The sequence below is a fragment of the Hyperolius riggenbachi genome, chromosome 2 (genome assembly GCF_040937935.1).
Source record: "Hyperolius riggenbachi isolate aHypRig1 chromosome 2, aHypRig1.pri, whole genome shotgun sequence".
Lineage (NCBI taxonomy): Eukaryota > Metazoa > Chordata > Amphibia > Anura > Hyperoliidae > Hyperolius > Hyperolius riggenbachi.
In genome coordinates, this window is record NC_090647.1 from 296821536 (window position 1) to 296965714 (window position 144179).

Below are 144179 nucleotides of genomic sequence, written 5' to 3' on the forward strand. Positions count from 1 at the left end.
TTTAGCCTAGGCTGGAGATAATTTTTAATCTTTTGATTAAAATCATTTTTCAGCACTTTGCAATCAAATAAGTACCACGAAAGTAGGTGAAAAAGGACTGTCAAAATTATTGTTCTCTGTGTTCTCTTGCTTGCTAGGGGTTTAAAAGGCATTTTATTGACAAGTTGTGACAATTGGCCTCAATTCACCAGAGAAGAGTTAGTAAGAGATAAAAGGTCGGTATTTTATCTCATGCGGTATTTTAACACTTTGTTTGCAATTCACCACTGTGAGAGGATAGAGAGAGGAGTGTTCGGTAGCAGGCGATAATGGAGCGATATGGATGCGAAAACCGTGCGAAAAACGGTCGATAGTTATGCAGTGTTAATGATTTGCATGTGATACTTTGCCTCTCTGGATGCTGGAAGTAAAGGATTGTGGGTAGGAGGAGGAGGTTATTACCAGCATGTGACCGCAGAGGGTTTCCCTCCCTGTATTTTGACCCTCTCCTTTCATTACAAATCCCTCCCTCCGTTCTGCATAGTAAGTATATTAAGCAATATTAAGCATTTACAATATTAAGTGAATGGGTGAAACGGAGGAGGTATTTGGATGCATTTTCACACTCACTCCCGATGAAAAATGTATCCAGATTCCTCCTTCCTTTCACCCATCCACTTAATATTGTAAATGCTTAATATTGCTTAATATGCTAAATAATGTAACTGGGCTGCTCTCTGGTGCCTGAAATATGTACAGTATAGGCTGTTACTGTGTGCTGCTGCTAGTAAACTAGCTGCAGAGTGAGCTGCAGCAGCTGTGAGAAAAACCAGATACTTCCAGGTACATTCAGGGGATAAATAGCTGAAAAAATAACAAATGGCCACACCCCCTTTTTTCCCTGGTGAATTGTGATTTTGGGAAAAAATAACGACTAACTATCACCTATTTATCGCACATTTATCGCATGGCTTTCTCTCTGTCGACATTTCGCCCTATACTTCTGGAGAATTGCTATTTGGAGATATCACAGGAGGTAAATTACCTCCCATGAGATAAATAGGTCGGTAACCACTGGTGAGTTTAGGCCAATAATACAGTGGCTTGCAAAAATATTCGGCCCCCTTGAAGTTTTCCACATTTTGTCATATTACTGCCACAAACATAAATCAATTTTATTGGAATTCCACGTGAAAGACAAATGCAAAGTGGTGTACACGTGAGAAGTGGAACGAAAATCATACATGATTCCAAACATTTTTTACAAATCAATAACTGCAAAGTGGAGTGTGCGTAATTATTCAGCCCTCTTTGGTCTGAGTGCAGTCAGTTGCCCATAGACATTGCCTGATGAGTGCTAATGACTAAATAGAGTGCACCTGTGTGTAATCTAATGTCAGTACAAATACAGCTGCTCTGTGACGGCCTCAGAGGTTGTCTAAGAGAATACTGGGAGCAACAACACCATGAAGTCCAAAGAACACACCAGACAGGTCAGGGATAAAGTTATTGAGAAATTTAAAGCAGGTTTAGGCTACAAAAAGATTTCCAAAGCCTTGAACATCCCACGGAGCACTGTTCAAATGATCATTCAGAAATGGAAGGAGTATGGCACAACTGTAAGCCTACCAAGACAAGGCCGTCCACCTAAACTCACAGGCCGAACAAGGAGAGCGCTGATCAGAAATGCAGTCAAGAGGCCCATGGTGACTCTGGATGAGCTGCAGAGAACTACAGCTCAGGTGGGGGAATCTGTCCGTAGGACAACTATTAGTTGTGCACTGCACAAAGCTGGCCTTTATGGAAGAGTGGCAAGAAGAAAGCCATTGTTAACAGAAAGCATAAGAAGTCCCGTTTGCAGTTTGCCACAAGCCATGTGGGGGACACAGCAAACATGTGGAAGAAGGTGCTCTGGTCAGATGAGACCAAAATGGAACTTTTTGGCCAAAATGCAAAACGCTATGTGTGGCGGAAAACTAACACTGCACATCACTCTGAACACACCATCCCCACTGTCAAATATGGTGGTGGTAGCATCATGCTCTGGGGGTGCTTCTCTTCAGCAGGGACAGGGAAGCTGGTCAGAGTTGATGGGAAGATGGATGGAGCCAAATACAGAGCAATCTTGGAAGAAAACCTCTTGGAGTATGCAAAAGGCTGGAGACTGGGGTAGAGGTTCTCCTTCCAGCAGGACAACGACCCTATACATAAAGCCAGGGCAACAATGGAATGGTTTAAAACAAAACATATCCATGTGTTAGAATGGCCCAGTCAAAGTCCAGATCTAAATCCAATCGAGAATCTGTGGCAAGATCTGAAAACTGCTGTTCACAAACGCTGTCCATCTAATCTGACTGAGCTGGAGCTGTTTCGCAAAGAAGAATGGGCAAGGATTTCAGTCTCTAGATGTGCAAAGCTGGTAGAGACATACCCTAAAAGACTGGCAGCTGTAATTGCAGGAAAAGGTGGTTCTACAAAGTATTGACTCAGGGGGCCGAATAATTACACACACCCCACTTTGCAGTTATTTATTTGTAAAAAAAATGTTTGGAATCATATATGAGTTTCCTTCCACTTCTCACATGTACACCACTTTGTATTGGTCTTTCACTTGGAATTCCAATAAAATTGATTCATGTTTGTGGCAGTATTATGACAAAATGTGGAAATCTTCAAGGGGGCCGAATACTTTTGCAAGCCACTGTATCACCAAGGAGAAAAGTCAGGAGAAAAAGTTAATTGCATATGGGCCCTGGTATTAGTTCTATTGATTTTTTTCAGACTTCAGAGCTCTCAGTAAACAAACATTCTGCTGAGATTCACCTGCCAGTGTTAAAGAAGTCCCCACCTGTGATACATTTCTGAATGTAAATCAGGGTGATGAAATATTTTACAATAGGTAAACATTTTATGTAGTGATATTGTAAAAAATAAACAATTTTATTCATCAGTTATTTTCGGTGCAGTTCCTCTTTAAGAGGTAGTTGCAACCACCATCACTGGGAATTCTTATAAGTTATGAGCACTTTCTTTGTGATACTTGTCAGAAGTCAATGTGCTATGTTTAATCCACTGTTGATGAAACCCCTCCCAATGGCCTTTCTGAAAGCTGTCTTAATCCCCAGTATATTTATATACTCCTAGTGTATTCTCTCATCTCACTATAAAAAAGATTGACTATGTACTGAGACTTTTGTTGAAAGTATCCCAGAGATTGTGAGGGATCACAGTGCACATGGCTCATCCTCTCAAAGAGCAGCTATTTATATGATGTTAGTATCATCCTCAGCTTCCAAGTGCTCACAGCATCAGGGCAAGAAGACGCTAGCGAACGCAGCTTTTCGCTCAGATCAAAATTTGTGAGTATATTTTTTTTCTTTGTGTTAAAATGCCAGGCCACTGAAAGACTGAAAAGAAAGTCAGCTGTATGACTGCAGTGTTAATGTTTTGGATTCAGTTTTCGCACAAGCAATGCATACATCTACTGATGCTATTATTGATGTATATAGTACCAACATCTTCTGCGGCGCTGCACAACAGCATACACAATATAACAATACAAAATAAACAACACAACAGTTAATACAAGACAATGGAGGATTATGGCTGCTGCAGTGAACAAATCAACAACAGATTTTTTTACACAGGGGTGGATGATATACACACACATTACACAGCATTATTAGACAAAGTACCCTTTTGATACAGAAGCCACTGCATTTCCAATATATGATACTAGTATGTGATTCACAAAAAGCTAAATATGGAGGATCATCACAGAAAACAGGCAAATTACATTTATAGAATGAAGTCTGAAACTTGAATATTTCCTTCACTTTGACTTTAATACACATATAAATATGCATTTACATGTGATTGTACAATGTTAATAATTATTTGTCTGAAATTATTTATTATTGTACAGTATGTTTGTATGTTTGGCTTATCGCTATGGTCCAATTGCTATATTACAAGTAATGAAGTTTAAAAGGATGTAAAAATTAATTATAAATATTAATTGGCCTAAGGTCCAGGATGGCCCGATTTTCATCCCTCATCCACAGTTTGCACAATAATGCAAGGAGCACAATAAGTTACCTGCTTCCAGTGCCAGGTTGGGTTGATTGTGCTCTCCTATTCACAATGGCCCAACAAAATGTCCAGTACAGCAGGGAGCAGGGGAGTAACTATAATGCCCATAGTTGTTATAGTCAGGGGAGGCAAGTTGATCAGTTACACTTCCTATGCACGTGGAAGGGAGCATTATGTTAGCTACACATTATTGAGGGTTGGAAACTGTGGCATCACTTGTTATGGGGGAGAGAGGAGTGGCAACCTGTCTTAGTGTGTGTGTGTGTGTGTGTGTGTGTGTGTGTGTGTGTGTGTGTGTGTGTGTGTGTGTGTGTGTGTGTGTGTGTGTGTGTGTGTGTAGGTACGGAGTGGTATGGGGGCTGCAATTTCTATGGGGTAAATGAATGGGACTGAGGTGGTCATCACAGGAAGGAAGGGAAAGGAGTGTGGAATCTAGGGAAGGAGCCGTATTAGGCTTTCACTGAGTTTTATAGTTATATCCTTGGTAATGTGTACTGTGTTTTACTGAAGTGTGGTTGCTGTTGTTGAACTGGGAGATAGAAAAAACAAATATTCTTTTTATGCCCAAAGCCTTGTACACATGGGCGTCCGCAGAACATTTTCAAGGGGGGGGAGAAGTGGCGGGGCTCTCCAAAAATTGGGGGTATGTTATGTGGCGCGCGTAGCACACTGTGCAGCGCGCTGAAAAATGGGTGTGGTCATGGACCAGAATGTGGGTGTGGTCACGGGTGGAGACAAATTTACATGAACTTAGCAATCCTGGGACATTAATTAGGACAGTGGTGGCGAAAATTTTTGAGGCCGAGCGCCGAAACTGCAACCCAAAAATCACTTATCTATCGCAAAGTGCCAATAACAATTTAAACTAAATACAAACGTTTTAACTCATACATAAACATTATGGAAAATCCAAGTTGAAAATAAACCGTAAAGATAAACAATTTCATCCATCCTACTCCTGCAAAATTTATTCATTTTTTAGAACCTCCCAGTTTTATTTTCAGTTTTAAAAAGCTAAAAAAGTAGGTTTGACGCTATTGTCTCATATGATGATTATTCAGCTTTTTCCATAGTCTCGCAGTTAGCAATCATGTGACCCCCAACAAGACAAATTCAGCAATCATGAGGCCCCCATCAAGACAAATTCAGCAATCATGAGGCCCCCAACAAGACAAATTCAGCAATCATGAGGCCCCCAACAAGACAAATTCAGCAATCTTGAGGCCTCAAACAAGACCAATTCAGCAAGCCTGAGGCCCCCAACAAGACACATTCAGTAACCATGAAGCCCCCAACAAGACAAATTCAGTAACCATGAGGCCCTCAACAAGACAAATTCAGCAGTCATGAGGCACATAAATAGACAGCATTTCACATAAATAGGCAGAATGCCCCCTTAATATGGTAGACACCTCTAACCTGGCTTCTGAATTCTCCCCTACTGGCTGCTGTGCCTGGCTGGCCTGGCAATACTGTTTTTGGCTGGATTGGGGATGATGTGTGGGCTGAAAGGCCTGGTAGTGATGCTGTGGCCTGGCTGGCGGTGATGCTGTGGCTGGGCTGGCGGTGATGCTGTGGCCGGGCTGGCGGTAATGCTGTGGCCGGGCTGGCGGTAATGTTGTGGCCAGGCTGGCGGTGATGCTGTGGCTGGGCAGGCTGGCGGTGATGCTGGGCTGTGCTTGGCTGGTTGAAGTAAATGCTGGCCTGACTGTTGGTGATGCTGTGGCCCTTTTGACAGTGATTCTGGGCTGGTTGGCTGGTGGTGATGCTGGGCTGGCTGGCCTGGATAGTTTAGGTAGTGACAGGTGCCCACTAGTTTAGGTAGTGCCAGGAGCCTCCCAGTTTAGGTAGTTACAGCGCCCCCCAGTTTAGGTAGTGACAGAAGCCCCCCAGATCAGGTAGTGACAGGAGCCCCCCCCCCCCCCCCCGTTCAGGTAGTGACAGGAGCCCCCAGTTCATTTAGTGACAGGAGCCCCCCAGTTCAGTTAGTGACAGGTACCCCCCAGTTTAGGTAGTGACAGGAGCCCCCCAGTGTATGTAGTGACAAGTGCCCCCCAGTTTAGGTAGTGACAGGGACCCCCCAGTGTATGTAGTGACAGGTGCCCCCCAGTTCAGGTAGTGACAGGGACCCCCAGTGTATGTAGTGACAGGAGCCCCCAGTTTAGGTACCTGTTCAGGTAGTGACAGGAGCCCCCCAGTTCAGTTAGTGACAGGTACCCCCAGTTTAGGTATGACAGGAGCCCCCAGTGTATGCAGTGACAGGTGTCCCCCAGTTCAGGAAGTGACAGGGACCCCCTCAGTGTATGTAGTGACAGGAGCCCCTAGTTTAAGTAGTGACAGGTACCCCCCAGTTTAGGTAGTGACAGGAGCCCCCCAGTGTATGTAGTGACAAGTGCCCCCCAGTTTAGGTAGTGACAGGGACCCTCCAGTGTATGTAGTGACAGGTGCCCCCCAGTTCAGGTAGTGACAGAGACCCCCAGTGTATGTAGTGACAGGAGCCCCCAGTTTAGGTACCTGTTCAGGTAGTGACCGGAGCCCCCCAGTTCAGTTAGTGACAGGTACCCCCAGTTTAGGTATGACAGGAGCCCCCAGTGTATGCAGTGACAGGTGTCCCCCAGATCAGGAAGTGACAGGGACCCCCTCAGTGTATGTAGTGACAGGAGCCCCTAGTTTAAGTAGTGACAGGGCCCCCCAGTTTAGGTAGTAACAGGTGCCCCCCAGTTCAGTTCAGGTAGTGACAGGTGCCCCCAGTTAAGGTAGTGACAGGTGCCCCCCAGTATAGATAGCTAGGTCAATAGGTGTCCCCAGTATAAGTAGCCAGATCTATAGGTGTCCCCAGTGGCAGCAGAGAGAGAAAAGGGAGCGTGTGCACAGCGGTGGGGAAGGGGGGATGTCTCCCCCCCTTCCCTCACCTTGGGGCTCCCCCTCTCTCTTGCTTTCCCCTCCAGAATTCAGTGGTGCGGCAGGCAGTGGTGGGACACTTACTCTATTCTCCCGGCACGAGTGAGCTCTGTATCTGTGCGCTGCTGCTCTGGTCTAGTCCAGACCAGCACAGCGGCGCACAGAGAGAGAGAGCTCACTCGCCCCGGGACGGGAGAATAGAGTAAGTGTCCCGCCGCTGACGCCCGCACCACTGAATTCTAAAAGGGGGAGCGAGACAGAGGGGGAGCCCCAAGGTGAGGGAAGGGGGGGAGACATCCCCCCTTTCTCGCCGCTGTGCCCGCCACTACTCTTCTCTCTCCGCTGCCACTTCAGGGCGGGCCGACCACTTTCGGGTTCGGGTGGCTGGGGGGGATCAGCAGCTGGCCAGGGGAGTGTGCATGCCCCATTTTGGCCTACGTAGGGACGCCCATGCTTGTACACAAGCTAGACTGTTCTTGACCAAGGCAGATGGTCTTGGCTAAGAATCTAGCATGTATACGAGTGTTACCCAAGGTCTGCCGGGATTGCTTAATAATCCTATACACTGGATCTTTGATATACAATCAGCGGCCATTATTCTTCTTCTCAGCCCGCTCGGGGCAGCCACTCTGTTATTGTTGCCTGATGTCATTGTCCTTCCTCCCTTCTTCATAGCCAAAGAGATGTTGCTTGGCTGTTGTCTAGCAATGTGTCTGTACCGCATTGGATCTCTTCATTGTCACCCACAGAGTCAAGATCAGTCCTCGTGGATGACACAAACTGTAGGCAAATTGTGTGTGTGTACACATTCTTACCCTTGCCATCAAATGAAAAGACTGCTGTGAAAAAAAGTGCAAATATTAAAGATATGCTGAATAATTACCATGAAATTTATCAGGCAATAATAACAATGATAAAAACAATTAAAATAGGATGAAGGGGATAACGTGCTGCAAATTGATAAACATCACCCAAGTACATCCATATTATGGGTACATAGACTGTTCTACACCACGGGTGCCCATTAGGTAGACCGCGATCTACCAGTAGATAGTGAAGGACTTCATGGTAGATCCCGACCGCACTACATTTTCCATTCAGTATATAAAGTTGTGCTCCTAAAATTGAACATAGGTTGATCATTTTGACTTGGTAATTCTTAAAGTAGCTCACAAGTCGAAAAAGTGTGGGCTCCCCAGTCAATAAATAAATAGCATTCATGAAATATCAAAGTGCTGTGAAAGGGCTCCTTTGTTTGCTTGTATACACATATTTATCTTGTCAGACCGGATAAGGTAGCAAACCCTTACTTAATTACGGGTATACGTTTTGTGCAGTACAACAATTGCTTTCAGGTAACTGTCTATACAAAAATAATGTACAGTGACTTAACATAAGAACTGTACTTAGTCTAAACAAACACCCATTGTTTCATTCTTCAGTATAAATGAGAAGTGAAGGTATCACCATAAAAAGGTATCTTTTTTTGCCTCCGCTGCCAGTGCGCAAGAGTGCGCCCGCGCCACCGGCACCTGCCCACCTCGCTCGCCCGCCCACCTTGCTCGCCCGCCTTGCTCCCTGGTCCCGTCCAGCTGTCCGTGTCCGTTACTGCGCACATGCGCAGTAGGCAAATAACAGGGACACAGGGACAAACTCTGGACGAAGCGACATAGGGGTTTTACAGTATAGGACATTATGGTTTAAAGACATTAGGATTATGAAAGTTGGCTTTTGATTAATTGCTATGGATAAATGGACTTTGCACAAAAGTCAGTTAAGAGGCTGTTAAAGTTTATATAAAACATTCTAAAACAATTTGATTGCTTTAAACAGTACCTAACTAAGGAGGCAATGGTGATAATGGAAAAAGTTGGGGGTTTACAGACCTCTTAAAATCTTGGATGATGCTCTTACCCTTCCAGATAAAAGTTTGATTCAATCAGCTTATTGGTATAGATATTGGCATATTCAGGAGCAGAAATGTGATTTTTAGCAGGATCATCATCTTCACAGATTGAGCCTTGCTCAATAGGCCATGCTGCATTTTATGGTATGTCTGCAATTGCTGTGAGATTTGGGAAGGAAGACTTTAATAGTTTGTACAGTTCTCCGAAGTCACTGCATAATGTCACTTCAAGATAATGAATGTTTTCTGATTCTGATGTAAGTTTAGACATTTCTTTTATTTAATCTATGGTGACTTCGCTATAGATTATAATGGATTTTTTTTCTCATTAAGCTCAAAGATAGATAAGACAACCCACCAAAGCCTTCCAATATGTTCTGTGGGATGGAGATGAGGGGTCTGTTAGTGTAAGCAGTAAATCATCTGCATATATGAGAATTTCTAAATTAATGTCAGCTACTTCTAATCCTTTAATTCAGAATACCCCTATATGGCCTGAATCAGGATTTCAACTGTTAGATTAAAGAGGGTACCCTATCTGATGCCATTTCCAATGGAAAAGGTTGGGGACAGGAATCCGTCAATGTTGTTCTCACAAGCCATTTCTCATTCATTGATATAATATAAATCCCCTAACCCAAATTCACGTAATAGGCTTGATTCACTAAAGTGTGATAACTGCTATCATAGCAGTTATCACGCGAGCTGCCGCGCGCAAAGGTTTGTGCGCAAACAGCGTTACTTTGCGTGATAAGCGAAGGTGTGCGCGCAATTACGTACACTTTTTACGTGAAAACGCGCACGTGATCGAGCGCAAACCTATGCTTATCATGCAAAGTAATGCTGTTTGCGGGCGGCAGCTCGCATAATAACTGCTGTGATAGCAGTTATCACACTTTAGTGAATATAGCCCAATGTATGGATTATAAAATTTTCATCAAACCTGTCACTCATTTCTCTGCTCCTCTCCAGTGCAGAAGCTTCCTCTTCCCCTCTGTCTCCAATGCTGCCCAAGTCCATAGCCGCCAGCCACAGTGCAGACGTGCACAAAGAGCAAGGTGGCTGCTGCAGCTAGCAGCAGAGTACCACTGTCTCCCATCTCCCCCCCCTTTAGTGAATCAAGCCCAATGTATGGATTATAAAAAAAAATGTTTGTTTTTTTGGGGGGGTCATTGATAAATGAAGTTAGAATAAACATTCATATGTCTGCCCTATCTAAAGCTTTTAATGAAGGTCCTTTGTAAGCGCCAATACCTAATCTGTCGAGATAACAGTAATGTTTATGAATCATGCATGCACAGTGTTCCATACCAAGCAGTGTGGTTAGCACAGACTCCTGACAGTTATGGACATAGCAAACGGGAGCATGGAGGATGCCTTTTAATATCATTACTAGTAAAAACGGGCGATAGGCCACGGCCGCTAGCCCAACCCCCCACCCGCAATGTGTGTACAGACGCATCTCGATTGCCCATCACTGTCTTAAGTATATGTACACAGGGAGATGTTGCTTGCTTGGCAGTTGGAAAAAGCTGTTATTTCCCACAATACAATGAGGTTCTCAGACAGCAAACTGTCAGATCTGGAAGCAGGGACACACACACACAGGGACAGGACCCAGAGATACAGGGGGTTTTATTGTATAGGACTAGTTGACCTTAGCCCATTTAAAAAAGGGCTCTAGGTCTGTCTCTCGCTGCCGCGCACCTGTCCACCCGCGCACACACCGCCAGGCTGACTGGCCCAGTCCTCCTGTCCCAACTGTCCGTACTGCGCAAATGCGCAGTGACAGAAAGCACGGACCCAGGGACACAGAGACAGTGTATGCAGGGACTCTTGTCTCTTATTAGGTAGGATTATTATTTAGTAATTATGTAGTGCCGACATCATGCGCACCGCTTTATCGAGTACATATTCATGTCACTAACTGTCCCTCTGTAAGGTAGTAGGTTTGGAGTGGCACACCTTGCCGCTTGAGTGAGTGGGTGCATAACCTGGGTGTCAAGCCACACCCGATGCGTAGTAGCTGAGTCCAAGATCGGTTAGCACACCAATTGTAAATTCAAAAGTGTTTATTCTTCACATCATAAGTCAACACATAGATTGACAATTGTTTTGGGGCCACAGATGGTCCCCTTCATCAGAAAGTACCATAGTATATACTATATCGTATAGTCAGCACTTTCTGATGAAGGGGACCCTCTGAGGCCTCGAAACAATTGTCAATCTATTATCTGTTATTAAGATTAAATACTTTTGAATTTACAATTGTGCTAACCGACATTGGACTCTGCTACTAACTGTCCCACTGAGGAGCTCACAATCTAATCCCTTTCTTGCGCTATGATTTTTGGGGATATTTGGCTTCTCAGGACTAGGCATGTGACTGCTGTCATTCAAATTCTGGCTTCATATTTTGTATAAGTCTACTGTAAACAACAATGAATGGTAATTATTACAGTTGTCTATTCTCATTAATGTTTTCCTTCTTTTCTAGATCTTAAGGACGCATGATGGAAAAGAGAGTCACGTACTACCATACAGAGGAAGAGGAATCTGAGCAGAAGAAGCGGAAATTTGAGATGGACACATCAACAATGAAGAAAAAATTTAGAACAAGGTCAGGATAAACTTAGTTTGCAATTCAAGCTGAATAATTTCATTCAGCAATCATAATGCAGCTTCACTCTTCCATGCCTTCATTTAACTGAGATTTAGAAGTCCCACACCTCTATCTAATTAGACCTGTGTATATTTATAATATTGATGCATTATGAGTCTTCCCTTTCAAGACCTCGTTCTGAATTCATCCAATCAGAGCCTGCATGTGGACAGCAGCAGGGGTTGTTAACTTACCCTTGTTTCTGCCTCTGGCTGCTGTACTCCATGTTGTGTTCCACCAGCTCACTGATATTGCTCTTTCAAAGCCAGACGAAGGAAGTATTGGAGTGATGTGAATTGCGTGATAGAGCACAGCAGCCAGAGGCAGCAATAAGGGTGAGTTAATTCCCCCTGCCGCTGTCCACATGCAGGTTCTTCTGATCAGAAGATTTAAGAATGAGTTTCTGAATTCGAAGAACTCGAACTAAGAATTCTTACTGTCAGGCACAAATACTAACCTGAGGAACCGGCTCTGACCTTGATACGCGTTGTCGAGTGCATTAATAAACTTTTTTTGAATTTTATCTTGAACTACAAATTGTTATTTGAATTTAATGTGACACCCATAAGGTAGGACAACCTTTTCTTTTTAATGTGTTAGACACTACCTTATAGAGCAGGCCTTTTCAACCAGGGTTCCCTGGAACCCCAGGGTTCCTTGAGGACTCTGCAGGGTTTCCTTGGCATTTTCCCCCATCGTGGGGGAAGTATAATAAAGCACATAATAATAGGTGGTACTGTAACAAGAAGCACTAAATTGAGGGCTCAGGAGACAGTATAATGAGTGGCAGTGTAATGGGGGTAGTGAAATAAACAGCCACACATACTTTTAAAGACCATACTTCCTGCAAAATAAATGCAGGGGTTCCTCGAGATCAAAACATTGTTTGTAGGGGTTCCTTGAGATCCAAAAGTTATTTGCAAGGTTCCTCCAGGATAGAAAGGTTGAGAAAGACTGTTATAGAGTATAATACCATTTTTTTTTTTTTTTATACCACGGGCACCTCCAGCTCTGATACAGTATCTAGTATTTACCCCTAGATCATATAGGGACGATTGGCTAAGGGTTTACCCCCTGACCCCATAAATCCTATTTTTTGGAACAGCTACCACCACCACATTGATCAAAGGCCGAGTGGGGACGGTATTTCCCCACATGCGACAACCAGTGGTTGCTTCAAAAAGCATCCCACTTTTGTGAGTATATCTCCTATCTCTTTAATTATTTCACCGGTGTTATAATGATATTACGCCAGATTGGGCTCCTGGATCTCCCTGTGTTTTTTCTCTACTACTCTACAACACCTACTTATGATAGAGTGTTTAAGATAAATGTTTAGGTACAAGTTGAGCAGCAAGATGGCACAGTAATTTTCAATGTGAAGAGAATCATAGCAAAATTTTGTTATTGGAGGCTAGCACTGTCAGTACTCCTGCAGTTAGTATGGTAGAGCAGGCATGGAAATGTTTCATTATTCCTTAGCCTTTCCAAAGAGTTTCTTACAATTAGCTGCTGTAGATTGGGTTGCTGTGGATATACCAGGACAGGTTCAGGGGAAATCTCTTTCAGTCTATTATTGTTATGTAAGATGGGTTCTTTATTCACTCACCTTAAGACCTCTAGATGTGGGTTCTAGGTGTGGGCCAGTTTTGTGATTCTGGTGTTGATGCTTGCTTACTTGATTTGAGAACCAGCCATAAGAGGGTTATATCCTCATAGGGTATGCTAGGCGATTGTTTGTTTCTGTTTGGCATGTCAAAAGAGATCTGGTTGCATCTTATGTCTTAGCTGCAGTGTATATCATATTTTATGTGTGCATCGTATTTTATGTGGATGGAATATGTAATTCCTGAGGTATCTGGGCTAGTCTTTAGGTTTGTAGTAAACAGATGATTTAGCGTATTCCCTCTTATGTATATGATGGTATCCAGACTAGGAATGGCAATGCCTAGGAGAACTCATGGAGAAGAATGTGATCAGTTTGATCAGCTGATAGTTTTGTAAGGTTCTGATTTGCTGTGATGACTTCCTGGTTTAACACATGGTCATGACCAGCATATCAGAGCCTTACAAATCTGATAGCTGATCAAAGTGAACAGATGCTTCTCCGTGAGTTCTCCTAGACGTGGCCATCCCTAATCCAAACAATTATTCCCAGAGAAAGAGTGCCTTCATTTGTGGTATGAACATCATTGAAATGGCAGCTGAAACATGGTCTTCTAATCTAATTTGAAATAAATAGTTACCTATTTATTTTTATGTTTAGCAAAGGCAGGGCCTCTTCCTTTGAGGACCGATAAATCTATTTTAATGAGGACAGTTTTTCAGAGCCAGAGAGGATTAGTGCCTATGTAACTCTATCGCAGTGTGCAAACCTAGAAATATTTGGCATTTGATCTGAATCCTTAAGCAGAGGAAAGAGCTGCGGGTGAGGGTGGAATTACTCTTAAAGTTAACAATATTAGCCTCGGGTTAAAGATGTCACAGCTGCTTGGAATTGCTATGAAGAAGTCATTTAAAGAGCAAAGAAATAATGAGTGAAAGACTGATCCCGACCATGGGGTGAAATCACCGCCCATTGTCAGGATACAGACAGGTGCTGCTCAGATTACACCTGTTTGACTTATGTATTTTTTAAATAATGTGATAACCAACATTGGCTGAAATGTTTCATAAAAGAACATACAATTCCCAGAGTGCAATTAATTAGTTATCTCACTAATATTATAAATGCAAAAGTTTGTATGTTTGTTTCTCAGTCACGCAACAATGACTGAACAGATTTAAATGAAATTTGGCACACACATAGTACATTACCTGGAATAACATATAGGATACTTTTATCCCCATAACCAAAAAGTGGGCGACAAATACAAATTTCAATGGGAAAATGTAAACTGTAGCGATTCTTACACTGTTAATGGCAGGGTTCTGGCTGTAGGTCACTGGCTGACTGGGATTCATACTCAGAAAAGTGGGTGGAGCCTACAAAAGCTAATCAAAATTCACCTATTGCTTTTCAAGGGGAATATTTAATTGCTGCCATTCTTGCATTGTTAATGGTACAAGCCTCAAACCTGGTACAGATGGTCATTGGGTGACTGGGGTTCAAATTCAGAAAAAAGGGTGGAACCACAAACAGCCAATCCGATTTATTTCCTTTCAACACAAATTATTGATGCCAAAGACCACAAAGCTCACAAACTAGGTCATGGAGTGATTGTGTGTTAGGGTTATAAAAAGTGGGCGGGGCCAACACCAGCCAAATACATATGCGGGCAACGACGGGCCATCAGCTACTACCAAATAAATAAATATCTGACCAAAAAATAATAAAAGATAAAAGCCATGCCTCCATCAACACTGGTACTTTCATAGTGTATCTCTCTTCTATAAAATAAATTAGATAACATAGATGTTATACCTAAAATAAATTAGATAACAAACTCTCTGTTCCATATTTCAGTGAAGAAGAGCTCGCTGATATACCCGTTTCATCTATTGATCTGTCAATAGCCAGAGCAGAACAGACTTTGAGGTCCACAAGGTGAGTAAAAAAAGTTTTTTTTTATTTTTTATTATTAATATTATTTGTCAGTGTTCTACAGCAACATAGTTTTATTTCATTTCTAATTTGTCCCTTAAAGCTGTATAGTCATATCATTTGTATATCATTTATGTGGCTTTAACCGCTTCTGGACCGCAGTAATTGAAATCTACGCCGTTTGTTACTGCTTATTCCTACCAAGGCGTAGATTTCAATTACCACACTGCACGGAATAACCGCTCTCGCTGATCTCTCCCTCGCCGCAGGCCCCTTGCTCTGCCGTTACTATGACGGCAGAACTCTGTGAGCCAGCCAGGAGCTTATTTCACTGGCTCCTGCCCCCGTGAACCATCCCATTGACTCACATTGATGACAGGGTCAGGAGCCAATGAAATTGGCTCCTGACCAGCGCACAAAGCTCTGCTGTCATAGCAACGGCAGAGCGAGGGGCATGCAGCGTGACAGGTGAGAGTGACGGGTCCATGCGGCAATTCGTCAGACAGCCCCGCTTTTTGGTACCAGCAGTCTCTGGTTCTTAAAGGGAACCTGAAGTGAGTAAAATTATTTAAAATAAACACATGACGTACCTGCAAATGAATATTGCATATTAACCTCAACGTCATTTCCTATCAGAAGCTCACCATTTTCTTCTTACGGTGATCCCTTTCCAATTCTGACAATATTTTGTCAGAACTGAAATATACCAGTTGCTGTCAGTTATATATCTGCAGCTGTCAGTTACAACTGATTGTGCAAGGCAATGTCCATATTTCTCTATGGCTCAGGTGGGCGATATTACAGTTTAACAGCGTGCTGACCAGGAAGCTGCTATGGGGTAATAGCCTTTTTTAGAATGGAGGACAGAGAATTCCATTGATCACAGTGGACAAATGGGATGCAGGAGAGGAGAAAGAGATTGAGGAGTAGACTACACAGGAGGTAAGTATGACCTGTGTATGGTTATTTTGACTTTTTATTTTCAGTTCAGGTTCTCTTTAAGGGGCCACAGACAGCTGGTAGGCAAGTGGTTAAAGAGGAACTTTAGTGGAAAGGGGGGAAAAAATAAAAAAAAATAGAAGAGAGATCATGATTTGATTGATGTTCGCCATGTAATTTGTTCATATTGTGTGATCCACTATTGGCAGACATGGAAAAAAAAAACTAGACAGCACCAACTGCCATTATCTATAACCACACCCCCTAACATTGCGATAGGCTAAAGTTTTTTTTAAAATAAATATACATATGCACAGCAGAGGGAGATACTGGTTGCAGTTGGAAACAGCCGTTATTTGCACCACTTTCTACAAATGTAAAGCATCATGTAAAAATAATATTTAACTATGCAAATGCAAACTTTAGGTGGAACCAGTAAAAGGAAGGTGAAAATAACAAACAAAAAAAGAATGAGGGGAGTTTTTGGGTTAATTAAAAAGTCTTCATATATGCTATCATCACCAAATGGTATATTTGTCAGGGTCACTACTGGCAGCGTGTCAAAAACATTCTTTTTTAATGTAGAATTTTTGAAGTCAGTTCAGGCATGCTTTAAGCATTATTTTGAAAAATGGACTTTAAAAATGTATTAAAAAAGTTAATAAAAAAAAGCAATACTGTAATCCCTCACTGCAGACCCTTATTAACCACTTATCCAACCATGCAGGCTGGAAGGCCAGGAGAAAAGAGCAAGTGAACTTGGGACTCTACCCCATCCCTGAGCCATACCAAGCCAACCAACACGTCTTTCAACATTCAGACAGGACCTTGCTGAAAATACTTGTCCCCTGTTCCAATCATATCCATCCATGTACCCCCAAAAAGGAAAGACACAGAGTAATAAAATGTCAGGGAAGTGAAAACTAAGGTGCTACCTTTTCCCCTGACTGAAGGTATAATGGCCCATACTCACGGGCAGCATTTGTGGCCTGTCGCCAGCACACGTGAGCGTGTGCGCGACAGGCCGGCAACAGCTCGTCGCCAGGTCCCTCCGCGTACACACGCGGAAGAGGGACCAGCTGTGCGACGGAAGCTGTCGCCGACGTTCCTCCCCCGCCGCCGAAGCGCCGTGTTCTAGGCAGAGGTTGCTGTCGCTAGTCCGCATACCCACGCGGACTAGCGACAGTTGCGGCGGAGTTGCGGCGACATCAGCGATGAGCGACGGTTCGGGGTGCGCGCCCGTGCAACACCTCATACTCACGCGTGTTGCAGCGACAATTGTAGCCCGTGAGTATGGGCCATCAGGCACACATGTAAATAGTTCTGGCCATGCTCTCAGTGGAGGTATCTCTGGATGAAATCTCTGCTGCTGTAAAATGTTCCTCTTATCACTTAGAACACATTGCAAAAATTAAAAACGTCAACCCCTACAATAACTTCTAGCTTTAGGTCATGCTTTTATCACATCACAACTGGACTATTGCCATGCCCTCTATTCAGGCTTTCCAAATAAGGACAGAGAGCCCTGCTAAGGCTGTTATACCAACCAGTTATTGCCACATAACAACAGTTCTTTATTCAGTGTGCTGGCTAGTCTCGGTCAATAACATACAAATAATGTTGACTTGCAAGAAAATGTAATGCAAATTGCAAGTTGCATTACATTTACAGGAAATTCAAAATTATTTGCATCTCATTAATCATCTGTACTGGTTACCCAGAAGATAGAAAAACTTTTTCAAGATGGGTCAACTGATATTTAAATATTTGTACAATTTAGTCCCTGGCTAACTGAAAAGGTTTTTTTTTTGTCCGTTTGTTTTTACAGCTGCTTGACACCAGGCAGGGGTCCTACGGTTAGGCATAGGTAGAGGGAGGGTTCAGTGTGAGAGGAGGCAGGGGTCTTAGGGTTAGGCATAGGTAGAGGGAGGGTTCAGTGTGAGAGGAGGCAGGGACTTTATTATACAGGTGAAACTTAAAAAAGAAAAAAAATGAATATTATGCAAAAGTATATTTATTTTAGTAATTTAACTTAAAAGGTGAAAATAATATATGAAATAGACTCATTGCATACCAAGCGTAATATTTCAAGCCTTTATTATAATTTTGATGATTATTGCTTACAGCTTATGAGAACCCCTAAATTAAAATCTCAGACATTAGAATATTGTAAACATGTTCAATATTCTAGGCTCAAAGTGTCAGACTCTAATCAGCTAATTAATCCAAAACACCTGCAAAAGGGTTCCTATTTCATATATTCCTTTTTACCTTTTCAGTTACTTAAATAAATGGACTTTTGCACGATATTTAAATTTTTCGAGTTTCACGTGTACATTACCTGCTCCCGTCCATCGCATCTCCACTTCCTGGTTAGTTTGCAGGTGTTCTGCAGCCAGCCAATCACCATGCAGCCTTAAGCTGAGTACACACGTACGATAACGATCGTTCAAAAACGAACGATAACGACAATCGGAACGATAATCGTGCGTTCAAAAAGTGTGAACGATCGTTTTTGTGAACGATAACGATCGTTATCGTTCAATCGGACCGATCCAACCCGGCGGATTTTTTCGAAAGATAATCGTTCAATCGTTGCAGTGTGTACAAAGATCGTCCGATAACGCATGTTCTTATTGCCTGTCATAACGTCACTTCCGTTTGCGCACGCATTTTTTAATCGTTCGTCGTTCAGTACTTTATACTTATATCGTTCACGTGTGTACACAATCGTTCATTACGAACGATCTTTTCCGTCTAATTTGAATATCGTGTAAACGTCACGAATCGTTCGTAACGAACGATCTTTATCGGACGTGTATACGAACCTTTAGTCCCCGCATGGGGATTGGCTGGCTGCAGGACTAACTAGGAAGTGGAGGAGATGCAATCGCCGGGAGGAGGTTATGTATAATAATGGTAGTTTCTGGCAATGACATCTTGTTACCAACATTTTTTAATGTTTTAGAAATGTCCAAGAATGTTAAATAATCTTGGTAACAACGTGTCATTACTGGCATCATTCTGTACCATAATTTGGTGGCGCTATTTTTAAATTTACGCCCTTAGAAGATAACTGCCCAAGAAGATTGAAGGTTAAACAATTCCCTAGTCTCTCTCCAGGCTATGATAGATGTAAAAGAAACAGGTGTCCCCAATATCATTTTTAACCAATTTTTCTAGCCTATTTTGATAAATTGTCCTTCTCACTTATAAGGTAAAAATAGCTAATGAATACTACTTTCCTTAAATCCGTTTATGATTCCATCTTTCTCTAAAGCTATTTTCACTTTAGTTCTGGAAGTGTTTAACAAAGAACAGTGGTGGGCAGTGTGGTAGGCAGTAACGATAACCAATTAGCTACATACATTTGATTTCATTATGTGCATATTCCTGACTGATAGAAAATGCCATTGCAGCTATCGTGTATTACCATGGTATCCAAAAGACTTGTGGATGGAGACCAGACAGCAAAAAAAATCTGGATTCAGCAGTGAAATGGATAAGATGGAAATTCAGGTGCTCTTGGCCTGCAGAGCCTTACGTGTGAGACCTGATCGCAAAGCTTTGCATAGAAAGGTAGGTGAAAGCAGTTCCAATCCGTGTGACCATAGCAGTTACCGGTAGGTCCATAAATATTTGGACAAAAACAACTTTTTTTCTCATTTTGGTTCTGTACACAAACGCCACATTACCATTATTTATATAACTATAAATGTTTTTAAATAAAATATCTATGGACCTAACTGTAGCTCTAGGGAACACATGTGGGCCTGATTTCCTAAACGTCTCTGGAGTCAGACACCACTGGAAACCTGGGCTGGTAACTGAAAATGCTCTACTATTAGTTGGCAAATGGTGGCAACACCTGCATGGGTTAAGTTGCATAATAGAGAGGGTTAATGAAAGGTTCAGGAATTAGCTCTTGTGCTATTGCTTTCACATTTACAAATCCAAAGCAAGAACTTTTTTAATAAATTTAAAATTTGTGGATTTATGTCTTAAAAAGTCCTTGTTATGTGTAAACATAATTATGGTCTAACATACTTCAGCACTTTTTTTTATAGCAACCTACCCTGTTGTGTGGTATAAACCAAGGGAGAGTTGCAAACTTGATGGCAGACAATGTTTAAAGTGTACTTGAAGTGGCATGATGAGATAAACACAAGCACATACAATACTAGTCCTGCTAAAAAAATGTCTGACATCCCTTTTTGTTTTCCTGGACAGCAAGGGTTAAAAGTACAAATTTAGTCCAGACTCCAGTTTCATGAAAAATAAAATAGAAGTCAAAATCCTTTTACTTGGCTGAGAAAAAGCTGCTTTTGAATTGTCATTTCAGTGGTGAAAAGCTCAAAGGGTCATTACTTTAGTTTTGAGCTCAGCAAAGCAAATTTTACATCAGACTGTCATGGTTGCTATTTAGAATTTAGCCGTTTTAAACATGAAGTGCTTAAAGCGAAAATATTTTTTTTTTTCAGTTTTATATGAACAATAGTGATATGAGCGCAATCAAATTTGAATATTGTAATTGCAGCCAGAGGAATCCCGATCCACAGTGGAACAAAGAAGCTAAATAAAGTATAATCAGCGCAGTAGTCTCACTCTCTTTGCACCTGCAGTGCCCAGTGCTCAAAGCAGATGTGGCGACCACCAGGACACAAACCACAAAGGGCGTTTAGTTGTGCAAACACAGTGTATATATTTATTCAAAATCACAGTCACAAAGATAAAACCAGAACTCACATTGAGGGTCCATGCACACTGGACCCCTCTTACATAGTATCACATAAAAAGGTATCTGTATGGACACGGCGGTTGCGTACACCATATAGATAGATTTTTATGTGAAACTACGAAAGAGGGGTCCAGTGTGCATGGACCTTCAATGTGAGTTCTGGTTTTTTTATGGCTGTGACTGTGATTTTGAATAAATACATACTCTGTGCTTGCACAACTAAACGCCCTTTGTGGTTTGTGCATCTGTTTTTTTTTCAGTTTTATGTTACTAATATTCCATTTATCATTATAAAAAAACACATACAATTAATTATTGCAAAGTTTTATGTACAGTTCAGGTTATCTTTAAAATGTTTTTTAAAAAATCCAGGGCAGGATCTTTGGATTATTTAGTCTTCAGTTTTCTCCAGCTCATGAGAACTTTGGCCAGTTATGGCCAATGCTTCTACAGAGAAATTTAACAAGAATTCCAACGGGACAATTTGGCGAACTGTTCCATCATTCCCTCTTTTCCCCAGTTTCCTTTGCACCATCATATGCAGCCTTGTTGAATCTAAGACCACCTTATAATGAACCTCATCCTTAATAATTTAAATCATAGTTTGTGGTAGAAGTATTTTTGATAGGTCAGTTTTAAGTCACTGGATTTTTGTAGCTATTAGCAGACGTGATGATAGAGATTCAAAGCTTGCGTGTTTGTACTAGGATATTAAGCTTGGCTAGAAAATGTTTTTGAAGCTCTCTCTGCTTAAATAAGCATCCGATCTGGCTTGGTGCCTTTAAGGAATGTCTATGGGGAATCTGGTTGGCTTTGAAAATGTGCGTAAGGAAAAATTCTAGCTGTCTGATAAGTGGATCCTGTCAGGACACAGAATACCATAAATGCTTTGTTCTATGTCGAGGTAAGGATTATCACTTTTTGCACATCACACACATTTCTAAGATAATATCATAATTAGGTTTCAAACAATTGTTTCAGTTAAGCGTTATATAGTTGAATTATGCTCGTTTATAGGAAAACTTTCAAAAGTATGTGCCTACTGCCCATATATGAAATCTGTAATGTTTCTTTTTATATTACATTGACATTCTTACCATTGTATTTATACAGAATACTCCATATGCATGATACTGTAAATTAAATGCTAAGTTAGTAGAGAATGCTTTTTTTCTCAAAGGCTGAAGAGAAATCCAGGCAGATGAAGGAGTTCAGAGAGTTGTGTGCAAGACGTGCGCCCCTATTCTGGATCCCGCTCAGGGCACATTGTGTGTGGGAGAGGATGCCTGTCACGCTGAATTGCACTGTAATGGGCACACCTAGACCTGTTGTCCAATGGTAAGTTATTACAGTATGCATTTCTGCTGATACTCTCAAGATTGAACTAACAATAGTGCATAACCACAAATCATACGACCCCGGAGCAGTGCTTGAAGTGCTTCCTTCCCCACTTGATGCTTACCCCCAAGCCCCATAGCAATGGTCATTGTTTCCTCCCCGTATACACACACTAGAAACTCGGTTGAGATGGGCAATAATGACCACCAGCCTTTGTACCGCAGCCCCAGACCCCCTCGGCCAGCAATTCATCTGGTGGATTAAATTGGCCGAGGCACTGTTTTCTCCAATCACTCTTTCACCCATGTGACATCAATCCCGTGCCACTCCGTGACCCACTGCCCCTGCATATAGCAACAGGACTGTGTACAGTGCTAGCCCTGCAATGTTGTCCGAGGGATCAAGACTTCAGTAACAGTTTACCCATCCAACTGTGCTGACCACAAGGACAGCATATCGATACCCTTATCAGTACAACCCAACCCCATCCTCTCAGTGACAACTCACTACTTACCGTCCTGTAGTGACAGGTAACTGCCATTATCCCTCCAAGAACAGCAAACTCATACACCTGTAACAACAGCCCAACCTCCTTCCCTCAGTGGCAGCTTACCCACCCTCCTGTAGTGACATCTTACTGCTACCTCAGACAGTTGTCCCAAACTCAAGTAGCAATAGCACTCTTCCCCTCCCCACATCAACAGCACACCCTATTTTGAACATGGCTCCACGATGTATGACATGAACAGGATGGCTGCATACTACTACCTCCCTCCCAGCATAAGTATGCTTTCTTGATTGGACCAGTGGTGGCCACAGAAAAGGAACATGTGGCTCTTCAATTCCTTCTACATGTTGGATGACTGATGACCTGGGTGAGCTATTGCCACAGTTGGGGCCCCATGTAGTGTTACCCTGTGCTGCGGCTATGTGCTCAGGCTCTGATGAACAAAGTCAGACAATCAGAAAGCATTTCATCTTAAAGAGACTCTGAAGTCTCATACAAATCATGTTTTTATATAAAAAATCTCTTTAACATGATAGCCCTAACTAAAACGCCGCATCCCTGCGGCTGAACTCTAACTAAATCCCCCCAAACTCCCCGGGGCACATTGCGGGGAGCGCTTTAGTGAGAGGCAGAGCTTTTGGCTGCAGCTCTGCCTCTACAAGCATCTTTCAGCACGGATCGCTGCCTCTACCCACCCCTCTCAGTCTTCTTCCACTGAGAGGGGTGGGGGAGAGGCAGAGATACGCGGTGGATTGACGCGCATGGAGGCAGAGCTGCAGCTGAAAGCTCTGCCTCCCGGGGCAGCAAAATCCACGACCAAGAAAGTCGTGGATTTTGCGGGGGGAGTTTGGGGGATTTAGTTAGAGTTCAGCCGCGGAGATGCAGCGTTTTACTTAGGACAATCGTGTTAAAGTGATTTTTAATATAAAAACATGATTTTTATGTGACTTCAGAGTCTTTTTAAGTTAAAAGATGAATAAAGCAGTTATGAATAAAATGCAAAGTCAGCTCTCAGGGCAAAAAAAGTGTACTTTGGGAACGTATCATTTTTAAATGAATAATAATACTTATGCACAAAAGCAAATATGATAACCATATGACATATAAAAAGTTGGAAAACATGTTTTTATTGACTATTATGTCAGGGTTTTACACCGCTTTAAAGGACAGGCATCTGAGGTTTCCTTAGTCCCCGGATTTTAGAACTCGCCTGGCAGTGGAACAAGGGGGCAATAGAGAGGACTGGGAAGGCTGTATTGGATCCAGAACTTTTCCTCTCCATAGGTATCAAACTTTTTCCCAGATTGCTTCACTGTTGCTTTAACGCTGGCAAGAAGGGCCCCTAGTGTGAACAGGCCCTGAGGAGGATACTTTTAAATGTGGTTTGATAGAAATACAGCTATGCTATAACAATGTATATATCGTTATAGACCATGCAATAATTTATTATTCAAAAACAGTTTTGTTAAAGAACAACTTTGAGAAGTTTTATTGGATTGGTATGGAATAAAAATAATATTTCATTGTTCTTGGCTCAGTAAGCAAATATATAATTGGTTCCCACAAATGAACATAATTGCATTACTCACTTCACGTGCAACTTGACTATGACACTCTCATGAACCCTTCTTTTCTCAGAAATGTTCCTGCCTCTGGCAAAGTATAGCTTACACCGCTCTAAAAATTGAGACGAGCAGGATTAGTGGGAACACGTCACAAATACATTTGTCTTCTTTGACTTCTGACTCATTAGTTGTCACATGTATTGCTGTAAGATATTTAGTGTCTGCATTCCATTTTATTAGATGGGGAGAGGCGGTACAATGCTACAAAATACTGATTGCTGGCTAATTTCTGCCACATCGCACAGCAGCTTATTGGTGCAAATGATATAATTTCAGTTATTGGAAACGGTCTTTGGGTTGCATTCTGCCTATTAGTAATCAGTCCTAAAGCGAAAGTCCACACACAATGGTAAAAAAGCATCCCTCCTCATGTCAGCTCTGCAGATTTCATGGATGTGTCAATTAATGTTTTGGGTTTTTTTCTAACTCAGTTTAGCTGATGAGTGGTCCCAATCAGCCAATAGTACTTTTCCTCTAATCAGATTCTTCCTCAGAAGGGTGACCCTCTTTGGAAGAGTAGTGGTTTGCATCATTGTTGGAAAAAAAAGGGGAAGAATCCAATAAGAAAATACATTAATATTAATCATCAAAATAGTAGTTCGTTCTGCATCCATAACCAAGACCCCCAATAACTCTACTTTGTGAGCCTTTGATAGTGAAACCCCAACAGCTATAGCTGTATCAATTAATGTTTGTACTTTCTCTTTGTCCAAAGATGATCAAGACAACTTTTGTTGTTTTCTGCTTTAAATGTTTTCTGCTCTGAATGGCTAACTTCATGTTTGAACATGAAAATTCAAATTGTAGAAGAAGAATTGTAGAAGAAGAGCGGAAACAGAACTGCAGTGCCCTGCATACATTTACAGTTGGGTACCACAGCTTCCTTCATGCTTAAACTACCCCAGGACTTGAGATTATGCAAAAAATAGCTTGCGCTCAGTCCATACATCCAGGGGTCGACTTGCTCCTAAAGTGTCTCTCCTGGGCACAGATACACCTCAAAATAAACACAAAGCAAGTTAATAGTGCAGACTGCTATACAAGATAAACACCCCTCTGGTGTATGCACAACACAGGCTCACACTACTTGTGAAGGTAGGGGGCGGGGACCACCACCACCAGCTAGACTCAGGCTCTACCCTCCGATCTAACATCATCCCCGCTCACCGTCAATACATCTGGTAACGGACTGGCAGGATCATCAACAATCAGCCTTCTGCTTAGCCTTCCTATTCACAAGTATATACCCACTCAGTGTCTTTATCCTATATGCAACCTCAGAGGAAAGCACAAAGACTTCCAATGTGTAAAACCATACATTTAATGTCTCCAATAAAAGTAATGCGCGTACATCACATAATCTTTAAAAAGCATGTCACAAGCATACTACCGATCTCCCATTCCAGGGCCACGGCTCGGCTCGTTCCTATCTCCCAGCGTGTCCGGCGTCTATCGCACTTGCTGTCCTCCTCGCTGCTCCAAGCCACGCCCTACCGGTTTCGTCACTATGTGTGACTCATCAGGGGCTGTGACTACCCCAGGACTGGGTTTTTCTCAACTCAACATACTTTTGATTCTCCTTTATGTGTGCTGTTGTGACATATGTCACAGCACCATCCTCACACTCCAGCACCCCCTGTGGCCCCCGTCCTGCTCAGTCATAATTTCTGACTGAGCCGAACATCGATTATTTGCGGGAGGAAGTGGCAGTTACCCCTCCTCTCTGCCTGTCCTCAGGAACTTGGCGCTTATGGCAGAGAAGGGGGAACTGCCACTTCCTTCCGTAATAGATGCTCTGCTCAGTCAAATATTGAGGATGGTAAGAATGGTACTGTGACATATGTGATAAAAGAGAATTAAAAGTAGCAGATAGTGTTGGGGGGGTGGGGGTCTTTAGGGTTAGGCGCAGGCAGAGTGGTCTTTAGTGTTAGGCATGGGGGTTGTGTTTTAAGGTTATGAACCACCAGGGAGGGGGTTCGGGTTAGGCGGTGCCATTGGGATAAGTTAGTGTTAGGCTCTGAGAGGAGGGGCTGGTGTTAGGGTAAGATAAGGATAAGTCATAGTAAAATATTGGTAAAGGTTAGTGATATTCTACTAGCGGCTATCTCCAGCGTACTTTTTACCGCAAACCCTTTTTACATTTATGCAAGATGTTCCCAAAAGCTCTACCAGTGGTTGTCTAAGGGATAACTCACTTTTATGAGTAATATTTCATCTATTTTATTTTCTCAAACCATAATACACCAGGTTCAGTTCCCTGGCCCTATTACCGCTTTCCTTAATTATACTGTATGTTGCATCCTGTCCTTTTGATTGCGATTTTGTCAATTCACTTCGCTTCTTCAAACTCTTGCTGGTGGTGCCTCCTCCTCTATTTATAAATTAGCAGCTTGGCACTTTGGAAACAAATTAGGAGGTTATGTTACCACTTTGTTTCAAATCACAAACCCCTCTACTGGCAGGTACAGGTCTCTTCTTCCTTTATTTACTAAAACTTGTACACATGCTAGATGAAACTCTACTGAGGAGTCCAATAACAACTGCCTCTGCCAAGAATCCAGCGTGTGTATGGCAGCCTCTGACCCCTCCCTCCTGGTGTTTCGGACAGCAATTCACCTGGCTTATCATTTTGGGTGAGCAACGAGAGCATTGTTCTCCCCACCTGCCGATTGATGTCCGTTCCGTGTCTCACCGTCAGACCTCTGCCCCCCCTCCCCTTGCATAGTAAAAAAACACATCGCTAGCCTGCAATATCTCCTGAGAGATCAGGATCATCAGGTCCTTATCTCTGCCAGACAAAAAGCCTCATATGTGGGTACAGTACAAGGCTTTATTTCTAAGCTGCAGAGAAGTTTATTTTACACAACAAAAGTTTAGATTTGTGTTATTAGTAAATGCCTGCTGTGTGCTTGTCCCAGTCCCTAAGCCACACGTGAATGGTTGGCTATAAAGACTTGAGAAATTATTCTATATCTCAGAGAGCATTGCTAATTATGCAAATTAATGAATTTACATGTATAATTAAGTTCTAAATGAATACATAAGGATGGAGGCTAAATACATCATAGGACTGAGAAGAATGTACAGGTAACAGGCAGAGATCCACTGTAACTTGACTTAAAACATGTCCAAACATAAAGCTGAAGTCAGAGTTCTTCCATAGCTCAGCCTGTTTCTGACACTCTGCTTCACAGAAAGAAACCAAAACGTCTCTCTCAGAAACTTCATTAGTCTACCATTGAATGCAAAAGACAACATTTTGTCCCTTGCTGCGCAGCATGAGAGACCTACATGATGGATTGATTGATGCCGTAAAACATAAGGTAGTCCTCGGTTAACGAACGAGATAGGGACTGTAGGCTCGTTCTTAACCTGAATCCGTCCTTAAGTCGAGACAGCGCCCATTTAAATGTTTTTATGTACCTTTACATTGCTCTAAAGATGCCATGTGTGTGTGGGGAGGTAGCAGATACATACCGCACACCTCCCGTGCCCTGGCATCGCCCTCCGCCTCTACAAAACACCTCCGTATCATTACAGAGATCCGCGTCCTCTGACCCGGATACTGTTACTGCTCTGCGCATGCGTAGTATTCCGGGTCGCCTTCCAGCCTGCGTCAGAGGACGCGGATCTCTGTAATGATACGGAGGTGTTTTGTAGAGGCAGATGGTGACGCCAGGGCACGGGAGATGTGCGGTATGTATCTGCTACCTCCCCACACACACATGGCGTCTTTAAAGCAATGTAAATGTACTTGTAAACATTTAAATCGGCGCAATCCGGCGGTCGTGGTGACGTCATCGGCGGGGCGGAGCCATTGTCAGGCCGTTCGTATCGGCGGGGCGTTCATAAAGCGGGCGTACGTAATCCGAGGACTACCTGTACTGAACCCTTGAAGTACAGCACCTACTTCATTTGATTTATGTGCAAGGCAAGCTGCATATATTTTCATTAAATTTCCATCAGTTAGAAATTATTAGCATCTCATTAAATATAGGGAAGGTCAGAATTGCCGATTTCCAATTCTGACGAAATTCTGATTTCTGCGAATGCCGATTACATATACTGCAACATTCCGACGATTTCCATTTCCAATTTTCGCAGAAAGTTTATGGGTATGTGTGTGTGTGTGTGTGGGGGGGGGGGGGGTCTATGAGTTTTTTCTGATTTATAGGTTAGTGTTATTTAACCAATTAACAGATATGATTGCACTGATGGGATATGCGGATTTGGCCCACCTGTGAATTTGCATTATTTTTATATTCTCTAGGTGGTGCTAGATTTATCTAAAATGGTGCTGGATCTTTTTTATGTAAACGCTCTTTTTTACTTTTATGCGACCTTTTTGACGCATAGGAAGGTGGCAGTGGATTGTTATGCCCACGCCATCCTTTTTTTGTATACTCGTTGGTTGCCGCGGTTACGGCATGCGTCGTTATGTCATCTTGACGCGTACATCTGGTCGCTACGGTTACAGATGGACGGTATGCGCTGTTGCGTCATTTTGACGCGTACATCTGGTCGCTATGGTTACGGACAGACGGTATGCATAGTTGCGTCATTTTCATGCATACGCTTGGTGGGCTTGTGTCGTCGCGTCTTTTGGATGCGTACGTCTATGTGCATGCGTCATTTTGATGCGTATGTTTGGCGTTCTGTTTACATTAGAACTATGATATTGTTTTTGATAATCTATGGCCGATCAGCTTTTGCCATCAGTGCGATCTGGTAGATCTGCTACTATTACACTCTTGAGGTATGCCTGATTACTTTTTTAGCCTTTATCAACTGTTAATTTTTGAATATTGGGTTCTGGATTGGATGCACCAATGGGGGTGCTGGTGAATGCTATATTGGACCAGGAAGTTTTAACGCTGAAATAATAAGCAAATATGGCATGCAAAGCCCTATAAAGGGGTCTGATGAAACCTGTCATGTGACTAACCACTCACGCTTGATCCAAATGGCCCCGTTGCCCATCCTTCTTTCCCTCAGCCGCCAGCCATGCTACGCGGTCGAACCATCAGGGCCGGATTTGGGGAAAGGCACCCAAGGCTGGTGCCTAGGGCGCCAGAGTCCACCAGAAGGTGAGGGGCGGGTGGTGACAGGTTGACTTCACCTGTCACCAGCCCTGAAATGCGCTCCCCAAGTCTGCAGCCTCCACTTTACCCCTGCTACGCAGCGCTTCCTGTTACAGCGCTATACTATTTCCTGTTAGGGGCAGGCAACCGCATACCTTAGCTCAGCACAGCCGGCAGCCGCCCCTTCCCGGAGAGTAGGAGCCGATGCGGATGTCCGTTGTCCTCATCCTCTCTTCCCCCTCCGTCCCCTCGCAGAGTTGCAGCAGAGTCACTCACCGAACTTTCAGCGCTGAAGATTCCTCTGCCTTACTGTCAGTGTCAGCCTCTGCAGTGCATCCCTCTCTCCTTCTGGTGATTCCCATCATGTGACTCCCCGGTAAAGTGTCGGTGAGTCACATGTGAGAGACGCTGACTGGAATGAGAGATGCACTGCAGAGGCTGACAGTGGGACAGAGGAATCTTTAGCGCTGATAGTTCGGTTAGTGACTCTGCTGCCAGTCTGTGAGTGACGGAGGGAGGAAGAGAGGATGAGGACATCCGCACTGTGCTGGCTCCTGCTCGGATGGGGGGGGGGGGGATCAGAGGTGATGGGGACAGCATCGGGCTTCCTACACGGAGGGGGAGGGGGTTACAGGTGGACTGCATTTGACTGCTTATAGTAAGGGAGGGGGGACAGCTTCTGGCAACCTATACTAAGGGGGGTAAGGGTGGGACATCATCTGGCTACCTATACTGAGGTTGGGGGGGGTGGGTATAAGGGGGAACAGCATCTGGCTACCTGTACTGGGGGGGGGAGGGGCGGACACAGCATTTGACTACCTATAGTAAAGTAGTGTCTGTACTGAGGGGGTGGGGGCAGCATCAGGCCACCTATGCAAAAATGGGGGGGGGAGGTGACAGAATCTGGCTGCCAATACTGGGGGGTGGGGGGGGGGATACATAATTTGGCTGCCTATACTAAGGGGGGCTGGGGGAGCAAGGGGGACAGCATCTGGCTGCCTATACTAAGGGGGAGCAAGGGAGACAGCATCTGGCTGCCTATACTAAGGGGGGCTGGGGGAGCAAGGGGCACAGCATCTGGCTGCCTATACTAAGGGGGGCTGGGGGGCAAGAGGGACAGCATCTGGCTGCTTATACTAAGGGGGGCTGGGGGAGCAAGGGGGACAGCATCTGGCTGCCTATACTAAGGGGGGCTGGGGGAGCAAGGGGGACAGCATCTGGCTGCCTATACTAAGGGGGGCTGGGGGGCAAGGGGGACAGCATCTGGCTGCCTATACTAAGGGGGAGCAAGGGGGACAGCATCTGGCTGCCTATACTAAGGGGGGCTGGAGGAGCAAGGGGGACAGCGTCTGGCTGCCTATACTAAGGGGGGCTGGGGGGCAAGAGGGACAGCATCTGGCTGCTTATACTAAGGGGGGCTGGGGGGCAAGAGGGACAGCATCTGGCTGCCTATACTAAGGGGGGCTGGGGGGCAAGGGGGACAGCATCTGGCTGCCTATACTAAGGGGGGCTGGGGGGCAAGAGGGACAGCATCTGGCTGCCTATACTAAGGGGGGCTGGGGGGCAAGAGGGACAGCATCTGGCTGCCTATACTAAAGGCATGGACAGAATCCAGCTACCTATACTGAGGGGTCATGAACATATTCAGCCCCCCATTGCTGCCTGGGACCTTATATTTTCTCATGCCTGCGATCCCATGTACAAATGCAACTGTACTGGGAATGCACAAGTATGGTCCTCAGATTCCCGTTACCACAAAAACAGACCTGCAGGAAAGGCTTTGTATTACTGGGCATGTGCGGATGATACTTGCATAAACCCAGTATGGTTGTACACAGACAGGAGTGCAGCCGCAAGGAAGAAAAGGGTCCCAGGCAGCGGTGAGGGGTCTGAATATGCTCAGAGGGTCCCAGTGCAGAAACAGTGGACACCAGAACGATTTAAAGGACAACTGTAAAGAAAGGGATGCGGAGGTTGTCATATTTATTTCCTTTTAAACAATACCAGTTGCCTGGCAGCCCTGCTGATCTATTTGGCTGCAGTAGTGTCTGAATCACACCAGAAACAAGCATGCAGCCAATCTTACACAGATCTGACAAGAATGTCAGAAACACCTAATGTGCTGCATGCTTGTTCAGGGGCTATGGCTAAAGGTATTAGAGGCAGAGGATCAGCAGGATAGCCAGGCAACTGGCATTGTATAAAAGGAAATAAATATGGCAGCCTCCCTATCCCTCTAGTTACAGTTGTCCTTTAAGGTATTTTTTGTGTAATGTTCACTTTAAGACTTTTTGCTTGGGGGAAAAAGTGTGTGTAAGTTTGGAGGTGAGATGTTGGTGGTGAAGGGGGGGGGGGGGGGGGGGCGGCTGGTGACAGCGGGCCTTGGGCGGTAAAGGGTACAAATCCGGCCCTGCAAACCATGAACTGGGGATAAAATTACATATTTCCACAAAGGTTACAGCTACACTTGGCACAAGTTGCGGATTCCAATACATACAATACAATGCAGTAACTTAAAGGGTTCAGAAGGTTTAATTTTCAGACCCCCAGTTGGCCCCAGCCAATTTTGTGGAGAAGATTATACCAGGAGAATCCATTCCAATGTTTTCCTCTTGAGAATTATACATATCTTTCAGTTTAGATAATATACATTTAGTACCAAATCAGCTTCACGTAGCCAATGATCAGGCTGGGGTACTAAATACCCCTTTTGTGGGGACATGTACTTTAAATCCACTCTGTAGTTAGTTGCTGCATATTTCACTAGTGGTAAGTATGCATACTGTGTAGTCATATCACTCCAGCAGCACTGGCCACTGCCAATGAGGGGGCATTTCCTGGCGTACGTTAAAAAGGGGCGCTGGGAAAAAAGGGCGCCGGGTTTTTAACGATAAGCATGGATAACGTTTAAAAATGTATTGTACTGTATTTCGTTTAAAATTAATGTTTTTTAAAGTTATAAATCATTACATAATGTGCATTAAATCGGCAATTGTAAAAACGTTAATCTTTCGTTTAAATAGTGAAACGTATAATAACGTTTAAAAAAAAAAAATTACTAAGTAACCCTCCCTGTACCTACCCCTAACCCCTAGACCCCCCTGTTGATGCCTAAACCTAAGACCCCCCCTGTTGGTGCCTAAGTAACCCTCCCTGTACCTACCCCTAACCCCTAGACCCCCCTATTAGTGCCTAAACCTAAGACCCCCCTGTTGGTGCCTAAACCTAAGACCCCCCCTGTTGGTGCCTAAACCTAAGACCCCCCTGTTGGTGCCTAAACCTAAGACCCCCTGTTGGTGCCTAAACCTAATACCCCCCTGTTGGTGCCTAAACCTAAGACCCCCCTTTTGGTGCCTAAACCTAAGACCCCCTGTTGGTGCCTAAACCTAAGACCCCCCTGTTGGTGCCTAAACCTAAGACCCCCCTGTTGGTGCCTAAACCTAAGACCCCCCTGTTGGTTTTTTCGTTTAAAAATAATGAAAAAAAAAAAAAAAAAAAAAAAGTACTGTTTTTCGTTTAAAAATAATGTTTGGAAAAAAATATTGTACTGTTTTTCGTTTAAAAATAATATTTAAAAATGTATAAATCATTAAATAATGTGTAATCATGAGAAACAGTAATACAACATTAAGTCTCCGGGCGCCGCTTTTAAAACGTTAGTTTTCTCCGGCGCCCTTTTTTCCTATCGGGCGCCCATTAAACGATATTTATTATAGGAGTGAATGGCGGCGCCCGATTTGTCCACTAGCCTCAGGCGCCCGAATTTACTGTTTCCCATTTCCTGAGCTCTAGAAGGTCTCTGATTGGCTTAACATCCAGTTAGGCATGATGCTGTCCTCTACAGCACTGCTTTACATATTTCAAATACACATTTCTGAAAAGGATAAACTATTATAAGGTTACATAATTGTCTTTTAGTGAGCTTTGTAGCATCTGGCTATATTTTTATAATCAGGTTTAAGAATGGACAGCCTATTGATCTGAGAACCTCACCACCTGGCAAGTACAGAATACTGAATGAATATGGAATGCTGTCTTTGGAGATCCGCAGGTAATATTGTTGCAATGTGTATTTAGCAACAAAAATCTGTGTATATCTATGCATTATCAGTGATAACCACTGGGTGGCAATGTTAAAGCAGCAAAGATCTCTTATTGCATTTTGTGTCTGTAATAATAATAAGTAGTTTATTTATTGTATTTATAAAGCGTCAACATATTATGCAGCACTGGACATTAGTTAAGGTTACAGACATTATTTAGGGGTGACATACAGCAATAAGACAATACAGGAATACATGCAAACCAGATCACGCAGCACAGAATGAGTACAAGTTAATGCTTAGTCAGTCACTGGATGGGAGCATGGAGATTAGGCAAGTCTAGTTCACTCAAGAGTTCACTCAGATCAATAGGATGGGTGTACAGTAATGGAGGTGCATGAACAGGTAGGAGACATAAGGAGGAGGGCCCTGCTCAAAGGCTTACAATCTATCTAGCTGTTAATAAAACTTGATTGTAGTCTTGGTGTGCTACAGCCAAGAGAGCCATTACCATGAGGCTGATTAATATCTGTTTCTCCTGCATTCTACATTGCTGCCCACTAAGAAACTACAGTAGATTATGATAGCCTTTCTAAGAAATATAATTAGTACTTGTGAGAAAATGCTGCCAATATCAGTCATTTATTTAAATTTAGTCATTTTGCAGTATTTGTATTCAACTGCTTTGTTTACACAACACAAAAGTTGCACTGCTTTACTGCTTACTTCAGGAAAAATAGGGATTTACACAGAATAGATAAAGATCAATTAAAATTCACATAGGATGGTGAATGATATATGAGTACTCCACAGATATTACACTACATGAGCATTGCAGCACTGCGTAATATGTTGGCGTTTTAAAAATACAATAAATAAATAAATAATTGCTGTGTATATTGTCCAATGATATCCCAGCGCTCAGGTAAAGGAAACAAATATATAAATGTTATTTGTCAAAAGTACGTCAAAATACACTAAATGAGCCATGAGCATTGCTGTGTATACTGTATTGTCCACTGATAACATAGCGTTCAGGTAAAGGAAACAAAGATGTCGGCGCTATATAAATACTTAAATAATAATAATAATGCAGAGTGGCACAGAGCGCAGTCAGAAGAACTAAATATGCCTGCTTCTCCCTGCATCCATCACCAAGTCTGGGGCTTTCCCCAGCCTCCTGTAGTCCATCTGCTTTTTAAGAATACAGTAGGTCATTTACAAAGGGCTAAAATGTTTCTTGCATTCACTATTTATGATGGAAAAGTGTAGGGTTGGTGCCCTCTAATGGCAAGAAACAGTATTGTTCACCACCAAATCATGAACGTGAACAAGGCAATTTCTGAAAACAATAGTGGGAATTTATGTAAATTATAAGTGCAGTAAAACCCCTTTTATCCAGAACTCAGTTAACCAGAATTCTCAAGCAACCAGAAAAAAAATTCTGGACTTGCAGGATGCATAAATCTACCTTTACACTTTATACAGTAATAAACCTCTGTTACTTTAAGTTAAGTCTGTCCGTTGTCCTAATTTGTTTTTAAGTACTGTATTTTAACATTAATACAGAGTTTATGGTAAGTATCCAGTATGAAGTATAATACTGTTTTTTTTAGCTAGGCCTATTTATAAAATTGACTCTCAAGCAACCAGAAACTACACTTATCCGGCATCGGCGAGGCAGTATGTATGCACAGCAAAAACTCAAAGAGCAGAAAAAGTCTGGCACTATAGTTTAATAGTAGCATAGTGACACTGAATCGCAGAATACAAAAAATTGCATCGCAGGTGAATGTTTAACAAACTGGATGATACATCAGTGAAAACATATCATGATGAAAAGTGTCCAAAGGCTATACCTGGGTGATGGTGGGAGGCAGCGGGTGTGGGCGCTAGTTAGGTGCACGGCCTAACGACCGTTTCGCATGGCCTATGCCAAGCTTCTTCCGAGGTGAGTTCACAAAGTGTAAGAACGCCAGCGGGGTTAAATGCACGTCTAGCATGGGACGTGCTTCTGGTACGCCGGGAAAGACCCGCCCCCATATAAATGATTGGTCCAGACAGAGGTGCACTGTCAACAGGAACTGGTCAGTGGAACGCACGGCCATTCACTGTCAGCATCCTGTCAGCATCCTGCAACTTATTCACATCCTTCAATCCACCCAGGGCCAGATTTGTACATTCCAGCACTGCAGCCCCTTTGTCACCATCAGTGATCAGTGAATGTGCTGGGGGAAAACACAGATCAATAGCTCTCTACAACCACTGACACTAATCACTAGGATCATCAGGTGATAGCAGATGCAGCAGAGGACTCAGTGACTGTCATCACACCTCACTCCCAGGAAGTGAGGGAGACCCTGGAATTCAAGCTGCAGACAGTTTGTGTAGAGCAAAGCAGGATGGCTGTGGACCAGGAGAGATGATTTACTTTGACGTGAGGCCTCTTAAGTCTCCTGAGCCTTACTGCCCCTCTGCTTTTTCCACCCAAGGCCCTGGCCTTTCCTGGCCTTCCCAGGAATCCAGCCTTGATCCACCTCTCCCTGTTGTTAGTAGGCACTCTTTTCATTGCCCATAGATAGTGTTGCAATCCATATAGTGCATGCCTACCTAGTGACTGTCTATGTATGACTTGGCCCTGCCACTCTTCCCTCACAAAATTGCAAATAACATGGCCCACATGCAATTAACTTTTTTTTACTAGAAGATCATTTTTCATCTTCTCTTTTAAGTAACTTTTCAGCACTTTGCAATGAAAAAAAAAGTACCAAAAAAAGAAGTGGCAAGTTACTATCAAAATTATTGTTAGCGGTTTCTTGCTTGCTGGTAGTTTTAAAGGGATTTTATTAACACGTTGTAAAAATATCACCTAGGAGAAAACTTTTCCTGTGGCTCATATGCAATTAACTTTTTCTCCTGAGTTTTCTCATAGGAGAACATTTTCATCTTCTATTTAGAATAACTTTACAGCACATTGCAGTCATAAAAGTACCATAAAATAGGTAGATAAGTGCTATCAAAACTATTCTAAGTATTTACTTGCTTGCTGATGATTTAAAAGGCATTTTATTGGCACATTTGAAAATATCACCTAGCAGAAAACTCTTATTGCATATGGACCAATGTGTCTTGTGTGGGCGTTTTCTCTGCCAGGGTGAAGGAAAGGAGGAGAGTGTTGAGAAGCCAAAGACCATTTATGGTGAGGAAATGGGCACCTGGAATCCACTGGAGCAGAAACTTTCCATTTCTATATTTTATTTTTAAACAATGTTAAATTTAAATGGACATTTTCTATACCAGCATTTGTGAATTTTAAGGTAATCAAAATCTTTTGCCTGAATGCTGAATAGATGCACCATGGACGATTCTGCTGACTACAGTGTCGTGGCTACTAATGACTTTGGTCAGGCAACCTCCTTTGCTAATGTGCTCGTAAGACGTAAGTAAGCTACCGTAACTGCATTATATTCAGAGGTATGTAATTGGGAGATTACTTTTCTGGTTTTTCTGTAAAAAATAGCGTATACTTATGAAATACTGTATATCTGCTTATTAGCTTTTCCACCTGTCCCATGGGCCTCTTCATTAAGGCTTTTGGGTTATTCAGTAATCTTTGGCCTCTGTAGCGTAGTTTCCACACTTCTTCTCAGCTCCTCATCAGTTATAAATTCAGATCAAGTCATTTACAACCCATTTACAACTATGTTTCCAAAAATGTCTGAGTAATGTGTAAATTAAAGCTGAAAGCAAATTTGTAAATCCTAAATTTGTTTGATAATAATAAAACAAGAACATTTTCAAAACAAAACTAAAAATAAAATGTCCCCTGACCCCTTCTGTACATGACAAAAGCCAGTATTTGATGGCTGTGATCATCAACACTTTGAGCAGACATGATTTGGCAATCAAAATCACTGCAGCCTCAATCTCACATCTGCACATGACCTTCTTTTGTCCTCCTCTAGAATCACCTCCTCGCATTCACGTATACAAAATTTCTCATGTGCTTCACCCCTCCTCTGGTATCCCCTTCCACAACACAACAGTCACTCTCCAACCTTTGGTAACTTTAAACACTCCCTAAAAACTCACTTTTTCCTACAAGCATATGCTCTACTTTAAGCCATCCCTCCTTTGGCCAAGTTGTACTCTTTACTACTAGTAGATAACCTAAAATTAGTTTGCCGCTATGTATGAATATTGTATACTACCTCAGCTATGTGTAGACAGATGAACTGCATTACTTTGCCTTTTTCTCAGCAATGGTGGAATTTCACTTTGAAACTCATCAACATATTGTTTTTTGCAGCGAGTTAAGTTCTGTAAATAGCACACAGAATACCTTTGCATTGCTATACTATTATTTGGAGTAATAAGTAATTTCAATTACAATGTATTTATTTTCCAGAACACCAAGGATTAAAATCAGGCTGGGATTCAGTCTCCTATCCTTGTGAGTAAAACAGGATAAGTGTTAATACTGCATTTCTGATGGAAGCAAACATAAGGCTTAGGGCATTTTTATACTTCGAAATGCAATCATGATGGGGCGGAAGTTCCCTTTGGGTGCCAGCGTTTCTATTGTTATATGTCATCCCACTTCTGTAGGTAGATATGGGAGAAGTCTTATAAACACATGGGGGCAGCCGTGTGTGATGTATATGATTTATTTATATTAGGGCTGGCTCTAGCATTTGGGTGTAATTCTTTAGGAGATAGAAAAGGGGAAAGATGCGCCCAATGGATATAAAATCCTCTAAAAGCAACTAAAAATAAGGCAAATGAGGTGGCTTACCTCAAGGACGACAAATTCACATAAGATGAATTGTTTATTGGTACAAAGCACAGGCAACGAGAAAGCACAGGCAATGAGTTTTGCGGGAACTCTCCCACTTCCTCAGGCCAAATAAAGTGCCACTGAAAACTGATAGCCGCCTTCGGGGCGCCTCTTTAGGAGATGTTAATGTCTTGTTCAGGGATATCTGTTGATGCACTGTGTTCATGCATATTTATGTTGGAGGAACTGGGCAGCCACCACTTATTTCTTATTGGTTATTTGGTTATTTGTTAGCTGAAAATGTCTTGATGGTGTCAATTCTTTATCTGTACTTTCTGTTTACTTTATAAATAAAGAATCTTTAAGAAAAAAAAAATGCAATTGTAAACGTAGTGTGGTTGTGTTTTGCAATTTTGTCTGTGCAGAGGGAATCGCAGGCAAAGTGCAACATGCACAACGTTTCCAATTGTAAAAAATCGCAGCGCAATCATGACGCATATGTTTAAAATAGAACCGGTGATTTTGCATGCTTGCATTTTGTGCAATTGCGTTCAGAATCTAATACTATTAAAGCAAATCAGATTATAAAGGTAAAGGATGCCCTTAAGTCATAGGCTTTAAATCATGGGTTGGAAAAGATTGGATGAGGGCTAACACTGTATATTTGATGACCACTTCTACCCTCTTTCAATGAAAATAAGGCCTACCCTGAAAATAAGCTCTAGCTGGAATTTTGAGCATGTTGGAAATATAAGCCCTATCCCGAAAATAAGCCCTAGCGGAAGTTAAAGAGGAGGAAGAGGCAGCCAGTAAGTGGGGACGCAGTGGTGCAGTGCCAATCGGGCACTGATCCTGTCATCCCAGCACACAGCAAGGTTATCAGCTGTGTGCAGGGATGACAGGGCAGGTGAGAATAAGCATTTAATGCCTGAACTCATGTTATTATATTTCATAGCTTTATTGCCACCCTATGAAGGAGAATTCACCAGTGACTTAAAGCCAGTGTTTACCAAAGAGAAGGAATCATTTGCTTTATCCTGTTCGGTTTCCTCCAGTCTGGAAAGACATAAGCCAGAGGTGCAGTGGTTTAGGGATGGTACGTAAATGATTCTACTGAAATGCATTAAACTATACTAACAAGCAGTCAGCTGGCATTGGGCAGTACACTCTGTGAAAAGTACTACTGGGAGGGAGGAGGTGCCCCAAGATGTGATGTGTGGAAGGGATAATGTCAGCTGGATAAAACATAAATAAATAGGCTTACCTCTAAAAAAAAGGGGGTAGCCCAAATTAAGTAATAACATTTTTAATAGAAACCAGACACTTGACTGATAATGCGTTTCACGGATTGCAGACCACTTCCTCAGATCAAATAACAACAGTGTCTCAATACTAGCGATTTGCAAGCAGTATACTAGCGATTTGCAAGCAGATAGAGGCGCTCCCTGCTTGCAAATCGCAGGCAGTTCCTTCTGAGTACTTCTAAGACTTTATGTCTTGGTCTATCCAAAGCTGTCAGGTTGCACCTCAGACTCTCCAGGAGCTCAGTAATGACCTAGTGCAAATTTGGACGGTGACCCCAGGACACGATCTGTTGTTTCATTAGAAGCATCCCCCATGTTGTCAGTTGTCGGCAGGGCCGGATTACAGACCAGGCAACAAAAGCAGTCGCTTGGGGCCCCATTCAGAGTCAAAGGGGCCCCATCAGCACATAAACTAGCCCTCGCCATCCTGTCAGCGGTGGCTGGATGGTATAATGGTTAAAGGGACTCTGAGCAGTGCAGTAACTATGGAAAGATGCATATCATTTTAAAGCTCTCTTTCTCCTCTTTCCAATGATATATAAACGGCTGCCCTATGCCTTTTAGTTTTTGCTATTTTCGCGATCGAAATCGCGGCCACAGGACGACTTTTATCCAAAGTCGGCAGCTCGATTCAGCACAATGCAATGAAATATAAGGAACCCAGGGGGATATAATTACAAACATCATGCTGGTAGGTGTGAGGATGTAATTAATTAGTTGTGGGTATGCTTAAAGGCATACCCACAGGCACTGCTCGAAGTCCCTTTAAGGGCTCTGCCTCTGACACAGGAGACAAGGGTTCGAATCTCGGCTCTGTCTGTTCAGTAAGCCAGCACCTATTCAGTAGGAGACCTTAGGCAAGTCTCTGTAACACTGCTACTGCCTATAGAGCGTGCCCTAGTGGCTGCAGCTCTGGCCGTCAGGAGAAAAGCGTGATATAAATGTTATTTGTCTTGTCTTGTCAAGTGATGCCGCGCGCTGATGATTGTCTTCAGAGCCAGGCTCTCCTCCTAGGTCCCCCTCCTGCTACTGTGCGCCCTGCCGCTGCCCATTCCGCCCTGCCTTCCCACAGAGAACCACAGCTGCAGCAAGAATGATAGCAGCAGATGGCAAACGCTCACTCACCTATCCATGATCCAAGCGATAGAGATCCCGTCATCTGAAACTCATCTGTCTCTTCTACAATGCAGCCGCTCGCTCTGAACTTCCTGATTCTCACATCAGACAGGAAGTAGGAAGTAGTAATAGTAGTAGTAACAGAGCTGCAGCACTCTAGAGGAGACAGATGGGCTCCGGATGACGGGACCTCTATTGCTTGGATCACAATAGGTGAATGTAAGTCATCTGGTGCTGTCATTCTCCCCCGCTGCGGTTGCCTTCTCTGCTGGACTATCGTATTCACTGGGATGGAGGCTGCATGGTGGCTGTCTAGTTTGGGAGGAAATCGGTTGTTCGGTGGTGGGAGTGGTTATGTAATTCTGTCTGGGGAACGGATTCCGGTTTGGCGGTGTCCAGAGCTTTCTGCTATTGCCAGGCTGGAGATGCAGGGGGAAAGTACTGCTGCTGTGATATCTAGCGCCCTCTTCACAGGGGTGCCCCAGCCCCTGACTGCAAATGTCCCAGCCATTCATCTCTCACTCTGCATTTTGCCGCTGCTATTCCCTGCATTGTGCACCCACAGAGGAAAGCGGGCTGTTGTCCATAGCAACCAGTAGCTTGGCTGCCCCGGTGTGTGCGGCATGTTGCTGTGCAGCTGCATCTTCTGCTTCTATTACGATATGATGGGGGGCCCAAATCGGTTACTTTGCTTAGGGCCCCATTTAGCCTTAATCCGGCTCTGGTTGTCGGCCATGCATACAAGTATGTGCTGCCGTGCAATTAAATTTTGGCGAAATGGACCAGCCTGCCACATTACTTTTTCACTTTGGTTTCTGGGGTGATCTTTAATTCAGCCCTCTGTATGATGATAACTATTTAAAAATTATAGATATCCAGCTTGACTTTTCATACCATTGAGATGTGTTATCATATAATAGTATAGTATATCCGACTACAGATAATTTGAAAGGAAAAGGTCTGCTCTTTATCCAGATCTAAAACCAGCAAATGTTATTGTAGTCCAAAAACAAACGAAAAAAGTCGCTGTCTCATGCACGTACAAAAATACTTTAATACATTTGCGTTGAATACATGTGCATCGCACAACATCACTCAATAAAAACCAACAAACAGCTTAACAAAAATTGTCCCCCCCCCCCCCCTAAAAATACGATAATAAGATTTGTCTCAGGTTTTGGGCTTCAAAAGTACTGGCATGTACCGTATATACTCGCATATAAGCCGACCTTCCCGGCTCCAGCACAGGCGCAGTATCGGCTCTCCGCCTCAGAGATAGGCGGAAATAGCCGATCTTTGTTGGCCCGCTCTACTGCGCAGGCGCGAGTCTCCTGCGCCTGCGCAGTAGAGCGGACCTGATGGAGATCGGCTGTTTTCACCTATCTCCGTGCGGAGAGCCGCAACAGCGCCCCCGCTGGAGCCAGGAAAGGTAAATAAATCAGCACTTGTCAGGCTTGATGAGGGAGGATTCCGGGACACTTCAGGGGAGCCAGCGCTGGATTGCCTGCAGTACAGGGGAGCGGGAAGCCTGATTGGGACCCTGAGACTTCCCCCTCTGGAGGTGAGTACCCCCCAGGGAAACCTTTTTTTGTTACAGGTTCTCTTTAAGCAGATCTTTTCCTTTCAATTTGGAACTAGAGTGCCGTCTAGTCCGCTCCCCTGGCTATCTAATTGATTTTCAGCAAAGGTGGTTTAGATCAAATATCTACTATTTTGTACAAAAAATTTTAGCCTGACAGCTGACTTACGGAGTAATTTTGAGGGATGTTAAAATGACTGCAGCTAATAATTTTATAGGTAAATTTGAAAATGTAGGTACATTTTAAAAAAATTATATTTATTTTTATTTTTCAATACCCAAACTAATGACACATTGAATAAGGTCTATTTTAGGTTACTCATCCTTTACTGACTGATATGAATGCTGACCTCAATGTGTGATATACAGTTACGAACAAGAATCACATATATAAATCTGTAAAATAATATCATGTCTATTTAGTTTGCCAAGCATGATAACACATGAAAGCCAAATAAAAAATTACACTCACACTCGTTTTCTTTATAAAAAAAAAAATAAAAAAAAATGAACTGTTAAAAAAAAAATACGCTCACATAAACATAACAATAGGTGCCGAAGCTTTAGTGGTTTCCCCTAGGCATCCCATCAATCTGAATCCCACATTAACTACAATCATACACGAATAGTCTAAAATAAGAACAGGCTGCATGCAAGACTAATCATATGTGTATCTTATAAGTTTGTGTCTGAAATAATACTCAGAAACCCTTTCCATGTTGTCAGGAACATTACTAGAAGACACAGAGCGCAGGGAAGTAAGTTGTGTGGGTTGTGACGTGGCTCTCCGTGGATCTCCTGCTTTCAAAGAAGATGAGGGATTCTATACAGTCAGCATCCCGGCCTCCTCTGGACCACAGAAACAAACAGCTTATATGTTTGTAAAAGGTGAGCTTCAAATGCAGTTTTTGTTTTACATCAAGTACACTTCACGGTGAATTCTATTGATGGACTTTAACATGGACAAGAATCAGACCATCAAAAATATGTGTCTTTTTTACATTGAATTCTATGGGCAGTATAGGCGGTGGCCCAGTATAGAAAGTCTGCTGTAGTGGGCTCACTCATCTGCTCCCCACGTTCAAGCACTGATGTCACTCTTTTCTCAGTGCTGGAACGCAGTGTGCTGGTTAATGAGCCACAGGCCCACAGCCAGCACATGCGGCCCTTTCAGCACTTTGGGGGGGGCCCAGGGCCCCCGGAAGCCCTGGGCCCCTCACTGCAGTGTCAGTTGTCCCCCCCTGATGGCTGCCCTGTAGGTTGGGAGTACCTGTGGTAACATGTTCCAGATAAAAAATACATTCAAGAATCTCATATTTTTTCTATACATTAAATTTACATTTAAGTACTTCACTGCCACCAGTACAAGCGCCTCTTAGTTCTGGGCCTTTATTTTAGGGTTGAGCAAGCAAAATGTTCAATCAATATTATATTCCATATAAACAAAACACTCCCTGCAGATAGGTTGGTACTTTTTCAATAACACAGGCAGAAAAATGAGAACTATGAAATCTCCATACACCTAATCGTGTGCTATTACCATGCTTGCAAGAAACTATTATTATTTTGTCTTTCCAAAATCACCGCGCTTTAACACCCTGAAAAAGATATTAGAAATTGCACAAAGTGCCCAGTACTGCAAAACCAGTAGACAATAGACACCCCGTGCCGCACTCCAGGGGGTAGTGCCACCACCTTATAGGGACTAGTACTCGGTCTCCCCCTTTGTGGATGCACTCACCAAAAGCGCGTCTTGGGTCACTGCATATCAAATCCACAACTCCGGCCAGCCAAGAAGTAAAGCGTGGACCCGTCTCAGCACCTCAGTTTATTAAAATCGTTTTTGCATGCAGGCTTACAGATCAGGCGTATCAGCTCCGGCCGCGGACACCCTCGAGCCACACGTCCCCGTCTGCCCTGCTTCCTGGTATGACGTCAGCGCGCCTCCGACTCCGCCCTACGTGTTTCGTATGAGTTACGTAGAGTAACGAAGGGGGAGATCCACAAAGGGGGAGACCGAGTACTAGTCCCTATAAGGTGGTGGCACTACCCCCTGGAGTGCGGCACGGGGTGTCTATTGTCTACTGGTTTTGCAGTACTGGGCACTTTGTGCAATTTCTAATATCTTTTTCAGGGTGTTAAAGCGCGGTGATTTTGGAAAGATAAATAAGTGTTAAAGGTGAAGTGACCTGTTCATTGCTGCGATCCCCTGTTGTGTCAAGGTGCTGGTCCAGTGGAGCGCAGTTTAATTTTCCTCATATTATTATTTTGTAAATAGCGAAAAGAGGCATCAAGGCTATAATAAAACTGTGTTAAATGCAATAAAAGGGAAAAAAACAGGTGGCTTACTTCAAGGATTACACAGAATTAATAAAAAATAGATTTAAAAAATTGCACTCTGGTGAAGAGTGCAAATAAATATTGATAATATCTGAATCAATTTAACACTGTTTTAGTATAGCCTGGGTGCCTCTTTCCCCTTGTTCATATCGTCTACCCTCACTTGGAGAGAGGCTTCCAACCACACACACCTGTGCTGGTGCCCATTTTGTCACTCAAGCGAGCAACCACAACTCAAGAGAGTCCATATAATCCAAGTGACATGCCTTACTAGTTGGTTGCCTACCTAAGCAACCTAATTTTGTGAGTACAGTACCATTTACCTACTCTTGCTCCATTTTCAGTACATACCACACTATTCAGGCCATTTTTCTGTGGCTTTCTTTCAAGGTTCATCTTACCTCTCAAGTCATTATAATCATGTAGTCATATAACATTGACACTTTACAGAGCAACACATTACAAAGCACATAGTCATGTCACTGAATGTCCCTTTAAAGAACTCACAAAGTATACTTTGAATAGACTGACATACCAAGAAAATAATTACTGGTTGCCTACTGAATTTCAATAATATCAACTACAAAATGGCTTGTTTAGCACTGAAATAACATTTTTTTAACAAAGGTTTAGACACACTTTTAGGAAGCCTATAGACGTTGGGTACTTAACAGGTTAAATCCTGTAATGTACTTATACTGGTAGTGAACTAGAACTGAAGTCTAGTGTTGACACTGTTAACCTTTAGCCTCTTTACCCAGAGGTTTATGACCCTAATATGAAACTCTGTTATCTCCCGCTACAGGACAAGATCAGTCACTAGACAGATAAAAACTCCAGTGAAACTCTGTCATAGAGTTGAAAGTTTAAAGTTACTATATAGCATTCTTTAACATATTTATTTTTACGCTTAGCACAAAAATATATTTTATTTTTGATTGAATTTTGCTGATTTATTTTATTTTTTAAATTTTTCAAGAAAATAGGCAACATCACAATGAAAGCTTTTTTTAAATATTTATTTTAGCTCCATCCAAAGGCACAACAAAATAAAAAGTTCCAGCTCATTCCCCAGATGAAAGCACTTACAGTGAATTGCAAAAGTATTCGGCCCGCTTGAAGTTTTCCACATTTTGTCACATTACTGCCACAAAAATGAATCAATTTTATTGGAATTCCACGTGAAAGACCAATACAAAGTGGTGTACATGTGAGAAGTGGAACGAACATCATACATGATTCCAAACATTTTTTTTACAAATCAATAACTGCAAAGTGGGGTGTGTGTAATTATTCGGCCCCCTGAGTCAATACTTTGTAGAACCACCTTTTGCTGCGATAACAGCTGCCAGTCTTTTAGGGTATGTCTCTACCAGCTTTGCACATCTAGAGACTGAAATCCTTGCCCATTCTTCTTTGCAAAACAGCTCCACCTCAGTCAGATTAGATGGACAGCGTTTGTGAACAGCAGTTTTCAGATCTTGCCACAAATTCTTGATTGGATTTAGATCAGGACTTTGACTGGTCCATTCTAACACATGGATATGTTTTGTTTTAAACCATTCCTTTGTTGCCCTGGCTTTATGTTTAGGGTCATTGTCCTGCTGGAAGGTGAACCTTCACCCCTGTCTCAAGTCTTTTGCAGACTCCAAGAGGTTTTCTTCCAAGATTGCCCTGTATTTAGCTCCATCCATCTTGCCATCAACTCTGACCAGCTTCTATGTCCCTGCTGAAGAGAAGCACCCCCAGAGACTGATGCTGCCACCATCATATTTGACAGTGGGGATGGTGTGCTCAGAGTGATGTGCATTGTTAGTTTTCCGCCACACATAGCGTTTTGCATTTTGGCCAAAAAGTTCCATTTTGGTCTCATCATGTGACAAAATGTGGAAAACTTCAAGGGGGCCGAATACTTTTGCAAGCCACTGTATATGAGATAGATGTGTTACAAAGAGTAAATGTAAATAATCATTTGCATAGTCACACACAGTGGCGTAGCTAAAGACTATGGAGCCCCATAGCAAAACTTTCCTGGGCCCCTCAGGTGTAGGCACTCTTTAGCTATGCCACCTGTCCCAACTATGAGTTAATTGGCAGTTTACATTCTCGTGGAGGAACACAAGAAAGTTAATAGTGAATACATTAAGTACCACCTGGGCCCCCTCTGCTTCAGGGCCCCATAGCAGCTGCTATGGCTGCTATGGCTATTGCTACGCTCCTGCTCACACACACAGAGAATTGCTCTGCAACAGCAATTTGAGGATACAGCTTCTACTCAGCAGCTAATTTCAGATTAAAGTCAGAGGCAGGGCAAGATCATCCATCAGGCAACCTAGGCAGGTGCCTGGGGCCTAGTGGACATCAAGGGGTGCACTTGTCACCTTCTCTGACCTCTCTCCACTTCAGCTTAAAAAAAAGGACAACAAGGGAGTGCCAAATCCACGACCTTGCCTAGGGTCCCATTACATCTTAATCTATCTCTGGTCAGAGGTAATAGATTACCAAAATATGCATAATGTTGTGAAATCCTATACCATAGCTAAAGGCTGCTCTGAATTTGTATATGTACCTACCACTAGCCCAGTAATAAGCATACTATACATCAAGTGCATATTTAGATATACTGTATGTGAAGGAAAGATTACATCAAAGGAGATGATCTGAAAATTCAAAAAAAGCAAGCACGCCCAGCATGAGTATTAAGAAAGGCATTGTGTTGACAAGAGCTATGAAATATTTAAAATGCTATCTGTTGAAAGGAGTCATCAAAACAATAAAGATTTTGTTTAAAATGTGGATGTATGTTTACATTTACTAAATAAAAGTTTACTAATGTATCCATTAGTAAATATAGTGTGCCAGCTGTTTGTGATCTTGTAAAATAGTAGTTCCATAGTTGTATGATTGGTACGGGAGGGTAGGAGGCTAAAATTTCTTAGAATTTATTGTAGCACTTTAAGTGCTACAATAAATTCTAAAAAATTTTACACTAATGGATTTGACTACTCTTTAAGGTAGGATCATTCCGAATTTCTTATATCAACAACTGTCTAGTATCAATACGTCCATTACCCAAAAACAATATATAGATTTCTTACGAAAATTGGTATGTTCCCTTTTACACACAACAATCTGTATAACCATTGGTAAACTCCAATGTAAGCCTGATCAATAGTACCTCTAAGGGCACCTCCTACCCTCCCGTACCGCAAATTTCCCCTGGGATCAGGGGCCACCACCTTGGCAGGTGGTATCGTTTTGAAGGAGCTGCGACCATCGACCCTAACTCACAAAGCCGAGTGGGGACGGTACTTCCCCACATGCGAGACAGATTGGTTGCCTTGTGTGCAACCTAGCTTTGTGAGTATATATAATCTTTTCCTACTAATTACGATATCTCTCCGTGAGATACTACACCAGATTGGGCTCCCGGTGTCTTCCCGTCCTTTTTTCTATCCTTTTAGCATACACATAGTTGTATGATTGCAGTTGCAGTGCACACACCAGCAATGTCTGCATGTGAGCATCACGTGACTGCTAGCTCTCAAAGGGGTGTATGCACTAAACTGCTTTAAGTAGAATAAAGTGCGTAAAGTTACTGCATGATGAGTAGAGCAGAATAAATTACATGCAATGCATTGCGCCTCATCTTGCCGAAGACTTTACACACTTTATTCTGCTTAACGCTGTTTAGTGTATATACACTATGGTGAGATAGCACTCATGAATTACATTGGCTATGCAATACAGTAGTAGTGCATCATTGTAGACTGCCTGACGTGCTTTGCCGCCTCTCTGCCGCTTCCTCAGAGACTCAACAAGGAAATTGCACTTGAGTTTCCAGCCAATTTTACATTCCACACACACAACACCACTGATGAGCTGTTGCAGGGACTAATGCAGGGCCTTAGGCAGACCCTCTGTAGCAGAGACTCAGTTATGGTCACAGCCTCTGCAAATCTGAATTTTCACCCTGTGCCTGCTCTTCTGTATTGTGATGCAGGTAGAGAATTACTGAGGCTTCCTGGCTGCACTATTGGTTGCTCAGTGCACATTGGTTACACTGCATCACATGAGGAAGAAATCACAGAGTGGGTAATATTCTTATGTAGGGCAGTCATAGGTTCTTCCTGAATGGATCAAAGATTGTCTGGGGACCTGTTGCCTTGTCTTACAATTACACTTAAATGCAACTCTTTAAGTCAAATTTCTGTATTTCAAATAGAGTAAACTGCATTTGCATACATTTTTATTTAACTGTAAGGATCATAAACTGATGCATTACTTAATGTTTCTGTTATGGAGTAGATGCTGAGCCAGAGAAAGCTGGTGTCCCAGGGTCTCCGCTTGGTGTGCAGTACTATGATGTGCAGAAGGATTGTCTGATGCTGTCATGGATTCCACCTAGTGATGACCGAGGCGGTCCTGTATGTGGTTACTATGTTGAGTGGTGAGTACACATTTACATTCCAATACATACTTAAAGCATCTTCAATGCTCTACTTGTCTTATCAGACTATTTAGTCACTAGAGTCCAATCAGATTATGAAATGACAAAATTCTATGGGGATACAGTACCCTATTGTTATCATCCTGGTCATACTTTCATCTATTCATAGAGGCAAAAATTCAAGGATCTTCAATACTTGGGTGCAAAGTTTGTATCTTCACACACAGTTTCAAAATAGTTTCTGATAAAAGTTTTAGTTCAGGCTTGTGCTTTTTCATGCATAATATTATGCATATTATGTGGAATGTATCTGTATTTTCAGTGGACGAAATCATGTACATTGTACATAAACTTCATCACATTATTTATCTTTTTGCTGGGTTTGCAAAACTGACTTCATGTAGACCCCATCCACCTCTTCTATCCTGCTGCTCAAAGATTCTCTCTTTGTGGTCAGCACTACAGCTAAAGCCCTGCAAAGTCTACTCATAATTTCCTGTCTAGTAAATCCCAGTTTGTGTGTTATATAGACCACTTATCTTCCCACACCCTTCCCAGCGTGTTTATAAAAAAAATCTATAAGTAATGGTTTCTTATTGCAGGCAGGTCAGAGTAATAAGGGATATACTGTACATGGTCTTTATAAACCCATGAGGTCACTGGGAGGGGAGTTAAATGCTTATTTACACACTTAGCAGGGAGGAGCTATAATGCTGAAGTGGGAGCAGCTACTTTTAATAAATAGGTTTGATTGCAAGGTTCAAACTGTAACTACTAGAAATATATTCATTATAATCAAAATGTGACATATATGCCATATACATTTAAGAACAAGCGAGTAATGAAGCTCTAATTGCACAATGCTGGTTGGGACAGAACATGCTCAACCTCCACACACATCCAATCTGCAGCCAACCTATGCATTGTCCTATCAAGCAATATATATTGCTACTATATGTTGACAAGTCATTTGCAGATGCAAGATGCTATAAGCAATGTTGAAATCCAGATAAAAGACAACTTGGCTCAGCTTTAGTTTAATTAGATCCACTGGCTTCTGGCCATAGCAGCTTATTTCAATCACATAGGCATATAAGCATAAGCATAGCATATAACAAACAGTTTGTTATGCTCAAGCAGATAGCAGACTGACCATTAATAGACTGACAAGCCCTGCAGCTTATATAGCCATGTACAGTCCAAATATCGCTGTCACAGTCATAGTTCCACTCACTACCTCCAGACCCCAGCTGATTGCTTATGGCAGTCCAGTGTCATGTTACGGCAGTCAAGAATTAGAAAGTCGGCTGCAGCCTGCTGAGAGGGCCCTCTTGCTGTCTGCCAGGCTGCAGAGTGATACTTTCTGATGGTGGCACCTTGGCGCGGAAGAGGAGGTTACTTGGGGCAGGTGGTCAGGTCAGGTGTGCTGGAGAGGGAACTCCCACTGTACTGATAATAAGGAGCTACTGGATACTGCCAGGCAGCAACTTTCAGTATATTTATTTCAAAAAGTATAGACCTGCAATACACAAAGCATTGTGCATTGCTAATTTAATTTGCTATCATAAGCAATAGAAAATGGGTAACTAAAACAGGGCTAACAATATATAACTACCTTCGAATAGAACAGTGTGTATTTTCTAGCACATTTGTTTTACCTATTTATTGTGTTTATCAGTAAAACAGGGCCTTCCTTGAACTTATCAAGCTAGCCAACACACTATAAGCTGGAAATAGAAGTATAGTAGATGTAAAAAAAATTTTAATTTGGGATATTTTAGGATAAATATAGACAATAATCTATACTGGCATCTAAAAAATAAAGCATAAATTAGAAAATTGTTAAAAGCAAATTGTGTCTGTATCACTGCTGATATTAAAGAGACACTGAAGCGAAAAAATATATATGATAAAGTGAATTGGTTGTGTACTATGAATAATTACTAGAAGATTAGCAGCAAAGAAAATATTCTCATACTTTTATTTTCAGGTATATAGTGTTTTTTCTAACATTGCATCATTCTATAATATGTGCAGATTACACAACACTCAGCATTCAAAATGAGTCTTTCAGAGCAGTCTGTGAAGTAATGACCTCTCCTCTAGCAGAGAATAAGTAAATAGTCCAGGAACAGTTGAGATAATAAAAGTCAGATAACAGCCCTCTCCTGGACTAACTTAGTCGGAGAGCTTAATGGCTTGTTTGCATAGAGATAACAACTGGAGTTTCTCAACTCTTCCTGTACTGGAAACACTTACACTGATGTATCTGATCTTAATGTTTTATTTCTTAGCTGTGCTACACATACAAATCATAATATCATAAAATTTTTTTCGCTTCAGTGTCTCTTTAACAAATATCTTTTATACATAGCTTTTATACATACCTCAAGTTATAAAGAACAACAATGTTCAGATATCTTACATTGCAAAACTCTTTCTGTTTCCAATAAGCTTGGATGCTTCCCATAATCAGTGGGTTAGGTGTAACGATATTCCAGTGAAGATCTGCCGGTTTCCTGTGTCTGGACTCACTGGTGGGCATACTTATCAGTTCAGAGTGAGAGCTGTTAACCAGGCTGGTGTTAGTCTTCCTTCAAAACCCAGTGATCCAGTGACTACAAGAGATCCAGCTCTGGAGGAGAGAAACATAGGTTTGTTCTGATTTCATAGAATGCTTTCATTATTTAAATGATATAAATGAAATCCATATTATGATGAGCATTGTCAATCCTTTTTGCAAAGACATAAATACAGTAAAATCCCCATTATCCGGCACCAACCGGGATTGACTGATGCTAAAGTAGTTTCTGGTTGCTTAAGTCAATGTTAAAAATAGGCCTAGCTAAAAAACAGTACTATACCCCATGTAGTACAATTACCATAAACTCTGTATCAATGTTAAAAAACAAATTAAGACAAAAGTCAGACCTACTTAACCACTTGCCGACCCGGCACTCATAACGCGTGTCGGCAAAGTGGCAGCTGCAGGACCAGCGATGCAGATCTGCGTCGCCGGCTGCAGGCTAATTAATCAGGAAACAGCCGCTCGCACGAGCGGCTGCTTCCTGTCAATTCACGGCGGGGGGCTCCGTGAATAGCCTGCGGGTCGCCGATCGCAGCTCGCAAGCTAAATGTAAACACAAGCGGAAATAATCTGCTTTGTTTACATTTGTACAACGCTGCTAACAGTAGCAGCGTTGTACTAGATCAGCGATCCCCGGCCAATCAGCGGCCGGGGATCGCTGTCACATGACAGGCAGGAGCCTGTTAGAGGCTGCACAGGACAGATCCGTTCCTGTGCAGCCTCCGATCTCCGGGGAAGGGAGGGAGGAGAGGGAGAGGGGGAATTCTGCGGCGGAGGGGGCTTTGAGGTGCCCCCCCCCCCGCCAGCCACACGCAGATCAGACCCCCCCCCCCCCCCCCCCAGGGCTGTAGAGCCCACCCAGCACAGATCAGCAAAATCAGCGCTGGTCCTTAAGGGGGGGTAAAGGCTGGGTTATCAAGTGGTTAATGTAACACAGGTTTATTACTGGATAAAGAAAAGTAAAAAAGGATGTCAGGATTTGTTTTCTGTTTGCTTTAGAATTCTGTTCTGGAGAGTTCTGGATAACGGGGGTTTTACTGTATTTTGGCGTAACGACTACGTAGTGTGCATGAGCAGAGCGCTCCCAACCACGGGCACTGCTCTCCGACTTGGAAGTGGAAGAGGGGGGGGGGGGAGGTTAAGTTGGAACTGATTCTGGGTGTAGTTTGGTAAGCTTACAAATAATCTGGCTGCATCAATTAAGAAGTATATTTTACATTTTTTTTGCATATTTTTAAATAACTTGAATTCATTTTTCTTCTATTCAGTAATTCCATATGATGAAGGAAGGAAAATTGTTGTGAGCAAAGATGATGTGGACAGTGAGTATGCACACCATTCTAGAAGTTACGGATATACAGTATTTGTTTTAAAAAAAAAAAGCTGGCATGCCTCTTTAATCCTTCTAGCCCCTAGAAGATGTCCTCTTACATTTCCAATCTAATATAAATGAAGCCTTTTTAGTGTGGTCTCTGTAATTATGTCAGAGTATGAACTCATGTACCAATGTGTCCTTGCTTCATTAATGTTCTCATTGCTCAAAGAATAAAAGCTGTCATCTCTTCTTTAAATAAAGTGACGGATGTCAAGGTGCCCTCACCACCAAGCAATGTTCATGCATTGGAGGTCACAGAGGACTACGTTGTGTTATGTTGGGATGAACCTGATCCACGTGGCAAGGATCCTCTCACCTATTATGTAGAAAAGGTATTCATTCATTTATTCTTAAATAGCTATTGCATACTATTGAGGCATGCAAAAATGCTGTGGTTTAAGCTGATTCTTAACATCTAAACTTACTTGCAGCTTAAAGGGGAAAAGTCCTCCCTTTCATAGGGACCAACAGGAATGGTCATTGGCAAATTCAAATATTGGATTTCTCTTATCTGAATTCAGTGGTGGTTTTCAGTAAGAGCTTTTGCCAGGGCTGGATTTACCATAAGACAATGTAGGCACGTGCCTACAGGCGCCTGATGATGAAAAGGCAGCTTACTCCTGTCCCTGAGTGCCTCCCTCCCTGCTTCCCTATGCAGAGTCCTGATGAGAGTGTAAATGAGAGGTTCCTCAGCCTGCTCTCGGCATTCCACTGATGAGATCTTCCTACAGTGAGGGGAACCTCTAGCTACTTAATACTGAGGTTCTTCTAACTACCTAATACTTGGGGGCCCCTGTAGCTACTTAATACTGAGGGTACTTCTGGCTAATTAATACTAAGGGGCACCTGTAGCTACCTACACCAGGCAGGAGAAGTAAGGGAGAAGTGACAGCTGGGCCAGCCAACACACTCGTGGTGCATTTTGGTGGGGGTTTGTAGGTCCATGGAGGCCGAAGTCTTAGGAGCCAGGACATCTGTGCCTATAGGCTCCTGTGAAGTAAATCCGGGCCTGACCAATGCCACTTAATAGGCTGCTATCATGGTTACAGAAGAGAAGAATAAATGAAGACAGAAGAACAGAAGAAAATAAAGAATAAAGAAAGAAAAGTACAGATGAAAATGATGAAAGAGGAAAGAGATTTACAGAAGAAGAGGAAGTCAGAGGACAGAAGTATACAGCAGATAATAGAAATATATCATTTAGATGAAAGCAGAATACAGATGGATAAGAAAAATGACAGGCAAAAAAGAAAAATACTTTTGGTTAAAGAAGCCCTATCATGAAAATTTGTAAAATGTGAAATACATACATATAAAATGTACATTTCTCCCAGAGTAAAATGCACTATAAATTACTTTTTTCCTGTGTTACTGTCACTTACATGAGTAGTAAAAAGCTGACAGATCTGATACATTTTGGACTAAACTGTATCCTCATGGGAGATTAGTATTACCGTTACCAAAAAACATCAAAACGGGATATCAACCTGTATAACTACATACTGTATATTCCTGCGTATAAGACTACTTTTTAACCCTTGAAAATCTTCAGAAAAGTTGGGGGTCGTCTTATACGCCGGGTATCATTGATGCTGGGTGATACCCCTATCCTGTTACAGTCTCTCAGATCTTGCTGCTGAGGACTGTAGTAAAGCGGCGCAGGCGCATATGTGTGAGATCTGAGAGGCAGAGAGGGAGGTAAATAGGATACAAGGGTGGGCCAGAGGGGTGAAAGAGGCGTATTTTATGGGCACAGCACGATCTATTCTTCCATACTGCTCTGATAAACAGGGAGACAGGGAGAGCTGACCAATCCGCTTAGGGAGAGGGAGAGTTGACCAGTCCAACCAGTCAATAACTATACACTGTTATATACTGGGTACCACATACAGTACAGCGCCAGTATATGATTTTTTTCAAATTTGGTGTACGTTGGAAGAGGGGTAGTCTTATACAGTGAGTATATCACAAACTCTCTATTTTTTTTTTTTAACAGTCAATTTTTATTGGTTTTTAAACATAAAATAAGTACAACACTGGTGAATAGCACCAGAACATTGATCCCCCCCACCCTAGCCATCCCCCCCTCACCCTAGCCCCCCCCCCCACCCTAGCCCATCCCCCCCCACCCTAGCCCATCCCCCCCCCCCACCCCACCCTGAGTGCATCACGTCGACAAGGGAGTTTTGCAGGTGAACAAGGGGTCAACCCACTGCTGTGCAGTAATCTCGAGTTATTTAACCATTATCAGGTGTGTGAGAGGACATGTATTCAGACCATTGAAACCAAATTTTTTCAAATTTCAGGGGACATTTCCTGTTAAGGTAGGTTAGTTTGTACCAGACCATGGCTTTATTGATTCTCTTGAACCAGGGATTCTTAGAGGGAGGTTGGTCGGAAAACCATTTAAAAAAGAGTTCTCGCCGGGCATACAAACATAGGATCTTGACCAGTATAATCTGATGATTGGAAAGCGTGGCATCCGTGTAGAGACCCAGGAGAAGGGATTTGGGATCAACCACTATCCTTTCACCCATGACTTCCGTTATAGTTTTAGCTACCATGCACCAGTATGCTTGTATCTTGTCACAGGACCATACCATATGAAAAAAGTCGCCCTCCATCCTCTGACACTTAGGACATAGATCGGACCTTTCTGGGAAGATTGCATGCATTTGAGTAGGGGTGCGGTAGGTTCTATATATCAGTTTGAGATGTAGGAATTTATCTGTAGCTGATATTGTAACCCCCTCCATACTGGACAAGACCTCTTCCCACTCACTATCCGTCAGGGGTCCCACCTCCACCTCCCACTTGTCTCTCGCCTTAGCCAGCCTGGGTGTGGACTGGGGAGTTAACCTGGAATATATTTCGGATAAAGGTCTCTCTAAGTGCTGTCTCATAAGAGAGGCCTCTATGCGATCCGACCCCCAGGTCCAACGACCAGGGAACTGTTTTTGCCAGGCATGCCAGACTTGATGGTAGCGGAAAAGGATATGATTTGGTAGACCATATTTAGATTGTAATTGAACGAATGAGAGTAGGGTGCCTGAAGGAGCAAGATGTGATACTTGCTTGATTCCTTTGCTCGCCCAGACCTGAGGGTCCGGGATGCTGGTGAAGTGGGGGAGGTTTGGGTTGCCCCAAATAGGAGTATATGGGGAGAGGGTACACGGACCCCGCCGCCCGGCCCTACTGACCTCCCAGGCTTTGATAGTGGTTTTCATAGGGGTTGTAATTAAGGAGTACCTATTGACCCCCCTAAAGGGGAGGTTTGTGAGGGCCTCAAAGGACCCCACAACCGCAGCCTCCAGGACCACCGCTGTATTGCGTTCGTCCTGGGAGAACCACCAGTGAATGGTCACCAGGAGAGAGGCCAGAAAATATTTCCTAAGATTTGGGAGGGCTAAGCCTCCACCATCTAGAGGAAGCTGCAGGGCGGAAAGCGAGAGACGCGGAGCACCCCCCCCCCCCAAATAAAGCTGGATGTGATGGTGTCTACCTTGCGAAAGAAGGCCAGTGGGATCCAAACTGGGGATTGCCTGAGCACATAGTTAAATCTCGGCAGAAATAGCATCTTAAAGAGGTTCACCCGTCCCACGACTGAAAGCGGAAGTGATTTCCAGGCTTGAGCCTTACGAGCATAGTGGTCCAAAACTGGTTGAACATTGAGTGCAACGTAGTTTGTAAAGTTCCTGTCTATTATGATGCCTAGGTATTTAAAGTGAGACACCCAACTAAGCAAGGGATGAGAGGGCTGGGAGATTACTTCTTGGTCTATGGGAAAGAGAAGGGACTTATCCCAGTTGATGCGGATTCCGGAGTATACTCCAAACGTATTGAGAATCTGCAATGCTGCTGTTAAAGATGGGCCCGCGTCATTTAGGAATAAAAGCATGTCGTCCGCGTAGAGTGCCACCTTCTCGACCAATCTCCCCACCCGAAGCCCCACCACCTCCTCCGCTAGGCGGATTTGGATAGCTGCAGGCTCTATTGCAAGCGCGAATAAAAGAGGGGACAGGGGGCACCCCTGGCGGGTCCCCCTGCGGAGTGGGAATGGGTCGGAAATTATATCATTGGTTTTGATTCTAGCGACCGGGGAATCGTACATCAGCCTAACCCAATTAATGAATTTTTCTCCTATCCCATAGAGGTGGAGAGCTTCCCAGAGGTACGGCCACTCAACCGAGTCGAACGCCTTTTCGGCGTCAAGCGTTGCCACGACCCTATTCCCTGTATCATCACTAGGGAGAGATAGGTGTGTATGGAGTCTCCTCAGGTTGATGTCCGTACCCCTGGTGGGCATGAATCCAGTCTGATCTGGGTGGATAAGTGTCTCAATAACCTGGGCCAGTCTTCGGGCCAAGATTTTGGCTAGTATTTTTATATCTACATTAAGTAGGGAGATTGGTCGATAGGAGGCACATCGGGTAGGGTCCTTCTCTTTCTTAGGGATCACCACTATGAGGGCTGTTCTCATTGAGTCTGGTGTTGGGCATTCGGCTTGCATAGAGTTATATAGTTCAGCCAGAATTGGGCTTACCTCTGCTTTGTATAATTTATAATATTCTACGGGAATGCCGTCCAAACCTGGCGTTTTACCTGTTTGCATACTAGAGATGGCCATTTCAACTTCAATTTCCGTGATATCCCCATCCAAGATTTGTTTTTGTTCCGCTTCCAGTCGTGGGAGGGGGGCCCCCCCCCAGGTATTCCATGAGCTCGGGCAGAGTATAGTGGGCTCGGGAGGAGTAAAGATTGATATAGTATTCTCTGAATACTTTGTTGATATCAGGGGGGGTGGTATAAGCCACACCTGTATTATCTAGAATAAGTGGTATGCTAGTTTTGGGTGTTTGGTCTCTAGCTAGCCATGCCAGTAGGCTACCACATTGGTTCCCTTGCTCAAAAATACGGTGCGTTTGTCTAAGAAGAAATTTCCTGGTCAAATCCACCTCCATTAGGTTTACCTTCCCTTGGGCCGACTTCCACTGTTTGAAACCGTCTGGGGATGGGCAATTAGTGAATACAGCTTCCTTAGTTTTGGCGTGGTCAATTGCTTGTGTGAGTGCGGCTTTGCGAGTGTCCCTGACCTTTTTTATAGAAGACCTGTAAGCCCCCCTGATATATGCCTTAGAGGCGTCCCAAACCACATCTTTCGAGCATGTGTCCCTGTTTGTGTGCCAGTATTCTGACCAGGCAGTGTGTACCTCCCTTCCCACCTCCTCGTCCTGGATCCAGTACGAAGATATCCTCCATGTGGTGAGGGACCTCGCATTCCCCGTGGCCAGGAACAGCATAATAGGAGCGTGATCTGATATGGCCCAGGGAAGGCGGTCAATGTCCCCCAGCAACGGGAGCACATCCTGAGACACAAAAAAGTGATCCAGTCTAGACATAGTGTGATATGTTGAGGATTGGCAGGTGAAGCCTTGTGCCGAGGGGTGTTTCCACCTCCAGGCATCGGTTAACGAGAAAGCATCCGCCCAGTTACGGAGATCGGGGGAGTATCTGCTCCCCGCGGAGGTTCTGTCAGAGGGCTGCATTGTAAGATTGAAGTCCCCAGCTACTATCACCTTGGCTGAAGGGTATTTGGCTATAAGTGGCATGAGTTCGTAAAGGACAGTAGAGTCGGCCGGAGGAGGAAGGTACACACTTACAATTACATATTCAATTCTATTAAAGTTAGCATGTAGAAGAACAAATCTGCCATGTGGGTCGGTCTTAACCTCAAGAGTCTCGTATGTCAACTTTTTATTGATGAGAATACATACACCCCTGGAATAGGAGGAGTAGGTAGCATGATAATGCGCCGCGATCCAAGGCTTCTTAGCTGTAAGGATACGGCTACCCTGGAGGTGTGTTTCCTGCAGTAAGCAGATCTGGGGTTTGTGTTGTTTTAGATAGTTAAAGATAAGTGAGCGTTTTATTTTGTCATTTAGACCTCGCACGTTCCACGTAAGGAGAGAGAGCCTTTGGTTGTCAGACATACCTAAGGTGCATAGAAATTATTTGAGACAGTCGGGGCGAACCCCTTGGCAGATTTATTCCTGTACGACGCAATGCACTCATAGTTCCCCAGTAAACCCTCCCTGTATTCCCCCCCCAACATGAGAATACTTTATCCCTAAAACCCCCAAAAATAACTTGCATGTCAAGATGTCAGTTCGGCTTTACTCCGAACAATAGCATACCGTATAACGCATACTGACTACTAACAGCTCTAATACTTAATAGTGCAACAAGCTACAGGCATAACACAGATTGATAGGCTGGTTCCGTAATAAGGTTAGGATATGCAAGCAATCGGACACATTGCAGCTACATAGATGTGTTCTTTCTGGCAGCCTAGAGCGACCGCGTGGGGCAGCCAGATGAGGCCCCGACTGGGCGTATAAGGAGTGTTCCAGTCCCCATAGCCCCAATTGGGCGGCGGAGATATCAAGAAATAAAAAATAAAATATCATAACATAGGTGTAGAAGACCCCATTTCAGAGCCTTTAGGAGGTAGGTGCGGGTAAAAAGAAAGCAGGCATCTCCCACAATGGCGGCCAGCGCCCGGCCATACGTCTAGCCTGGAGGCCCAGCCTGCCCGGGTAGTTCTAGCAGGGAGCTAGACTGGGACCTGGGTCTTGAAATCTATCAGGCCGGAAAAAGAAAGAAAGGAGCAACAAAACAAAAAATATGTAGGCGTATAGTACTTATCCTGGTTGGGCCTCCAGCCACGAGGCAGCCTCCTCTGGAGTAGCAAAGATGCGAACCGTCTCGCCATCCTCCACGCGTAGTTTGGCCGGGAAGATGGTAGCATACTTTATCCCCTTGTCTCGGAGCGATTTCCTCACCGCCTCAAAGGATTTGCGGAGGCGTTGTGTTTCGGCGGTGAAATCCGGGAAGATGAGGAGAAGGCCGTTCTCGTAATGGAGGTCGCCGACCCGGCGGGCCTCCCGCAGCACCAAGTCTCGGTCGCGAAAGTTGAGGAGACGGAAGATGAAGGGTCTCGACCGTGCGCCGGGTGAGGGCTTCTTAGCTGGGATTCTGTGAGCCCGCTCTACCACGAACTGCTGTGAAAAAGCAGCATCAGGGAGCAGCTCACGCAGTAGGCCCTCCGTGAAGGCCGTTGTGTCTTCGCCCTCGGCGCCCTCCGGGAGACCAACAATCCGAAGATTGTTTCGCCTGTTGCGGTTCTCCGCATCCTCCGCTCTGGCCACAAGAGTGCGGACCTGTTTCTTTAGGGATTGGATATCCGAGGAATGGGTGGCGGAGGTGTTTTCGATGGCGGTGGTTCTCGCCTCTACCTCAGATAGGCGGGTACGTATCCGGGTGAGGTCCTGCCGGATCAGTCCGGTGTCCGAGTGCACCTGGTCGATCTTGGCGGATATCTTTTCATCCAGCTTGGCCAGTGCTTCTAGCAAGGAGGGGTGTTCATCTTCCTCCTGCGCCGCCATTGTCTGGATAGCCTTGCTGCGTTTTTTAGGAGCAGGCGTTGGCGGGGCCTCCAGGCCGCGTTGGGCTGCTTTGGCTGCAGCTAAGTTGCTGGTTTCCTGCTTATTCTTCCCCCGTGACATACGGAGGGGTTGTGTGAGGCTTGCCCGTTGCCAGAAGCGTGATCGGAAAGCAATTAGAGTTGTTCAGGAGAAAAAATCAGTAGGCTAGTAGCGGAGACTCTGAAAGCACGTCTTCTCACTCCGCCATCTTGGTCACGCCCCCACAAACTCTATATTTTAACTGAAAAAGTTGGGGGGTCGTCTTATACACCCAGTCGTCTTATACGCCGGAAAATACGGTACATATATAGTGCTCGTCTCACCTTTAACTAGATAACTCGAAAAATTGCAAACAAGGGAGCTCTGAGCAAACAGTGGGTACAAATTTATTAATGCATAGCAATAAGTGCAAACTGTCACAATGTTAAAAACACCCCCCCCCCCCCTAAAATCAACCAGTAAGCTGGGCTAAATACATGTGTCCCTAATAGGAGTGCACTTCCTATGAACGCAGGGATCCCAACATGCATGTATATTAATTTTCTTCAGGCCCAACTTGTACTGTGTAAAAACGGTGATCGCCACAACTCAGCCTGGTGTGTGTCAAATCTTCACAATTCCCTCCCCCCCCCCCCCCCCCATGTGCAAAGCAAGCACGCCTCTGTGTGAACACTTACGCAGCTATTACTGACACTTGTTGGTGTCAAACCTCCACAGCATTAGCCAGCTAAATGTATACAGTTTGGTATTGCGGTGGTCCACTCACGTGAGCAGCCTATGGGATCTGGCTGCCGTGCGATTCCTCACTTTCCAGAAGGGACCAGTGGTGCGTCAGCTCTTTCCTCCATAGGCCGCAAGATGCTGCGATATCCAGCCCTTGGAGACCCAGCCGTGAACGCTGCGACGCTAGGAGAAAGGTTGCGGAGGCACGAGGGATAGCCACGCCTATCGGCCGGAGGGCGTCACAAGCACGTGACGCGTTTCATCCAATCAGGATTTCCTCAAACGTGTCAATTGCACTTATTGCTATGCATTAATAAATTTGTACCCACTGTTTGCTCAGAGCTCCCTTGTTTGCAATTTTTCGATTTATCTAGTATTACCGTTATACTTTACAAAAGCACACCCTTGAAAGGATCTATACAAAGATGTCAGCTAGCTTACCTACTCATTTTCACACCATGGTCCATATGCAATTCACTTTTTCCCCTGAGTTGTCATAAAATGCCTTTTAAGCCACCAGCAAGCAAGAAAACACTCAAAATACATTTGATAGTACTTTTTCGACAACTTTTTGGTACTTTTTCAATTATAAAATGCTGAAAAGTTAGTTTAAAAAGAGGTTGAAAAATTATCTCCTAGGAGAAAACTCAGGAGAAAAGGTGAATTGCATATGGACCATAGTGTGAAAATGAGTAGGTAAGCTGGCTGAATTGCATATGGTCCTATGTGGCAATTAGACTCTTGACCAGCATACATAGTTCAGCTGTCATTCGACAGCTGCAACAGAGAAACCCCACCCCTTGGCAGAGATAAGTGGCAGTAAACACAGGGAAGATTTCTATCAGCAGTGTCTGGAACAAGTTAATAAAGTATTCACATTTTTAGGTTTAAAATAAACCTTACTTTGATATAATTTGTTATAAAGAAGTAGGGGTTTAAAAAATACTATCTTTACAGATATACCTGACAGTGGCAAGCATCTGGGGGCCTTCTGATTACTGAAAGGGGCTAATAGATTTTATCATGAGCCCCCAGGGCATATCCCCCAAGCCCATTAACCTACCCCATGTAGTGTGAGTTAATGGGTTTGGGAGATATGCCTTTTTTAATTAATATTTTTAAATAACATCTGCTTTTTTTTACTACAAAAATGTGTGCATATTAATGTGCATATCCCCATTTCTTGCTTTATACACACTAACAGTGCATTCGTAAATCACATACTCCGTGAGTATGTCACTCTGTGCTTATTCTTTATTTTGTCTAGTCCATAGAGGGAAGCAACAAATGGGAAAGGATTAACCTCGATGCTGCAGTATCTTCTCCAAGGCTTTCTGTACTGAACCTTGACAAGGACAAATCATACTGCTTCCGAGTACAAGCTGTCAACAAATATGGAGTCAGTGATGCATCAGAGCCCAGTGCTGCCATTGCTCTTAAAACAACCTTAGGTGATTTCAATGAATTCTTCATATAGAATTAGAGCTATTATTTTGGATATTTTCCAAGTAGTGAGTTGTTAACAGTAAGCAATAAAAATGTGGACTGTATTACTACAGGAAGTAGTTATGGCAAAATCTATTTCTTTTTAAGGGGGACTTAGATGCTTTCTTTCCGTTGAAAGACAGCCATGGCTATAATTACTAGGTAATTCCCAATGCTGTTTATCCAGGGATTTTATCCGATTGCCATCTGGAGTTGGGAAGGATTTTTTCCCCTTTTAGGGCTACTTGGTCTAAGCCTTGTAAGGGTTTTCCCCCCTCTTCTGAATCAATTGGATATGTGAGGGTGAAGGCTAGTGTTGTATCTTAGTTCCTCATTGAACTTGGTGGACGTATGTCTTTTTTTAACTCAAATAACTATGCAACATGAAAATAAACCGGTAGGCCATTATTTTTGAACATTGCACAGAGACACAAATACGGTACCTACATTAGCACATAGACATATGAGCCTACTCGGCAGTTGTATTCATAGAGAATGTCCGTTTTCTCCTATGGCAGTTCAGCAATAATTAAAATTCATAAAGAGCATATTATTATTAATTTTGTTTTTATTATTATTATGTATTATTAAAGGACACTCAAGGTGAAAATAAACTAATGAAATAAACAATTGTATCCATTTCTCCTTCTAAAAATGACTTTTTAAGATAAAATAAGTTTTATTTTATATTGAAATCTACTTTTTAAGGTTTTTACTGTTTTATTGTTTTTGCTCAATGACACATTCATTGAAGTATGCCAGAGCTAAAATCTATGTACTATTAACCCCTTTTATCTCTGTCCTGCCCTCAGAAGCCATTTTCTGCTAGGAAAGTGTTTTATAGTTGTAATTTCCTATCAGTGAGGGTCACACTGTAGTCTGACCCAGTCCTGACTCAGACAGGAAGTGCCACTTACATACCTGATGTTTAACTCTTTCAGGCAGAGAAAGAAAACAAGGAACACAGCATAGCTATTTGTGTGCTTGGCACTGTACATACACATGTATATCTCATCATGTTACATGTCCCCTCCGTCGGGTATCCTGTAAGCATTACTTGTTTATAGGAGGTTATTACTATGAATAAATATGGCGCTGGCACGGTTTCTCTGAAGGCTTATGTTGTAATGTCCCTACCACAATCTTGGTATAGCTTATCTGGGGATGGGGGGGGGGGGGGCAATTAACATTGGCCCAACTCCAGGAAAATTGATATCCTGGCTGGGCACTGTGCATCATGCAAAGCAAGAGTGCTAATCACCTAGACACTGTGCCCCCTTATTGAAATGGCTCCATTCACTTACCTCATTCCCCATCACCCCACAAATGGCTGTTTGTCTTCTTATCTCCATGCCCTGCCTGCACATAAAATAACAAGTGTTCTTTATGATTTGAACCGAGGGTGAGCTGTTGTAGAATAGTAATAATAAAAATAAGTAGAATAATACCCATTCTTTGTGAATGGACTCCAGAATGGCAGTTAATACAGTCATGTTCCAGAGTTCATGTGTGACAAATGTAAAATACACAGTCCCTGCTAATTTTAGATAAAATAACTTTCCTCAGATGTTTAACTTATCTGTCTGAACAATGAAAGCAGAATTAATGTATGTGCCCCAATCCACATAAATAAGTTGCGATCACAATCCAGACCTTTCAATGAAGTATAGGATTTCCCTGTAAAAAATCAGCATATAGTGCAGTATTGCTTATTATGAACCACCCTGTGATTCACTTCACACAATTGTGTAGATAGTAGCCTCCACCCAGATAAGATACAGAGAGAATACGGGGGAATACTTTTAACCCCCCTAGTGAGTTTCACTCACCAGATGGCTTCTTGTAATCAAAGAGTATAAGCCCTCCAACCTGGGCAGTACCAATTCAGGACCTTCAAATATAAAAAGCGGGACTCCGCATAGCATAAAACCTTTTAACATTTATTTAAAACCTGCCATAAAACATGCGTACCGGATCCTCAGTTCACAAGCGCTTATCTGTGTGTGTCGGCACCGCCACGGTCGGATCTCCGTAACACGCCACAGTCCCCGCTTGGATTACTTCCTCCTCGCGTCCCGCGTGACTCCTTTTATATTTGAAGGTCCTGAATTGGTACTGCCCAGGTTGGAGGGCTTATACGCTTTGATTACAGGAAGCCATCTGGTGAGTGAAACTCACTAGGGGGTTAAAAGTATTTTCCTGTATTCTCTCTGTATCTCTTCTGGGTGGAGGCTACTATCTACACAATTGTGTGAAGTGAATCACAGGGTGGTTCATAATAAGCAATACTGCACTATATGCTGATTTTTTACAGGGAAATCCTATACTTCATTGAAAGGTCTGGATTGTGATCGCAACTTTTTTATGTGGATTGGATCGTGATTGGAGAGTGTGTGTACTCGAACAAAGTCTGCGGATCCCCTACACTGGTGACATTGGTGCTATATATATACATTTAATCAAGTGCTGTGGAGCGCAGTCCTTCTTACCTCTTAGGGTTTTTTTTAGAATTAATGTATGGATGGTAATGACATTTCTGCATTCATGGAATAAAATGGTCCAATGCAAATAGTAGATTTAATGGTACTTTAGTTCTGTTGGTGCAGTGTACTTTGCGCAGTATAAGATGTCCATGTTACATAAAAATTTAGTTAATGTTAAAATGTTCCCCCTTTCAGCTGTACCTCCACCACCAGGGCATGTTTCAGCCCTCAGAGACACAAAGACCTCTGCTCTAGTGCAATGGGCTAAGGTTGAGGCTGATCCAGAGGTCCTTGGCTATTACCTTTACAGTCGGCAGCTAGGTGAAGAGAGCTGGCAACCTGTAAACAACAAACCCCTGCAGTGTACAAGGTAAGGCAGTGTGTAAAATAGATAATGGTCTTGAGGAACATGTCTGTGCTTTCTAGAAGCAGATAGAGTGCACACCAACAGCATGACTTGCGCACTCGCTCTCTTTTAATGACCAAAAGAACCGTCACTGGCTGAAAAAGCATGTAAGGATGAAGTCGGTTTTTAGAGTTAGCTTCTCTAACTCAATCGTGTGTCCTCACTTTCCATGCTCAAATATGACTGATTAGCACTTAAACCTTGCAGAGTTAGAGTGGGTTTTAGCTTTGAGCCCAGCCAGAACAGTTTTCATGGCTCTTCTATGTTTTCCCTGAGTTTGTCTATGAGAGCCATGTTAACTTTCGGATCTATTTTTTCTGCTAGTATTTTAGAATAAATATGTCAATAAATAGAATTCTTTCCTATAAGATGAAGAGCAGAGAGCTGACGGCCAGGTTATACTTCTGATTTTAGGTTCCTTTTGTGCATAGTTTCATACATAGTCAGGCATATGTTTGTAATTACTAACAGGGTTAGACATTGGTAGATTGGTAGGTGGAATGTCAGCATGACACTTAATTGAGCAAAGAATACAGCATGCTCTTATCTGCAGAGCCACTGATTTCTGGTAAATAACTGCTCTTGCAAAAGATGTAATTGCAAAATATCTATCATTATGAATAATAGATTACTTTCAGTATTATGCTCTTCACTAAAATAAGTAAAGATCACTAAGATGTATATAATATCAGACCAAGACCATAAAAAAAGAAACTCAGGGAGGCACTTTAAATCTATTTAGTAGTGTTTGATTAAAATGGATAATTAATATTTCTGATTAAGAAACCTGGCAGCCAATAAGCACTTCCCAATATTTTCTGTTTGCCATTGATAACTGACCTCCACGTTTAACTGAGGATGCTGGTGTTTAATACATTCTAAACTTTCCTGTTACAGGAGGAATGGAGAATGTATATTTTCTCTGATTTTGCAATGACATCTCTGAATCGCTTTTCCGACCAACGTTTGATTAATAAATAGTTTCCAGTAGTAGAACGGTATTTTCAACTGAGGGCTCTGGAAAGTTAGGGCCTAGCTGGCTAACTTTTCAACTTACATGTCATTGGTATCAGTTGGTTACACCCCTTCACTACCCAACTGTTATTCCAATGTTTGGGGTGAGCTGGAAGATAATTATTGGTGGCTCAGTGCAGAGAATTGTGAACCATTCCATGCAGAGCTTTATGAGAATTATCTTCATTAGCCACTACCCCACCCAGCCCCTAGCAGAGACTGGAAGATGATGCTAATATAGCAACAGTAACACGCAGGCGGGCATTGTCACTTTACACACTGCCCTTCCTTGCAGAGCACCCACATGTCAAGGACCATGTAAACGCATATTTATTGTTCTGATGGTTGAAGACCATGATGGACAGTTCAGCTGTCTTGTATGGGGACAAAGGGACAAAGCCTGTATGGGGGACAAAGGATTAAAAAAAAAAAAAGCTTCAAGAGATTAATTTCTCAAATAGAATTTTAGAAAGAAACTGATGTTAAAATAGTACAGAAGTAGGCGATAAGTGATGTGTGGTGCTAGTGCATTCAATAAAAATCTTTCACCAATATGCACAAAAGCAGTTTCTTAATGCTCAGGTTGAATATTTTCATGTACCAGGCAAGTTTGAATTTGTACTGGTAATGCAGGGCAATACTTTACCAGCTTCAAGCAAGCTTTGGTCAGTAGTCACTTACCTTTAGTTAAACCACTAAGCAGTATCTTCTCTAGTCTAGTGTCTATATACATAGAGTAGAGTTGACGCTGTTTGGACTATGTAATCATCTAGTAAATCTGGTAGCATTGAGGGGAATTTTCCATCAGATCAGCTTAACATACAGTACATATTTGCATATTGTTAGGACTAAGGGCACACATTAATCAAAATTTCTTACTTTGCAAATTTGAATTTAGATGCTGTGATAGTCCAGACTTTTTTTTTATACAAACACTGTCAAGACTGGGAGTATCACAGCTTCCTGTCAGTGCCAGTCACTTAGATTGCACAGGTGTGGAAAACAAGCAACAAATATTCCTTATCTGTGCAGCTAATTACTCGTACAGGAAGGGTAATACTAAACTGGACTGTCTGTACCGTAAACTAGTAAAACAAAGTATACAGATATGAAATTACAAAATCAATACAACGTCGGCTTATAGTCAATGTTGTGAATCCATAGCTGGCTGCAGACTGAAGAGGAAAGGTAATTTTAACAGATTTACAATGTAAAAACATTTCTTAAGCTTTGGTCCACATTCACAGCAAAAGTTCAGCAAAAGTGGAAACTATCTTCAAGGCTGATATTATTCATGGATAGCTGGTGTTATTCTACACAGGTTTACAGTTCCAGAGCTGCAGACTGGAAAAGATTACGAGTTCTGTGTGAGAGCGGTCAATGAAGCTGGGCTGAGTGAACAATCACCAGTATCTGACCCTCTGAATATAAATGATGCCATCTGTGAGTATTCCATATATTATTCAATCAATATTGAATACTGTGTGATATGTTAGTGCTTTATGAATAATCCTCCTCATCATCATCATCTTATAATGCTTTGTCTTGGTAAGGCCTTATTTCAGCCTCCCAGTTTTTAACAGTAAATTTGCATTAATTAGCAATGCACAGTTATTGTACATTGCATGTCTGTACTTTGTGCAATAATTATATTTGAAGGATCACTATTGCAAACAATTGTAAAATGTAAAAAAAAGTGTGTACATTTGTCCAAAGTAAAATTAACTACAAATGACTTTTTCCCTATGTCGCTGACACTGACAGTAGGTAGTTAAATCCTGATAGATCTGACAGGTCTTGGACTAGTCCATCTTCTCATGAAGGATTCTTAGGTATTCTTTTATTTTCAAAAGCTTTCCCTGGAAACTACTGGCAAAGTCCAACTGCCAGAATAGTGTGCACTCAAGGAGTGAGGCTTGCCAGCAGGGCTGGATTTACAACCCAGGAGCCTGTAGGCAGAGGTGTTCTGGTGCCCTAAACTCCACCTCTCTACACAGGCCACACCTCCAAGTAAAAATATTCTGAACTCTAATCCCTGCCGCATAGAATCTTACACTCTGATCACTGTCTCATGTCATCATTAGTGACATGAGACCATGATTAGGGTGTAGGCTCCTGAGGTCAGTGATGTGATGCTGCCGTTAGTCTGTAAGCTTCTGAAGACAGTTAGTGGCATCAGGCAAGGAGCACCCAATATTCCTGACACTATCTAGTGGTCCTATTCTGGGCTCTCCTCCCTACGATGGACACACATGGCCCCAGGCTCCACTCCACTCCTATCTCCCTCCAATGGACACACATGGCCCCAGGCTCCACACCTCCCTGCCTTCCTCTGATGCAGTCACCTCCGCTCTTCCCTCCTTTCCTCTTTTCCTTTGATGCAGTCAGCTCTGCTGCTCCCTCCCTCCCTCTGATGCAGTCAGACATAGGATGCTTCTAGGAGAGTCACTCACCCTCTGTCCCGCTGGCAGCAGCTCTGCTCTGCACTGCATCGGCAGTGATTTTTGTAGCTAGATTTAGTAACATAAATTTGTTTCGTTATTGATCAGAACTTTCTATTAAAAACATTTCAAGTATACATACACTAACAGTTAAAGTAGATCTTCAATAATATTTAATAAAAAAAAGATTTTCACTTACCTGGGGCTTCTGCCAGTTTCCTGCAGCCGCCCTGTGCCGGTCCTCAGTGATTCTCTGTTCCACCTCCGCTGCTCACTTTCTTTTTTGCAGACTTGCAAGTCGATGTCCACTGTGCCTACACGGCCCTGGCCACGGGTAGCCTCACTTGCGATCCCATTGCTGGGAGCATCCTGAGCAGGCGCAGTACAGAATACGACGATGGGAGCACAAATGCATGTGGCCAGGGCCGCGCAGGCAGAGTTGCAGGCGATGCCGAAAGCAAGCTGCGGCGGGGGAACAGAGGATCGTTCCAGGATGGCGCGGGCACAGGGCTGCTGGAGGGGACTGGCAGGAGCCCCAGGTAAGTGAAAATATTTTTTTTGTAAATCATCAAAGTCTACAATATACTGACTCATATTAAAATGGCTAGATTGGAAGGAATTATTATTTTGTATTATTTTAGATTGTCCTTCTGCTCCTCACGATTTTGCCCTCCTGAGTTGTGGTAAAGATGAGATGACCATATGTTGGAAGGTTCCTAAGTTTACAGCAGGAAGGGATATTCTCGCTTACTTTCTGGATCAACATGACCCCACAGAAGTGTCTTGGCAAGATGTCAGTAGTGAACCAATCCCTACAAATATGTGTAAGGTATGAGAACATTCAATATCTTTTGGCACTATTCCAAGATCTGCCATCCAAACATCCTGCTCTAGACACTTTAGGTTGCATACTAGTCCAGCGTGTCAACCTGGATATCAGATTTCAAACACACTTCTGTGAGTTCTGGTTTACACAGAAGGGTAAACTGCATGCTAGTTGGGCATTTCAACACCCCATCTGCCAGCCACTGAGTGTCTTCTGCTGCAGTTTAATGCCGCTTAATAATGATGATTGTAATCTAATTACGATTACGTGTAATTTTGTTTACATTTTCACAACCATGCTCATTCGTAATTACGATTTGGACATTCAACTGATTTCTTGTAATACATTTGTAATTTGCGTAATTTTTGCGTAATTTCGTGCCGACTTGACCACTTAAAAACTAACTTTTTTGCATTGTACCCACTATTTCATTTAAAGAATACCAGAGCTGAATAAAGCTAAAGAAACAGGGGAAGCAGGCATATACTATCACCTGTCCTGATGCCCACCGATCCCCCCGTTCTCTTCTCTGCTCCTGTATTTTACCTAAAAGCCCCCTGGGGTCCTGTTCCAGGTTGCCGGAGTAAGGCTTTACTGTGCAGGTGCCGACCGGGCTGCGCACATCCTACAGCGCGTGCCAATGGCCGGGAGCCCACTGTGCATGCGCATGACGTCACGATTACGGTGAGCATCAGGATAGGTGACAGTTTATGCCCGCTCCCCTGTTTCTCTAGCTTTATTCGGCTCTGGTATCCTTTAACGTACATAGCAATTTTGGTAATGAGGCATGTATGGGGGCTTTGCTAAAAACCACTAAATTTGGTATGAAATTATGCGAAAATTACACAAAATAGCGAAATTACAGTTCCTGATTATGTTTATTAACAAAATTCATTATTATTTTACCCAGGATGCAACATTATGATTATACGAAATGTGTGCTCATCACTACAGCCAAATGGCAGTGTTTGTAACCCCTCGATTTTCACTATAGGGGTCCTTTAACCCCCACCACATAAACCTATACGAATATATAAATGGCTCTGTCACCAGGAGAGGGTCAGTAAAAGTAAAAAAGAGAGAAACCGAGAGCCCAATAGTGCAATATGTTAAAACAAGTGGAATATAAAAGGAGAGTATAAATTTATACTCACAAACCAGGGTTACCTCCAGGCAACCACTGTATAGGCAGGTGAGGAGATTTTCCTGTCCTCACTCAGGAATAAGAAGTCGCTCTCTGCAGATAGTAGGAAAGAAGGGGTATCCCCCTCCACCAAGGGTGGATATATATGAACAAGCAAATGTAGACCAGAGGCGCCAAAAGTATAAAATCAAATTATTAAAAGTTTTAAAAAGCTTTGGAGGCAGTGGTGGACTTACCTCCTGTAAGCAGACCCAAGAGGCTGTATTTATTCAACAAAGTATTTATTGGGTATACTCCAGGGGGATTTCGCAACGCGTTTCACAGGCTTTGCACCCGCTTCCTCAGGCAATAAACAATAGGAGCATACATCAGCAATTGGTCAGGGACACGCTTGGCGCCTAGCAATTGGGTCTGCTTACAGGAGGTAAGTCCACCACTGCCTCCAAAGCTTTTTAAAACTTTTAATAATTTGATTTTATACTTTTGGCGCCTCTGGTCTACATTTGCTTGTTCAAGGAGAGGGTCAGTGTTTGTAAGGGGGTATATGCACAGCTCTGTTGCAGGCACAAGTAACTATCATACATAGTTATGATTAGGCTGCAGGTTATCAGTATGGAAGGCCACAGTAGGACTTCTCCTGTGTGATTTATTGGTTTCCTTCCTAGATCCGCTTTTGGTCAGCAGTGCAGTTCCCATTTGCATATACTATTATGGTACCATAATATTATGGTAATTAAAAACTCCTTTACAAATAGGTGGGAGGCCTAACTGAAGGACATTTTTACAAGTTTCGAGCTCGAGCAATGAATTCAGCTGGTGTTGGAAAGATGTCAGAGCCAAGTGAGCTCTTCAAATGTGAAGAGTGGACCATGCCTGAGTCAGGTGATGTATCAACCAATCTTTATCCCAATTGGGTGTTATACATTGCATGAATAAGATTTGTAGTTTTTGAGTAAACAGAATTTTATGACTGCTATTCTGACTGATACAGCAAATCTGACATGCAAGTGAGGCAGTTGTGTTATGCTACTTTATGTAGCTTTGTGTACTGGCTGCTGTATGTGACTGGCCTATGGAGGTTGCCTTCTTTATTCACCATTAAATAATACTGGGGTGCTGGTCCCCTGCTTTAAGTTCTTCCCTTGAAGGACAACTGTATCGAGAGGTATATGGCATATTTATTTCCTTTTAAGCAGCACCAGTTACCTGGCTATCCTGCTGATCTTCTGCCTCTAATACTTTTAGCCATATACCCTGAACAAGCATATGCAGATAAGGTGTTTCTGACATTAATGTCAGATCTGACTGGATTAGATGCATGCTCGTTTCTGGTGTGATTCAGACACCACTGGAGCCAAATAGACCAGCAGGGCTGGGAGCAACTGGTGTTGTTTAAAAGGAAATAAATATGACATCCTCCATAGTCTTCTCACTTCAGTTGTCTTTTAATGAGTATGCAGACCAGGGATGTGACTTACATCTGACTTCATAGGCCTGACAACCAGGAAAATGTTTTTTTTTCTTTTTTGGGAAAAATTGAGTTATGACAGCTTTACATTTTCTTTTTTATAGCTTTCTTTTAATTGTGAAGTAGCCATGCTGCAAATATGTGCCATTAATGGAGGTGTGAGAACCCAACCCTCCACCTCATTCAAAAATGTAAACACAACAAGAAGGATGGAAGATAATAATCAGAGCTGGCCTTTGGGGGGGGGGGGGGGGGCAACGATCGCCCCAGGCCCCGCGCTTGAACAGGCCCCGCGCCGCCGCCACTTGGCCGCCCCCCCCCCCCCCCCCCCCCGCCCTGGCCGCGTGCCCATGCGGCCAGCTGGAGGAGAGCAGAGAAGAGAAGAGGGAGAGCTGTGAGCAGCGGTTGAGAAGGGGGCCATCTCCCCCCCTTCCCTCACCTTAGGGCTCTCCCTCCCTCGCTCGCTCTCCCCTCCGAACTAATGTGCGGGTGGCTGGCAGTGGGTGGAACTTACCTTCCGTCTTGCGCCAGCGCCGGAAGTTCTGGTGCCGCTGCTCTGGTCTGGACCAGACCAGAGTAGCGGCAAATCCATCCCGCGCCGGCACTGCATCGAGACGGAAGGTAAGTCCTGCCCGCTGCCTGCCAGCCACCCGCACATTAGTTTGGAGGGGAGAGCGAGCGAGGGAGGGAGAGCCCTAAGGTGAGGGAAGGGGGGGAGATGGCCCCCTTCTCCACCGCTGCTCACAGCTCTCCCTCTTCTCTTCTCTGCCCCCCTCCTGCTGGGGGCAAACCTGGCTACATATACTCCGGCTACATATACTGGGCACCTATACCCCTGGCTACATATACTGGGGACACATACCCCTGGCTACATTACCCCTGGCTACATATACTGGGGACATATACCTCTGGCTACATATACTGGGCACATATACACCTGCATATACTGGGCACATATACACCTGCATATACTGGGCACATATACACCTGGCTACATATACTGGGCACATATACACCTGGCTACATATACTGGGCACATATACACCTGGCTACATATACTGGGCACATATACCCCTGACTACATATACTGGGGACATATACCCCTGGCTACATATACTGGGCACATATACCCCTGGCTGCATATCCTGGGCACATATACCCCTGGCTACATATACTGGGCACATATACCCCTGGCTACATATACTGGGGACATATACCCCTGACTACATATACTGGGCACATATACCCCTGGCTACCTGTTCTCGGGACATCTCTACCCCTGACTACCTGTTCTGGTGACATCTATACCGCTGGCCACCTATTCTGGGGACATCTATACCGCTGGCCACCTATTCTGGGGACACCTATAGACCTGGGGCTACCTATTTGTGGGGAACCACTGCTGTCAGATTGAGTGTTTTTTGGGGAACTGCTGCCAGGTGAGAGGTGTCTACCATATTAAGGGGGCATTCTGCCTATTTATGTGAAATGCTGTCTATTTATGTGCCTCATGACTGCTGAATTTGTCTTGTTGGGGGCCTCATGGTTACTGAATTTGTCTTGTTGGGGGCCTCATGATTTGTTGGGGGCCTCAAGATCGCTGAATTTGTCTTGTTGGGGGCCTCATGATTGCTGAATTTGTCTTGTTGAGGGCCTTATGATTGCTCAATTTGTCTTGTTGGGGGCCTCATGATTGCTGAATTTGTCTTGTTGGGGGGGGGGGGGGGGGGATTCATGATTGCTGAATTTGTCTTATTGGGGGCCTCATGATTGCTGAGTTGGTCATGTTGGGGGTCTCATTATTGCTGAATTGGCTGAATTTTGCAAGACAAAAGTTACTACAACAATGTGAATTTTGTGAATCGTGAACCTTAGAATTTCCAAATTAACTGAAGCATGAGCTCCTCCACCCCTGCACTTAAAACCACCATGCAAATGTTTGTTTTTATATTGGTTGGCTTAGTGGCCTTTACCTGACATAACTGCTTTCAAACAATAATAATAAGGAATACTGCATTAAAGGCGGACAAGCCCATGAACGTGGTGATACGGTATATGGCCTACACTTATGGCTCTATGCCCCGGATGTGACACTCGCCCCAGGCCCCGCATACTCTAAGGCCGCCTCTGATAATAATGGTACAATTTTATGTTGCTAGGTCCGCCTTATGATGTGCAATGTAGAGAGGTGCGTGATAGCTCACTGATGCTCCACTGGAAGCCTCCTGTATACACTGGGGGTGACCTCATCACTGGCTACATAGTAGAAGTATGTGAGGAAGGCACTGAAGCTTGGATGAAGATCATTGAGGAGCCAACATGTGAAACACACATGAAGGTACTAAATGTTACCGGCTAGCAAGAAAACACTGTGCTCCTGTTGCTCTGTTTAAACACGATAATGTAATAGGTAACCATATTATTATATGTCTATGTATGTAACTTTGATGTACATTTGATTTGGTATTTCTGTTTTATTAGATCTCTGGGCTGGATAAAGACAAAAGCTACCAATTTCATGTCCTTGCCGTTAATAAATCTGGACTCGGGATTCCATCTCTTCCATCCGATCCTGTAGTTCCTGTAACAAAACCAGGTTTGTCAAAGATGGATTTACATAGCCAGCATTGTTTATGCATGGCTAACATCAATAGGTGCAGCCCTGTGGATACAAAGTAAAATAAGATTCTTCCTCTATATAGGCACAAATGAAATTGAAGTTGGGGTAGACGAGGAAGGATTCATTTACCTCTCTTTTGAGAACCCGGAGCCAGTTGACAATCCAAAGTTTCTCTGGTCCAAGGACTACAAGGGAGCCCTGGATCCGGAGAGAACAGAGATTACTACAGATGGGAACAAGTAATCACTGTAGCAATTATATTTATATGGTTGACATACACACCAATGAACCCCAAAGGGGCATCACAATCTTGTAGAGACCTTGAACAGCCAGCTGGATAATAAACTATGACCTAAAGCATTTTAGTAGATAAAGTGTCATTATGCCCATTCCATTAACAGGCGCTAGATGTGCTTTCCGCTGCACTGTGCACGCACGTCCACAGTCCCGTGTGTGCTTGCACCAGCGCATGCACAGGCACTGCCCCTGCATGCACACTTGTTGGTGCATCAATGGCCGTGGCCCCATATGCACATAATGTGCGGCCACGGCTGTGGCTCTGCACATGTGCACTACAGGCTTAGGCGGCACACACGGATGCAGGTCGACACAAACACCTGCCGTTTTATTAGTATGGATGTAATTATCTCCTTTGGCTAGGGGAGATTTGCATGTAAGGAGAGTTTTTTGCTCATGTATAGGGACCTCTAAGAGTAACAAACAGTAACTGCCTCGATGGGCTGCGTCTTTGTCAGCAGGGCCGGGCCGAGGCAGAGGCTGAAGAGGCTCCAGCCTCAGGGCGCAGTGTGGGAGGGGGTGCACAATTCATTCAGCTGTCATTCCCAATTGTGTTTAAAGCAGAAAGAAATAAGAAAAGTGGATACATGGCAGTGACTGCAAGCCAGATAACTAGAGATTAAGGTGTTGGGGGGTTGGGGGCCCTGGGGCACATATTAGTCTAATAGCAATCAGTGTGTGACAGCTGGGGTGGCAGGGATGGAGGGGCGCACTTTGGTGTCTCAGCCTTGGGTGCTGAAGGACCTTGTCCCGACTCTGTTTGTCAGGCACTAGCCATTGCCACGCGCATGTGTGTGATCACGTAGGGGCGTGTGTGCTGGAGGCCATACCTAGCAATTGTTTTTGAACCAGGCCTAAATAACTAGTATGTCTATACATGAATTTCAATTATGAACAAACAAATAAAGAAAAGAAAATAATATACTTTTTTGGAATTTGAAGAAAAAAAAATGCTAAAATGAACCTTACAGCCTTCTATACCTACTAATATGGTCTGATGGCCCTATGAACTTTCATAAGAATGCTAAAAATATGCTTTAGTGAACCCCCAGAAACACCTGCATATACAGTCAGTCATACAGTTAGTTCGTTTTAACACAATACAGACGGGGAATGGAATAGAAAGGCATAATAGTGACTGGCTTTACAATTTTTGCTGCTTATTTGTGCAGATCCAAAGTCATCCTGACAAACCCATCCGATAAAGATGCAGGCACCTATTCTGTGGACGTCTCAAATACAGATGGAGTATCTGCGAGTCGCACATTAACCAAAGAAGGTTTGGAATTATGTAAATGCATGTCAGTGAGACCAGTTATGAAATATAAAATCATGTCAGCCACTAACTTGAACTTCAAATATTTGCTTATCAAGCATTATCTAATGGCAATATTATACCTGTTGTGGGTTTATAAGTAGTGCTATTAACAATTAATATTTTTATGATGATATTTTCTTTCCTATTAGAATTAGCAGGACTGCTCCAGAAAAGCAATGATGTTCGTCATCCATGTAAGTAAATCCTGATGTTTGTATTGCATGCCAGAATTATGGTCTGTTGCTTCAACTATTTAAAGAGGAATTGTAGTGAAAACATAATGGTTTTTTTGTTATTTACAATATTCATTTATAAAGTATTTAGTTGGTGCTTGCTCATTGTAAAATCTTCCCTTCCTTATTTACATTCTGAAATTTATCACAGGTGGTAACATCTTTAGTCCTGTCAGGAGCAGCTCTGCGGAATGTTGGTTTACTGAGAGTTCTGAAGCCAGTGAAAATAATGCCTGGTCTCTCAGAATGCTCTGGGAGGAGAATTCCACATAGCTAAAAAGCCAAGGGCCAGTGGTCTACAAACTTGGCTCTCCAGCTGTTAAGGAACTACAAGTCCCACAATGCATTTGCCTTTATGAATCATGAATGTGGCTGTCAGAATCCTTCAATGCATTGTGGGATTTGTAGTTCCTTAACAGCTGGAGAGCTAAGTTTTCAGATCACTGGCCTAGGCTAAGCATCACATGGAGGGTAGGGCTACATACCAATATACAGCAATATATAGATATAGGAAGTGTTCCTGATGCTGAAACCAGGAAAATTACAGTAAAAGTGGGTATAGAAAATAATTTACTGCATTCTACTATATGTCACTACAGTGCCTCTTTAAGTGTGCTTGAAGTCACTGTATTCTGTGACGCTGATGATAAGGCTGTCTACTAGTTACACAGACTGTTCCAGTCACCTCTGTTCCTAGTGAGATATGCAAAAGCAGCCCACTATCCATTACTGCACCTTTCCCTTGTACAGGACAAAACACAAACATGTCAATATTAACTTTTTGCGGACCACCACAGTATAAATCTACGTCGGGCGGGTGGCGCTGCGGTTCTGACCGGACGTAAACTCTACGTCCCATTCACTGCTTGTCCCCGCCCGACACCACCGCTCTCGCCACTTTCCACCCGCCGCAATTAGCAGCCCTGCCGCCTCTATAACGGCAGAGCACTGTGAGCCGGGCAGGAGCCATTTTCATTGGCTCCTGGCCTTGTCATTCCTGTAAGCAAATCCCATTGGCTTACATTGAGTGACAGGGTCAGGAGCCAATGAAAGCGGCTCCTGACCGGCGCACAGCACTCTGCCATCATAGAGACGGCAGAGAGAGCAGCCTGTGGTGGGGACAGAGCGGCGTGACCGGCGGGAGCGACGGATTTTTGCGGCGATTCATCGGAATTCGGCGTTTTAGCATACCAGCAGCCTCTGGTCCTTAAGGGGGCAGAAGCTGCTGGTACCGAAGTGGTTAAAATATATGTAAACTGGGTCATGCATATGTGTGGACATCATAACACTGAGTAAGTAAAATAAATACAGATATTGTTTACTTGCTGGGAGTAAGTGGGGAAGAGATAGTGCTTCCTGTTTATGTCTGTCTGAAGACTGACACCTCTTTTGGGCTTAAAGTGGAACTCCACTATTGCAAAAAAAAAAAAAAAGTTTGCTGTAAACATGTATCATTGCTGAACAGATTATTTTGCAATTTACTGTCATTAAAATGACCTTACCGATTCAATTTGCAACTGACTAGAGTTCCCCAGATTGATTCTACACCCAAGTTGCATTATTTTTGTAGCTTGCAATCTGTAACTTGTTGCTTTGCAAATAGCTTAGATACTTACTCTCATTGCATGACTAATCAGCTAAACCACAAGTGTTGCTTGTTTTCTACACTTGCACAAAGTGGATAAAAAGCAAGCTCTGAGTTTTGAGTGTGTTAGATCAGTGTGGAACAGCTGAGCCTTTAAATTTATTTATACAAAATAAGCAATTTAAAATAATAGTAGTCATTAATCTGGACAATCTTGGGGGGCAAAAAGTGTAAAAAAAAAAATCGGTATAGCCAGGTGGTAACCTGATGTTCTCATTATTTGCTTAGTGATACAGAAAATCTCAGGCTGGGATGTGGAAGTGCTGGAGAATGGGGATGTGCACCTGTCATTACAAGTAGAGAAACTGTCCAGTGCTGCAGAATTGGAAATGATTCTAAATGACAAAGTCATCACAAACACTCCGGTACAACATTTTTCTTTTAATAACTACACAATTATAATTAAGTATCATTATTATAATAATAATAATAGTAATTCTAGATAAGTGTATACAAGTGCATTGGTAACCTAAAGTGGAACATCAGCCAAATGTTTCTCTTCATATACATAATATTGGGCAGGGATGGGTTAATACTTGCTCAGTGATTGTGGGGATTTTTTTACTGCATTTCCTGTCCCAGAGACATGACAGGAAGAGTGGAGGAAGTAAGCTCATCAGTAGCATTTATCACCACAATACAAGAAGATTTATACCCATGTCTTCTCTTTTTGACACATACAATTAGGGCTCGTTCACACTATGAGCGTTTCTGTTTTTTTTTAAAGCGCTGGCTATTTTAGAAACCGCCCTAAAAGCACTTGTACAATGTTTTCCTATGTGAGCGTTCACATGTGAACGTTACATGTTCCATTTTCTGAGCGCTTTGGCTCAATAGAAGGTATAGGGAAATCGCCAAGTGCTTGAAAAAGCGTTGTATAGCGATTTCTCCAGCGCTTTTATGCATAAATACATTGCATTTATTAATTTCCGGGTCAAAGAGTTCACTTCCTGACTAACGTCAGCAAAAGCGCTTAGAAAAGCACTTACAAAAGCACTTTTCTAAGTGCAAATTGCAGGGAAAAGCGCTTTTAGAAAAGCTAAATAAATCTCTCAGCGCTTGCGATAGCGCTGTCGATTTATAATGTGAACATAGCCTTAGAGATGATCAGTGAGATGCTATTAATTTTGAGTTGAATCAGATTTTATGTTAATTTTATGTAGAGATCTTTTTGGGTATAGGCTGTCCAGGCAAAGGCATTGAGCACATTTTAATATATAAAGCACATAGCGGTGTCCACTGTATTAATGAAATTCTGTTTCAGGCAGTCACAGCCCAGTGCAGTCCAACCTTTATAGTGCCTTTGTGATGTCTTGCAGCCTTCAAGTGTTCCCTCTAGTGTAGTTCTTGGCTAATACTACCCCACCCACCCTCTCCCCTTCTCTCTCCATAGAGGGTGTATATGTATGTGGGGAAGGGGTGGGGGTGACAGATTGTTGTGCCTGCGGTCCAAATAAAGTCAGGAATGGCCCTGATATTATGCAAACTACCACAGCTTGGAATCGGACCAGTCAAAATCCCTTACTACATTTGATCAGTTAAATCCAAGCCGCAAAACTTTGCATAAATGCAACACAAAATTTTCATCAACTTTAAAAGGTTTAGCATCCTATAGATCAGACATGTCCAAACTTTAGCCCAGGGGCCAAATGCGACGCACTGATCCTTTTCTGGTGGCCCCCAAAGCTCTCTAGAGTTGTTAATTACATGCAGGTTGTAGTAGCGGTGTCACATGCAGGGGTTTCATGTTGCACTAGCATACAGCATACACCTTGTGTCGCGACTCTCTCTCCCCCCCTTTGTTTGCCTGGAGGTTATCAGCCACCACTGCAACAGTAGCAGCCACTGATTAGCAGTCACCACTATGCCAGCAGCAGTAACAGCTACATATTAGCAACTGCCACTGTGCCGCAGCAGTAACAGACACTGATTATCAGCTGCCACTGTTCTAACTGCACATAGCATATGGGTAATTTCCTGTGAAAATGTTTTATTTGACAAAATGTCATAGTGTACCTAACGGCATTGAGCAAAAATTGTGTTTAATTACGCTAGTTTGGCCGCCCAGAACTCCCAAAATCGGCAATATGGCCCTGGTCTAAAAAGTTTGGATACCCCTCTTGTAGATAATTTGCATATAATATACAATGCTTTGGAATTAACCTTACTTTCTGCCCTGGTTCCACCTGTGATGGACAGGAAGTGGATGGAAATATCTGTAGCGGGAACATATGGAAGAGTAAAATTCTAAAAGAGTACTCTAGCCCTTCCTTAATTAAAGGAATACTGTAGGGGATGTCAGGGGAAAATGAGTTGAACTTACCCGGGGCTTCTAATGGTCCCGCGCAGACATCCTGTGCCCGCACAGCCACTCCCCAATGCTCCGGCCCGCCTCCGGTTCACTTCTGGAATATCAGACTTTAAAGTCTGAAAACCACTGCGCTTGCGGTGCCGTGTCCTCGCTCCCACTGACGTCACCAGGAGTGTATAGCACAAGCCCAGTATGGTCTGTGCCTGTGCAGTACGCTCCTGGTGACATCAGCGGGAGCGAATACACGGCAACGCAGATGCAGTGGTTTTAAAGTCTGAAATTCCATAAGTGAACCGGAGGCGGGGCCAGAGCATCGGTGAGTGGCTGCACGGGCACAGGATGTCTGCGGGGGACAATTAGAAGCCCCGGGTAAGATCTACTCATTTTCCCCCGACCCCCTACAGTATTCCTTTAAAACCATTTATCTGAGGTTTCGCTCCAAAGCTTAATGAAGCTGTAAACATATTTTCATGCATTATGTTACTGCTTAAGACTTTGTACTCCTTTGTACTTAATTACAAATACCCAGGTCTCAATGATGAAACCATAATCTCAACAGTAGTTATGTCGCGAACTTGAAATTTTCAGTTTCGAATTTTCCGCAAATGTTCGCGAACTGGGCGAACCGCCATAGACTTCAATGGGTAGGCAAATTCTAAAACCTAGAAGGGCTGTTTCTAGCCACAAAAGGGATGGAAACGTTGTTTAAAGGGGCCTAACCTCCAAGGCAAACCTCCGCCCCATGAAAAATTATGTCGTTGACCCAGAGTCGTGTTTTAATCTCTAAATCTCTTTATTCCTAAATGTGTGGAATAAAGTGCTTTATTTATGCATGTATACAACTCCAACAGGTAGTGTAAGGGTTAGGCCCGGTTCACACTTACAGACGAAACAAAACATTTACCACACAGCAAACAGCAAAGAGCTTTAGTGATAACGTCAGGTGAGCAAATTATTGTTTTTACTAGCTGACACCTCCAGGACGTTAATGTTAGTCCTCTCGGCGACAATATTTGTGTAGTGGTGACAGTCCCTGTGCTTGTGCGTACATTCGTGGGAGTGCAGGCGATCGCAGTTTTCCAGCCCCTATAATCGGGTTGAGGTAGTTGAATGACGTTGTAGAGTACCCATATCAGAGGAGGATGAGGATGTTGCGGCAAGGTTCCTAGCAGAAGCGGTAGAAGATGGGGTGTGCTGCTGGATAAGCCAGTCAACTACTTCTGTGGTATTTTGTGAGTTCAAGGTATGTAGCCTCTGAACACTGGGCAATATGCTAGGGCAACAGGAAACCACAGCAGAACAACCCCTACGACCCCTGCAGTGTGGCCTGCCCCTCCCTGCCATCTTAGATTTTTTTTTTACAATATTACAATATCAAAAGGAAAAAAACTCTGCCAGGAAGGAACTGATTGCCACTTTACGCAGGTCTGGTCAGGTGACAGGTTTATGCTATGTGCAACAATCACCTTAAAATATAGGCCCTGCAAGTAAGGCCTTATGCAGGGCAGTAGTGGATATTAGGTGGCAGTAGTGGAGGTGAAGGATTATTGGGTTATCTAGTTATCTAGTGCACTACTAGGACCAGCAGACCTGTCTCCAACAGCATACTTGTGCACTGGACACAAAGAACAGCAATACAATAGCAAGAAAAACAATGTACCAGCCCTAAGAAGGGCTATTAGCTGTTTAGGACACTATGGTAGCAGTAGGAATCTGCATTGACGACACAGAATACAAGCCTAACTAACACTATTCCTGTCAGCAGCACACTCTCCTTGATCTGCCTAGCACAGAAGCTAAACACAGAATGCAAAGTCCTTTAGGGTAGAACATCACCCGGCACTCTGTGCATCAAAGGTAAAAAAGCTTTATTGTGAAGGCTTTCATTCATTCAATAAAATGCAGTTAGCTGTCAACAGCATGCATACCGGTATATAACAAGTGGACATACCCTTCCTAGCTCGAGATTAGGCTGTGGGGTGATGTAGGGCGGTGGCGGCCCACCTGACGATTGTTTCGCTTGTTAAAGCATCTTCAGAGGCAATGGGATTGATTGTGGACTGCTTTTCTACATCAAAAGCACATGTGCTGGGGAAATTTGTTGCATACCCTGAGCTTCCTACACCAGACCTGTTGCAAGCTGTAGTTGTGCCTGTCTGTGTTCTCTTGCTTAACCATACAGAATGCAAAATGGCTGCGGTGCTAGCTTTCTGATAGGTGGGGGGGGGGGGGGCATCCAGGTGGGAGGGATAGCTGATTGGCTTCCATGTGTCTGCTGACTGAATTTTTGTATGGGGGAGGAGGCGGGTCGAACATGCCATATGTACCCGGACAGATGCAAACGCAAACAGCCAATGTTCGCCGGGAACTGTACGCCGGCAAAAAGTTTGGCCAATCTCTACTCAACAGTAGTGCAAGCTTCTTAAAATAAATATCTACAAAATAAGAGTTACTGTTAGAGAGCAAAACGAAAAAAAAAGTACTCACTAGGGAAAAATTTGAAGGACCCAGGTAAAAATAGTGGGTGGATCAGCAAGTATATGAGCAGCAGCAACAATTCCCTAAGCTGAAACTTGGTACAAACCCACATACTTGCCTAAGAAGAGGGAAGCCTCTGGATCCTAAAGAGCCTTCCAGTGTCTTCCGGTCCCCTGTCACCAAGCGTGGACTCTCCAAAGATTGCTGACAAGGGCCACACTGCTCTTCAAGCATGTCCGTGGCCATACTGCGCTGCATGAATGCTTGTGCAACAAGCGGTACTGTGCTACTATGCAGACATGGTCGTACTTGCGTGTCTGCAACATGGCCACATTTGTGCCAGAAGAGGAGCGTGGCCCCGATATTAGGGAGGGTCCTGGGCAGTGGGGGAGGACAGCATAGGACCTCTTTTCCTCTCATTTGGTAATTATTTATTATTTTTTAATGCCTCTGGTTCTCTTTAAGGGGCACCTGACCTGAGAGTGATATAGAGGCTGCCATATTTATATCCTTTTAAAGTGTACCTGAAGGGAGGGTAAAGCCTCTTGATCCTAGAGGCTTCCCCATCTTCCTCACCAGAGGGGATCCAGCACTGGGACCCCCAAAGATTCACTTGTTGCCGCTTGTCGGTGTAGGGCGCATGTGCACTAGTGCCTTCCCACTCTGGCTCTGGTGGAAATAGCCAAGCTGATTGGGTCCATTCTACTGCACAGACGCAAGCCGTCTGAGCCCAAATGGGAAGCCGCTAGTGCGCATGTGCACAGCGGCGAATAGAAATGTTATTGTTTTGTTCTTTTTTTTCTTCCAGCACTGGATCAGGCTGACTCAGGAGGACAGCTCATTATGATCCATACTCTGTAGAGTGGACCTTTTGGGGCTTGGCTAGTTCTGCCAAAGCCAGAACGGAAAGCCACTAGTACGCATGCGCACGCCACTGATAAGTGGCGACAAGTGAACCTTTGGGGGTCCCAGCACTGGATCCCCTCTGGTGAGGAGGACAAAGGAAGCATCTTTAAGATCTAGAGGCTTCTTCCTCCCGAGGTAAGTACCCCAGGGGCTTTTTTTCCCTACAGGTTTTCTTTAGACAATACCAGTTACCTGGCACTCCTGCTGATCTTGCATGCATCAGTAGTGTATCTCCGCCTTCAGTCTCCCAGCGGCGGCTCGGAGACTGTTAGACGGCGAAACCACCGTATATTTATTTAGTACAGCGCTACGATCTAAGGCAGCGCTGTACAGGGGACAGCCGTGTCATTCCACTGTCCCCTCCAAAGGGACAAAAGCGATTCACTGTGATAGGCTGAAGCCTATCACAGCCAATCGCGCTGATTGGCTGGTGGGGGGAGGGATGGGGAAGAGGAAATATGAAAAAAAAATAGTTACAATTATTTAAAAAATAATGTACTAAATATTTGTCAACAAACCCCAAACACCTGGGGTGCAATCAGACCCCACCAACAGAGAGCTCTGTTGGTGGGGAGAAAAGGGGGGGGATCACTTGTGTGCCGAGTTGTGCGGCTCTGCAGTGAGGCCTTAAACCTGCAGTGGCCATTTTTGTGAAAAATGGCCTGGTCTTTAGGGGGGTAAAGCCTGTGGTCCTGAAGTGGTTAACAGGAAATACATATGGCAGCCTCTATATCTTTCTCCGGTCATTTGTCCTTTAATGTATTGATTAGCAAATTTGTTAATTTGATTAGTTTGGTAAATCGGAATACTTTCTTTGAACTTATTTTACAGTTTTCTTTTTTTGTTCTAGAAAAGAAAAATAACATTTGACAAGGAGCATGGCCTCATTGATATCATTAAAGAAGACTTTGGTGAAGAAGATAGAGGAACATACACTGCTAAACTGGTAGATGGGAAAGCCTCAAACCAGTTCAGTGTTACCCTAACTGGGGAAGGTCAGAAACAGCAGTATATTATAAATGTACAAAAATAGCCACATAGTGTTCTACCAGCAAACAGGCTCACATATACATTACAGGAGCCTATAATCACAAATGTTCTGGCACCTAGACTTCATCCTCCACAAACCTACAAACCCCTGCCAAGCCACACCGTGAGTGTGCTGGCTGGCCTAGCTGTCACCTCTTTCCTACACCCCCTTCCTGGTGTAGGTAGCCGCAGGTGCCCCTTAGTATTAGGAAGCAGGAGGTGTCCTAAATATTAAATAGCTAGAGGTGATCCCAAGTATTAGATAGCTAGAGGTGCCCCTAACTGAAGGGAGATCTTATCAGTGGAATGCCGAGAGCTGGGTGAGTAACCTCTCATTTACGCTCTGCTTGGGACTCTGCATAGAGAAGGACGAAGGGAGACAGGGAATTGAGCCTCCTTTCTATCATCAGGCACCTGTAGGCACGAGCCTACAGTGCCTTATGTGAAATCTGGGCCTGCAGGCAGAGTGCAGTGGAAAATGACTTTGAAGTGATACCATCACTGTTTCATTTTTACAGACATTTTTTAAGGAAATATATTTTTTATTTTAATTTGCTCTCGTTTTCTGTTTTCACCAGCATGAAATAATATTTATGTTTCTTTAGAATGTAGTCTTCTGTATAATATCAATTTCTATGGCAACAAGGAAACCTACAATTTTGAGAAGCAGGACATCCATTTTAGTTCATGCATGCCAAAATACTTCTACGTACATAGCTTTTACCTGTTATCAGTAATGTAACTCATTGAATAACTGTTACACAACACCCATTTTATTATACTAAACATCTTCATGTGTTTTCTGTTTCAAGACTTTGATAAAGTTTTTGATGAGTCGAAAAAGAAGCGAAATCACTGGAAAAAGAAGAAAGGTAAAGTTTACTAAATACTTAGGTCTTGCATGGGACAGATATGCTTTTACAACCAGAATACTTTCTGAAGTCAATGGCCAATGGCATTGTATATGTTTCTGAGCAGAATGGCAGAATGGGCTGTCTCTGGTTCATGGGGGATTGGATCTTAATTTCTGCAAATTATATTTCCTACATAGTTGATGATCCTAATATCTGATACTTCTTTTAGACACTGCAGGGTTATTTTTGCCTCTAAGCTCCTTTGAGACTGAAACAATTTATATAGAAAGTTGAAGTAGTCAATCAGCAACTGCTATCTTTCACACCTCTTCACTATTTAAGATGACATTGATAAAAGTTCTTATCCGGTTATTTCTGTTAGCTCCTAGCTGTGTTAGGGCTGGTTCACATGGGCTTCTGCCGAGCATTTGCTCGGCACCACATTCAAATGCCGGCATTTAAACGCCATCGTTTAGACTCTAACTTTTGAAGGCTTTTGGGAAGCTTTCAAGACTAGCAGTTCGGGTCTCTGCAATTGTTTCCTGGCATTTACCGCCTCTGAAAGCTACATGTTGCTTTCAAGACTAGACGCAACGTTGGGATCTACTGCCAGGCTTTCATGAAAACCTGCAAAAGCCAGCTCTAAACGCTCTTATTCACTTGAATGGGATGGTGGTAGATCACAAAAAATGCTGCGTCTGAAACGATGCGTTAAACACCATAAAAACGCCTGTGTGAACCAGCCCTTAATTGTTGAATAATCTGGTAGTCCAACCTCCATCCGAAATGAATGGAGGTAATTTGTATGTTAAGGGAATTTATCCCTCATCATTAAAGGAGTAAAAAGTACTTAAGAAACACTGACACACATGGTAGATGAAACTTGTCAGAGAGAATCCAGCATGTGTCCAATAGCCTTCAACCCCTCTTAAACGAAGGCTGAGAGCATTGTACTCTCCACTTACCCCGGGTGCCACTTGAAGTCACTCCCGTGCTACCCTATTAACATAGGAGCAGAATGCATGGCTAGCCTCCAGACTAGTGCAGGTCTGTACAGCCTCAGCCCTACAGTTTTCCCTTAAGGATCAGGGCCGATCCCTGCCAAGCGACATGCCTTGTATGTACGTATGGGACTTTACGTAATGGCACAGAAACTGTTACCAAACCCGTATGTGGACACTGGCCAATACTATGTTTCAATAGTTTTCTTGTCTCACCCTCATGGTATCAACACATCATGTTGTTAAGTTTATCAATTGAAGCTCATACATTTGTTATATTGCCTGATGCATTTAAGTGCACAGTAAATGTTATTAAAAACACAATTAAAGTGTATATTTCAAATGCAAATAAAATTGACTTTGATTTTTGCTTAAACAGTCATCTGGTTAATCGGTTGCTCTCAGCTGATCATCTGTGTTTTTTTTGCTAGGACCACATTTTGTGGAGCAGTTGGAGTGGAAAGTCACAGAAGAGTGCCATGTTATTATAATATGCAAGGTATGACAGGTTAAAGTTTTATTATAACATAATTGCTTACTGTAATAACTTTACATAACAGTGTAAATATTTGGAGTAATTTTCCAAGTCTGATAGGTTGGCCTTGGCCAAGTTCCCTATATAAAGCTGAGAGAGCATGTCATGTGAAAAAGAGAATCCATAGCTGCTTGAAAGCAGCAATAATGAGGAGTAAGTTCCATTGGGTCCATAAGTGACAGTAGCTGGTTGAAGATTACATTGGGACACCGGTGGTAGCAGAGAAGAGCAGCTGTGGGACCTTTGCTTGCAGTGTATGAGAGAGAGAGGCAGAAGGAGATGGCATCACTTCCTGCAAGTATTAAAACATACATGTAACGATTGGTGTCAGCTTAAAAGATTTTCTGATTATTGGTGATCTGCAGTATCGCCAATAATACAGACGCTATACCTGATTATGTGGTGATCTGCAGAATCACCAATAATGCTAGTATAGCCAGACACAGGACTACCAATGTGAGATAGTGTTTGGTGCAACAGTAATGAGGAAGATAAGGTCTCCCGAGGAGCGGGTGACTACAGACAATACTGCAGCGAAGGATCACCTGAGAAGCAGGCGAGTCCGGCTGTACTGCAGTTAAATGGCACCTGAGGAGCAGGAGCTACTGGTAATGCTGCAAGGTTGATCACCTGAGAAGCAGGTGATTCAGACAGTACTGTAGCCACTGGACACCTGAGGAGCAGGTGCCACCGGTAAAGCTGCAAAAGGTGATCACCTGAGGAGCAGGTGGTTAAGACTATACTACAGCTATTGGATACCTGTGGAGCAGGTATTACAGACAGTACTACAATAAAGCTTCACCTGAGGAGCAGGTGACTGCTACAGATCCCTCACCAGTGGCTAGGCTCACTGGCGAGGATAGAGAGGTCAGACAAGCAGAGTAGGCAACGTACGGACAGATAAGGTACAAAGACAGAAGGCTGATTCAGTGTTGTGTTCAGGCAGGGTCGGCAACGTGAATCAGATAGGCAGAAGTACAGAGTCAGCAAGCAGGAGAATAGTCAACGAAAGCAGAAGGTAATAACAGATAATACAATGTAATTAGTACTTTAAGCTATCAACAGAATCTGGCTAAGTGTGGATCCCCAGCTCCGGCTGGTTCTAGCACACTTTGGGATCTGACTAAGGTCTGAGCGCTCACACGTAAGCATTTGCAACAGCAGACCCGGAGCAACTGACAGTCTGGTACTATATATACTAAGTTGCTCCGCAGCGCCGCCCCAGCCACTCAGCCAATCCGAAGTACTGTTGGAGTCAGCTGACTTGGCAGATCAGCTGACTCACCTTCTATTCGCATAAAGGTCCTGTCGCCTGGCGGGCGCATAGCCCTCAATCTATGTGCAATGGAAGGACCAGGCAGATCACCAGCATGAAACTGCACGGCAGAGGCCGCCGGCTGATACGCGGAGACAGCCGCCATGCCGCCTGTCTCCGCGGCGGCATCTCCGCTATCCCTTACAGTACCCCCCCCCCCCCCCCCCCCCTGAGGAGTGGACCCCAGACACTTCCTTCTCGGCTTCTCAGGGTGTAACTCGTAAAACTCTTTTTTTAAATCCTCCGCATGCATGCGACAATCCGGCACCCAAGTTCTTTCCTCCAGACCATACCCCTTCCAGTGGACCAGGTATTGTACAGAGTTCTGCACCAATCGAGAATCCAAGATCTTCTCGATCTCATACTCAGGTTGGTCGTCAACCATCACAGGGGGGGGGGGGGAGAGGAACCCACGTGCACTGCAGGCTTCAACAAAGAAACATGGAATGATTTCACACCTCTCATGCTGGCTGGGAGATCAATCGCATATGTGACATCATTAATCTTTCTGGACACAGGGTATGGGCCTATAAATCTGGGTCCTAACTTAGGTGACGGTTGTTTCAACGCTAAATGCTGAGTAGATACCCAGACCATATCCCCTGGGGAAAACTTCCACTCTACAGACCGCCTTTTATCCGCCTGTTTCTTCTGAGTCTAGAAAGCCTTTCCCAAATTCCTCTTAAAGCGGAATATAACCCTGCATTTCAAATTTGCTCTAAAACATTATTTACAGCATATTATATGCAAAAAGCATTTTTTTTTACTAGACCAGCATTGGAAGGGTTAAACACAGAGGTTTAAAGTTCCGTGGAGAGATATGCAGAAGTTCAGATTGTTACATTCTATTTAGTTTTATGTATCTATTGAGAAATGTTACACACTCTTTGGCTGTCCTCCAACTCCTTCCCAGTCAGAGAGATGAGTCACATTCAACACTTAGATACATTTATGTAAACAAAATGTATCTATGTCAGCTTCGGATGCGTCTGCAGAAATCTCCAGGAACTTTAAAGCACTGTGTAACCCTTCCAATGCTGGTCTAGTAAAAAAAAAAATGCTGGTTGCATATAATATACTGTAAATAATGTTTTAGAGCAAAGTTGAAATGCAGGGTTATATTCCGCTTTAACTAACACCCAAATCTCCTTTAGCGCCCTTTGCCAATCTTCCAGGGCCGGGAAAGGAGTAGATGCCACAGGTAAAGGAGAAAACTTGGGAGATTTTCCCATCACCACCTGAAAAGGAGAAGATCCAGAGGAGGCACTTTTCAGGTTATTATGCGCAAATTCTGCGAACGGCAAGAACTTTACCCAATCTGACTGGGCATCGGCCACATAACACCTGAGGAATTGTTCAAGGCACTGGTTAACTCTTTCGGTCTGACCATTGGTCTGTGGGTGGTAGCCTGATGAAAACGAAAGGTCCATACCTAACAGATGGCAAAAAGCTCTCCAAAATTTCGACACAAACTGGACTCCCCTATCTGACACCACATTTTCCGGAATGCCATGCAGCCGGAAAACGTGCTGAATGAAGAGATCAGCTAACTCCTGGGCCGAGGGGAGTCCTTTCAGGGGGACGAAATGAGCCATCTTACTGAACCTATCGACTACCACCCAGATAACCAGTTTACATTCAGACCTGGGGAGTTATCCCACAAAGTCCATGGACACATGAGTCCAGGGTTCGTTTGGCATGGGTAAGGGTTGTAATGTACCCAATGGAGCCTGGCGAGAGGGCTTACTTCTAGTGCAAACTGAGCACTCTCTCACAAACTATTTACAATCAAGTGCCAGTGAAGGCCACCATACACATCTGGCTAACAGATCCTGAGTTCGGGCAGCCCTAGGATGCCCAGCATTCTTATGGGAATGAAATAATTGTAAAAGTTGTAGGCGAAAAGGAAGAGGTACAAACATAACCCCATCAGGCTTCCCTTCTGGAATGTCCTGTTGGTAAGGGCCTAGAGTAGCCGTCCAGTCCTCCCAAGTTTCAGTAGCTGCCAGCACCACTTTTTGAGGTATGATGGTCTCAGGGGTTGAAGGCTGAACTGTCTCAGGCTCAAAACATCTAGATAACGCGTCTGCCTTGACGTTCTTGCTACCTGGTGTGTACGTTATAATAAATCTGAACCTTGAAAAGAATAAGGACCAGCGGGCCTGTCGGGGACTAAGTCTCTTGGCCCCTTCAATGTACTCCAGGTTTTTATGATCTGTATAGACTGTGATGGTATGTTCTGCCCCTTCCAGCCAATGACGCCACTCTTCAAAGGCTAACTTTATGGCCAAAAGTTCCCGATTGCCGATATTGTAGTACCTTTTGGCAGGAGAGAATCTACGAGAGAAAAAGGCACAAGGGTGTAGTTTGCCTTGAAGGCCTGAGCGCTGAGACAGTACAGCTCCAACCCCAATCTCTGACGCATCGACCTCAACAATGAAGGGGAAGGTGACATCCACATGTCTCTGAATGGGAGCAGAGCAGAACAATTTTTTCAATGTGGCAAAGGCGGTCTGTGCCTCTGACGTCCAATGGTAAGTGTCAGCCACCTTTCTGGTAAGATTGGTAAGGGTTGACACTACCGAGGAGAACCCCTTGATGAACTTTCTATAGTAATTGGCGAAGCCAAGAAGTCTTTGGAGTGCCTTCAACCCTACAGGTTGGGGCCACTCCGAAACAGCAGAGACTTTCTCTGGATCCATGGAGAGACCAGAAGTGGAAATAATGTATCCTAAAAAAGGAACTTTAGTGACCTCGAAGAAAAAAAGGAACTTTAGTGACCTCGAAGAGGCACTTCTCTAGCTTCGCGTACAGCGAATTCTGTCTTAATCTCCTTAAAACAAACTTGACGTGCTTACGATGTTCTGTCAGATTAGGAGAGAAAATCAGTATGTCGTCTAGATAAACTAGCACAAACTTTCCCAGAACCTCCCTGAAGACTTCATTGATTAACTCCTGGAAGACGGCAGGGGCATTCCACAACCCGCAGGGCATAACCAGATACTCGTAATGCCCGTCAGGCGTGTTGAACGCCGTCTTCCATTCGTCACCATCTCTAATGCGCACCAGGTTGTATGCCCCTCGCAGGTCCAACTTGGAGAAGATACTGGCATTGGTCACTTGAGCAAACAAATCGTCAATCAGGGGTAACGGGTAGCGATTTTTTGATGTGATTTTATTCAGACCTCGATAGTCAATACAAGGTCTAAGGCCACTGTCCTTTTTCTGTACAAAAAAGAACCCAGCTGGTGACCGGGAAGGACGGATGAAGCCCTTGGCCAGGATTTCCTTAATGTACTCCTGCATTGCCAGCTTCTCAGGCCCTGACAAGTTATAAAGATAACCTCTAGGGGGCATACAACCAGATCTTAATTCGATGGGACAATCAAAACTCCGGTGGGGTGGGAGTTCATCTGCAGACTTCGGACAGAACACATCAGCAAATTCAGCGTACTGCACTGGCACCCCTTTGACCTGTACCTTGGTGGCACAAACAGCAACTCTCTCCAAACAATGATGATGACCAGCTCTGTAGCTGACCTGAAGCCCAGTCTATCTGAGGGGAGTGGAGTTGCAACCAAGGCATACCAACGATAATGGTAGAGGTTGCCATTTGCAGGACAAAGAACTGTAATTTCTCTTTGTGTAGCACCCCTATACTACATAATAACAAGGGAGTCTGAGATAGAGGCTGTCTACACTGCAAGGGAGAGTCGTCTACCGCTGTGACCAATATCTGTCGGTCTAAAGGGTGTAAGGGAATTCCCAATTTTTTTTACAAAGTCATAGTCTATAAAATTGGCTGCAGAGCCGGAGTCCACAAAAGCCTCTGTGGGTGTGGTCTGACCTTCCCAGGTAATGGAACAAGGAAGAAACAGACGATTATTGTTTAGAGGTAAAGACTGCTCGCCTAGGGTAGTACCTCTGACTACACCTAGGCGGCAGCGTTTCCTAGGCGGCAGCGTTTCCCGACTTCTTGGGACAATTCTGGACAATGTGACCCTCCTCAGCGCAGTATAGACAAAGTCTTTCTGACCTTCTGCGATTCTTTTCCACTTGCGTCAACCGAGAGTGTCCGATTTGCATCGGCTCGTCTGGTGGTGACGAGGGAGGAGAGGAGGCGTAGGAGATAGATCTTATACTGCATTCCTACCATGGGTCTGTTTCTGATAGCGTAAGCGGCGGTCTACCCGCACAACCAAAGAAATAGCTTCATCAATGGATTTGGGCTCAGAATGCCCTAACATCAAATCAGAAACTGCATCAGACAACCCTGACAGGAAACAGTCTAACAATGCATATGTTCCCCATCTAGCTGACACAGCCCACTTTCTAACCTCTGCCGCATAAACCTCCACCGGATTACGACCCTGCCTGAGAGCTTTGAGTTTCCTCTCAGCAGTGATCGAAATATCCGGATCATCATATATAATGGCCATGGCCTTAAAAAATTCTTGAACTGAGGATAATGCCACATGCTCAGATTGAAGACTATACGCCCATGTTTGCGAATCTCCTGACAAGAGGGTCTTTATAAATGTAACCCTCTGGTGCTCTGAACCTGACAAGTTAGGCCTCAACTCAAAATAAGATAGCACACGATTCCTAAAGTTTTGAAAGTCAGATCTATGCCCAGAACACTTTTCAGGTACGGACATCCAAAGGTCCGCGACTGGAGGGGATCGCACTGCATTAACGGTTGTTTGAAGTACCTGCACAGTCCCAGATAATTGTGTGATCTGAGACTGTTGGGTGTTAATCACCCCGGTAAGATTGTTTACCGCGGTCAGGACTTCAACCTGATCACACAGTGCGTCCATAATGTTTGGTCTGCTGTTCTGTAACGATTGGTGTCAGCTAAACCGATTTTCTAATTATTGGCGATCTGCAGTATTACCAATAATACAGACGCTATACTTGATTATGTGGTGATCTGCAGAATCACCAATAATGCTAGTATAGCCAGACACAGGACTACCAATGTGAGATAGTGTTTGGTGCAACAGTAATGAGGAAGATAAGGTCTCCCGAGGAGCGGGTGACTACAGACAATACTGCAGCCAAGGATCACCTGAGAAGCAGGCGAGTCCGGCTGTACTGCAGTTAAATGGCACCTGAGGAGCAGGAGCTACTGGTAATGCTGCAAGGTTGATCACCTGAGGAGCAGGTGATTCAGACAGTACTGTAGCCAGTGGACACCTGAGGAGCAGGTGCCACCGGTAAAGCTGCAAAAGGTGATCACCTGAGGAGCAGGTGGTTAAGACTATACTACAGCTATTGGATACCTGTGGAGCAGGTATTACAGACAGTACTACAATAAAGCTTCACCTGAGGAGCAGGTGACTGCTACAGATCCCTCACCAGTGGCTAGGCTCACTGGCGAGGATAGAGAGGTCAGACAAGCAGAGTAGGCAACGTACGGACAGATAAGGTACAAAGACAGAAGGCTGATTCAGTGTTGTGTTCAGGCAGGGTCGGCAACGTGAATCAGATAGGCGGAAGTACAGAGTCAGCAAGCAGGAGAATAGTCAACGAAAGCAGAAGGTAATAACAGATAATACAATGTAATTAGTACTTTAAGCTATCAACAGAATCTGGCTAAGTGTGGATCCCCAGCTCCGGCTGGTTCTAGCACACTTTGGGATCTGACTAAGGTCTGAGCGCTCACACGTAAGCATTTGCAACAGCAGACCCGGAGCAACTGACAGTCTGGTACTATATATACTAAGTTGCTCCGCAGCGCCGCCCCAGCCACTCAGCCAATCCGAAGTACTGTTGGAGTCAGCTGACTTGGCAGATCAGCTGACTCCTCTTCTATTCGCATAAAGGTCCTGCCGCCTGGCGTAGCCCTCAATCTATGTGCAATGGAAGGACCAGGCAGATCACCAGCATGAAACTGCGCGGCAGAGGCCGCCGGCTGATACGCGGAGACAGCCGCCATGCCGCCTGTCTCCGCGGCGGCATCTCCGCTATCCCTTACAGTACCCCCCCCCCCCCCCCCTGAGGAGTGGACCCCAGACACTTCCTTCTCGGCTTCTCAGGGTGTAACTCGTAAAACTCTTTTTTTAAATCCTCCGCATGCATACAGCAGAGGGGTCACATGCAACAGTACAGGAAGCCGGAGGATACAGAGTGCACAATCAAATGCTACAACTGATATTTCTAAGCAGAGCCATAGTGAACGTGCAGGCCTAGAAAACCTTTTGTGCAGCTTCCATCATGTTCTACTTCGCATATTGGAAGAACTGGGTTTTATGAACCCCACCATTTCAATATTATTCTAAGGAATACCTTACAATGGTACTGTATAGCTGCTTGCTCTTTAAAGATGACCAAACATGTTTAGATTGCCACCCAATGTGGCAAACAGATCGATTCCTCTCTGGTATGAATCTGATCAGAGGGGTATAAACCCCCCCCCCCCCCCCCCCCCCAAATACTGTACACAAATGTTCAGTAGAATTCACCATGAAATCTGTTGAAAATATATTGAACAATGGGCCATGGGCCATCTATCGGCCGTCAATCTACCGACACTCCCCTGCCATGTCTGATTTATTAAAATGTACTGTACAGTGCGATCGTAATGTAGATCGATTGAAAATTACAATTACTAAAGCTTATTGTGTCCTAGATAACCCGGTGATTCAATCAGTGTACAGTAATTGATCTGCCTGCAGATTTTTCTACTCTGAAGGACAGCTACAAAAATAATCAAGGGACTGCAAAGAAAGCACAGGAATTTGTTTTTGTCCAAGGATTGGAGGAAGCCAAGACTTGCCCATATGTTAGAGAATCATTATACTATGGAAGTGTTGCACTGTTTGCACTATACTGGAACCTTTCAACTTTGTACTATTTTTTTTTGTTTAGCTTCACTGAGCATCTATGCCTAAGTTTTAGCATGACCTATTACATATAAATACTACATGGTATATCCACTTGTTGATAAAAGGATCACTATGATCACTATAAATTAATGTACTTACATTCGCCATGTATTTTATCAATATGTTGCTGCCTCCAGAAGTTATTGGCTTCTGAAAACTCACACTGTTTCCAATGCAGCTGCCAGCACATAACCCTGATTGATATCTTCAGCAAGCTGATGGTATTAGCTGAGGTCACAGGTCCCCAGTTTATAAGGTCAGCTTTGTTGATAGGCAGAGCAAGTCATGCTAATTAAATGATAGATGGACTGTTATAGATGCTATAAATGGTTGTGTACTGAAAATTTGAGGATAAACAACTATTAAAGACAAACTCCAGAAAGTGTTAAATAAAAGGATCCCTCAAGTCAAGTAGTTAATCTTTCAATACTGTTTCCCTCTGCTTTGAATGATTTCTTGATCTATTTGGCATCAGTAGTCAGTGGTGTGGCTGGGGTGGGGGTGCTTAAGGAGAGACATCTGTCCCTAAGCGCAGCATCTGGGGGGCGCCGTTTCATACTTTAAGAGCATATGAAGCTAGATGGGTACTTGAAAGGTTAGGTATGAGAATTTACGGCTCACATTCCTGCTGGCCCTGGTCCAGACAGCACTGAACCCTGATGCCTCCCGGGCCCCACAGAACTCGTGAAAGAAGAAGGAAGGGACAGATCTTCTCCCCTGCATCCTCCTACTCTCCATCCACTTCCCACATACTCCTTGCCTTTTTCCAGCCCTCCTGAGGTGGAGAGAGGATGGTGAGAGAGTGGAGAGCAGAAGGGAACAGGGGAGAAGATCTGCCCCTTCCTGCTTCTACTGCTGCACAATGTGATCAGGAGGCAGTGGAGAGGAGGACAATGCAGACGGGGCAGCAGGAACATGTGCCATGAAGCCACATACCTATCCTTATCTGGTCATGCAATCCATTCTCTCTGTGTCATATGTAGAATACACTGTAACATACATAAGATTTTCCCACCAGCTCTGACCGCTGCTCTTACCTCAGCGGTCTGTGATCCCCCAGGCAAAATAATTTACTAACTCGGAATTCACACTTTATCCTGCACACAAAATTTGGATTAAGGGATTTCTCTGGAGTCGTTTCCGTGCTACTGCGTTTGATGTGCGACGGGAATTCCTGTATGAATGGTGGGAGGTAGCATGCGCTACTACTGGCAGTATTTTAGAGGAACCCTGCCATGGGTTAGCTGACCTCATTGCACAACCAGTGGCTGGATAGTTGTACTGGTTAAGGGCACCGCCTTTGAAACACAAGAGACCAGGGGTTGAATCTTGGCAGGTCCAATTCAATAAGCCAGTACCTATTCAGTAAGGGGCCCTTGGGCAAGGCTCCCTAACACTGCAGACTGGCCTATTGAGTGGGCCCTTGTGTTTGACAGGAGAAAAGTGCTAGGCAAATGTTGGTATTATTATTATTATTATAGCCCAGCATTCAATGTTGGAGAATTGGAAATTATTCAGTGCCGGAACAAAACCCAGTTTATAAAATGTTTAAGACTGTCAGTCAGATGTAAAAAGTAATTATATTCCTGTACCTGAAGCCAGAAGCAAATAAAAATGCCAGCCTCCATATCCCTCTGACTTCAGCTTCCCTTTAAGACATAAAAAGTTTCTTGGGCACATATGTAAAAATGTGGCGCAGTAATTTGGGCGCCAGTAAAAGCCACTTGTAGAATACCAATATTCTGCTATTGGGCAATGGGATATTTTACTCTTATTAAACCTAACCCTATTCTCCCTTGACCCCTCCTTCTATCGATGCCTAGCCTTAACCACTTTGTGGATGTTTTCCTTTAAGGCTAATTTCACACCAGGACGTTGCGTTAGAGGGGGCGTTAAGGTCGCATAACATCCCCCTAACTCAACGCCTGGTGGTGCTGGATCTGGACGTCAGAGTGAGCCGCGTTGTGCAGCTCACTCTGGCGTCAGTGATGCCGTGATGCGCACTCTTGTGCGCATGCGGCATCACGTGGTCCCGCCGGCCAATCGCCGCACAGAGCGGCTGCTCCAGGAAGTAAACACTGCACGTCATAACGTGCAGTGCATATTAATTAGCCATGTGCCTGGCCGCTCTCCGCTCCTCCCCAACATTACTGAGCATGTGCAAGCAGTCTAACGCGGCTCAGCCGCGTCCAAAGTACTGCATGCAGTACGTTGTCTTGTGACGCAGCGTTACAATGTAACGCAACGTCCGCACTGTGAACAGCCCCATTGATTTTTCATTACTGTGCGGTGGGCTGCATTACAGGCTGCTCTAACGTGCGCCTGTAACGTCCCACTGTGAAACCAGCCTAAAGGCAAAACAGCCACCCTGGAGATCTTAGTATATATAACATTAGCTCAGTGAACTATTTTGTGGACTTCATGTTTAACTTACTTATACTGCGACATATGAGAAACTGCTAACCTCTCTCAAAAAGTTCATCGTTATCATACAAATCAATAAAACCAACTGAATGCATTGAGTGGTATTTGTATAAACAGTTGCATTTCTGCTATCCTTAAGGTATTTAATACTTCTATGTTCCCATTTATGTCTGAACACACACAATTAAAAATATAAGTTGCAGATTTGCTGAACCTGATTTAAATGCAGATGTTTTCCGCAGGTGACAAACACTAACAAAGAAACAACACTCAAGTGGTCTGCAGACAAGAAGCCACTAGCTAGTGGGCAATACAATGAACAAACTGGGTCAGGAACACTTGAAATGAAAAAGGTAAGTGAAAGGTATGACAACGACACATAGTCAAGGAACATTCTCACCGTAGGGAGTGTGCAGTGCTCAAAGATGTCCTAATGTCAATGCAGCTTTATTTAGCAAAACTGCAGAGACAGACTGGAGCCAACATGTGATCCATGTCAGACTTGGCTAGTGCATCCATACCTCCTTATCATTAGTGAGGTGCTTTTCAAAATTGAAGAAAAATCAATTTGATAGTAAAGAATGGTATTTCAGTGTTCAGAAAAACGTGTATTTGCATATGTATTCTTAAAGACAATTTCCAATGTAAAATAGAGAGCTTGCAATGTAATGCTAGGTAGACATAATTCAATATCCTGGCATCAACCTGGCATCAACGGGTCGAATTGATTATTTCCGACATGTCCAATCAGATCAGTGATGTTTGTGCAGACATATTGTTAACATCCTGTGCTTTCAATGAGCTTATCTGCTGTGGCAGTCAGCTGACAAAGCTGAGGGATTAAATTACAATTTGTGATTAGACACAGATAAGGGGGAATCAGACTGGCTAAACTCTCTAAATACATACAGGGTCCATTTCTCTCTGTTTTACTTCTGTCCTGTGCAAGAATTCAGGTCCACTTTAAGTATATCTGATATAACTAGGGTGTGACAAGCTGGGCCTTCAGGGACCAGCTACAATCTTCGCCAATCTTGCCCACATTAATGGTCACTATGAAGTCTTAGTGACCCCATTAGTAATACATTTCAAAATCCAAATGGTATTTTTTTGCTGCGGCACTAAGCTACTCTAAGGGCCTATGCCCACAAACACATTTTGTGTCTGTTTTTCAGTCATTCATGTTTGTGTTGTATGAGATTGCATCTCTATGCACAATATGTGAATACTTCTGGCTCCATTGATATCCAAAGAAATACAGACAAAATTGGCCTAAAATATCACACAGCTGATCACATGTCCCCTTCCGTGCACAGTAACTGCGTTTCACCAACAGGTGAAACGTCTAAACTCCAGAAAGGAACCGGCACTGCTTCAGTATAAATAGCTCTTTATTGTAATAAAGTTAAAACATCATAGGCCAAAAAGAGTGGCTACAGCTCTTTGTTTCGGGACTCTGCCCTCATTCACACAGGTGTGTGGTGTAAACAAGGGCAGAATCCCAAAAGAAGGCAGTAGCTACTTTCCAGCCTTTTTGTCCTATGATGTTTTAACTTTATTACAATAAAGAGCTATGCTATCCTCTGCCTAACGCTAACCTCTCCTCTCCGATGTCTAACTAACCTCTCCTCTCCGATGTCTAACACTAACCTCTCTGATGACTAGCACTAACCTCTTCTCTCCAATGCCTAGCACAAACTTCCTGTATCTGATGCCTAGCAATAACCTCCGCCTAAAGGTGCTCACTAATGATGCATTCTTGATAGTACAATCTTAACACTTCTAAATAATATGTGGGACTACCTAAAGTATCTACTCAAAGTATGTGGACTCAGCTTACTCTTCTACTACATAGATTTGGTAAGATTGTACAATCAAGATTGTATCATTAGTGGGCATGCCAAATCTGCAGTTGACAAGCTAATAAGTAAGTACCAAGTATATTTAAGTACTAGATGTAATAAATTATTAAATGTACTGAATCGCCATACATTACTTAATATTTTGTACATGGAAAACCAAACAAATATCATCACATTTTACTTCTGCTCTTCTTCTGTTCTTTTGTTTTATTTTCAACTCTCTTTTTATTATAAATTTAAGAGAGTAATAAATAAAAAAGATAAAACAGCCAGAGATACAATGAACCAGCATGATATCGCAACTAACAAAACACATATGAAAAGGGAGTTAGCAGAATAATAATGCAGCATGAGCAAAATCATCAAAAAAGTCAGGCAGTAAACTGAGTAACAATCAGAAAAGTTCCAGAATGAGTTAAGCCATAAGGTAGGTAAGGTTAGATTTAAATAAGGAGTGCAGCCCAATCGGACCAGGGGTCCCAGATTTTATCAAAGCAGGGAGTAGTTTCCCTGATTATTGGAAGTAGTCTTTTTGAAAATATAAATGGAGTGGGCTTTATTGATCAGTTCTGACCTGGATGAGGGGGTAGGGATCTTCAAGTCTTAGCCAACAGTGCTTTACAAGCATTGCAAATTTGGCCCAAAAGTTTGTTTTGATGCTTAGGCAGTTGAGAATGGGGTTTATGGAATGATGCTGACCAAGGATTCGGTTGGACTTGCACTGCCAAACACTTCAGATGTCAATGAGAAGCAACTCACCCAGAACTCACTGACCAGCAGACAGAGCCACCAAGTGTACCTGATCTGCAGGGGCATTAAATCCACGGAAACATAAGTTCGAAGACACAAGACCCCACTTTGCAAGCTGAACCGGGGTTCGAAACCAGTTGTACAATTTTCTGTAGCTGGGCTCCTTAGTGACCGTATTGGCCAAGGAGCAGCCCAGAGCCCTGTAAACATGGACTCCCATTCCTCCTCATCCCAAGAGGCATTCAATCTACCCTGCCATTTTAACATAGCCTGGGACTGAACCAGAGGTTTGTGGTACCATAAATCGTAATATGTAGTGGAGATTAGGCCATCTGGTAGAGGAGAGGAATAGCTAATATTCTCCAGGCTAGAAAAGGTGGCTCTGGTGCCCTGGGAGAGTTTGGATGGTGCAAAGTACCGGACCTGGAGATACCGATAAGTTTCCGAATCAGGGAGAGAATCAGAGAGAAAAAAACTTGACCTTCATCTGAGACCATGATATGAGAGCACAATCCTTGAGAAGATCTGCAATCGAGCTGATACCCCACATTTTCTTCTTCTGTTCTTGTGTATATGGTTAATAAGATATTTCTACATCACTTTAATCCTGTATGCTATTGTCAATAGTTCACAAATGAAGACAAAGGACATTACAAAGCTGTGGTGAACGATAGCAGAGGAGAAGACACTAGTGAGCTGGACCTTACCAATGAAGGTAGGTGATGAACATTGTTAATTTCAAGGTATGAAAAGAATGTTCTTTTATATAAAGCAGACATATGGAGGTTTGCCTTACAACAAATAAAGGAGGTGCTGGCTGGAGTGGGTGAAAGAGCTGGGTGTTGGCTGGGGTGGGTAAGAGGGTTGGGGTCTGGCTGCAGTGGGTTAGAGGGATGGGTGCTGGTTGGAGTGGGTGAGAGGGCTGGGTGCTGGCTGGTAGGGATGGGTGCTGGCTGGAGTGGGTGAGAGGGCTGGGGTAAGTGGGTGGGAGGGCTGGGGTAAGTGGGTGGGAGGGCTGGGTGCTGGCTGGGGTGAGTGGGAGGGCTGGGTGCTGGCTGGTGTGGGTGCGCAACAACTTGGTGTGAACCTAGCTCAAGGGAGGTGAAAGAAGAATTCATAAAAGCTTATCTATAAGACATTTTAAATAAAGTTGTTTGGTTGCATTTCATTGATATAAAGTTCCTTTATTTGTTTTACGTTTTCCAGGCTTTGAAGAAATAATTAAGGAGATTTCTAGAATAAGTGGTAAGTGGTTCAGATAATTACATGCTTGATCAATTCCCACATTTTACCGTACAGGTAAATATTGAAATTTCAATGTTTGTGATATTGTTATGTTTGATGTACAAGAAATCAAAATTATTTTTACATGACAAAAAAAGGGCTTGAATATTGAATTAACTGAAAGACTGTGAATGAGAAGTCAGTTTTTAATATGAGCTACAGAGACATCTGCTGCTGCATTGGCCATTTACTGTATTCTAGAAGACGATTTTTAAAGACGAAATGTAATGCATTCTAATTGGTAAAAATGATCAGTATATTTATTTTTACAGATCAAAGACTGCAGAAACAATAGTTATAGTCACCATAACATATTAACTTTATCAAGAGCTGTTGATATGTTTGTTTCTGCTTTATATGTGGAATTTGTAAATTAGTTTTATTAGCCCTGTAATAAAATATAGATTGCCATGGGTAAATGTGTATGTATACTATTAGATATCCACTGTAAAATGTAATATATATTATACATACAAGAAAAACACTAACCTATTGCCAATGTTTTGAAGTTTTCCAGTTAAACAGACATGTTTTTTTTCTCCTACAAGCACTGTCTGCCTCTCCATTGAAATGTCAAGGCACAGCTGAAGGAATTAAGATCTACAGTGATGTGAAATATTTCACAGAAATCATGAATCCTGTGTGGTACCACAAGTATGTAATATTTATTATAATGCTGTTTACACAGAGGACACAGAGGGCTCAGAATAACAGTGTACTTGGCTTCTGAGCTCTACCAGCCCAACATACCAGGCATCCAGGCTTGGATTCTTGGCACAGTGAGGCAGAAAGCAGCTACCATCTGCTTTGCCAGCAGTCCACATTTCCCTCAGCACTGAAGCGGTATTCTGTAAGGCATGCTCTTCTCACATGGCACTTATGCCCATAGTTGACATGCAGATGTTTGACATTGTTATCTGGCAATGGGCACTGACATTATGCTATATAGATGAGAGGCTTAGCTAACCTCAGTGGAAACAGTAACAATCAGATGTGGATTTTTGGCACATCTGATTATTGATTATCCCAAATGATGTAACATGTCTGTTTCTGTGCTATAATTGTACACATAAGATCAGTACCAAATTTAAACAAAATGGACACATCTCACTTTTACTTCAAAATTACCTTTATATACCAATAATTTATTTTTATTTTGGCACCTAAACATTACAGACACACATACTCTTCAACTTGTTTTTGATTTTTTTTTTTTCATAAAAAGCATTTATGCTGAATTACTGTCATTTTTTTCTGAGGCTAATCTTAAAGTGGACCCGAACTCTTGCACAACACAGAAGGCAAACATAGAGAAATGCTCCCTGTATGTATTTAGAGAGTTTAGAATGCCTGATTCCCCCTCATCTGTGAGTAATTACGAGTTATAATTTGATCTCTCTGCTGTGTCCGCTGGCTGCCTTGGCAGAGCAGCTAATTTGTAAGCACAGGATGTTAACCCTATGTCTGCTTTGATGAAAGCAGGAAGTAGACACACTGCAGAATTATACTGCAGAATTTGTATCAGTTGTAACGAAGAAATTATTATGCTGTTGCTTATCTTCTAGAGCAGGGAGGAAGTTCTGAGTTCTGGTCCACTTTAACGCCTTGCTTTAACTCTCAATACAAGGAAAGCTCTGGCCTGATATTAATATAAGCAGCTGCAATATATATTTTTTAACATATGGATCACATTCCTGCCTTTGCAGGTAAACTATAAAGTGTTAAATAGGTGGCATGATGTACTAATATATATCATAAAGTGGGATGTTTTATAAGTGCAATGTTTATAAGGTCTTTTGTCTTTTTCTTGCCTGTAGAGATAAGAAGCTATCTAGCTCAGATAGACTTAAATCAGGAAGCACAATGAATCAAGTCTGGCTCCAGATAAGTAACCCAAATGATTCCGATCGAGGCTTGTACACTTTGGAACTGTTTGATGGAAAGGACATTCACAAACGGACCCTTGACCTAAGTGGAAAAGGTAATGAAAAGCAATTTATGTACAGAATGTTTGCAATCCTGTAAGGGATGGTTCACAATCAGGTTGCAAAACACTAGTTGCAATCGCCTAGCAAGAATCACGTTGCCCTGTTCAAGAGAACAAGAATCACATTGTGTTCACCAGCAAAATGTTTGCAATTTATGCAAATTGCAAACACTGCAGTGAGAATTATACCATGGGATACATTATAAGTCACAGCTGTTTGCTGATCTAAATGAAAACAAAGGTCTCTCTGGGACAATGCTTCCCAATTTGGCACCATTCATGAGAATGTACCAATGGCATTTAATGAAGCGTGAGACTTCTTGATGTTGTGCACTAAATTTGGTGCAAAAATGTAGTGAGTTTTCTACCCTAGATCTGCCAATAGTACCTAATCCCAACAAAGGTGTCCTAGCACTGGCACTAGCTCGTTTATAGGCCTTCACCAGATGCCTGTCGCAATATCCCCTTTCCGTCAAACGACTCCTCAAATTAGCAGTTTCTTCATGGAAGACCATATCATCTAAGCAATTAAGTTGGTGCATTCACCAATTCAAGTTTATTGCCATAGAGTGACATCAGAAGAACCTTTCTCCTAAATACATGCAAGTTAGATACTGTTTCAAAAATATCCTCACTCCGGTAGGGCAAAATCCCAAACTCTTGGATAGAAGGGTGATCACCTTACTGGAGATAAACTCCACCATCAAGTTAATCACTTTAAAATGTTGGTGTTCAATTGCAGTTACCTGTGACTTCCCATCACTCACTCCTCCAGGGCCATTTTGTCTAAAAAACAGAAGCAGATGAGAAAGAGGATGATGGGCCAACAGCCCCCCTCCCCCTAAACTGGAGCCCATTGCACCCATTTCCTCCTGTCCCTCTGAGTCTGTCTGACATAGTGATACACACTTTTTCTTTTTGCTGTTTGGTTTCCTGGGTGGATTTTGATGACCACCTTTAGATCTGGCGGTAAAGTGTTTAAGACGGTCTCGGGCAGACGAGAAACAGAGGTTGCGGTAATAACTGGTGAATCTGACTCCTCCGCACCAGGGGGTTGAGGGTTCGGATTCCTTGTGGGGCTAAATAAAGTTTGTATCTATTTCCCTCTGTTTTTTCAATGTTACCTGTGTAAAATGAAAGCTACATTTTCTTCACAATGGCTATCATTCATAAAGCATTACCGCATGTGGTAATGCAGAAAACAGATGACTTTACCAAGCACTTAGGGCCTGTTTCCACTACACGCATATTGGATGCAAAATGGATGCAGAAAATCTGACTCCAATGAATGCCTATGGGAAAATCTGCATCAGAAAAATTGTGTTTAGTGGAAACAGGCCCATGAGCATCCATAGGAGTCAGTTTTTCTGCATCCAATCTGCATGTAGTGGAAACAGGCCCTTAGCAAAATGTCAATTCATAGCATGAAAAGCTGAAATTCTCGAGCAGTGAGGTAAATTACCGCCTTATGCAGTGACTAACTCAACACATGTCAGTTATTGTCAATTCATAAAGATTAGAGCAGGCGGTAATGGCACGGAGCATACCGCCAGTGGTGGGCAGATATTTTCCGTGATCACGGATTAGCCATGATTCACGAGCATTTTTTTACTATTCGGCTTCGGTATTCGACGCTGTGATCGGTTCTGGATCACGGAAATTGACCACGGCAATGCCGTGAATAAGAATATTCGGAACGCATTCACGGTCGTGATCGCAGTGGGTAAAGCCATGATTAGGTCGTGATTAGCGGAAATAGGCGAAAATGACATCCCCCTGGGCCAATCAGAGGCCCCAAGCCAGGCCCTTGCAACCAATCATAGGAGGGGAGGCTCTGCCCTCCCCTCCTGTATATAAAGCGGTGGCCATGTTGAAAACCTTCATCCTTGCTAGACTGTGGCAATGAGAGGATCATCTCCAGGCCATTTGTTGCTTCAGCAAACGCGTTTTTTTGTCAAAAACATAGCGTTTTTACTCCTAACAGTGCTCTTACATTGTAGTATATACTTGTATTCAGCTAGCTAGCCAGTGAGTGATTACTTAAAGTGAACCGAGCACCTTTTTTTCACTCAGGACATTTTTATAGCACATGAAAAATGTATGCCGACTATCTGTTTCATTATTAAAATAAACTTTAATTTTACCTTGTATTTTACATTCAAAGTTGTTAAATTGGCCTGTTTGAGCAGGCCTGCCGACCGTCACCATCCGCAGAGAGTTCAGGAACCTCTAATTGTTTTATTGAGCTAATTACCAAGAGGTAAACAATGCCTTTCATCCACAAAGGGGGTGAATAATTAGGAGTGTGTCTTCAAAGCCAGGGTGTGTGTGAATGTGTCAAGATAGCATCTCTGACTTCTGTAAATAAGGAATGTGAGAAGGGGAGAGGGGAACATGGCAGCTTCTATGTCAGGAGGGATTCCAATGAAAGAGAATGTGGTCAGTTACCTTTAAGTTAGTTGTAGTCAGTGTAGTTCAGTGAGAGAGTGTACTGATTGCTGTGTTTAGTGCAGGCAGGTTCACTGATTCTACTGCTCTATTAGTGACTGTATATCCTTGTATTTAGCTAGCCAGTGAGTGATTAACTTCAGTTAGCTGTAGTCAGTGACAGTGTACTGATTGCTGTGCTTAGTGCAGGCAGGTTCAACTTCACACTGATTCCACTACTCTATTACTGTATACTTGTTAGCTCACTAAGTTTAGTCAGTGACATTGTACTGTTCTAGTAGTGCAGGCAGACCACTGTCCACTAATTTTTGTGCTCTTTATTATTTTACTGTATATCACTTGTATTCAGCTCATTAGCCCGTGATCAACTTCATATTTATGGCTGTACATTTTTAGAAGCACTGGCAACGTAAAGTAGGAGTGAAAATGTTATTGTAACAGTTATATTACCGACAAATATATTAAATCCAGTTAAGCCACGCAGCATTTTTTTTTGTCGATGTTTGTCTACCTCGAAAATAGGAGAACCTGCATGACCTCATAACAATATAAAGACACCTTTTCCAATGTACTGGCTTAACTGGATTGCTGCTACTAAGTTGGGATTGGATTCTGACAACGCCACGTTGTGCAGCCTCAAACCTGCAACTATAGACAAATAGTACATTTTTATAATTACAAACAAATAAAACTTTACTTTGTATCTTTTCTAGCATTTGATGATGCTATGGCAGAACATCAAAAATGCAAGTGAGTATACATAATTTTCTTACACAAAAGCACAACGTTCAGCATTCCTATTCTAGGATTTAGCTATCATTGACTACTCTCCTCATACCAAGATAAATGGAAGCAGATAACAGCTACCATACATGGTTAGATGTATTTAATAGATTAGATGCTATACTTGACAACAATAATCAATTTGTTAAAAAGTATGGCCTTGATGATTGATTATCACTGCATTGATTGTATGGCAATGCTAAAGGTAGCCAAACATGATTAACCACGTCAGGATGAGAGCAATTTTCACTTATCAGCACTGCTCCCATTCATTCGTCAATAACTTTATTACTAATCACACCTAAATTATCTATATATCGTTTTTTTCAGGACAAATTAGGCTTTTAGTGAGTGATATTTTTGTTTAGTAATTACCTTATTTTCTATGGATTTTCAAAGGGAAATTAAGGTAAAAAATAGAAAAAAACACTATTTCTCCATTTACATCCAATATAGCTTTACAATAAACAGTGCTAAGTATAAGTTAAACCCACAAATTGTATTTGCTCATCCATCCTGGTTATTACAACATTTAGATTATGTCCCTAGCACAATGTATGGTGACATTACTGTATTTGGAAATAAAGGTGTCATTTCTCTGTTTTGGGTTGTTTGCTTTCTCATTGTACACGATTGATGATTATGAGAGCTTATTTGCAAAAATAATAGTAATATACCTTCATGGCATACATATTTAAAAAGCCAAGTTCCTAAGGTAACAATACATGCATTTTTTCTTATATTCTGTCACTTTGTTTTCATTTTACAACTCTTTTATTTTGGTACAGATTATGTTTTTATGTTGGATTGAGTTTGTCCCTACCCATTTTTTATGTCAAGTGCGCCAAAGCTTTAAGACACACTAAAATGTATTCTACAACTCTTCACTGTAAAAATGATACCATATATGCATCATTTAGTAACAAACTGGTGGTGCACTATCCACAAATACACTGGACAAATATATTCGTCCAGTTAGGCTTAAGTGGTTAAGATTTTTGAGGAGGGGTTTGAACCAAAGAAATCTGATGGATTTTTGCACTTGTAAAACTGAAACAACATACCATACACTTATGATTGATTTTCCAGTTTTTTTTTTTTTTTATTATTATTTTGAATAAAACATTCAGGTTTTATAATTTTCTGTTTTTTAAAACACCGAAAATATTTATCAAAAATTTCTAAAAGAAAAAAAAATGCCTGGCCAGATTCATGTCTGTAATAAAGAACTATTGTACCGGTGAGTTTTCTGTTAGTGAAGGATGCTTTGAAATCACTTTAATTATTAATCATTCTTGGTGTGGTTTTGTAAACACCTGGAAAACTGTATATAGTGGTTTTCCACATTATAGTAAAGCAGCGGTTAGTGGAAATAGGACAGTTAATAACCCAGGTGTATCGCCTCTCTCAAACCACAACTCTGCAATGAACTTCAGTTTGGAAATCTGCTGGTGAAATAAACAGCAGTTGAAGGAAATTACCACAACAAAAACACTGTACATTGCAGAATAACATGTGTCGTAGTTCCTATAGTGCCTTAAAGTGGAATGAAACCCAGCATTTCTTCTTTGCGCTAATCGATTATTTACAGCATATTATATACAACCAGCATTATTTTTTTACTAGAACAGCATTCAAAGGGTTACACACAGGAAGTTCCCTGCCAGCAAAGCTGGACAAATCCAAACTTTAGATAATGTTATCTTGCACTTAATTGTATCAAGTGAGGAATGTAAATAAACACTTCTATGACACTGCAGGCTCAGCTGAACAAAGACAGACAGTCATTAAGTATTTATGCTTAAAGGTGGCCATACACTCGTTACATTAGCAGCAGATAGATCATCAGATAGATTTTCTGATCTATCTGATGTGTTTAGCCACATTTTTTACTAGGAACAGATTTCCAATAGATTTCAGTATGAAATCTATTGAAAATCGATCTGATGGCATTTTTTGCCATTAGATTTCCATTAGGTCCAATGCAAATTGATAAGCAATCTCATCAGATCGACCTAGATTTTCCAGCTTGTCAGATCGATTGAAATCGTTCGAAATCGGCCGCAATTCGATCAGGCAATCGATTTGTGATCGATCGATTGTGATCGATCGGCCGCTAATCGGCTGAGTGTATGGGTGTAACGGTCTTGTGTCGTAGCTCAAATGTCTGATTATATGGTGATCTGCAGAATCACCAATAATACAGACGCTATACCTGATTATGGGTGACCTGCAGAATCACCAATAATACTAGTATAGCAGACAAAGAGCTGAGTGAGTAGTGATTGGGTGCAACCGTAACTTTAATAGCGAATAAGACCTCACCAGAGGGGCTGGTGAGGTACTATCAGTACACTGAGCGTGTACTAAAGTACAAGCTCCAGCAAGCTGGAGAAACAATACTGAAAGAGGCTTAATCTCCCGAGAAGCGGGAGATTCAGAATGTACTGCAGGCAAGAGAACACCCGAGGGTTGGGTGACTCAGACTGTACAGCAGCCTAGTGATCACCCTAGGAGTAGGTGAGTCAGGCTGTACTGCAGCCTAAGAGACACAATAAACTACAAATGACAGGTTAGCTAAGGAGCAGGTAATTAAGCCTAGCAGAACTCTTTTACCAGAGGAGCTGGCGTAGCTAGCACCTCACCAGTGGCGAGGGCCCACTGGTGAGTAGAAAGGTCAGGCAGGCAAGGTTCGACAAAAGAGAGGTAAGTATCGGTACAGGATTGTGAGACAAGAGAGTAATCGGTAATCAGGCAGAGGTTCAGCAACAGGAAGGTATGTATCGGTACAGAATCGTGAGACAGGAGAGTAATTGGTAGTCAGGCAGAGGTTCAGCAACAGGTAGGCAGATAGGCAAAAGTACAGGATCAGAAAGCAGGATCAGAGTCAGAGTAAATATTTAAGAGGCATACACAGGAGATCAATACAGAAAGCAATATCCTAGTCTAGGTGTGAAGTCCTTGGCAACAACACCCGGGAACTAGTCTAAACAAATACCAATAGCAAGTAGCAATATCCTAGACTAGGTGTGAAATCCTTAGCATCAACACCAGGGATCTAGCCTAAGGTCTGAGCGCTAACACGCAAGTATTCACGACAACAGACGATGAGTGAATGAAGCCCGGAGGCTTAAGAAGCAGAGGAGACCCCACTGGCACGCCCCCCTTCCATCAGCCAATCCTGGGCGCCGTGGGACTCCTCTGACGTCAGCCGACCCGTAGGTCAGCTGTAGGGCTTCCTCTCTGTATAAAGGTCCCGTCTGTGCGCGCGCCCGCGCGCTAAGGCGACCCCCTGCCCGAGAGAACGTTCCGTCCTCGGCGTCCTAGACGGATGGCCGCTTGGAGGCAGCTGCGGCGGCGGTGCTGTTCGCCGCAGCTGCCTCGTGTCTTACAGTGGGCCCCTTAAGTTAGAAGATGAATAAAGCAGTTATAAATAAAATGCAAAGTCAGCTCTCAGGGCAAAAAAAGTGTACTTAGGGAACGTATCATTTCTAAATGAATAATACTTATGCACAAAAGCAAATATGATAACCGTATGGCATATAAAAAGTAGAAAAACATGTTTTTATTGAATATTATGTCAGGGTTTTATACCGCTTTAACACTCTTGTGGATGGGCCAGATGGATTCCCTTTAAGCTGTAAATATACCATATTTATTGACATATAAAATGTGATCAGCAGAAAACGGCGCTAGGGAAGCAGTGAGGGAGAGGTCTCTGATCGCTGCTGGAGCCGATGGATTAGGGGAGCCATGCTGCTGCTGCTTTCAATTATTCAAGGGGAGCAGAAGAGAACACAAGAGGGGAGCGGAGGAGATATGGGGGACAGAAGGGGACACAAATGGACACATGGGGCTTGATTCACAAAAGAGTGCTAACTGTTAGCACGGCCGTTTTCGCGTGAATTTTCGCGTTATAGTTTCACGCGAAAATTCGCGATCGCGTGCAATGCGAAAATTCACGCGAAAACGGCCGTGCTAACAGTTAGCACTCTTTTGTGAATCAAGCCCATGATGTACAAGGGGGACACAATAATTGGGGGAGAAAATCTACAAGACGCTCCTGCACCATGGACGCACCAGGTTTGGTATATTGTTTCCCTGGTTTTTGCACTCTACACCCAGGTGCATCTTATAGTCTGGAGTGTCTTTTATGCCGAAAAATACGGTAATTGTTTTGAGGGCATGATTGCCACCCTGTCAATGTGAATGAGGACCTTAAGTTACAATAAGGCAATGAATACTGGGAAACAAGTTGACCATTTACCTTGCCAGCCTTACTCAAGTTATGTTATTTCAAGCTAATCAGCAAACTCTGTGGCCTGGAAACCACTAGCAGTACTTTCCTAACCTATTCTAAAGCAATGCTATGTGTGTGATCCCACTTGAAGGATGTGAGTTTTAAAAAATCCTCCCTTAGCATTGCATTAGCAAGAGCTTTACAAATCACTGCTGCTTAGAAAGCGCTACTAGTGGGTTCCAGGCCCAAGGCCTGAAATCCACTAGCAGTACATTAGTAAACTATTTCTAAGCGCTTGTGATATGAAAAGTCCTTGCTAATGTAATGCTATCGGTGTTATCCCACTTGAGCGATGTGATTTTATAAAAATCCCCCATAGCATTGCATTAGCAAGAGCTTTTCAAATCACTAGCTCTTAGAAAAGGCTGCTAGTGGGTTTGAGCCCTTACTTCGATGTCACTATTATTTAAGGTGGCCATCAAAGGTGGTCATTGAGATGCAAATAATTCCAGCTTGCATGCAGATTTCATTCAAACTGTATGCAGCCTGGAATTGGACCAATCAAATTTGTCAGGATGTACCTTTTATTGGCTCAATTTCAAGCTATGCACAGTTTGCAAGAAATGTGCATGCAAGCCAAAAATATTTGCATCACCTGGACCCTTCTGTGCTAGCCAGACACTTTGCAGATTTAATCCTAGTGGTAGAATCTGCCAGACTGTAGACAATTCACCTCAGGACGGAAGTCTCTTTCCTAGAGGGGAAGAGTCTTCTGTGGGGTCAAAGTTTGTGGCAAGGCACCCTACCTCATTCACCTGAGTCCTTTGAAGCCTTATCTGATTTGTTTTTCTCCGGTTGTTCATGGGTCCACTCCATGGATTGATGTGAGGGGTGTTGTGTTGGGAGGTCGGGTCTTCCTTCTCTGGGCTGAGTTACAGGTATCCCCCATTTCCTCAGTAGCTCATATCCTTCCTCTGGGCTTTTAATGATGAAAGCTGTACCTTGATTCATGATTCTCATTTTAGTTGGGAATCCCCAGGAGTAGGGAATTCCTTTGTTTCTTAATGTAGTAGACACAGCAGTGTATTTCTTTCTTTCTTTTAAGGTGGTCTGGGACAAGTCATTATAAAATGTTAGCTTGTGGTACGGTTCAGGCAGTTTTTGCGCTCTTCTGGTTACTGCTAGGAAGCGTTCTTTAATATGATAAAAATGGATCCTAAGGATCACGTCTCTTGGGAGATGGTCTGCGATGAAAGTGGGCTTTGGCAGTCTGTGGGCACGATCCACTATAAGTTCAGACGGCACTATATCAGGGATTGCAGCTTTGATAACTTCTTTTACATGTCCCATCAGCTCTTCCGTCTTTACACTCTCAGGGATCCCTCTTATTTTGATGTTGTTCCGCCTATTGCGGTCTTCCGCATCCACAGATTTCTCTTTCAGCCATATCACCTCCCCCAGTACTTTTTTGTGGGAATCCACTAGCTCATTGTACGCTGTAGTAATTTCTGTGACCTTATTCTCTAGTTTGGAGACTCTCTGGTCGTTCTCCCATGCATACTGTGACATGTGTCCGGAGAGCGTCTTCATGTCATTCCGGATTTCCGTCATATTGCCCTGCAGCATAACGCTTTAAGGATTCCATAAAGTCTTTAAAAACCTTTTGGGTCACCGGTTGCTCTGTGGCATTGAGGTCTTTAAATGGATCTATGGGGGGAGGCATATTCGTTGTAGTGCTGGGGATATGTCCTACCTTACTCCGCAGACTCTCCTGGCGCTGTATGTTAGATCCAGCAGGTCCTGGTTTCAGAGGGCTGCGATCTCTGTCTTGTTCGTCCTCAGTGTCTTCCTCCAGATCCGCTTTATCTCCTCTACGATATGGGGTATAATGAGGTTTGAATCTGTCTCTTTGGTGCAGCGGTGTTGTTTGTAATGGATAGATTCCCATGTCCTCTTTGTGCTGGGAGCGCCCTCCATCTTGGCTGCGCATACCGTGCTGTGTATAACGGTGGCCATCTTGTCCTTCTTCCTCATAAAGATCCGTCAGCTTTCGTGGGATAATGGAGGTATCCTTCTTCTTATAACTCACTCTCCTCCACTCCATAGTAGTCAGGAAGTGTTCCCACAGGTTTTAGGTAAAAAACCAGGCTTTTCAGGCTGCTATTAGCCGCTTAATCAGGTGCTTTAGCCGGGAGCTACAGGCTCAAACAACCATCCAGCTCCAGCGTCAAGCCACGCCCAAAACAGTGGGTAAAAATAGAGGAAGAACAAATTCCAAGCGATGATATGATTTCCTATCTCAGCTCTAGGATTAATTGGAATATCCCCTTGAAAATCCCAAATCCTGTCACGGCCAATATGATCAGAGTATGGAAGGAACTAGTCAGTCTTAGTAGCAAAGACCCTTTAGCAATAAATATAGACGTTCCCTTATTAAGCTTATCATCAGCGTTGAAAAACTTACCATTAGATAATTGGGTGGAAAGAGATATTAGATTGATAGAAGATATCTTAAGTAATGGCATCTTAAAACCATTTGAAGAACTAAAAACTGATTATCAAATACCTGAGGAGGATAGGGTCAAGTACTTCAGAATTAAGAAATTTCTTACCAAACATACACCCCAACCTATCTTCCATTTACCACCAATAAAAAATATATTGGATGAACAACATTATAGACAAAAAGGTATATCAATTTTTTACAAGACACTATTAACATTGAAAGATGACACTTCTAGATGGCAGCTCAGGAAATGGCAGGAGCTCCTACAGACAGATGTTACACAGGAAGAGTGGGAGAAAGCTTATGGTTCTCTCAAAAAGGCCACACACTGTGTAACACACTATGAGAGCTATCTAAAACTCCTATGGCATTGGTATATGACACCGGAAAAAATTGCAACATTTGATACTAACGCCTCTCCGTTGTGTTGGAGGAAATGTAAAAAAACAGGATCTCTGCTGCATATTTTCTGGACGTGTCCTAAAGTGGCAGTCCTATGGGGAGAAATTGAGAGGTTTTTGAAAAAGCTTCCATTCTATCTAGCTAAAATCACCCCAGAGATGGCCTTACTACATTTAAAGACAACTGACATGCCCATAGGAGAAAGGTTCATTTTTAATCACATCTGTATTGTCACAAAAATTGGTATAGCTGAAAACTGGAGGACGTGTACTCTCCCCTCCTTGTCTAATATCTTAAAAAAGGTGGATGATAACTTAGTAGCGGAAAGATCATGGGCTATCAGATGTTGTAGTATCAGAACCTTCAGAAAAGGTCGTATTTATGGCCCATAGTTTATACAAATTCAAAACTCCTAAACATATAGAGCACACATGAGGAATTAATGGCCACTCTTGGTTTTGGGAAATATACTGGCTGACTGGTTATGGATAGATTATTTATTGTTTATTAGTAAAAAACCACTTAAACGAATGTATATCATATACCTACATTGAGTTATTAGAAACAGCAGGGAGAGCTTTACTGTCAGTATAGACAAAGTTTCCTGGATAGATAATGGTAATCAAATTAAAAAAAGGAGTGATTGGTGAGTGACCAAACAGCTCTTATCAAGGAGCTAGTAGTTAGGAAATAGTTAGTTAGTTAGTTAGTTTGTTAGTAGGTTAGTTAGTTAGAAAATAGGTTAGCTTACTTTAGATCAATATAAAGGAATTTTATAAGCTAATTAAAATCCATACATATCTTGGAAATATAAGAACACACAAGGATAAATAGGATACAGACTTCAACTGAGAACAAATTGTTTAAAGCTTAGGATAATATAGGGTGAAAGGTGGGAACTAGACTTTGGTTATTCCCTAAGTGCTTAAATACTCTTGGAGGCACCCTCTGGAGTCTCTGTAGGGGGGTAAAACTCCCCATTCTCCAGAGGTTGAGCTTCCCAATAGATCTACGAATAAGAAACAACAACTGGGAAAAAGAATACTCACCTAATCAAAACTGCATTGTCTTTAAGTAGCTATGTTAGCTACATTATAGCACTCAGAATAAAGCTGAAATAATAAATGTAACTTCTTCTTCTCTAATGTACAATATTGATGTAGAACATCCATTCAGACTACTACAAAATTGTACAAGTTTTGATTGAATTTTGATTGTATTATGATGTAAAACATGTTATTATGTAAAAAGTACTTTTGACAACTGGAAAATGTTATTGTTACATTTGTATAACTTGAAAATTTCCAATAAAAATAACTGAAAACGGAATCTGCCAGAAATATTTTCCGTACCGCAGTCACCTTAACTTGTAGTGCATAATCCCTGACTTGATTAAGTGCTTTTTGCCATAAATATCTGCAATATTTACAGTAATATTTTCTGCTCTGATTTTCAGGGAAGCTGCAGTAACAGAGAAAAGTAAGTGGCCTGGTAAAAAAGTAAGCGCTAATTGGCATGCAAAATAAATAAGAGATCACAAGCAAACATTCCTATCCTTGCTTTCTGAGAACTTACTACCCTTAACACACGTACGAGACATGTCGCCAGTCAGGGATTGGCACCCCGTTTATTTTATTTATTGTATTGCGCACCCACAATTTTTTCTGCATTTTTCTCTGCATTTGCATTTTTGAATTTTAGTTTTTTGGTTTATTTTTCATGCATTTGGGTTTTGCGTTTTGTTTTGTTTTTCATTATTATTAATTTGCCTTTTCAACAAATGAAAAAATACAGTATTATACAGTATCATGTTTTTTACAAAGACACATATGAAATGCATTACACTAACATTACCATGAATACTTCATAATTGCCATTATGATTATTGATAAGGTATACCTGTATGTGTTCCAGATCGTGCCAAAGTGGTCCGAGGGCTCCCTGATCTAGCAACAATAATGGAAGACAAGGTATGTTTACCAGTGGTAACATTGTTTGCTCAAAGAAGCTATTTTCTTGAAGGGCTCAAGGCCAGATTTAGGGAAAGGCCATACAGACTGTGGGAAGCTTCTGTCCAATGGGCATCATAGAGTCACTCTCTGGTCTCCAGTCAGTGACATTGTCTTCAGCCCTGCAACTTTCAGATATCTCACCGATAGCTGGATAGCCATCACGTCAATCAAGGCAGCAGCCATCCTAGAAGTGACAGCTTGAAGAACTTAACCAAGGAAATCAGCACCATAGGGGGAGGGTTCTTAGAGAAGAACTAGGACTCCCTGGAAAGGTAAGTATGTTTTAAACCACCAGGGCTCAAAGATGGATCAAGATGAAATGGGGCCCTATACAGGGTAGTAGATTTTGCCCAACCTAGTAGTAATTTTGGTAAGCTGAAATGGAGAAAGGTCAGAGAGGGGGGCAGGTGGGCCCCTTGACACCCACTAGGCCCCAGGAACCTGCCTAGGTTGCCTGGCGGATAATGTTGCTCTACTACTGAGTGCTCAGAGTTCTACTTTACACTGTCAGTCCATGATCACAATACCCCATAGAAATCTTTACTAGAAACATATGCTCTTAAAGGGAACCAGAGAGGAAAGATTTGTTAAAATAGAAAAAGATTTTATACATACCTGGGGCTTCTTTCAGCCCCATAAGCCTGGATCGCTCCCACGCCGCCATCCTCCGCTTCCTGGATCCGCCGGTACCGGGCCCCTCACTTCCGGCGGACGCGGCCAATTGTTCGCATCACAGGGGCTCCATCCATACACGTACGCATGCGGCTGCGCAGTAGGCAGCCACACGCATAACTGTATGGAGGGAGCCCCCTGTGATGCGGAGAATTGGCCGCGTCCGCCAGCCGACTGGCGGTAATGACGGGACCCGGTGGCGGCGGATCCAGGCAGCTGAGGACGGCGGCGTGGGAGCGATCCGTGCGTATGGGGCTGGAGGAAGCCCTAGGTATGTATAACATCTTTTATTGATCCTCTCTGGTTCCCTTTAAAGTGACCCCTTGCTAAAAACATATATGTTCCCTCTCCCCATTTTACAAATACTCCACATACATGTTAAAAATATATGCATAAATGCTAACGTTTCAATGTAAAAGTTGCACAACATTTCGGCACACAGGCCTTTGTCAACTCTATCCTGCACCATCAGAATTTTCCACTCCCGAATGACTTAAAGAGGAACTCCAGTAAATAATGTGAAAAAAGTGCTTCATTTTTACAATAATTATGTATAAATGATTTAGTCAGTGTTTGCTCTTCGTGAAATCTTTAGTCTCCCCGATTTACATTCTGGTGACATTTTTACTGTGGGCAGGTTATGTAGCTGCTACTAGCTGTTTTGGCTGTTAGAGACAGCTGTAAACAGCTATTTCCTGTCTGTGAACCTTGTTACATTGTGGCAAACTGGTCCTCAGAGCTTCTTGTGGGAGGGGTTTCACCACAATATCAGTCATACAGCGCCCCCTGATGGTCTGTTTGTGAAAAGCAATAGATTTCTCATGTAAAAGGGGGTATCAGCTACTGATTGGGATAAAGTTAAATTCTTGGTTGGAGTTTCTCTTTAAACATTGTTATTGAAAAAAGTAGACAATTCAATCACATTTCTAGTTTGAAAAAAGAAGAAATCTTACGATTTTCAAAATTTCCGTCAGATAGATGGGTCGATTGATAATTTCTGACAGGTCCGATCTGATTTTTGGTCGTTTTTCTGATTGATTTGTATAGAAGTGTTCAGAAAATGGATAAGAAAAACTATCAAAATTAGATCGGAACTGTCGGAAATGCTCTATCGACCCATCTATCTGATAGGAAATTGCATGGTGTAGTCCCAGCATTAGTCAAACTGGGAGGCTGCAGGATTAGCCTCAGTTGGTGTTGGTGTTACAAAGCATTAGTTAGGGTCGAGGAAGGCAGTGAGGCAGTACCGTCAGCAAACAGCAATGAGACGTATAACTGACAAAAAGAAGTGAAGGAAAAGTATGGCACAAAAGAGGTAAGTTAAACATCATAGCATATAGTAATTTAATCACTGTGCTTGACTTTCAAACTTTCCATCAAATGGTTTGCTCTAAGCTTCACAAAAACCAGGGAGACTGTCACAGTGGGAGTTTGTGACACATAATAAATTGTGATATGTAATAAAACCCTTCCTTAGTTATAACTGCCATGCTAATATCTATTTTGCAAGCATTTTCAGCAAAACTTTTGTCCCGTAACATGCTTCTTACATCTCAAGTGTACTAGTGCCTTCATCTGTACTAAAATCCATAAACATACCTAGAAAACCTACAAAATTTTACCCAACACGTTTGTCATGCTGCCATGCTCCCTCTAATATACTGTTCTGGAATCCTGTCCAGTGTCCTAAATACACCCACATCCTTCCACAATACAGCAGATGGCATCATTTTATTCATCCCCACGCTTCTTCATGCTACTCATGAAATAACAGCATCATTTAGTCCCTGATGACGGCGCAAGGCCGAAACCGGTAGGAACTGGAGACTGGGCAACTTATATGAGATCGTTTTTTGGATTTTAAATGTGTACTGGGTTACACTATATGCTTTTAACTACTAAGGGTCCCTGTCAAAAGGACCCTGGAAGTAAGTCATTGTATATGTGATATAGAATCAGCTTCTAATAAATGTTTTATGTGATTTTTGGATGGAGAAGTGACCTTTCTCGATTTATTTCTGGTGATGGTCACTGTAGAAATATACTTTTGAGCACTGTGGGGTGACTGCAGATGCCGATTTGAGTACCAAGCGCTGTGGATTTATATGCATTTTTCTTGAAGCATCATTTAGCAGCTGTCTCTCTGCACATTTTCATGCCTACTAGAAGATATTAAGGTGGCCACACACGATACAATAAAATGATCCGATTTTACGGCAATTCGATAAAAACAATCGGATCTCCCGAAAAAATCGAAAGCTTTTTTTTTATTCGACGGAAAAATCCGATCGGATTTCCCGTTTTTTTCGATTTTTATCTATCCGGAATGCCAGATATTTTTCTTCAATTTCTCTAAAGATTGTATGGTGTGTGTTAGATTGTCAATTTATTAATATACACACCCTAGCAATTTTCTCAGAGTTTCCAATCATTTTTATCATAATTGGGGAAAAATTGAACATAGGTGTGTGGTACATTGGTCATATTTTTGAAATGTTACAATCAGTCAGAAAAAATTGATTGCAATTATTTAATTGAACAGATATTTAAAAAATTGTATGGTGTGTGGCCACCTTTAGTGATGTCTTGTTAAGGAGATATTGTAGCAATGACATTCCAGATGGTATTCCAAAAGAACATTAACCACCCACCAAGGGTATTTCTAGACAAAATTGCTTTAGAATGTACAGTAGATGTTTTTATTTGCAAATATCAGTCAAATGCATGATTCTGTTTGCACTCCTAGACTTTGTGCTTGACATGCCACATATCTGGAGACCCTTCTCCTGAAATCTTATGGGTAAAGAATGAGAAGAAAGTAGTATTCAAAGACCGCTATAAACTGGATGTGAAGGGTACTGTGGTGACAATGACTATAGAAAAGATCTGTGCTAATGATTCTGGTCGGTATAGTATAACTGTGAAAAACAAGTATGGTTCAGAAGTTGGGCAAGTGACTGTAAGTGTATTTAAGCATGGTGAAGAGCCAGAAGAACTGAAGAAAACTTGGGACAAACCTGCAACACCTAAATCACTGACCTAAGAACAGAGCTGAAATATCTTACTGATATATCAAACAAATCTGTGTGAATTTTGCATGACGATGTGCATGATTATCCTTGAATAAAAATGTGGTATTGTTTGTCTGGTCTTCATTTAGACAGTCCTGTTGATTGCATGACTGTGAATTGAGATGCTTGTTCAGTGCAAGACATAGCAAAGATTTAGTAACACTAGTGCTAGATTTACACACTAACTACAGTGAGGTAATGGGAGAACATTTTGAGGACAAACATAAGTAAACCACAGAGTTGACCAGAAGCATTCCTTGTTGTCCAGCAACAATCACTGTTGCAGTCAAGTGGTATGTCAGTGCATCTGGAAGAGTAATGGCCCATACTCACGAGGGACTTTTGTCGCCTCAACACGCGGCGCGCGCGTGTTGCGGCGACAGGTCGCCCGTGAGTATGGGCCGTCGCACGCGCGCGCACCCCGAACTGTCGCCCGTCGCTCTTGTCGCCATGCGATTGAAAGTTTCAATCGCATGGCAACAGTCGCCGCCGCACCTCCGCCGCAACTGTCGCTAGTCCGCGTGAGTACGCGGACTAGCGACAGCAACCTCCATAGAGGTAAATGGAGCTTCCGGCGGGGGGAGGAGGAACGTCGGCGACAGCTTCCGTCTCGCCGCTGGTCCCTCTTCCGCGTGTGTACGCGGAGGGACCTGGAGAGAAGCTGTCGCCGGCCTGTCGCTAGCACGCTCACGTGTGCTGGCGACAGGCCACTTCTGCAGCCCGTGAGTACGGGCCATAAGTAAGCTGGACATTTAAGCTTTTACTGCTGGTGGGATTTTTCCAGCAAAGCTGGCAAGACATTTGGCACATAAGTGAGGAGCTAATCTCAAAATAACAGCCTCGTTTCAGACCAAAGACCAATCTAGGCTCAGAACATGGCAGACAAACTGTGGGAGAGAACTTAAAAGAAGATGTGAGAAGTCCTAGATGTGAGAATGAGAGGAGGTGACCAGGACAGAAAACAGGAGGGTATCATGGTAAGAGTAAAGGTTCTGGGGCTGAATGAAGACTCCTCATAACACACATTGCTGAAAAGTTTAAATGATAATTCCTTCTGGTAGCTGAATGAAACAGATTCTAACTCTCACTGTAATTGTCATGGTAGCAGTTTGCACTTCACTCTAGAATTTCAGCTCTTAAAGTGAACCTCCAGACTAAAAATCGACTCAGCAGCACTGAAAAGGCTTTGTGTTTCTTTAACAGTTTCACAGCATCAGAACTTTGTTTCTCTTATACAAGCCTCATTTTTAGCTGCACAGAAGAAAACTGCCCGGGCTTTTTTCCCCTGATGCTGTGCAAAGCATGATGGGATTTCTGATTTTGTTGTTCTCGTTCTGCTGTTTTGGTGCAATTTTTTTTTTACATTTTGAATTTGACATTTGAAGCCCAGTGTGTGCAACTGGGAGGGGTTATCAGGACACAGGACAGTTAGAACTGTGTCTCCTGCTCCTTGTCACCTCCTTCCAACAAAAAAGATGGCTGCCCCCATGACAAAGATGGCAGCCCCCATGAATCACAAACATTTGCCTGTTCTTTTAAAACCTGGTGGGTAAGAGATTATATTACCTATCTATTCTAATTAACATAACTAATGTAACTTGATGACAGTATGTTTGTTTAGGCTGAAGTTCCCCTTTAAACTGAAAATAGGAATGTGAGACTGCTGGATTGTCCTATTTACCATTACTACTATGCATACATTTAATAATCTTACAAGCTTATTTTCAATTCAGGTCTGCTTTAAGTTCCATTGCTGCAGCAAACAGTACACATATATTTCTGACTACATTTTTTTTTAACTAAATTTAATATGATTACCAGTGGTTCCCTAATGTTTACTGACTGCAGCATCACATGAGGCATATGGAGTAGTATGTGCGCACATAGCTTGTTTCATGTTCAGTAAAAATATGCAAATATAAAATACCATTTGCTAAACAATCTTCTGTATGTTTACTTAAAGGTGGCCACACATCTAGCGATTTGGTGGTCTGTGGCCAATCAACCATCTGACAGGATCATTATTATTGAATCACATGCAAATCAGCGCCGCCATAAGCATGCTCAATCCCCGATTTGAACAATTTAAGCTCAAAATTGGTCACATGTATCGAATGGACATGCCGGGCCAACATGGTCGATCAGGTGTTATATCATGACAAGTGGCGAATGTGACAGAACCCCCAAATGTAAAAGTACCCCCTCACCCATGCATTTATACTTTACCTGTTTGCTGTCACCCATCGTGATGCACATTAATTTTCCAACCTCACTCCCTGCCGGCGTATAGCAGGCGTGTGGGTACACACATGCCCCTGTGCTATATGTCAGTTGTCACGTGCGAGCATCCTCTGCTCCTGCGCGAGCACCGCTCGTGATCGCGCTCCTGTGGTCTGGAGTGTTCTGCACAGGCACAGATGCCAGTCGAGATCTGTAACAGAGGGGACCCTGGGCCACCGACTGGAAGCGGAGCTGTGGCAAGGGACATATCGGCTGCCAGGGGCTGGAGGAAGCCCCAAGTAAATAGATCCTTTTTTTGCCTTCTCGCATGTGTCCTTTAAAGGGGCAGTGGGGGTGGGTTCCTTTAGGGCAGGTTTCCACTGAGCCGCCTTTCAGGATGTATGCCGGCACTTGCAGTGATGCAAGTATGCATCCGAATTCCTGGAGCTGTGTCATGCACAGCTATAAGGATTTGGGTGCATGCTGTGGTAAAATGCAACATGCTGTCTCCTGAATTGCGCTGACATGGGATTTGGACGGCAGAGCTTTTGGTGGAATAGGCATTGTTTTCCCGCTCAAATCGCTTGTGGAGAAATGCTGCAGATTCCGCAGCAGTGGAAATAGGCCTTTAACCTCCTTAGCGGTATGGACGAGTTATTACGTCCATTACCGCCGGAGGACGCCGCTCAGGCCCCACTGGGCCGATTTTCATAAATTATTTTTTTTAAAAACACGCAGCAAGCACTTTGCTTGCTGCGTGTTGTAGACGATCGCCGCCGCTCGCCGCCGATGAGCCGCTACCCGCCGCGTAAGGGCCTCCCCTCCTCCCGAGACCCCTGCGCAGCCTGGCCAATCAGTGCCAGGCAGCGCTGAGAGGTGAATCGGGACTCCAGATGACGTCACGACGTCGATGACGTCATCGCGATTGTTGCCATGGTGACGGGGGAAGCCCTAAAGGAAATCCCGTTCAGAACGGGATTTCCTTATGGCTAACAGCGCTGGTGGCGATCAGAGGGGTGGGAGGGATGCGGAAGGGAGGGGGGCATCATGTAGCTAGCACTAGGCTAGCAACATGATTGAAAAAAATAAAATTAAAAAAATAGCGCTGCGCTGCCCCCTGGCGATTTTTAATAGAACGCCAGGGAGGTTAAAAGACCTCTACTGCGAACAATTTTACAATTTTAAATACATGTAAACACATTCAACGGAGAAGTATGTTTCTTCCAGAGTAAAATGCGCTATAAATTACTTTTCTCCTCTGTTGCTGTCACTTATAGTACTTACTAGAAATCTGAAGGACCTGACAGGTTTTTGATTAGTCTATCGCCTCATGGGGATTCTCAGAGTTTAAATTATTGTTTAAAAAAGCACTCCCTGGAGAGGATCTATACAAAGATGCAGGCTGTCCATCCTACTAGTTTGCACACTATTCTGGCAGTTGGACCAAACAACTGCAATTCACTAAGTGGTTTTGAAAATAAAGAAAATCCTGAGAATCCCCAATGAGGCAATGGTCAGTACTGTCAGATACTGTATGCAACAGCAACATAGAAGAGTAATTTATAGCACATTTTACTCTGGGAAAAGCGCACTTTTTATTTATGTGTTTCTATGTATTTTAAGTTTTACAATAGTAGGAAACCTGAATTCAAAGGCATATTGAGGCCGTCATATTTACTTCCTTTTTAACAATACCAGTTGCCTGGCATCCTGCTGCAGCTAAACACCAAGCAGACAACGGCAAAAATCGGGATCAGATAATAATAATTAATAATAATAATTGCAGTATTTGTATAGCGCCTTTCTCCTGTCGGACTCAAAGCGCTTGCGAGGCAGCCACTAGAGCGCACTCAGTAGGCAGTAGCAGTGTTAGGGAGACTTGCCCAAAGCGCTCCTTACTGAATTACTGGCTTACTGAACAGGCAGAGCCGAGATTCGAACCCAGGTCTCCTGTGTCAGAGGCAGAGCCCTTAACCAGTACACCATCCAGCCACTAAATGACCCTGGTTGCGCAAACGACAGTAAGAGATACTACCCACAGCTGTTCCTTCATTTGAATGGACAGTGTTAAGTGATGAACACTGCAGCCGTTGTTTAGTGTTGCAGAACCGTCTGGGTGAACTTGCCCTAATCCTTTAATTGCACGTGTTGTTGGCATTCACAGAGAAATATTACATTACAGAGTTGTGTTCAAAATCTCTTGTTGTCCATACATTTATGACCTGTATTACAACAAAACTATTGACCACACAGGTAAAAAAAAAAAAAAGTTACATTTGAAATATTTCTACCTTTTTCCGTTTTTTTTGCTTCACAGTTGTGGCCTTGTCAATCTCATGGCAAAAGAGGCCATTGAACTTGACACATGTCAGCTCTGTGAGGTGAGTAACCTAGGCTCCACGTGAAAGGCAGAATATCAGTTACCACTTTTACTGTACTCATCTGCTGTGTACATCATAGTTCTCAAATGTCAGCAAGATGGCCTCATTTTACAAGCCTGAAATCTAAAGTCACGGTTATACAGATGGCCCATCTGCTGTATCTGCCACTTAGACGGGATAATATAGCCCACCCAGGAGATCATGTTTTTGTGTTTTACTTTGCTTGAAGAATCAAACATAATAAAAGAAGTTGCTTTCAACCTCTAATTCTTCTAAACATCATTATTTTCTTTATTTTTTTTAGTTCTTTTAATAAAACTTTGCCACTGCTGTCACTATTCCCCATTGTCAGGTGGCACATAACAGGCCATTACTCTTTCACATATCTGTATAATGGTGCCCATACATGGTACAATTTCTTTTCATCCAATCTTACCATTTCTATTTAGTATAAGGGTAAATTAAGTGAATATACTGAAAGCATAATTAAGGCAGTTCCCTTATATTACATAGAAATGGTAAGATTGGATGAAAAAAATTGTACCATGTATGGGCACCCTTAGGCTATCTACATACAGGGGGTTGCGAAAGTTTAGGCAACCTGGTTAATCGTCATGATTTTCTTGTATAACTCGTTGGTTGTTATGATAAAAATTGTCAGCTAACTATATCATATCATCATCATCATCATATCATATTTGAGAAGTGAAATGAAGTTTATTGGATTTACAGAAAGTGTGCAATAAATGTTTAAACAAAATTAGGCAGGTGCATACATTTGCACACCGCAAAAAAGAAATGAAATCAATATTTAGTAGATCCTCCTTTTGCAAAAATTACAGACTCTAAACGCCTCCTGTAGGTTCCAATGAGAGTCTGGATTCTGCTTGAAGGTATTTTGGATCATTCCTCTTTACAAAACATCTCTAGTTCATTCAGGTTTGATGGCTTCTGAGCATGGACAGCTCTCTTTAACTCACACCACAGATTTTCAATTACAATCAGATCTGGGGACTGAGATGGCCATTCCAAAATGTTGTACAGTACTTGTTCCGCTGCATGAATGTTCCTAACTGTGGAAACAGACAGCTGAAATCTCTGAGACAGCTTTCTGTATCCTTCCCCTAAACCACAATGGTGAACAATCTTTGTCTTCAGGTCATTTTAGAGTTGTTTTGAGACCCCCATATTGCTACTCTTCAGAGAAAATTAAAATAGGAGAGAAACTTACAATTGACCCCCTTAAATACCCTTTCTCATAATTGGATTCGCCTGTGAATGTAGGTCTGGGGTCACTGAGCTTACCAAGTTAATTTGAGTTCCAATAATTAGTTCTAATTCCAATAAAATGACAACAGTGCCCAAATGTATGCACCTGCCTAATTTTATTTAAACAATTATTGTGCACTTTCTGTAAATCCAATAAACTTTCATTTCACTTCTCAAATATCACTGTGTGTGTCTCCTATATGATATATTTAATTGACAATTTTTGTCATAACAACCAATGATTTATATAGGAAAATCATGACGATTAACAAGGTTGTCCAAACTTTCGCATCCCACTGTATATAACATTTACTTCAAAATCTGGGACCCCTACAAATCCAGAATCGCAATAGCAAACGCCAGCGTTTGTGGTTACAATTTGTGACACTACTCTTGGAGTGATTTCCACAATGCTTTGAAGGCATTCCTCCAAAAGCAATCGCTCAGAAAATGCTGCATGCTACGCGTTTGGGAAATCGAAATTGCTTCGGGGGAATCACCGCCATTTATGTTAAATAAACTAGTACTTTTGGAATTGCTGGCGATTCTGCAAAAACACAAAACGATCCGGCAAGCACTCTAGTGAGCCCTGGGCCTAATACCCCTTCTAAAGTAAAGCTGACACATTCTACATAAAAGTAACCAAAGACTGAACCACTATATTTAGTACGTATATAAGGCTTCTTACATACTATAGGGCCTGGTTCACACTGGCATTCAGAGGAGGCTTTTTGCCACCTCTTGGACTCTCAAACATATGCATAGGTATATTTTATTAAGACAATTCATGCTAGCATTTAGGCTTTTGCCTGGCTTTATGTTTAAATTACAAAAACTAAAACAAAGAGAGGGAAGGATTTGTATCGTGCTAGGGCTAATTCACCCAAGTGCAATAATGGCTCCACTACCACCACATGCTGCATCACAAATCGGCAGATCCGATTGTTAGCACAGCATTTGCCTGGCAATCAGAAATATAATAGATGCAGGTAGAAACACTGCAGCAAATTATGCATGCAAATGCAATGCAAATTGTATACAGCATAGACTTGGGGCAGTTCAAACTTGCAGGAAGCACGTTGGATTGGCCCAATGTCAAGCTGTGTATAATTTGCATTACATTTGCATGCAAACCAGAATTATCAGCAACTCACTGACTAAGTTTCTGTCATACTTCCTTCTTCTCACAGACCAGCACTACTCTGACCTCTACATAAAATAGGGTAGCTGGCTGAAGGTTTCTCTTATGGAGCACATGAAGAGAAGACACGCCCAGCACATCAGGAACAATGTGGCATCCATTTATTGAACATTGCCTAACCTGTACTGGATGTTGTCCTGTAAAATGTATGCTTTTTTAAACTGCTTGACCACAAATAGTATTTTTATGATACATTTAGGTTATGTTCACAGTGGGGAATTGCGGTGCAATTTAACAGAGGCAATTTAACGTGCCGTAACCCACTACATATGGAAGTCTATGCGACATTCTAAGTGCATCTGGTGTAATGGGATCCAACATACTCCAGTATCCCAACACAAGACATGCAGAGCGCTACTGCATAATGCCCACATTAACAGTGGCAGTGAAGCATATTTTCATTGTATGCTTCATTGCATGCGATGCAATGCGCGGAGAGTAGACCACCACTCACTTTCCCACCTCCTCAGAATCAGATGCCCCTGTAGCCCTAGAGAAAGCTTCACAAAGGGAGGAGTTTGGCGATAAGTACTGTAGATACCAGTACTTTTACACTTTTGTATAATAAAGATAAAACGCTTGGCAATACACAGCCAACAACACAAAGACTAAGCTCCTAACAATGACATTGCAGAGCTCTGGAAATCCATGTGGCACAATGAGATCATTGCTTTCTGAAATTGTATTTACAGTACATGTAAAAGGGAAATCATATCAGGCCAAGTCACTCTCTGGGTCCAACAGTATCTGCTTCCTGGGTTCCCACATCTTTCCCTGTCTTTTCTACAGTCCACATTCATGGCAACCTCCTCTCTACCATCACCACTTACAAACCACCTCTATTTGGTTGCATTGTCACCTATTTTCCCCACTCCCGTATTGGGCTAGGTACATGCCAGCATGCCCATGTTCACCTGCTTCTCATGCACAAAGCAGTGCTGCAGCATACAATACTCTTCCCTCCATCCCTCTCAACTCCACTGGCTCATTTACGCTCACCCCATTTTCATACGCGGCACCCTCCTATGCTCCCCCATCCCAGAAAGAGGAGAGCCACCAGAAAGCTGGCCTAATGGAGGAAGAAGTAAAAATCCAACCTTGGTCCCAGTGGGGAAAAACTGGAGCCAATGTCCAGATCTTCTTTGCCAAGACTGCATGGGTCATATTTAGGCTGCGCCTCTGAAGATGCTCATGTTGGCCAGACAAAATATTTGGGGCATTTTTCCAACACCTGTGCTGATTAAACTTAGGAAGCAAATGTAAAGCAACATACCATTTGAGTCGCCATAATGAATGGTGGAATCTGTAGAAAGTTAGCTTTTGCTCTCAAATCTAGAATTCTGCATGGCAACATGCAAGCATTTTAATTAGAAGGAAAAAGGCTGTTTGAAATGACCCTTGAAAAGTCTGGGCTTATTAATTGAGAACTTGCATGCAGGTACAAAGGATCACAGATAACTGCGGTACCATACATTTTAAAGTGATCCAGTAGTGGCTTGCTGTACACTTAACCAGTATATCAGCAGCACTGGCCACTGCTGGAGCTTTCCTGAGCCCCCAGAGGTCCCCAAATCAGATCTCAGTCTGGTGGTTTAGTGATGGTTCGTCCTGCTGCCTCTACCATGTCCCCTCCCCTCTTGCTCATGCCAAGCACTGGCTTTACAAATGGGCAAGATGTTTGTGTCTACAGATTTTCATCTGACTGTGGGAGGTGCCTTGAGCCCAGTGGAGTCCAGTTAGTATCAGCAGAGAACTGTGATTGCTGAAGTGGTAAAGCTGCCCAGCATACAGATTTATGATCTATTAAAATTGCAGAAATCCATTAAAGGATTACTGGGCCATTTTACAATAAAACTAAATGGCAGCATGAAAAGGTAACATTACATAATACTGACAAATGCAGACACCATTGGGCACTGACCTATAAGTCATTTCCATGACCATCAAACAAACCATTAATAATTGATCACCGTGTAGTTAATGATTATAACATGTAATGCCCAAGTCAGTGTATCTAGACAGATATATAATGCCTTTGTGTTACCACAAAACTCTCACTCCTCCCAATATCATCCAGGGGCATCCTATTCCACACTAATCTTCAATATGGCCTTCAATGGAACTTGGAATGTCTATCATCAGGAGAACTATGACAATTTCCTGAGGGCTGTAGGTAAGCGTACTCATTAATGAACTGCCTAAAATTACAAATATTCATCATTTTAAGAGATATAGCTATAACCGTCAGATGTTTTGTTACAAAATTACAATAGATGAAAAGAGCAAAAATTACACTTTTTTTTTCAATGTCATTTTATAGAGGTTGTTAATTCACCTCTTTTTGCACTCTTTTGTTTCGCAGACCTCAGTTTAAATCACAAGAACCATGTCCCCTTCCATCCATCTATAATCCAGTACCAGCATGTAAGCTGCCAGTACCAGCGCTCTCAGTCAGGAAAGTCAAGTCTATTAGTCACTGTGGGCTGAACTGTAAAATTCTGAGTTTCTTCTGCACACAGAAAAACATTTGGAGTGTAGCTAATAAACTATCAGGCACCTTGCTATATCAGTTTAGATATGTAAAACTTGAAAGGGTGGCTAGTACCGGATCAGTTAATTTAGGCGCAGATTGTGCCTAATAATTTGGGCACTGTTATGATGGCAGTGCCGCAAAGGTAATTTGGGCGCTGGTATTCTGCTATAGATTAGCAGAACTCTGGCTTCCAGAATTAGCGCCATTAGCAGCTTTGTTGTGCCTCAGGAGCAGCAGTGATGTGTTATGGAGTACAGCTATTACTATAGCCGAACTCTGTCAAGTCTCAGGAGTGGGGGTAATTCGCTATGAGACAGGCTCTGGGGGGGGGGGGCACAACCTGCTACAGAGTACAGCTACTATGAGGCTGAACTCAGTTTAGCAGCAATTGCTGGTGCCCAAGTTATTAGCAGAGCGGTGAGAGAGAATTGTGGTGATAGGTGATTGGGAGAAGGTTAGTGTTTGGCACAGGTAGTGAAAGGGATTTGGAGGCTGCTTTATATTTATTTCCTTTCAAACAATACCAGTTGCCTGGCATGAGGGCCAGGCCAAGGCAGAGGCGAGAGAAGCTCCAGCTTCAGGGCGCAGTGTAGGAGGGGGCACACAACTCACTCAGCTATCATTCCCCTATTGCGTAACAGAGAGAAATAAGAGAAGGGGATACATGGCAGTGACTGCAAGCCAGATAACTAGAGATTAAGGTGTTGGGGGGCGCTGGGGCACCTCTTACTCTATAGCAATCAGTGTGTGACGGCTGGGGTGTGCATCTTGGTGTCTCAGCCTTGGGTGCTAGAGGACCTTGTCCCAGCTCTACCTGGCATGCTGCTGAGCTTTCATGCATCAGTAGAGTCTGAATCACACTCCTGAAACAAGCATGCAGCAAATCCAGTCAAAACATCTGATCTACATGCTTGTTCAGGGTCTATGGCTACAAGTATTAGAGGCAGACGATCAGCAGGACAGCCAGGCAATTTGCATCATTTAAAAAAAAAAAATATGGCAGCCTTTATATCCCTCTCACTTCAAATGTCATGTAAGGTTGCATTCTTTGGGTGCTAGGTACACAGAGAGACATAAACACCTAAGGGGTAATTGTAGCCAACAGCAAGATAAAAGATCCATTATTAGAAGAGAACATTACAAGCAATTCAGCATAAGACTTTGATGTTTCAATTGTTTGAATTAACCTTTTGACACTCAAAACAATGTAGCTTATGCAGGATGCTTGTTGCCTTCTCAATAATAGAGGACCTTTAATCATGGAAGTCTTGAGTGCTAGTGGCAGTGGTTGGGAGGAGGGATAATGGGTTCTAGCTGGGGTAAGTATGTAAATATTGAGGATGGTAAATTAGATGCAAATAATTATGGGTTGATGCAGTGTTAAGCACATTGTTAATGCAAATGAACGCAGCTTGACAATGAACCAAGTGAATTAAACAACAATGGGATTTGCATAGGCCTCCATTCATTATTTGCATCTGATTGACAGATCTCTACACACATGGTGGAGTATGTTTGACAAATGTGTGTGTTTGGGGGGGGGGGGGGGGAGGGATAATTTTCAAGCATTTCTGAGTCAGCAGAAAGGCTAGATTCAGCCCTGATTGTGCCATGTTGCCACTGCATACCAGGCTTCCCGATTCACTGCCATACTCGTACAGCAATAGGTTCGCTACCATATTGGACCTATTGGCAGGAGACTGTAAGTGAACAATCAGCCAGCATCATGTGCCCCTTTTTTTATAGCTACTTCCCTCAGCTAACGTAGAGGATGCTATGAAGCTGTATACATTCTGGGCAGGGGAACCCCAAGTTCAAATTTGGAACTGATGCCCAGAGGTATCTATGGAATACCTCTCTTATAGTGACATCTCATAGAAACTGCCCTTATAATTTCATGCTCCCATAAATATCAGAAAGGCAAGGATTTGTGCTACTCCCAGCATCCATAATAAAGTCAGGAATACCCTGAACATTATAAATGAACTCTGCACGTTTAAACATGAAATGATGGTTTAAATGGAATAACAATGATAATAATGATAACAACAACAACTAATTAACATAAAATTACTTTTTTAGCATTCATTTCCCTTTTGTTTTGAATTCCAGGTTTGCCTGAGGATATTGTAAAAGTGGCAAAAGATATTAATCCAGTCATTGAAATCCAGCAAACTGGAAATGACTTTGTTGTCACATCAAAGACTCCAAAGCATTCTCAGACCAATTCATTTACTGTTGGAAAGGAGTCAGAAGTCACAGGTGTTGGTGGGAAAAAACTTAAGGTAATGAGTACATTGATGGCAACGTCCCGTGTCTATGCATGAGTGATGAATCTGATACTCTAAAGGTAGCCATACACTGGTCGATTTGCCATCAGATTCGACCAACAGATAGATCCCTCTCTGATCGAATCTGATCAGAGAGGGATCGTATGGCTGCCTTTACTGCAAACAGATTGTGAATCAATTTCAGCATGAAACCGATTACAATCTGTGAGGGTGCTCTATTGTTTAAACTTCCTGCCGGGACAGGAAGTTCAGTGAAGCTGCAGCCCTGGAGCCCGGAGCGGAGAAGACAGCGGAGACCGGGGGAGTCGTGCCGGCCGGAACAGGTAATGTATCATCGCTGTATTGCGTCAGTCGTCGGGCATTCGAACGCCGCTATCGACGCACTACTGACCCGCCGGCAATCGAGAAAAATCTTCCGCACGGACGGATCGACGGGAACCATTGATTTCGGACGGAAATCAATCGTTCTGTCAGCGTTTGCACGACGATTTCACAGCAGATTCGATCAGTGATCAAATCTGCTGTATATCGGCGGGAAAATCGTTAGGTGTATGGGCCCCTTAAAGGGGAACTTCAGCCTAAACAAACATACTGTCATTAAGTGACATTAGTTATGTTAATTAGAATAGATAGGTAATATAATTTTTTACCCACCCTGTTTTAAAAGAACAGGCAAATGTTTGTGATTCATGAGGGCTGCCATCTTTGTCATGGGGGCAGCCATCTTTTTGGTTGAAAGGAGGTGACAAGGAGCAGGAGACACAGTTCCAACTATCCTGTGTCCTGATTACCCCTCCCAGCTGCACACGCTAGGCTTCAAATGTCAAATTCAACATGTAAAAAAAAAAAATTGCACCAAAACAGCAGAACGAGAACAAAAACATCAGAAATCCCATCATGCTTTGCACAGCATCAGGGAAAAAAATGCCCGGGCAGTTTTCTTCTGTGCAGCTAAAAATGAGGCTTGTATAAGAGAAACAAAGTTCTGATGCTGTGAAACTGTTAAAGAAACACCAAGCCTTTTCAGTGCTGCTGAGTAGATTTTTAGTCTGGAGGTTCACATTAAGGCTACATTCTAAGTCATCTATGTTCTTTCAATGCAAATATATTGCAGTATATTGGTATGTTCACACTGACACCTTAGCAGTAGGGTGCGACAGTATCTGTTGCTATAACACGATGCATGTGGTGTGGTATGCATACTGTGTGCATTATCAGTTGCAGTGAAGTATATTTTGAATATACTGGGTGCTTCACATTGCATGCATAACGTGTGGTACAACTTTTGCCCTCTGCAATTGCATAATGTGCACTGCAACACCCCACTGTGAATGTACCTAAAATAAAGACAGAATCCTCTTATATAAAAGCCCTGTGTCTCTGCGTCCCAGGGTGTGTTTGGGTCCATGCTTTGCGCAACTGCGCATGTACAGGGGAGCAGAGACATGAAGGGGGAGTGACCACGGCTTGCAGGGGAGGATGGGGCCAAGGGGCGGGCGTATGCACGCGCGCTGCGGGCGCGAGTGGCGGACGTGTGAGCGTGGCGTGCGCATGCGCGGTGACAGACCTAGAGCCAGTTTTGAAACGGGCTTAGGTCAGCTAGTCCTATATAATAATTTTGAAGTGTCTCTGCGTCCCTGCACTTCCTGTGTGTGTGTGTGTCCGTGCTTTGCGCTTGTGCAGCACGGACACCCTTTACACAGGGAGAAGGATGGTCGGGCTTGTGTGCGCGCATTCACACTGACTGTGTGCGGCAGTGGCAGTGTTCACAGGGGAGGCAAGGGAGTTAACGCACAGACCTAGAGCCCATTTTTAAAGGGAATGTCCAAGCAAAATAAAAAAATGAGCTTCACTTACCTGGGGCTTCTACCAGCCCCATGCAGCCATCCTGTGCCCTCGTAGTCACTCACTGCTGCTCCAGTCCCCCACTGGCAGCTTGCCGACCTCGGAGGTCGGCGGGCCGGATTGCGTACCTTTTTACGCATTCCTGCTAGTACAGGAACATTAACACATACATTTTACGCATTATTGGTTCAATGCGTAAAAATGTACGCATTGAACCAGTAACGCGTAAAATTGTATGCGTTAATGTTCCTGCACTAGCGGGAATGCGTAAAAATGTACGCAATCCGGCCCGCCGACCACCGAGGTCGGCAAGCTGCCAGCGGGGGACTGGAGCAGCAGTGAGTGACTACGAGGGCACAGGATGGCTGCATGGGGCTGGTAGAAGCCCCAGGTAAGTAAATCTCATTTTTTTTTTTTTTTTGCTTGAACCTTCCCTTTAAACGGGCTTAGGACTAGTCAGTACATAAAAACATGGACGAGGCATATTTATTGTTTTTGCTTTTTTTAACCTAAATACTGAAGTCCAGTGCAAATGTTGCCTTCCTTGTATAGAGGTTACATATAATAGTTCTGCAATCCTCCGTATACAATCAAATAAACGTATACTTTTTCCTTTTTCAAATTTGTGTCTTTTCTTATTTAGGTCCTTGTCAACCTTGAAGGAGGGAAACTTGTAAGCAAGGGTGAAAATTTTTCTCACATTCAGGAAGTTCAAGGCAATGAAATGGTGGAGGTATGTATAGATTTAATAAACATTTATTTCTGAAAATCATGTACTGCAGATAACAGACTGAATTATAAGACATCAAAAATATTATTTTGTAGATAAGATGAAAAGCTGTCTTCTGGGACACAGTTTGTTGCATACCAAGAGATCCCCTCCCTCCATCTCTTCTCAGTCTAGCTAATGCAGATTGTAAAGGGCACCACAAAACAGGGCAGCTCTTGTGGACAGTTAATACAGTGGCTTGCAAAAGTATTCGGCCCCCTTGAAGTTTTTCACATTTTGTTACATTACTGCCACAAACATGAATCAATTTTATTGGAATTCCACGTGAAAGACCAATACAAAGTGGTGTACATGTGAGAAGTGGAACGAACATCATACATGATTCCAAACATTTTTTACAAATCAATAACTGCATAAGTGGGGTGTGCGTAATTATTCGGCCCCCTGAGTCAATACTTTGTAGAACCACCTTTTGCTGCAATTACAGCTGCCAGTCTTTTAGGGTATCTCTCTACCAGCTTTGCACATTTAGAGACTAAAACCCTTGCTCATTCTTCTTTGCAAAACAGCTCCAGCTCAGTCAGATTAGATGGACAGCGTTTGTGAACAGCAGTTTTCAGATCTTGCCACAGATTCTCGATTGGATTTGGATCTGGACCTTGACCGGGCTATTCTAACACATAGATATGTTTTGTTTTAAACCATTCCATTGTTGCCCTGGCTTTATGTTTAGGGTCATTGTCCTGCTGGAAGGTGAACCTCCACCCCAGTCTCAAGTCTTTTGCAGACTCCAAGAGGTTTTCTTCCAAGATTGCCCTGTATTTGGCTCCATCCATCTTCCCATCAACTCTGACCAGCTTCCCTGTCCCTGCTGAAGAGAAGCACCCCCAAAGCATGATGCTTCCCCCACCATATTTGACAGTGGCGATGGTGCGTTCAGAGTGTTATGCAGTGTTAGTTTTCCACCACACATAGCGCTTTGCATTTTGGCCAAAAAGTTCCATTTTGGTATCATCTGACCAGTGCACCTTCTTCCACATGTTTGCTGTGTCCCCCACATGGCTTGAGGTAAACTGCAAACAGGACTTCTTATGCTTTTCTGTTAACAATGGCTTTTTTCTTGCCACTCTTCCATAAAGGCCAACTTTGTGCAGTGCACGACTAATAGTTGTCCTATCGACAGATTCCCCCACCTGAGCTGTAGATCTCTGCAGCTCGTCCAGAGTCCCCATGTGCCTCTTGACTGCATTTCTGATCAGCGCTCTCCTTGTTCGGCCTGTGAGTTTAGGTGGACGGCCTTTTTTTTGCTAGGTTTACAGCTGAGCCATACTCCTTCCATTTCTGAATGATCGCTTGAACAGTGCTCCGTGGGATGTTCAAGGCTTTTGAAATCTTTTTGCAGCCTAAGCCTGATTTAAATTTCTCAATAACTTTATCCCTGACCTGTCTGGTGTGTTCTTTGGACTTCATGGTGTTGTTGCTCCCAATATTCTCTTAGACAACCTCTGTGGCCGTCACAGAGCAGCTGTATTTGTACTGACATTAGATTACACAGAGGTGCACTCTATTTAGTCATTAGCACTCATCAGGCAATGTCTATGGGCAACTGCACTCAGACCAAAGGGGGCTGAATAATTATGCACACTCCACTTTGCAGTTATTGATTTGTAAAAATGTTTGAAATCATGTATGATTTTCGTTCCACTTCTCAATTGTACACCACTTTGTGTTGGTCTTTCACGTGGAATTCCAATAAAATTGTTTCATGTTTGTGGCAGTAATGTGACAAAATGTGGAAAACTTCAAGGGGGCCGAATACTTTTGCAAGCCATTGTAAGTGCTCCACCTGCTAGATACATTCTAGTGCTTTATGGGGCTTAACATTTTTTCTATGAAATATTACATACAAACATTTCCCTAATCATTAGAGAAATGTTTGTATGTAATATTTCATAGAAAAAATGTTAAGCCCCATAAAGCACTAGACCTTCAATGTATACTAATGTACTATATATAAATATATATATATATATATATATATATATACACACACACACACACACACACACACACACACACACACACACACACACACACACATATGCGGCAGCCATGCCATATACTCCGCTGTTAACAGAAAGCTCTAACTCATGCCTTACAGCCCATAATATTTTAACTACCGTATATTCCGGCGTATAAGACGACTAGGCGTATAAGACAACCCCCCAACTTTTCCAGTTAAAATATAGAGTTTGGGATATACTCGCCGTATAAGACTACCCCTCCTCCAACGCAAACCAAATTAAAATAAAAAAATCATATACTGGTGCTATGTATGAACAGATACTGGTGCTGTACTGTATGTGTTACCCAGTATATAACAGTATATAGTCAATTGACTTGTTGCATTGGTCAACTCTCCCTAAGTGGATTGGTCAGCTCTCCTTGTCTACCTGTTTATCAGAGCGGTATGGAAGAATAGATTGCGCTCCCTCAGCAGGCAGATCTGAGAGGCGGTAACAGGATAGGGCGTATCACCCGGCATCTGTGACACCCGGCGTATAAGACGACCCCCAACTTTCCGGAAGATTTTCAAGGGTTAAAAAGTAGTCTTATACGCAGGAATATACAGTACCAGTATTTTTCAGAAAATAAGACGCTCCAGACTATAAGACACACCTGGGTTTAGAGGACGAAAACCAGGGGGAAAAAAATGTCTAAACATGGTGCATCTATAGTGCAGGGATGTCTTGTGGATGTGTCCCCCCCCAATTATTGTGTACCTCTTTTGTACCCCTTTTACTTCTTGTGTCCCCTGTGTCCTTCTGTCCCCTTTGTACCCTCCTGTGTCTCTTATGTGTCCTCATTTTCACCATGTATCCACGTGTCCCCCCCATGTTTCAGCCACTGTCCCCGTGTCCTGTTTTTGTCCCTCATGTGTCAGCTTGTGGACCAATGAGAATCATACTCAGGAATCTCAGGGCCTTATTTAATGGCCCTTAGTCAAACGCATGTGATTAAAATAAGTGGGCTCCCTGCCTTAGTTCACTTATGCTTTCATAAGTTAGCTGCTGCAATGAAACATTTTATTCCAGCATTATATACCGATAACAATAATGCGTGAATGAGTTAGCACATAACAATGACACTAATGTGGTTTTCTTTCTTGCAGAGAATCACAGTAGGCTCAGAAACACTGATCAGGAAGAGCAAGAAAGCATAACTTGATGAACATAACTTGATGAACATAAAAGTCTTTTTTTTTACCACTGACCTAGACAACTTTGCTGTGTAATAAAAACAATTAAGCAAATACTGGAGTATGTGTACATTTGAAACCAGCTTTTAGACGGAGCTATTGTCAAAATCTTTGTAAGTGGACAGGGTGGGGAAGGGTTACAACCTCTAGTGGGGTTTTTAATCATCTGATTACATGTTGTGGAAATGTACCCTAAGTTCACACTATGGGTATTGTGTAACCCACACTAAAATGTGGGTATAACACAAAGCGCACTCTGCACATTATAACAAGCATGTTACCTTTCATAGCATTGAGATTGCTATGGTAACTTGCTCATTAACGCACACAGGCCCATATGCAGTTATCTTGTTCTCCTGTGTTTTTTCCTAGGTGATATTTTCACAATTTGTCATTAAAATGCCTTTTAAAGAGACACTGAAGCGAGAATAATTCTTGCTTCAGAGCTCATAGTTAGCAGGGGCACGTGTGCCCCTGCTAAAACGCCGCTATGCCACGGCTAAACGGGGGTCCCTTCGCACCCAACCCGCAAAATCAACGACCAAATTGGTCGTAGATTTTGCTGCTCCTAGAGGCAGGGCTAACGGCTGCATCCCTGCCTCCAGTCGCGTATATCAGCGGCGCATCGCCGCCTCTCCCCCGCCCCTCTCAGTGAAGGAAGACTGAGAGGGGCGGGGGAGAGGTGGAGATACGCGCTGACAGACGTGCGTGGGGCATGGCTGCGGCGGTTAGCCCTGCCTCAACCAGGAAGAGATCCCCGGCTGCACGGAGGGGATTTTGGGACCCTCGTGTTTAGCCGCGGGATAGCGGTGTTTTAGCAGGGGCACACATGCCCCTGCTAACTATGAGCTCTGAAGCGAGATTTATTCTTGCTTCAGAGTCTCTTTAAACCACCAGCAAGCAAATAAATACTCAAAATAATTTTAATAGTACTATTTTAACTACTTTTTAGTACTTTTTCAACTGCAAAGTGCTGAAAAGAAAAAATTATCTCCAAGGAGAAAACTCAGGACAAAAAGTGAATTGCATATAGGTGAATTGCATATGAGCCACAGGCCCATATGCAATTCACTTTTTCTCCTTAATTTTCGCCAAGTTTCACACCATGGGCCATATGCAATTCACTTTTTCACCTGACTTTTCTCCCAGGAGATAATTTTTCATCTTCGATTTAAAATAACTTTTTATCACTTTTCAACTAAAAAAGTACCAAAAAGTAGATGAAAAGGTACTATCAAAATTATTTTGAGTGTTTTCTTGCTTTCTGGTGGCTTAAAAGGCATTTTATTGACAAGTTTAAAAATATCACCTAGTAGAAAACTCAGGTGAAAAAGTGAATTGCATATGGCCCCTTGTCAAAAAAATGCCCCTTAAACCCTCAGTAAGCAAAAAATAATAATAATAAAAACATAATACACACAATCATTTTGATAGTACTTTTTCTACTATTTTTGGTACTTTTTTTTCATTGTAAAATGCTAAAAAAGTTATTTTAAAGAGAAGATTTAGAAGAAAAATTATCACCTAGGAGATAACTTGGGAGAAAAGGTGAATTGTATATGGGCCACAGGTGGAGAGTTTTCTCCTAGGAGATAATTTTTTTATCTTCAATTTAAATTAACTTTTTAGCACTTTGCAATGGAAAAAGTACCAAAAAGTAGGTGAAAAAGTACTGTCAAAATTATTTTGAGCATTTGCTTGCTGGTTGTGTAAAAGGCGATTTATTTACAAGTTGTTAAAGTATCACCTTATAGAAAACTCAGGTGAAAAAAATGAATTGCATATGGGCCACAGTACCCATAAATGCACTACAGAAAGTGTGTTTGGATAGCATGGTCTGATGTGAACAATTGTATGGGCAGTGTGGTCACTTCTAGCAATGCAGCATACAGCAATGTGCATTGAGTGAATGCAGCCTCTCTCTCATTCTTCTCCTCTGGGCCCATATGCAATTAACTTTTTCTCCTGAGTTTTCTCCTAGGAGATAATTTTTCATCTTTTACATTTAGAATAACTTTTCAGCACTTTGCAATTGAAAAGGTGCCAAAAAATAGGCAGACAAGCACTATCAAATATATTATAACTACTTCCTTACTTGCTGGTGATTTAAAAGGCATTTTTTGACAAGTTTTTAAGTTCCACTTAGGAGAAAACTCAGGAGAAAACGTTAATAACATATGGGGCCATATCATGGGCGTCCGCACATACGGCAAAACCGGGCATCTGCCCGAGCCTGGCCGCCCGCTGCCCCCCCCCCCCCGGCCGCGTGCCCGTGCAGCCAGAAGGAGGGGAGCAGCGCAGAGAAGAGAGAGAGAGAGCTATGGGCACAGTGGGGAAGGGCGGACGTCTCCCCCCCCCCCTTCCCTCACCTTAGGGGGTTCTCTCTCCCTCGCTGTCCCCTCCGGAATGAAGTGTGCAGCGGCTGGGCAGCGGGCAGAACTTACCTCGTCTCGCTCCTGCGCCGGAAGTTCTGGTGCCGCACTCTGGTCTGGATCAGACCAGAGTAGCGGCTAATCCATCCGGCGCGTGCGACGAGAGGAGGTAAGTTCCGCCCGCTGCCCAGCCGCTGCACACTTCATTCCGGACTCCGGAGGGGAGAGCGAGAGAGGGAGGGAGAGCCCCCTAAGGTGAGTGCCCATAGCTCTCCCTCTTCTCTGCGCTGCTCCCCTCCTGCTGGGGCACACATGGCCACTTTTTCTGGGGACATATACCTCTGGCTACATATACTGGGACATATCCCCCTGGCTACATATACTGGGACATATACCCCTGCCTACATATACTGGGACATATACCCCTGCCTACATATACTGGGACATATCCCCCTGGCAGCCTGGCTACATATACTGGGACATATCCCCCTGGCTACATATACTGGGACATATACCCCCTGCCTACATATACTGGGACATATACCCCTGCCTACATATACTGGGACATATCCCCCTGGCTACATATACTGGGACATATCCCCCTGGCTACATATACTGGGACATATACCCCCTGCCTACATATACTGGGACATATACCCCTGCCTACATATACTGGGACATATACCCCTGCCTACATATACTGGGACATATCCCCCTGGCTACTTTTTCTGGGGACATATACCCCTGCCTACATATATTGGGACATATCCCCCTGGCTACATATACTGGGACATATACCCCCTGCCTACATATACTGGGACATATACCCCCTGCCTACATATACTGGGACATATACCCCCTGCCTACATATACTGGGACATATCCCCCTGGCTACATAAACTGGGACATATCCCACTGGCTACATATACTGGGACATATACCCCTGCCTACATATACTGAGACATATACCCCTGCCTACATATACTGGGACCCCTGGCTACATATACTGGGACATATCCCCCTGGCTACATATACTGGGACATATACCCCCTGCCTACATATACTGGGACATATACCCCCTGCCTACATATACTGGGACATATCCCCCTGGCTACATATACTGGGACATATCCCCCTGGCTACATATACTGGGACATATACCCCTGCCTACATATACTGGGACATATACCCCTGCCTTCATATACTGGGGACATATGCCCCTGCCTACATATACTGGGCACATATACCCCTGCCTACATATACTGGGCACATATACCCCTGCCTACATATACTGGGCACATATACCCCTGACTACATATACTGGGCACATATACCCCTGGCTACCTGTTCTGGGGACATCTCTACCCTTGGCTACCAGTTCTGGGGACATCTATACCGCTGGCCACCTATTCTGGGGACACCTATAGACCTGGGGCTACCTATTTTTGGGGAACCACTGCTGTCAGATTGAGTGTATTTTGGGGAACTGCTGCCAGGTGAGAGGTGTCTACATATTAAGGGGGCATTCTGCCTATTTATGTGAAAAGCTGTCTATTTATGTGCCTCATGACTGCTGAATTTGTCTTGTTGCGGGCCTCATGGTTACTGACTTTGTCTTGTTGGGGGCCTCATGATTTGTTGGGGGCCTCAAGATTGCTGAATTTGTCTTGTTGGGGGCCTCATGATTGCTGAATTTGTCTTGTTGGGGGCCTCATGATTGCTGAATTTGTCTTGTTGGGGGCCTCATGATTGCTGAGTTGGTCATGTTGGGGGCCTCATGATTGCTGAATTTGTCTTGATGGGGGCCTCATGATTGCTGAATTTGTCTTGTTGGGGGTCACATGCTAACTGCGAGACTATGGAAAAAGCTGAATCATCATCATATGAGACAATAGCATTAAACCTACTTTTTCCGCTTTTTAAAACAAAAAATGAAACTGGGAGGTTCTAAAAAAAATGAATAGTTTTTTCAGGAGTACGATGGATGAAATTGTTTATCTTCACAGTTTATTTTCAACTTAATTTTCCATAATGTTCATGTATGAGTTAAAACGTTTGTATTTAGTTTAAATTGCTGTTGGCACTTTGTGATAGTAAAGTGACTTTGCAGTTTGGACACTCGACCTCCAAAAGGTTTGCCACCACTGTCCTAATCTAATGTCCCACCATTGCTTAGTTCATGTAAACTTGTCTCCACCCACGACCATATGCAATTAGTTTTTCTCCTGAGTTTTCTCCTAGGTGAAAGTTTTACTACTTGTCATAAAATGCTTTTTAAGTCACCATCAAGCAAGAAAACACTCAAAATAAATTTGATAGTACTTTTTCACCAACTTTTGGGTACTTTTTCTATTGTAAAATGCTGAAAATTTAGTTTACAGACAAAATGAAAATTATATCCTAGGAGATAACTCAGGTGAAAAAATTAATTGCGTATGGGCCATGGTCTCTTGTCAATAAAATGCATTTTAAAGCGGATCCGAGATGAAAAACTAACTATAACAAGTAACTTGTCTATATATCTTATGTACAGTTTAGATGGTTTAAACAGCAAATCTGTCTGCATACTGCTTTAATAGAATATGATTATTTCTTCCTGTGATACAATGACAGCAGCCATGTTGTTTGTAAACATTACACAGAGGCAGGCTTTTCTGCACCATCAGCACTCAGACTGAAAAAAACCTAATCCCCCCTCCTCCTCCCCTCTGCCTCTGAAATCTCTGGCTAGTAATACCTCCCCCTCCTCCTGCCCAGACTGAGCTCCCAAGAGCCCTTGCTACTGCCAAGGCTCTCTGAAAACTGTGGATGGGGCTTATTTAGTTTATAGGGAATTAGAGTATTAAAACAAAAACAAAAAAGTATGTGGCTTGAGGAATGCCCCATAAACTATAGGAAAGGAACACAATTATGCAATGAGTAAAAGTTCATCTCGGATCCATTTTAAGGGACTGGCAAGCAATAAAATACTCAAAATAATTTTCATAGCACTTTTCATCTACCTTTTGGTATTTTTTTCCAATGCAAAATACTGAAGTTATTTTAACCACTTTTGGTCCACAGGCTTACATCCCCCCCCCCCCCCTAATGAACAGGTCATTTTTTTTTTTTTTACAATTTAGCACACTGCAGCTTTAACAGTTTGCTGCACGGCCATACAACTTAGCACACAAATGAATCTTCACTCCTTTTCTTGTTGCCACCAACAGAGCTTTCTGTTGGTGGGATCTGATTGCTGCTGCATTTTTAAAAACTTTTTTAATTGATTTAATAGATTTTTTTTAATAAAAATTTTTTTTTAAATTATCCCTCCCCCCGAGATCCAATAACTGCGATCACCTCTCATCAGCATAAGCCTATGAGAGGGATCGCGTTGTGAGCCACTCCAGGGGACAGCCAAGTGACAGGGCTGTCCCCAGTACAGCGCTGCGCAAGATCGCTGCGCTGTACTAAAGAAAATAGGCTGTGTTTTGTCCCCTTACAGCCTGCTAGCTCCGATAGTGGCGGGATGTTTACGGAGCAGAGCTCCGTAACTCAGCGGGGATGCACACGCATCCGCGCACACGATCCCGATAATCTCCGCCCACAGGACCTGATGTCAATCAGCGTTAGGTGGTCCTGTAGCTGCCACCCTCCCACCGCCAATGGGCATTAGGCGGTCGGGAAGGGGTTAAAAAGAAGCTGAAAAATAATCTCAGTGAAAACTCGAGTGAACAAGTTAATTGCATATGGGCCCTGCGGTCACAAATGTCAATAGTCAGTAGTGCCCTCAGTATTACGCAGCCCCTACTTCCCAAGTATAGCTAGTCAGATGAGCCGCCATTATTAGGTAGCCCCTTAAGTATAG

General features: G+C 43.0%; 2 protein-coding genes across 2 annotated transcripts; both read left to right on the top strand.

Moving 5' to 3' along the window:
- The first annotated feature begins 3163 nt into the window (after positions 1-3163).
- MYOM3 (myomesin 3) lies at positions 3164-120302 on the top strand. The gene is made up of 37 exons (XM_068269003.1): positions 3164-3338; positions 11376-11498; positions 15007-15087; positions 19443-19602; positions 21942-22099; positions 33269-33364; positions 36707-36795; positions 37765-37809; positions 39089-39229; positions 42859-43020; positions 48781-48922; positions 51377-51576; positions 52778-52831; positions 53086-53216; positions 62359-62542; positions 65255-65429; positions 67801-67922; positions 69562-69749; positions 71646-71772; positions 74518-74696; positions 74840-74954; positions 75061-75217; positions 76448-76554; positions 76743-76787; positions 78700-78836; positions 85017-85161; positions 86008-86067; positions 87482-87549; positions 98457-98567; positions 101454-101541; positions 102033-102071; positions 102659-102764; positions 103928-104091; positions 107259-107295; positions 115933-115955; positions 116391-116446; positions 119907-120302. Exons 2-37 carry the CDS (start codon positions 11389-11391, stop codon positions 120201-120203), a joined length of 4299 nt encoding a protein of 1432 aa, XP_068125104.1. The 5' UTR covers positions 3164-3338; positions 11376-11388; the 3' UTR covers positions 120204-120302.
- A 9043-nt stretch (positions 120303-129345) lies between these two features.
- Positions 129346-138014, top strand: LOC137546480 (fatty acid-binding protein, liver-like). Its single transcript, XM_068269004.1, has 4 exons — positions 129346-129475; positions 131948-132120; positions 134615-134704; positions 137874-138014. Exons 1-4 carry the CDS (start codon positions 129409-129411, stop codon positions 137922-137924), a joined length of 381 nt encoding a protein of 126 aa, XP_068125105.1. The 5' UTR covers positions 129346-129408; the 3' UTR covers positions 137925-138014.
- Positions 138015-144179: the final 6165 nt, after the last annotated feature.

Bases quoted from the DNA above. Each gene is read 5' to 3' on its own strand.
- MYOM3 (XM_068269003.1), top strand. From the start codon at position 11,389: ATGATGGAAAAGAGAGTCACGTACTACCATACAGAGGAAGAGGAATCT. The intron at 43,021-48,780 runs GTGAGCTTCAAA...GTTATGGAGTAG, and splicing joins AGCTTATATGTTTGTAAAAG to ATGCTGAGCCAGAGAAAGCT. The intron at 102,072-102,658 runs GTAAGTGGTTCA...TTCTCCTACAAG, and splicing joins GGAGATTTCTAGAATAAGTG to CACTGTCTGCCTCTCCATTG.
- LOC137546480 (XM_068269004.1), top strand. From the start codon at position 129,409: ATGGCCTTCAATGGAACTTGGAATGTCTATCATCAGGAGAACTATGAC. The intron at 129,476-131,947 runs GTAAGCGTACTC...TTTGAATTCCAG, and splicing joins CAATTTCCTGAGGGCTGTAG to GTTTGCCTGAGGATATTGTA. The intron at 132,121-134,614 runs GTAATGAGTACA...TTTCTTATTTAG, and splicing joins TTGGTGGGAAAAAACTTAAG to GTCCTTGTCAACCTTGAAGG.